The following is a 137,084-nucleotide window of genomic DNA, read 5'->3' on the forward strand; positions in this document are numbered from 1 at the left end:
ATGGTCCTTCTCTAATACTCTCTAGTGACAGTTGTATATATATATATATATATTATCTGTGTGTGTGCTTGTGTGTGTATATATACATATATATATGTATTTATTTTTGTCTCTTCAACTCAACTGTAAGCTATTGGAGAGATGGTCAGAGCCTATCATGAAGCATAGAAGGTCTGTGTGCCAGGAAGGAGAGAAACTTGAGCTTACAAACCTGAGGTGCTTTTTGTTTCTACAGACAAACCGATTAATCCAGAAAGTCTGCATTGGAGAGAACAACGTGATAGAAGAAGAAATCCGCGTGAACAGAAGTGTGCATGAGTGGGCAGGAGGGGGCGGAGGAGGAGGTGGAGCCACCTACGTATTTAAGGTAAGTGTGCCAGCTGTGCCAGCACGCCATGGGCAGTGGCTTCCGTGAGTCATGGATCCATCATGTGGGACCCTCATGACAGCCGTGAGAATGGAATGCCTCAGGTGTCCTTAGCCCCATCTAAAGATGAGCAAAGTGAGGCCCAGGGGAATGTAGGGGTCCCTGTCTGTCAGAGAAAAGGCAGGTTCTTCTCTTGCTGACATACCAGCCCGTTGTCCCCCACACAGGCCTTGCCGTTGCTACCTAAGAGTTCCAGAGGGTCCCACGGTGCCTCCCCTGTGCTGAGCTGGGCTTTTCTGACATGAGCAAAAGCAGGCAAAGGCTTCCTTCTGGGTCCTCCCACTGTGACAGGGATGCTGGGAGCTTAACCTTGAAGCTGTAGAGGTCAGAGCCAGAGACCCCGGAGAGTGGGGAGGTAAGAGGGAGCAGAGGGACGCGCTCCTAAGCACCAGCACCCAGTCCTCTGAGGCTAGTGTCAGAAGCTTCAGGTAAGATCCGTCCCACCTCCTGGTGGATGTTTCGATCTCCTGGTGCTTTTGCTCCTCTGACTGAGCCCCGATGGACACGGGAGCTGGGGTAGGAGAGGGCGGATGGCCGCAGCCTCCGGACCACCGGGAGGTCCCCCACAGCCCAGCAAATACTCAGACACTTTAAGCACCGAAGTGGCTCAGGGTCCCCAGAGTGGGAGTCCGGCTCACCTTCTCAGTCTCCCATCTCCCCATCTCCCCGGGCAGATGAAGGACGGCGTGCCAGTGCCCCTGATCATTGCAGCCGGCGGGGGCGGCAGGGCCTACGGCGCCAAGACAGACACGTTCCACCCAGAGCGACTGGAGAATAACTCCTCGGTTCTGGGGCTGAACGGCAACTCCGGAGCGGCAGGTAAGGCGCGGAGGCCGCGCTCCCCAGGACAGGCCCGGGGATGGCCTGAGCTCCCTCGGCCCGCGCCCTCACACGCCTGCGTCTCGGGTGCTGGTACCTGAGAAGCCGGGAGCTCTGGATACCGGTACCCACATCAAGGGAGGAAGGCCAGGCCGCAGCCTGGGGGCCTGGAGGCATCTTTGCTGACATGGGGTTTGAACTGCAGAGGTCACTGAGCAAGGGGGCCAGGCGGTCGTATTGGGACCGGCAGCCCAGCTGCCCTGGGTTTCCTCCAGAGCAGCTGGACTCCAGCAGGTGGAAGGAGTGTGGGCAGAGTCAAGGTCCTGTGGTCGGTGCCTCCAGGCGCTGGCCTACCAGCTGGCACATCTCCCTGGGGAAGCTCTTCCAGGAATCTCCCCAGCTTGGCAATCCGTGCTCATGAGGGCGAGCCAGCCGCACAGAAGTCAGACCAACCCTGAAGGGGTATGAATTCTGACTCCTCCGAAGCAGCCACGTCTGAAGAGAAAATGCAGTTCGTTTTTGGATTTTCTTTTCTCCACAATCTGACCAAGGATCTTTGGAGGTGTTTAAGATTCAAGGTCAATCAAACAAATGCTCAAATTTCCCTTTCAAGTGAGAGACGGCTAGAAGAGGAGGAAGGGTAGACACAGGGGTGTGGCCCTGGAGAGGGTGACCCAGTGCTCTTCCTGGCACCCCTCCTGCCAGGGCAGCAGGGAATAACCCCCGGAGCCCCTCCACATCTGCTTTTCAGAATTGCCCTGTGGGGCTTTCCAAGTGATTATTCCCATTCTACAGAAGAGTCAGCGAGCTCAGAGAGTTGGTGGATGGTTTTCTCAAAGCAGCCGCACTGTTTCATACTCATTTTTAAAAAAACATCATTGTGGTTGCTTTGTTTTCCTCTTTATATGGATTGTTTTCTTTCCCATACATTTGCTTAGAAGCTGTTAAGACGGAGTAGGGGGTCAGAAACCCCTCAGCCCGGACCCGTGCAGGGCACAGGGGAGAGAGGGCTGGGTCATCCTGATTTATTTACCATGCTCATGGCCCACTGTAGGTGCCTAATGTTGCTGAGGGGCCTTCCCTTTGCCACGAGACACCAACAGCCCTGAAAGGCCCACATGCTGCCCTCCAGCTGGCAGAAGGAAGGCCAGCTGCTTGAAACCCCAGCCAGGTGCCACAGCCCTGCAGCTTCCAAAGCTGATCTGCCTGGGAGTTTCCATTCTGTTCTGATCGTCCCTCTTCTAGACTGAGCTTGTTCCTGACTTTGGCCTCCTTTCCTACAACCCAGCTCCTCCTCTCTAGCACAATAATAATCTCCATGCTCAGCTTCCCCCACCTAGACATCCCTCTGCTGCCCACTCAGGGTCCAGAAGAATCTCTGCCACCCATTCTTCCAGATGCCCCTTCCAGGCTAGCTAACCCTCGGGGTTCCGCAGACCCACGCGCTGCTGTTTCTCCAGGTCCTCACCACCTACCAAGTGCAGGCACAGAAAGTACTGTGCAGCTTTTGGAGTAGACTGCCTGTTGCAATGTCATACGAAGCAACATAGGGGGAGACAAAAGGAGTCCTGGAATCTCAAGGGGCCAGCAGGAGAGGTTGATTGTGGTTAGCCTGTGGCCTTAAGATAAAGCTGCATTGAACCTCAGCTCTGTAAATAGCATTTCCTCTGCAAGAGCTCAAAGCAGCCCCAGGCACTGGGAAGCACAGCTCCAGTGGCTGTCATCAAAAGGGTCTTGCCCACCCCTTCTCCAGCCCCTTCTCCACCCCCATCTTCCCTGCCCCTGACCTTGGAGCAGCAACTTAGAAGCAGCCAAGCAAGAAGAAGCTTCAGAGTGTGAAGCCCTCTGCACACGTGTTCTACCTCCTATGCCCAAACATCCCTACGTGTCGTGTGGTTTGGGAAGCATTTTGCATGCCCATTGTCTCCTTTGATCCCAACATCGACCCAATAAGGCAAGTCTTACTATCCCCAAGTTACAGATAAGGAGACTGAGGCTCGGAATGGGGAAGTCCTTGCCCAGGGTCTCAGAGCCAGTAAAAATGAAGCCCATTAGGTTGTCCAAACTAGTCCAGGATTCCTGCAAAGGAACTCCATGGCAGTGAGCCCAGCAGGATTTTGATAGTTGGCTGTCCAAGGACTGGCAGGTCCCCGTTCTTGTTGGGATGCAAAGCATTAATGAAACAAAGTCCCAGCACTTCAGGAGTTGGGGGCATGGAAAGAAGGCAGAGGAATGAGTCTAGTTGTCAAGCTGCTTGCGCCCCCCCCCCAACTCCTCCGTCCCTAACCAAGCATTCTCCCCAGCTTGTGATCCAAAGACCTAGTGGGTCTGAAGCATGGTCCCAACTGGATGCACACGGCTGTGGCCAAAGCAGATCTCACCAGGGCATAGGGCACGCTCCTGTTTCTCCAGCTGTGGATTCCAAAGCCCCCAGGCCCTACTTGGCCCTGGTGACCGAATCTAGCCAGAATCCTCTCACTCGGGGTTTTCTCCGTCTCTTCCTACAGGTGGTGGAGGTGGCTGGAATGATAACACTTCCTTGCTCTGGTCTGGAAAATCTTTGCTGGAGGGTGCCACCGGAGGACATTCCTGCCCCCAGGCCATGAAGAAGTGGGGGTGGGAGACAAGAGGGGGTTTCGGAGGGGGTGGCGGGGGGTGCTCCTCAGGTGGAGGAGGCGGAGGATATATAGGTAAAGATGATTCGTGTTCAAGGTGTCACTCCCTCCCTTCTTAGTCCTAGGCATTCCCCGTCCTGTCCCTGGCCCTCGCCTGCCCTCCCCTGGCCCACCCCAAGTGTGGACTGTGATGTCACCGTGCACGCCTTCCTCTCAGCCCCTATAGGACCAGCCAGAGGCAGGGTGTTGGCTCTCGAGCCAGCATCCTGCCTCAAGGCTTCCATAGCAACAGCCTCAAGATCTTGTGTGTTCTCGATGCCCACCTCTCCAAAGCCAATGATAAAGGGCTTTGATTACCCAGACTATTCTCTGAGCCAGCCCTGAAGTCGCACTGGCACGAGAACCTTGGAGGCCACGCTCCCCGGGCCTGTGCCTCCCTCTGGATGGCCTGGCTTAAGTCTTTGCCAAGCCAACTCCCTCCCTGAGGGCCTGGTTGGTGGCCTCCAGCCTCACAGGCTCCCTCTCCCTTCCCTACCCCAGCCCACCAGCTTCCAGAACTTTGCCCTCTCCATGCTCATGGGCAGCCCCAGCCCACCCCGCCAGCCAGCAGCCAGCCACTGGCCCAGCCTCCTCCGAGCTTCAGAGCAGAGCACAAGAGCCTTCTGAAGCCGAGAGGCTGGGAGGCTGGGAGGCTGGGAGGCTGGGAGGCTCGGAGGCTGGGAAGCTGGGGGGCTGGGCGGCTCCATCATCCCCACAGATTAGGACATGACGCATGCACGCACCGTGATGTTCTGTCTGTGTTTTGCTTTACGCTGTGTGTCAGATGCTTGTGTTAACCAGACGCTCTTCTCTTCCAAACTCTGGGTGGGCGGGAGGAGCCTGAGGGGGGAGCCCAAAGATACCCAGTCCAGCAGAAAGGAGGGACAGGAGCCTGAAGGCACAGGGGCCCATCCCCCATGTCCCACCCTGACCCCATGGGACTGGAGAGCAACTCCTCAATGCTAGTGGCCTGGCCAGTTCTGAAAGAGGTACCAAGGGGCTAGTCCAGCCTGAGGACACCAGACCCCTTCGGATTCTTGTTCACATGACCTGCTTCCCAGCAGCCTCAGTGCAGTGCTGGGGACTCCCCAATGGGAGCTAGCCTGGACCTGGAGGGAACCCGATGCCAAACCCCAAGTGCCACCCCTGTGCCCCAGGGCTCCCTTCCCTCCCCAACCACCACCCCCACACCAAGCCCTTCACCACCCCGAGGCCCCTGCATGCCCCGCTGGTGTGCAAATGTGTCAAGACTTGGGCCCCCTGCCTCTCTGGGTTAAACCCTTCTCTGGTTTGGTACAGGTGGCAACGCGGCCTCAAACAATGACCCCGAGATGGACGGGGAGGACGGGGTTTCCTTCATCAGTCCTCTGGGCATCCTGTACACCCCAGCTTTAAAAGGTATCCCCTCTGCTAGGCGGCAGGAGTGACCTCCTCAGGCCAGTTCTCCCACCCAGATAGAACGTCAGGGCCACGGACGAGAGTCCAAGACCCAAAGGCATGATTACGGGTCCCTCACAGGCAAGTCTTCCCAGGGCTCATCTCGGCAAGTTTTCTGGGAGTCAGGATGTGTGGTCTGAGATGGATGTGAAGACGGAAGACTGACTTTGAGGCAGGCTGGTTCTAGAAAACGCTGCCGCAGAAGTCCCCTTATCCGCGCCAGCTGGCCCGAGGGTCACGCACTTGGACCCTCCCATCTGCCCACAAAAATGAGCCACATGTCCTCTGTCTGAGCTCCTTCAGATGCATCAGGGATGTCCCTCCACACATTGGTACTTCAGTGGCAGTGGGACGTAGGGACAGGAGCCAGAGAACCCACACTGACCAGCTGGCGATAGAGCACAGAGGCCGGGAATGGGGTACGGGGTGGTCTTCTCCACCTCAACCCAGAGCTGATCCTCCCTTCTTGTCACCAGTGATGGAGGGCCACGGGGAAGTGAATATTAAGCATTATCTAAACTGCAGCCACTGTGAGGGAGACGAGTGCCACATGGACCCAGAAAGCCACAAGGTCATCTGCTTCTGTGATCACGGGACAGTGCTGGCTGAGGATGGCGTCTCCTGCATCGGTAGGAGGGACGTGAGGGCGGTGACAGGGAAGGGGCCCAGAGTGTGAACCCTCAGGGGCTGCGGCTAGTTTCACCATCTGGGACACCCCAGATGCAGTTTTGTCAGCGCTCTGACCCGTCTGACTGCCCCAACACGGGTGCTCTGAGGACTGGGCAGACGGTCCTGTGTGTGAAAGGCAGGTAGTGGCTCATGAAGGACCCCTCACTTGTCTCATCCCACCCCTAACCCAGGGCATCAACCCTCACATCCCCACCAAGGGGCCATCCTGCCTGCACTGAACACCCCCAGTGCCAGGGACCTCGCACTCCCAAGGCACGCTGATCCGTCAAGAGTGCCAGAGTCGCATCCTGTTCCTTTCCATTTCCACCCTGAGGTTTGCTACTTGCAGAACCTCTCAGGCGCTGCAGGGGTTGGAAGACAGAGCTGTGTCCTCCTCCTGCAAGTCTCCAGATGAAAAAAACCCATTTGCTTCCATCAGTTCACACAGGACAGTTTTATGTCTCTTCCCTGTGTCCCACGTCTACGAGTATTCTGGTGACCAGTGTCCATGCGAGATGTCGTGTCCAGGACCAGGCAGGGGATCCCAGTGCACCCATACCGCCCCCCCCCTCAGCCTGGGCCCAGTGCTTTGGGGGCCCCAGGCAGTAACTCAGCCTCCAAGTGTTTCTGATGGGTCCCCTCGTGCCAGCGTCATATGGAGTCTGTACTGGTCACCTCAGGCCTCTGAATCTCTTCCATAACCACCACTGGCCCCCCTGTCATCCTGCCATTGTACAGTTAATGTTTGGGATCAAAGTCCAGAATTTGACATTTATCCCTGTCACATGTTTCCTCCACCCAGAAGCTATTAAAATTTGTTAACCAGAATCAGCCCATTTCCTGCCCCTGGCCCTCTGCAAAAGAAGGCCTCCAGGGTCTGGAAGGAGCAAGTGGTGTTTGTCCTGGAGAGGGAGGGTATTTCTGCCTTGGAGCTAGCACCGAGGATGACCAGCATGGTCACCGGTGCCCCATGGGGCCTTTCTTGCAGTATCCCCCACCCCAGAGCCCCACCTGCCACTCTCACTGGTCCTGTCCGTCGTGACCTCAGCCCTCGTGGCCGCCCTAGTCCTGGCTTTCTCCGGCATCATGATTGGTGAGTGTGCCAGAGCCCTGGGGCTTCCAGGGGTGGGGCGGGAGGGGTGTGGAAGGGGCCAAGGAAGGCAGATCTGGTGGGACAGACAACATTCCGGCTTTGCCATGGAGGCAGAGGTGTCACTGTGGGTGGGGGGTGATTAGGGCAGCCCAGGCCAGCCTGAAACAGAAGCCCTCTGCCCCAGGCCCCAGCACCACTTCTGTTTCCTAGCTGAACTGCCGCTTCCACTCCTTGACCTCCCCGTAGAGCCTTCTAGAGGCACTCTGCTGAGGAGGACACAGTGGCCAAAGCTTACCCCCAACCGCAGAGTTCACTTCCAGCTGCCGCCAGACATAGTGCAAATGGCTTCAGAGGATATAGGGTTTGGCTCACTCCCCAGGGAACACCTCCAGCCTCACCCGTCCCCACATCAAGCAGGCAATGCAAAGTTGGCTTCTCAGTATTTCTGTTAGGCCTGTGAGCCAAGGTGAGCGGAGAGGTCTCGGCGCTGTCCAGCCAGGCTCTTACTGCGGGAGGTGCCCAGGGCAGGTGGGCAGGGACACGAAGGAAGGCAGAGGGGAAGGCTCAGTACCGGCAGCGCTTTCAGACCAGCCCCTTTAGGCCAGTTGGGGGCTGGTAAGGGGTGCGTGGGTCCCATATGATGCCATCTTTCAAAGGGACAGGATGATGAAAGCTAACGCTTGTTGCACACCACATGCCAGGTGATTTACACATTTTAGTTCACTGAATCCTCACTTGACCCTCTGAGCATGCTTGGTCCATTTGAGAGAGGAGGGGCCTGAGTACACAGCCGTCGACTCACTTGCCCTGGCCCATAACTGGGGGCACTGGGCTTTCAAAACAGAATCCACGCTGTGCATCACAGTTTCATCCTGTGTCCCAACGGACTTGGCCCCACGGAATATTCTCACAGATATATAGTAAGAGCAGCAATGATGGTCACTTGCACCAGTAGAGTTTTTCAAAGCCATTTTACGTTGGTGAATTCATTTCATTATTTGTTAGAATCACTAAGTGTGGTGGAAATGTTCAGATCCCAGAGGAGGAGATGGAGATCCAGGAAGGCTTCCTGGAGGAGGTAGCCCGTGCTGGGCTTCAAGGGCCAGGCTGCCTGGCCCAGGCCACATCGTAGCTAACCTTCATCTGCCTGTAGTGTACCGCCGGAAACACCAGGAGCTGCAAGCCATGCAGATGGAGCTCCAGAGCCCCGAGTATAAGCTGAGCAAGCTCCGTACCTCGACCATCATGACTGACTACAACCCCAACTACTGCTTTGCTGGCAAGACCTCGTCCATCAGTGACCTGAAGGAGGTGCCTCGGAAAAACATCACCCTCATCCGGTGAGTGCCCCCCGCCACTGTACTCCGGGGTGGTGCGGGTGTGGGAGGAGTTCAGGCTGGATGGTCATCCCCACACCATGGATTTTTCCAGCCACAAGAGGCCAGCACAACCACCCCTCAGGGCAGTTCCAGCCCTCCCAGGTTCAATGCTTAGGGCCATTTGGAGAGGTATTTAACTGTTTAACACCCCATATATTCACGGGGTTTGCACAATGAATGGAGAGCAAGACAGGGAACCAGGACATTCCTCGAAGTCCCCTGAAGCGCTCCCTCCCAAGTCTTCTCGGCCCCTCATTCTCCAGGTGGAGCAAAGTGTCCTCCTCTGAGCTTCCAGGGCACCCCATGCCTTCCTCCATCATTTACTGAGCACACTCGGCAGGAATGTCTGCCAGGGATCTGTCCCTCCCCAAGAAGTGGGAGCCTCTCCCCAGGCAGGGCCCTGTCCTCTTCACCCCTATGACCCTGACGGATATCAAAGACCTAGTTCGTCTTCATTGAATAATAAGGCAGGGGAGGCCTGGCATTGTATGGCAAAGCCAGGTGGAGGGTGTTACTCCTCAGTTTGCAGGAAACCCCCTGCCCCTCGTGTGCCTCTTTCTCCTGGCCCCCACCCCGCCCCCTCTGCCTGACCTTGCCTTTTCCTTTGCACAGGGGACTGGGCCACGGTGCGTTTGGGGAGGTGTATGAGGGTCAGGTGTCTGGAGTGCCCAGCGACCCGAGCCCCCTGCAAGTGGCCGTAAAGGTAAGAGGCGGCTCCATCACGGCCCTGATTGGCCGGCAGTCTCCAGGGCCTCAGCTCTTGGACCACACCCTCTTACCCCTGCGGCTCACAGCCTCCTCCTCCTTTCCACCCTCCCCTTCTGTACCCAGACGCTGCCTGAGGTGTGTTCTGAACAGGACGAACTGGATTTCCTCATGGAAGCCCTGATTATCAGGTAAATAAAGCCACAGAGAGACGCCCCCTGTTAGATGTTTCTGTCTCCGAAGGAAATGGTGTTGTCCTCCAGCGTCCCCTTCCTCCCCACCAGGAGGCTCCCTAAGATTCTTAACGCGTCTTACCAGAGTGAAACAGCCCCAGGTGGTCGTCTGAGAAGAAAAATCTCTGTGGCCTAATAACCAGAGGGATATCCCTCTGCCTTCCACCAGCACCCCTGTGTCACCCAGTGGGATGTTCCCCACCGCCCCCCCTTTTCTGAATAGAGCATGCTAATTGTTGCCAGTGGAAGACACACTTACACCCCAGGTAACTTTTCGACAAAGCCCCTCCCCAGTTCCAGCTCTTAGATCTTGTGTAAAGACCCGCGGCCCTAACTGATGAATTCTTGAACACTACCTCTGAAACTAATGATGTACTTGTATGTTGGCTGATTGGATTTAAGTAAAAAAAAAAATTAATTTAAAAAAACGAAAAAAGAAGTGTGCCCCTAGATGTGATGGAGGCCATCGCATCCTGTTCCCCACCAGCTGGCTTGCACCCTTCAACGTGTGGCTCTGGCGTCCCCTAACTAGGAATCTCAGTGCCCAGGGCTTGGGAGGGCATGTGCTCCGGCCGCAGACCACCTTAAGGAGGACACAGGTGCTTGACCTTGCGATCTCGCCACACTCATAGCCTCCTGTTATGCTGGAGAGCCTCAAACATCCAGACACATGCGAGTGGCCTGGGGTCCCCCCGCTGCGTGGAAGTGGACAGTATGTGAGATGTCTGTGGTGTCCACAGAAGGATGCACAGCAGGGTCAGGGCCTTGCTTTAAGGGTAACCTATTGTCTGATTACACATGTAATACATGATTATTGAACAACACTTGGGAAGTGTAAGATGATATGGAAGGAGACCCAAATCACTCAATCTCACTCTTGCTGATAACCCGCCACTACTCTAGTTCAGCATAGAGCCATGTAGACCTTCGGCTCTGCGTGTGTGTGCCCAGACGGAGTTCACCCGCCCCCCTGCCCCACACATCCTAACAGGATCACATTAACAAGAAAACCCAAATCATAGGGCCTCTCGGCCAGACTTACTCCGTCCCCATGAGCACCCATGGGGGAGGCTCGCACAGGCCTATTCCTCACTCTCTTTCACACACGGTCTCCTGCCTGGCAGGGTTCACTCGGTCCCCAGAGGAAGGAGTTCCTTCAGCTTCTCTGCCTGACGCGTCCTCGAAGAACTCACACATGAATCCTAGCAAGCAGTCCACGCACCACTGTCCCCACTGTCCCAGACCCTGGCCGCTCTCTCGTCCCGCCCTCCCTCTGACCCCACCTCCTTACTAAGTACCTGTGCAGCAGCCTCCTGCCTCCAACCAAACACTCTCATGCAGACTGGACTCCTGCCCGGCCTGCCCTCCAGTTCTCGCACCTGCTCAGGAGTGAGATCCCCCCCGGCCTAGGCTGGGCATGGGACCCAGCTACCCACATGACAGAAGGCATTTACATAATGCAGCTGCTGAAAACATAACTTTGCATCCTGCTCTTCCTCCTTAAGATTTTCCCAGACTCAGCTCAGTTAAACTTGGTTACTCCCCTCTGCTCTGCAGCAAATTCAACCACCAGAACATCGTGCGCTGTATCGGGGTGAGTCTGCAAGCCCTGCCTCGATTTATCCTCCTGGAGCTCATGGCAGGAGGAGACCTCAAGTCCTTCCTCCGGGAGACCCGCCCTCGCCCGGTGAGTGAGAACCAGTCTTGCCCTAGTGGTTGGAGCCAGGGAATGGAGCAGAGGGCGGGAGGGGCAAGAGTGGGCAGCCTGAGAAACAACCTACTCAGTGGGACCGAGGGAGTCAACCCTGGGGCTTGTATCTGGGAGAATGGCCGGGAGAGATGGCACGGAAGGTGGACGAGGGCTGAGCCCACCCTGGGGAGCTTGAGCAGCGCTTGTGCAATGGGGCCTCCAGCCTGAATCCCTTTTTGTGACCTGCTGATTCCGAGAATTAGGGACAAGCACAGAGGAGGACTTTCATGCCAGCCATGCCATTAATTCAACTGACTTGGGGCAGGACATTCTACATCTACTCATTCTGGACCCCACTAACCTCATTTCTTAAGTGGGGACATCCTGACCTTGTACCTTTACTGTCAAAATAAAATACTGTAATATTTATGAAGGTTCTGCATGTGTGTCATGATTAAGGGGCTGGAGCTTGGGGGAGTGAAGAAACCTGGGCAGACCCAGGAATGCCACCCCCCCCCCCATCCACCAACCCTGGTTAGACAACCATGTGGCTTAGGACTGTGAAGCCTGTAACCACAGGATCGGCACTATGAAATCCAAGGGCTGGACTAGAATCTTTCTAAGGTGGTTCTAAGTTATAAGACATAGCACATGGGGCATGCCCAGAGTCCAGCTGCCCACTCCTGTCGCTGCCGGGGTCTTCAGGAGGCTCTGGGCTCCAGGAATTGGAGCAGAGAAGAACCCTGAGCTAGGACCCAGAAGTTTCCTCAAGTAGCTGTGGACCATGAAGAGCATGAGGAAGACTTGCACCCTCCCCACCCCCAGGAAAGCAGAAGAAGACGACAGCAGCCTTGCTACAGAAAGCCCAGAACTGAACACTGTGCTCTCTGGGACTCAGACGGGAGGTGGATACCGTGAAAGATCACGCCTGCTCTAATCCCCATGGTCGGTCAGACTGAAGTTAGAATACCTTAGCCCTGGGAGCCTCCCTACGATGCCTACAAGCTCCTGGGTGACCTGTCTCAGCACCTAAGAAGAATCCAGTCTAACTTCCTGAAAAGATGAGTGTGTGCACACCTGAGCGCCCCTGGCAGGAGGATGGGGGGAAGGGGGAGAAGGACCAACCCCATCCTATAATAACCCTCATCCGCATTATCTTCGTCTTCCTCCTAGTTGCCACATTTCTGAAAGTCACCCTGTGAAGTAGACGGCGTAGATCTCACCTTAATTGTACAGATAAGAACACTGTGGCTCAGAGAGGTTATATGACTTCCTGAGGCCATACAGGAAGCGGCAGAGCTGAGACTGGAACTCAGAACTTGGGATTCCTGATTTTGGGGCTCTCTCCAACCTACCATGCTGTTTATCCCAATGGTGCTCTTTGGGGAGCCATGCAGTGCCAAGACAAGGTTGGGTCACTGAAAACCAATACCACCAGCCGTGCAGACATCTCTGCAGGGTCCGGACACAGACATGGGTTTTCCTACCACCATTCAGCAAAGCAGAGCCTTCAGCTCTTGTGCTCTGAGATTCTCGGCAGTGCTTGTAGCAGAGGTCAAATGGGGACACATAGCATCACACTTTGGGAAGAGCCCTAGCTCCGGGTTTCCCACTGGACATTCCTGAGGCTTGAGAAGGAAGTACTGTGCATGCCAAGGACAGATTTCCTCATAAAGGGGAAATCCCCATACCTGGCCAGCCCAAGGGCATTGTGGGTGGAGATCTTCCCTCTCTTTTGGAGGCAAAAACATCTTTCTCTTTTGATGATAAAGAGGATCTGTATATTGTCCCAAAGAACAGAGTACCAGCAAGGAAAAGCAGGTCATTCATACCTCAACCACCTCCTACCCCCTGTGTTACCCTAAAGAGACTCAAAACGAGGATCCTGATCCCAAGTTGTGACCTCGAACTGCAGGCACTACCCAGGGGATGCCCACAGCCAGAAGATGGTCAACTCTCCTTGGAAGAGCCGCTTCTGAGGGTCAGGATCCCACTCACCAAATCCACTCTTCTAACCCTTGACCCCACTCTTCTTCTGTGTGGCTCTCCTTGCCCGCCACACTCCCCAAATCCTGGTAGCACCCCAATCATCCTGCTCCTCACCTTCATGCACACCCACCCATCCCAGGCGAGCTGGTCCTTCTGGGGATGCCTACCCACAAGAGGTGATTTTAAATGCTGGATGATTCTTCCAGAGTGAGCCCATGCCCATGTGTTTGTGGCAGCAGCTACCCTGGGCGTTTGGGAAACTTGCTAGGCACGATGCATTCTCAGAACCACAAAATCCAGGTTAGCTGTGTGAGGATCAGGTTGACTGTGAGAAAGGAACATGCATTGTGGTGGACAGAGGGGGCTACACCAGTAACCCTGCACGGAATGAAGGAGGGAGGGACTGGCTGGTGGGCATCGCAGATGGAGAAATACACACACCAAAAGATGGTGGGTAGAGTTGTGACACTCTCTGGATTCAAAGGCCTGAGTTCCAGCTGGCTCACTTGTTTGAAGCCCCCAAGACTCTCGGGGCTTACCTGATGACCTGCTGTGTGCAGGTGCTTAGCTAGGCATTCGGAATCAGACAAGGTCTATGGTCTTCTCTTCCTGCCATCCCTGAGGTCCAGCAGTTCCATAGATGATCAGGATCGAAGGACCTCAGAGATGGTCCACCTAAGAGGCTCTGGCTTCAGATGACATATGCACGGACATGAAGTGACAAAACAGATGTACAGATGCAGAGGGACAGAATGATCCTGGCCAACCACGTCTGTCATGGAAGCCAAATTCATGCGTACAGATGAAAACCTCATTTGGTCCCAGGACCCCACCTTCTCAAGGAGGAAAGACCCTTTTTAATGTCAAAATAATTTTACAGACCCAATCTTTATTCAACAAATATTTATCGAGGGTTTGAGATATGCCAGATATAGACCAAGGGCTGTCTTTTGGTATCCATTGATTCAATCAATAATGACAGAAGCCATCGAGGGGTCAGTAGTCTCTCAATTACAGGTGGCCGTCATTAACCACAACAGTGTCTGTACCTATTTGGAACATGGCAATGCCTGTGGGCAGCAGCTCTGGGGAAGATGCTCAGTACACAGGAGGCACTCGGATCCGGAGGTCACAGTGTACAGGTCAGAGCCTCTGCTTTTGGGTTCATGCCCGAGGGCAAATCTGGCTCCAAGGTTGCCAGACCAGTGTTGGCTCTGACATGCATGAAGGGGCATTTGGTGCCCATGAAAAGTCGACCATGTCAGGATCCAGGAAAGACGAGGCTCCAGCAGCAGTGACTTCTCATCACTTATGACAATGACCTTGTGTTCCCTGTCTGCATCTGCTTCTTCCATTCTCCTTTCTCTCTTGCCCTTATCTGCATCGACTTAAAATATATTCCTATTCTGGGGGTGCCTGGATGACTCAGTTGATTAAAAATCTGACTGGATTTCAGCTCAGGTCATGATCTCAGGATCATAAGATCCAGCCCCACATCGGGCTCCATGCTCAAGGGGGAGTCTGCTTAAGGTTCTTTCCCTCTACCTGTCCCCCTTCTCTCTCTCTCTCTCTCTCTCTCTCTCTCTCTCTCTCTCAAATAAATAAGTAAAATCTTTAACATATATCCCTATTCTGTTTTTTACTGGTGAAACAGTTCACTCCATCTCCTTGTGATTCTTTACCTAAGGAAAGAAAAGATATCAATATTACTCTGCATTTTATTAGGACATATGTTACTTCCTGGGAAGAGCCTCTCAGAAACTGAGACCAAAGAAATGATTCTCCTTCACTGGGCCTGTTTTCTTCAATTGTAAAAGTAGGATTTTGGTCCAAACAGTGTCCCTGAAGGGAATAACAGTGCCCTGAGGTGCTACACACTCAACATTCATGCTTAAAAGAATCGTGTGATCAAACACTTTTCAGAGGCATGCAGACGGCTCTCTTACTGATTTGCAATGGACATCAGAGCATAGCAAAGACTGATAATTCCTGTGTTCAAGAAACCGATTTGGCCCAGAAATTCTCATTCCTGTTTGATCAAATTCCATCCCACAAGCCTGCTTTGGGACAGGATATTTATGTCCATGACCATGGCTGCCCAAAGAATGTTTGGTTACCAAAAGAAATGCCATACTCAGGGGCAAATCAGTGGGAAACAACAACAACAACAACAAAAACCAGATTCCAACTCCTTCTTTGCCCAGGATTGATATAAATGCCATTGCACACACTAGCTATGCTCTGCATTGTTAGTTTATCTATCAGTTTTGACACAACATCTAAACCTTCCCCAATTCTCCCCCAGACACACACACACACACACACACACACACACACACACACACACAGCTTGCCAACACTCCAATTCGGTGCAGACTGATTAGTGGAGCAGTTAATTTGCTCTAAGCAGCCAAAGACAGGGAGCTCAGATAAACGCAGCCCATGGGTTAGTGCCTGGGAAGATTTAGTCCCTACAGCATGCCAGACATTTAAGACATCAATGGTCCTTGCACCCTGAGTGATGGGCGCTAAGACACAAAGAGACTCAGGGACAGCTATGACCGGTCCTCTTTTATAAAACATTTTCCTGGACAGAAAGAAGATATTCCTAATACTATAGCAAAATGGATTAATATTTCCCTTGGAAATATATTATCTTTTTTCCTCCCAGGAAATGGGTAGTATTTCTCTCACAGTGCCCGGTGATTCTGACCCTAATAAGGCCCCTAGAGAAGCCAAACACAGGACCCTTTTCCCAAGACTACCATGGCCTCCAGGCGGTAGCCCCACCATAACTGTAGGTCCCTTCATGAAGGATTCACTCTGTGCCTTATAACAATCTAGGGAGGGCGAGAGTGTCATGCTTCTTTCTCAGACAAGGACACTGGCTTGGGGAGAGGCAAAGCAATTAGTCCCAGGTCACAGTCAGTAGAGGATGAGCAGAGATGAAGCCCATGTCAGCTCAACTGGCCACTGAATTATATTGCTCATGGCATTTGTGTGTTGTATTCTGATTCAGTTGGGTACTCTGCACTGTATCCATATATACTCCATCCCTTCTAGGACACATTGTCCTGAGCAGCACAGTTTTAACTCCTAGAATCTTGCCTCTGCCCAATCCAGATCCTTAAAGCCCAGCTCTGGGCAGTTTTGGCTCTGGAGTGAGTCACTTAGCTTCTCTGAGCCCTCAGCCTTCTCCTCTTTAATATACGGATACCCTTTCTTCCCTACCTCCACACAGGATGTTGCACCAAAGGAGGTCATGCACGTAGACTTGCTCTATTGCATATAAGGCACTGCCTGATGTTCCATGGGCAGAGGGTATTCCCTTCCCTAAATGGTCCTCCTCAGAATTGATGCATGCCCCAGAGAAGCACGACTCCTGTCTGCCTCCCCTAGACCCATACTATTGCTCCAAGGAGTCCTGAGGAGGCCTTGACCTGTGGCAGAGAAAGCTCCCAGGCAGCCTCTGGTAAATCATAGTTCAACTATAATCAACTATGCTTGGCTCTCAGTTCTCACTGAACCACTGCAGTGTGCCGAGCATCGTGCTCTATACCGTGGAAGTGGACGCTGAAATCCCTGCTTGGAGACCTCACAGTTTCCATAGGAATATGGTCAAAGAAACCCAACAGCAGTGGATGTGACACTGCATGATAACATGCTGCTGCAGACTTCAGGGATTTAGGAATTAAGAGAGACACCAAGATGGGATGTCGCCTTCAGAAAACACTTCCAGGCACTTAGCAAGCCTGCCGAGGAAGCTGAGGCAAGTCCACCCCATGGGCGGGGTGATGCCTCCTTTTTACACAACAGACTTCACATGGGGACACTCAGGTGGCTCAGATGGTTAAGCGTCTGCCTTCAGCTCAGGGTCATGATCCCAGGGTCCTGGGATCAAGTCCCACATCAGGCTCCTTGTTCAGTGGGGAGCCTGCTACTCCCCCTGCTTGTGCTCTCTCTCTCTCTCTCTCTCTCTCTCTTTGACAAATAAATTTTAAAAATCTGAAAAGAGAGACTTCAGATAGAAAAGTTTGAGATAGCTCTTCACCTGCCCAGCATTTCCTGAAATTTTTTCTTTTTCATCCCACTTTAGGTCTGGGTCTTCTTGAAGACTATTTCTTTAAATAATTTTAAACATTTTAAAAGCATTTTCTCCCTTGATTTCTTCACAGGTTTGTTTATAATTTGGGGAGGTTTGAACATCAAGATTAAGGTGGAAAAATGGGCAAAATAATGAAAAGGGGACAGGATCCAACCTGTCCTGGCCCACCCTTGGCTGCTCTAGCTTGGGGCTCTCAGCCCTGGCTGTATGTTGCACTGACCCAGGGGGGTGCTGTGACCCCTGCAAACACTAGGCCCACCCAGAGAGGCAGGTCCCTTGGTCTGGATCAAGGCCGGGGCATCTGTGTTTAAAGCCGCTGAGTGATTTCTGATGTGCGGCCAGAGCTGAGACCTCAGCTTGAAGCCTGTGTTTCAGATCTTCTCTCCCCATGAGCATCTTGTCAGTGGATCGCTTCTGTCTCCCCACAGAACCAGCCTTCCTCCCTGGCCATGCTGGACCTTCTGCACGTGGCTCAGGACATCGCCTGTGGCTGTCAGTATTTGGAGGAAAATCACTTCATCCACCGGTGAGTCTACGTGACCCTGCTCTTCCCTCTACCTTCTGCACACTCCCCTGCATGTCTCAAGAGCCCAGATCCCCACCACCCCCTTCAGAGTAGAATGGTAGGTCTCTCTCCAGACTTGTTGGGAATGACTCGGCTTCACTTGTCCTTAACATAATTACTTACCCTGTAGGGGCTTCATTTACCCCATATGTAAAATGGGTATCATAAAATATCCATCCCAGTGCTGGAGATCTAGACGAGCTGCCCTTGACCACTTCGCCTCGGGGATTCTTGCCTCCATCACGTTAACATTTTTTCCATCTAGAGAACCAAACTCTTTAAGGGAAGTTAGAGGAGTTCATATTTTCACATATTTGACTTTGGGTAACTCAAAGGCAAGGACCCTGTTTTATTCATCTTCATATCCCTGGTATATTGTGGGGCACAATTAATGTCTGTTGGATACATTAAACTTTTTTCTAAAATGTTCTGAAATGAAGCATAATGATTATTTTCTTTGCTTCCATACTTCATTTCTTCTACTCTATAGGATCCTTATGTTTAAATAGGTGTTTGATTGGGACATCAAACCCACATGTAATGCTACAGACATGATAGATTATACATATTTCTTTCCATGTGCATGTTGATGACTTTCTCAGCTGACACCTTGATTCTGAAATCTGAAAAGTCAAATAGACTGTTAGGCTCTTTGCAAAGCTCCTCCTAATGATATGCTTCACAGTTAGTAAATACCAGCCTGGTGAATGAACAATCACTTCTTAACCCATGTCTTCAAAGAGTGTAAGACATGTTCATAATAATTAGAATATGTAACTACAAAGCAGGAAATGAGAGAAGCTATATGAGTTCAGAAATGGAAAGCATGTAAGCAGAGAGCAAGCTATGCTTTCTGCTCTAATAAAAATGGAGAAATTAAAGACCAAGAAATGCACTCACCTAGGCTCCTAAAGTCCTTCCTCAAACAAGGCAAAAAACACTCCTACCAGCATGTCCTTTCACTGTGACTCCATCACTTTGGTTTTCTGATCTTCCTCTTGATCCTGACTCTGCCCAACTTGTAGGTCTTGTGCTTAATAGAAATAAAAGGAGCTGAGACCAATCCTTCAGGTTCCCCTCCAAAGCTATGCCCTTGCTTCAAAGCCCCAGGTAGCCTTGTCTTTGTTCGTGACCTTTTCGTTGTACCCAAAACTTTCCATAAATCTCAGCTCTGGCCTTTATTGGTGCTCAGACAGGACAAGGTTGTGCTCTTCTTGGAATTCATCCTTGGCTAGAGCCATCTTTCCACCTATTGTCTGTGTCCTCTACTGGAGAGCAAGCTGTGCGGTCACCTTGGTGACTCCGGACACCTGCCTTCCCTTCTCACCGAGATTGTTTCTGCTTTCTCATCTCTGCCCCATGTTCATCACCAAGCATCCAGAGTCTCCGGCTAAGGGACCCCATTCTTCTTTCCTCTGACATTTTGAAATCTGCTTTCCTAGAGCTATGATATATTTTAACTATCTCCAGTGCTCTGTTATTACAGATAATGAGATAACAGGATCACATTCTCTCAAGATTCCTATCACTTCCACATCTGTAAATAGTTACCAAAGGTCAGAATTAGATCCCAGAGTAATAGTTTGTTGCTACTTTTATCTTTTTTAGAGAAATGAAATTGTCAAAGATCAAATCAGGAATGCATCAGATGGTCTGCTTTATAAGCAAAAGGCAACTTCCAGCAGCAATTGTCTGTCCCAATCAAAGCTTCTCTGCTGGGGTAACTGGCATTAGGAAATCATCTTTTACACCTCCTCGCTGGCTGCGAGCTCTGTGGCACACTCCCACAGCAGTGTGACCTCTAATCCTCTCTCCTCCCCTGGCATCCACCTCAAGATTCACAGGCTCCCCTGCATGCACACCTCCTGAATTCAAAGTGGAACTCCTTCCCCAGATTCACAGGCTCCCATTTTTCTATTAGACCTGTTTCCTTTGGACATGGTTTATTGCCATTTCAAGAATTATGGGTCATTCTACCAATTCTTGGTGTGTTCTATGATATCACATTCACTTTCTTGCCATTAAATTCAAGATCACTTTTTTAAGCAACCATTTCATGCACATCAGCGTAAAGACCTTCCTGGAGATATAAATATTGTTTCTGGTCTACTTCAGTATATTTCTCTTGAGAAGCAATGGCTATATATCCTACTATTTTTCTTCTTTTTGATGTCATATATGTTATGCTTTTGTAGTTTTATTAGGGCATTTTATGCACCATTGCTCCTCAAAATTCAACTGAAACCTTCTGCATCAGGTCAGTGACATTAACAACATCCATCTCCCACTATGACTCATTGTTCTGGTGTCTTAACTGTCCTAATGACCCACAGTCCAGATCTTGTTTATTTTCCGTGTCCTTATTTCTCCACCAAAGATCAAGACCTTTGGGAAACCAGATGAAAATATGAAAACACCACCTGTACTCCCTAAGAAGTACTCCTATTTTTTTCTGTCCAGGACTGTAATATTATTAGAGACCCACTCCAGACTTCTTCTGGATGCATCCTTTATTCCCACATGCATGTCAAGGATGGGTAAGCAGTTGATGAGTTGATGAGTCCTAGAGAGCTTTGACCATGCCTTCCAGGCATGCTATAGGAAAACAGGCCATCTAGAGTACAACAGCAAAGAGGACATGATAACCCTATGACTCGAAAGAAAGCATTCTTCAGCCACAGAGCTGTGATGCATACAGCCTAGCAAACAAAGGCTTTAGTGAAATCATGGATGTAAGAATAATAGTAGCTTATTTAAAAAGACAACTAGAATTATTGGAGAATACCTTGACTGCTCGAACTTAGTATCGTGGAAGTCATGCTGTCTCAGAGCACTCCTCAGGCAACTGGCAGAAACCAACAGCAATCTGTACAAAACCGTAGCCTAGGCCAAATGGCATTTCTTATGCCCCTATATGATCTTCTTTTAGCTAAAGTTTTTTAATAAAATGAGAATAGCACCCTGTATCTTGTAGGGTTGTTGTGATAATTACCCATGAAACACTTAGAACAATGCTTAGCACAGAATAAAAGGCCAATACATTCTAGTTCCTATTATCATTACTTTCATTATTATTATCCCATTAAACATTTTCAATCATCTTCCCTAATCTGTTTCCACTCGCCTATTAGTTCTGAGGGCTGGAATTGGTCGAGCTATTCCTCTCATACTGAAGTCTGATGTAGTAAAGAAAATAGAGGGCAGAGAAGGGAACTATTTGAACATCAGATTAGAGGTGAAAATCCTTGTGATGAATATTACATGTTTATCCTCCTGGAAATAAAATTAGGAAGTGTATTTTCTCTTTTCTTTTTTTCTTACCAGGGACATTGCTGCCAGAAACTGCCTCTTAACCTGTCCAGGCCCTGGCAGAGTGGCCAAGATTGGAGACTTTGGAATGGCCCGGGACATCTACAGGTGAGCAAAGGTGGCCATCACCTAGCGAAGCCCCATCCCCTCAAGAGAATGGGATGTGGATGCTTATGCCCTAAGTCATCTCTGGTATGCTGTCAACTGGTCACCTAACATTTCCTTAAGTCCCATTCCGGGACATACAACATCTTAATTAGTGCCCATGTCTGGTGGTCTAATTCTAGGATCACACTGCAGTCACTGACACCAGGTTCTCAAGTACATTGTCTTTCTGGTTCCAACTTCCTGATCCCAGAATGTTCTCAGACACAGAGTAACCCGGATACTTGATACGGAGAAAGTTCTCAGTAAACTTTTACTTAATGCCTCTCCTCAATATTCAGGAATTCTAAATGGACTTGGGCAGGAGCACTCCTGAACAAGCAGCATAATGGGCCAGCTCCCCGGTCTTCTCTACACCAGGAACCACAGAAGGGTGGTTCAAAGTCCATAGGTACTTAGCTCAACTTCATCTCATTTTCCGTGTCCTATTCTCAAGGACATTAAAAATAAGATAATTTTTCTAATTAAAAAGAAAACCCTTCTATTGTATGTACCTTACTCTTCTCACCCCAACCCCTAGTTTCATTTTCAGCTATTATTTACAACTGTGACTTGCTGCATGAGCTAAGCAAATCACTCTTTTGCATGGTCACTACTTACACCACACCCCACCGCCCCTAATCCAGGCGTGGAGTGTGGAGAGATGGTCACATGGAGCTTTCACTCCTTGGAGAGTAAGGGGGAGCCCCAGAGGCCCCCAGAGAACTGATTGCGATCGACACAGGTAGGAATGCTGATGGCACCCCATTACTCCAGGGTAGATTGGGTGCTCCACTCTCCTCTTAACCTCTCAGAGTCTCAGCACCCCTCTAGCTCCTCTCTCAGAATACGCAAGATTGCCCTTGGTTGGTTTTTTTTTTTTAATTTTTTTTTTTTATTTTGCCCTTGGTTTAAGATACAAATGTTGCAGCAAGACTTAGCGAGCAAGCCCTCCATGATTGGGCCCTTCCTCTCCATCCTCAGCTCTGACACTCTCTGGCCCTAAGCTTCACCACCCCAACTTGCCCTGTGCGATCTCACGTGTCAGGAATGGTCTTCCAGGAGAGCTCCTCACCACTCAGCCCCACCAGCCACCACCTGAGAAACTCTTCCTGGACCTCAGCCCCACCTCCGTGTCACTGAGCTTTGTACTCACCTGCATCACTGTATGCACTGTTCTACACTCAGGTGTCTGTGTGTCTTTCTTCCACTAAACCGTAGGCTGGGGTGAGAGAGACTATAATTTATGTCCTCAGCACTTAGCACAGTAAACACTCGGTACAGGAGACCCCCTTCATCCACGTTTTCTCTTTCCCCAGTCTCAATTGTTTGCAGTCTGGAGGCAGATGATCCTCCTTCTGACATACCAGCGGAAGTTTTATAGCAGTCCAACTTTACATCCCAATGCCTGTGTCATTAGGCTCACTTCATCTCCTCACATAGGCATTTTATCATCTCACATCATCACAAGAAGTAGGGTGAGTACAGGATAGTAAGATATTTTGAGAGAGAGGCCACATTCACATTTGTCACATGATATTGTTATAATTGTTCTATTAGTTTTGTCATTAATCTCTCACTGTGCCTAATTTATAAATTAAACTTTATCATAGGTACATGTGTGTAAGTAAAAGCTAGTATATATAAGATTTGGTACTATCCGTGGCTTCAGGCATCCACTGGGGGTCTTGGGAGTATACCCCCATGGATAAGGGGGGACCACTGTACATGTTTATTGAAGTAATTAATTAATCTAGGCAGCTAGTGGGGAGCTGCCTCCCTAAGCACACCCCAGTAGGAAAACACAGGGCTAGGGGTAGAGCTGGGGCAGCCCTTGTGGCTCAGCGGTTTAGCACCCCCTTCAGCCCAGGGCCTGATCCTGGAGACCCGGGATTGAGTCCCACGTCAGGCTCCCTGCATGGAGCCTGCTTCTCCCTCTGCCTGTGTCTTTGCCTCTCTCTCTCTCTCTCTCTCTCTCTCTCTCTCTCTCTCTCTGTGTGTGTCTCATGAATAAATAAATAAAATCTTAAAAAAAAGGTATGAGCTAATTCATTAGTTTTTGTCAGTGATGTCTTTAATGCAGCTCATGATAAAAACTAATAATCATAAAAACTCATATCTTTGGAGCCAGCTCTGCCACCAGCCCTGTGTTCTGCTGGGTGTGCTAGAGTAGAGGCAGCGCCCCTCTAGCTCTCAGGATTATTTGTTGAGTGCCTATATTGAGCAAAATGCTGCGTGAGGGTCACAGAGGATCTAAACAAGACATAGGCCCTGCTCCAAGTTCCCCCAAGTCGGATCTTCCATTACTGTGGATTATCAGGCACAGGCTGGAGTATCGTTATCATTGTGAGTTATAATACATGAAACCCATTGGGAAAATCCACCCACCTGCTACTGGATATTGTAGTCATTGCATAGATCTTTCTTTTCATGCCTCCAGCAGGCTGCCTCCTATTAAATGACACAAAGCTCTTAACTTAAGAACAATGACTTGTGTTCTTCTGCTCTCCTCCTGAACCACATGAACCCCTCATTTGTTTCAGTCCTGTAATGGCTACAGCTTGTTGTTTATTGGCAGAGCTCCCACTCGGAGCCATCTCCAGGACCAAGTTTGCGTCTCCTCTTCTCCCCCACAGAGCGAGCTACTACCGAAAAGGAGGCTGTGCAATGCTGCCAGTCAAATGGATGCCTCCCGAGGCCTTCATGGAAGGGATCTTTACCTCTAAAACAGACACCTGGTGAGTCTTTCTGCTGCCCTCCTGTGGGTCTCACTGTGGGCCCAGTGCTCCCACGCTCTCCTGGGAAAGGTTTAGAGATGAGTCAATGCACCTCTACAACAGGGACTGTCAGAGGCTGGCATGTATCAGAATCAGCAGAAAGGCCTGGGAGAGCACAGATTGCTCTACCCACCCTGGGAGTTTAGGAGTCGCTGAGAATTTGCATCGCTAACAAGTTTCTAGGTGACGCTGATGCTACTGGCTGGGGGACTACACATTGAGACACACATCTGATTTTTTTTCCACCTAACTACAAAGTTGGGGTTATCCCAGGAATGAAACATTGAATTGAGATTAGAAAAATCGATCAATGAAATTCTCTCCATCAACAGAAGAAATGAGAAAATAAATATTGGCACAAAAGCGCTCCAGATTTAGTGGTGTTGAGACCCATTCCATGGTTAAAAATAAGGTGGAAAACACTGTACATTAGATCTCCAGAACTTATTCATCCTGAATAACTGAACTTTGTGCTCCTTGACCAACATCTCCCATGTCCACCTTCCTCCTGCCCCGGCAACCACCATTCTACTTTCTGCTTCTATGATTCCACCTCTTAATTGAGATCATGCAGTATGTGTCTTTCTGTGTCTGGCTTATTTTACTTAACATCAGGTCTGACAGTTCATCTCTGTTGCCATAAAGAGCAGGATTTTCTTCTCTTTTAAGTCTAATATTCCATTGTATATATACATGCCACATTTTCTTTCTCTATTTATCTGTCCATGGATATTTAGGTTGTTTCCACATCTTGGTTATTATGAATAATGCTGCAGTGAACTCGGGAATGCAGCTATCTCTTCGAGATACTGATTTTATTTCCATTGCCTGTATACCCAGAAGTGGGATAGCTGGATCTTAAGGTAGTTCTGTTTTTAATTTTTTGAGGAAATCTCCATACTTTATTACATAATATCTATAAAAGCAACATATAATTTTAAGTGGCAGATTAAACTTGTGCTGTCTGCCAAAATACACTCACGTACATGGACACAGATGTGCATATGCACACACATGCACACACACATGCACACATGCATACCCACACACAACACTAAAGGGAATCTTTTTAGTTGTGTAGAAACCCACAAAGACAAAGATGACAACAATGACAAAATTTTGGAAACTGGGAAGTTTATGGACAAGTGATACCTTACTTAGGAGACTGGAAAGTTGACATATAGGTCCAGAAACATCCTGGTTCACTCTGCCTGACACCCCCAGAAAGGCCCAGAAATTGAAGGTGCCAGATACCGCTGGAAGTAGAGGTGCTGCAGACAGGAAAATCAGTTACAGATATGTTTTAAAAGTAACCAGATCCTTGGCTCATTCCTTCACCCCCATCTCTCCCCTACCATCACACAAAACCAGGGGTTCCCTCTGTGAAGAGATTGAATGAAAGCCTTTCTGGTCTTGGGGACATTAGACATCATGGAGGATGAATTTTCTACTATAAATAGGGATATATATATTTTAAGTCTGCCTACTTAAAAATGTATGCCATCTTCTTCCGTTCAGCGCCAAGAACATGCCACAGGTAGGAGCTGATCAGAGAACTCCTCATTGGAGAAACTAACCAATGAAAAGAAAAATCTAGATACTGCCAGTGGTAGTAGGCTAAGTAATGGCCACCCAAACATATCAGGTTCTAATCCCAGGAACCTATAATTGTTACCTTATAAGGAAAAAAGAGTCCTTGTAGATGTGTTAAGTTGAAGATCTTGAGGTGGGATGGTCACCCTAGATTATCTGGGTGGGCCCTAAATGTCATTACAAGGGTCCTCATAAGAAGCAGGTAGAGGGAGATTCCATATACAGAGAGGAGGAGGCAGTGTAAACACAGAGGTGGAAGACATGTGACCACAAGTCAAAGAATTCTGGAAGACTCAAGAAGCCAGAAGAGGCAAGGAATAGATTTTCCTCTAGAGCCTCTGGAGGAAGTGTGGCTCTGCAAACACCTTGATTTTATCCACCTTAATTTTATCCCAGGATACTGTACTGATTTCAGATGTCTGGCCTTCAGAGCAGTGAAAAAATAAACTTCTGTTGTTTTAAGCCACCAAGTTTGTGGCAGTTTGTTACAGAAGCTACAGGAAACGGATATACCCAGTGAAACATGCAAGCCAGTTGCCCCCCAACGGACAAGATCTGTAAAAGCTTCCCAATGGATTTGCAATGTCACAGTCATAAAATATGAACAGCCAGCCAAGAACCAACAAATGCTTGAAAAACGATTCTAATCTGAAGGAAAAATCATATAAAGAGGAACTTTGAGGAAGAAAAATACAGAAAGCTTAGGAAAACTTCTAAAAACTGTAATAACCTCTGAAAGATAAATTATTGCCACCATAATGTAAGGACAAAGTAGTATTTCAAACACAGTTTTTAGAGAAAAAAAAAGTTCTTAGAAATAAGAATAGGAGAGAGCCCTTAAAGAGATGGAGCATTAGTCTCTTGAAGCTTGTGTGAGCTGCACACAGGAACATCAGGTCAGGTGATCAAGGTCAAGCAGTGATAGATCATGTTCATAGCATGTGCCCTTGATCTGATGTGATGAAAGTGACATATAACCCCTGTGGTCTTTCTCCCCACACCCAACAACTCCAGTCTAATCATAAGGAAAGCAGAAAAATCCCAACTGGACATGCTACTAAAGCCCTGACCAATACTCCTCAAAACTGTCAAAATCATCAAAAACAAGGTTTTTGCCAGAGAAGCTGCCAAAGTCAAGAGTAGCCTAAGGAAACATGACAACTACATATGTTGTGATATTCTAATGGAGTCCTGGAACAAGAAAAGTAAATTCAGCAAAAGCTAAGGAAATCTGAATAAACCTATAAGTTTTAGTTAATAATGATGCCTTAATAGTGGCTCATTAATTGTAACAAATGTACCATATGAATATAAGATGCTAAAAATAGGGAAACTGAATGTGGAGTATATGGGAACTCTGTGCATTATCTGCATCATTTATTTACAATCTAAAATGGTGATCAAGAAATGTATATTTTAACATGATGATAGATATGTAAAAGTAACAGAAAGTTTGGAAGAAAGAGTTGAATAAATTTTCTAGAAAATAAACTAAAAGTAGAGGGGATACATAGGAAAGAAAGGGGAAAAAATTAGGAGGATTAGACCATTAGGTCCAATTAGCTGACAAATAGGAATCCCAGAAAGAATGTACAGAAGAAATGAAGGGAATAAAAACATCAAAGAAATAATTCAAGAAGATTTTCCAGAACAGAAAGACATACACTTCCAGAATGAACGCATCCAGCAAGTGCCAAGTGCAGTGGATCAAAAGAACCACACAAAAGCATGTCATCATGAAATTTCAGACCAATGGTGATCAAGATTCTGTAAGCTTCTCAGGAGAAAAATAAAATAACCATGGTAAAAAATGGTCAGAGATAAAAACAGAGAATCCAAATGGCATTGAATTTCTCAGCAGCAACACAGGAAATCAAGAAGACAATGGACAGAAGTCCTCCAAATTGTGAAAGCCTGTGTCAAGATAACATCACAAGATGGAGGAGCCATAATGATCGGAGCCCCCTTTCTGACCCATGTTGGACTATGTGAGCAGAATCCTTTGTTGTTTTAAGTCACTGAGATCTGACTTTCCCAAACCCAGTGGATCTCAGTGTGATCCTCAGATCAGCAGCACCAGCAGCACCCGGGACATGATGGAATGCTGGAAACACAAGTTCTTAGCCCCACCTCAGGCCTAATGGAACAGGAACTCGAGGGGTGAGGCCCAGTAATGGGTTTTAAGGAGCCCTCCAGGTGATTCCCCCCACACCAGGTTGTGGATAGTAAGTTAGGTAATTAGGTAATTGTCCTGAACACATGTCTATCATATGACCCAGCAATTCTACTTCCAAGTGTCTACATTAGACAGAGGTTGACAACAATGGACTTGGGCAAGGATGTTCATTTGCAACACTGCTTATAATAGAGAAAAAAGCACAAAGCAACCTAAGTATCCCTCAAATGGGGGATGGAATGAACTGTGGTTTACTGATGTCCTGGAAAACTACTTAGCAATATAAATGAACACGCTAAATCTACATGTAATCAACTTGGATAAATCTCTACCCAGCCTTTAGTGAAAGAAAGACAAGTTCCAGAAAGGGATGGGATGTCATAATATATAATTTTACAATACAAAAATCAAGTCTGTATTACAGGTTCTTTACTGGTTATGCTTTTTACACATTGTAACTTCTAACTTCTTTCTAACTCCAATGGGGAAAGGGGAGGGGGAAGGAGGTGGGGGTGGAGGAGTGAGACTGAGTGTATCTACTACATTTCTTCCAAAAGAAAAGGAGACAGGCACAAATAAGAGTTTAACATCTAGGTACATAAGTATCAATTAAATTACATTTCTTTCTTAGAGGAATTATTAAATTATTTCCAATTAGGAAATAACCTTAAAGACATAGGTAAATTGCATAACCTCAGATACTGATGAGTGCCATGGAAACAAAAAGCAGAGGATCAAGAGTGTAGGGGTGGAAGGCCCAAGGGAGGAAACTGTTTAATACAGTTTTGTGTAGAGAAGGCTCCGTGGGGGAGGTGACGGTCCAACGCCTGGATGGCAAAAAGATGGAAAGACCTGAAAGACTTTCCAGACTGAGGGGAAAGTCAAGTATAAAAGGTCAATGGCAGCAACAAGATGAACTTGTTTGAAGAAAGAAAACGAGTCTTCAAAGCCAGAGTTAGTGAGCATGGGGGTCAGTGGTAGTTGAGATAGAAGGGCCGGCAGAGGCAAGACATGGAGGGCCAGGGGAACCAGGTTAGGGCATGTGGGCTTTATTTAGTGCACAATGGGATGCCCCTGAAAGGTTGGAACCAGAGTTTGATGGGATCTTTAAATATATATATATACACACACACACACACACACACACACACACACACATATATTACTGGCTGCCAATGAAAAGAGACGAGAGTGGGATGGGATAGGTGAAGATGGGGAAATCCTGCCCACTTCTAGATAAGAGAACGGAGGGGCCAGGCTTAGTGGTGGCAGGGAAAGCCATTTACAGTGGTGGGACTCAAGCTCTGTCTTGAGGGTGGTTGATAGGACTAACAAAAATGGGCTGTGGAGCGGGAGGTGTGGAAAAGTGAGATCAAGGACAACTCCTAGCTGGCTGCCACTAGAGAGAACGGAGGAGATGGGCTGGGTGTGGACGGAGCTCTTAAACAAGTCCAGTGTGAGATGCCTGTAAGACAGGCCAGTGGAGATGCTGAGTGGGCTTCTGATCTGTGAGTCTGAAGCTCCCAGGAGAACTACAAGAGACAGTGGAATCAGCTGGCTGGGTATTTGAATACAACATTGTAATCTTTTTTTTTGTTTCTTGAAGTATAGTTGACACCTAAAGTACAGTGCAGTGGTTGGACAAGTCTGCATGCTGTGCTGCGCTAACCATAAGCATCGCTACCATGTGTTGCTGTACAGCGTTAGTACAACCGTACTGTTGACTACTCCCTCTGCTTTCATCCCCCTGACTCACTCATTCCATAACCGGAAACCATACAGCCCTGGTTCCCCTTTTTCCAAAATCAGTGTTCTACCCTCTACTACATCTCAAGACAGTTTTCCAGGGTATGAACAAGGGAAAATAAAATGTAACTTTAAAAGACTGCTAAGCACAGCACAATTCATGATTTTAAAACGTTTTCATCAGATTATCTTCATTGATTCACATTTTTTAAAATAATTTAATCAGCAAGCACTTAACCTGTTTCTATAATTTCAGGCAGAGCAAGTTTAATGCCAAGAGGAGGAGAGTGGGATTTTCTTTAATACTTGTTTTTATTTGACTTTGAATGCTTTAGTGCAAAGCGGTGGGTCCTATTGCTCCTTCTAAGACAGGCTTATAGGTGATTAAAGAACCATCTGGCACACAAAATATAGATTTACTTGATCTGTAGGGTTGCTAGATAAAATAAAAGTTTACCAGTTAAAATTGAATTTCAGATGAACAGTGCATAATTTTTTAGTACAAGTACATCCCATGCAATATTTGCGATGTACTTATATTCTAAAAGTTTTTCTTAAAAAAATAAAAATAAAAGTTTTCTTGTTTGTCTGGAACAAATTTAACTGGATGTCCTGTATGGTTATTCACTAAATCTGACAACTCTCCTTACCTGAAATTATCAAAGCTCTATGACCAACACTACTTCTTGCTCCTTTGAACTCCAAACCAAGAAAATAAACATCTATTTACCATCTCCATGCTGGTTCTCTCAAAGGATACTACAATCTATTTCTCTAGCTATGTAGACAGGCAGAAAACAGCTGGAACTCTTGAGGCCTTGCTGCCAGGCTTTTGCATGATTTTGCTTATTTTGTTTTGCCTCGGAGGAAGACAAACCACCAAACAGAGAAAAATAATTATATATGTACCAGGCAATTTGTAGGTAGCAGAGCTGAGAGATCTAATAATGTATTCCAGTCTGTCTCAGATTAATTGTATAATAACCTCTGCTTCAGCCTTCTCACCTGAAAAATATGGAAAATATCTTTGCTCGATGCTCCTCACAAGAGACTTTAAAATTTTGCTGAGCTGATGTACTTTTTGTTCCTTCGGAGATGGAGGAGGTGTAGTTCTCTACAGTTTTTGATAGAATATTTATTAACATTCAAAAACTACAACCAAAGACAAAAACAAAAATAGGCATTTTTTTTTGCTAAAAAAGCTAATAACGAAATTAAAGGTTTAAAATAAAAATTTGTCAGAATATGAAAGGCGATTCTGAAACTTGATAGCATCATTTTAAAGCTCATTTAAAACAAATAATAAATGAGAATTCAACTATATTTCTTTAAAAAGAGAAAAATCAAAAAAGTGCCTACCAGATATTAAAACATAAACACACAAAATATAACACAGAATGGTGTCAATGCAAGAAGCAGATGGAAGTGAATAGAGAGCCCGGAAACCTGTTTTTATTCACAAGTCAATAGTAAGGGGAAAAGTATTCTATGAATAGTATTAGAAGAGTGACTGTTTGCAAAACAATTCAGTTTAGAACCCTTACTTCACACCATACACCAAACTAAGTTCTCAGATCCAGCTGGAGAGGAGGAACAAATACAACTTAGAAGAAAACAGCAAACACTCATCTAATCTTTGGTGAAGGGAGGATTGCATAATCTATATGGGAGGAAATCACAAAATTTTTAAAAAATAGATTTGACTACTTGGTAGAATTAGAAAGCAATTGATAGAAGTATTTCAATTTTGGATAAAGGTTAACATCTCTGATAAAGTATGTCTGAAAATCAAAAAGAAACTTGATAAATACCCAAACAATATGTAGATACAAATGGGCAAAAGATACACAATTGATAGAGAAAACAAGGAAGTGAATTAATAAGTACTTGAGAAAACACTCAACCGTGTTAATTATCAAGTCAATAAAGATGATTTAAAAGATTCTACCATTTTTTACAATAAAATCCATAAAAGTTCTCATTTTTTAGAATAGTCAATGTTGATGAGAGTGTCTGATGCACAATGCTGGCTGCTTGACATGTTTGGAGTGTGGAAGTGGACATTATGTGCCAAGAATTTTTCGGTGTTTACATTCTTTTGATCTAGTAATTCAATTAGAATTATCCTAGATTATCTAGATTATCCTAATCCTAAATTTGAAGAATTTGTCCTAAGGAAATTGTCCTTTTAAAAAACACATCACAGATTTGAAAGATATTCATTACAGTTTTTAAATAATTTTAAAATTGAAGACAATATGGAAATGATAAGGCAAATTGTGGCACAACTACTCAATGAAATGTTTTATGGCCATTTCAGATGTTTCTATGAGCACAGAAAATGCTTATGCTATAATTGAAATTGCAAAAACAGTCAAGGTTCAAAATTGCTTTTGAAATATAACTGCAATTATGTAAAAGAAATCGAAGTACAGAAACTTGACTGGAACAAAAAAATAACATGCTAACAAGGGTTATCTTTTTATGGAGCATCACATGTGGCTACTTTCTCATTCTTTTTTGTTTTTTTTTTTTCTCCATATTAAGAATTCTCAATTGTGGAAAGATATGTAATAGAATTTAAATTTTACATCTGTGTGTATGTGTGTCCCTGTATGAGTATATATCCGTGTGTGTGCATACTTGTGTATACGTGTGCCCATATGATATCTTCTGTCCTGTGCGCAGGTCCTTTGGAGTGCTGCTGTGGGAAATATTTTCTCTTGGATACATGCCATACCCTAGCAAAAGCAACCAGGAAGTTCTGGAGTTCGTCACCAGCGGAGGACGGATGGACCCACCTAAGAACTGTCCTGGGCCTGTGTATGACACTTTTAGGAACATTTCTACAAGTTGATAGGGACAATTTTCCTTTTCAAAAAATACTGCAGCCACATATGCTTTTTTTGTTTTAAGGTGCAGGGGTTGACCTCTTTTAAAACACCCCAGGATAGGGTTGTGTCTGTGACTTCTGTGAGGCGAGTTAGTCTTCCAAGTCCTCAAAAGCAGTAATGTCACATCTGTAAAGTTATCTACTGTCTGGCTGGAGACTGTGGACTCACCAGGCTCACACTCCTCAACACCTCCTAGGAATCTGTGTCCCAGACTCCACCCCTGCTGCCCAACACCATCTGTCTTAAGTCTCCTTTAAATATTCCCATTCCCTGCATTTTCTGCTGTCCTGCCTGGCATCACTCACCTCCTTCGCACAAGCAAGGCAGATGGGAAATATAATTAGAATATTCTTCCCCAGAGGTGACTTTAATTCAGAAAAGGAAGGAGAGGAGCCAGATTTCACGTAAACAGCAGAATGTCTGTTGATGAGCTTTGGTGTTCTAGTACCTTTACACCTGGGCACGATTCCTTGGCCCATCAGCAGAGGGCAGCAGATGCCAACCACATGGGACCTAGATAAGTTGTCACTCGAAGACTGCCTCCTCTGGTCCCCCTTAGAAAAATGCTGGGAAAAGTGTATGCATCCCTGTTCTCCTAGTTTTAATTAGCGTATTTACTCTTCTTTTAGATACCGGATAATGACCCAGTGCTGGCAACATCAGCCTGAAGATAGGCCCAACTTTGCCATAATTTTGGAGAGGATTGAATACTGTACCCAGGTATAAACATTTTCCCCTTTGAACCAGCATTTATATGGAAAAGATGGCAAATATCAAACTGTGAAATGAAAGTTAAGCCAGCCAGAAAATGTGAGTTATAATCACATTTATATGTGAGGATGATTGCTTATCTATAGTAAGACAACTGGTCCCTCGGTTTGCCCATTTTGTAAATAAACGCTAATTACTACCTCGTCCTTTGCCAACAACATGACACAGCTGCAGAACATCCAATACCATTAAGGAATCAGTTCAAATCACAAGGTTTAAACTAAATGCCTCCTGGGTAGGTAATGGTTTTTTAGACAAAACTGGAGCTTCAGAGAAATATGGGAAACGTGCTCTCAAATAGCTTATGGTGTGGCTAGAGAGAAAATAATGTGAAATAATTAATTGTATATAATTGTTAAATGGGAGGTTCAATGATAAATATTAGAGGGATTCAAGGAAGGAACAAAGTAAACTGGAGAAATTTTAACATTATCAATAGCATTAGTACAGCATCTAAATACACAGATCACTTTTCATCTACTTCATTGTGTCCTCGGGGAGATACATAAACTATCCCCCTTTTCCAGATGAGTTGAGGCTTAGAGAGGTTTTCCAAGCCTCACGGTTTCCTAGCAGTACCACTGGTCCCTATGCAGATCCTTCTCCCATTTCCTTCAGAAATAACTCGAAATTCTCCCTTTCTACACCATTTTAGCAGACCCTGCCTCCTACCTCAAGAGAGGAGAGGCTGAGAATTCATTACCCTCTTGTCTATGCATGGACGCCCGTTCTCACCATCTTCCCCACCAGTCAGTGGAGGGGGCCGTCCCCTCCCTCAGAGGAGCCCCTGCACCTGCACCACCAGCTTCCCCGGGGACCCTCCCTCCACAGGCAGGATCTCCTCTCCACACATCAGCCTCTCTCCCTCCCTTGGCTCTCATTCTGCCAGGATATCTAACTCCAGAGAGTATTTCAGAAGTCGGGCCAGGCACCACTACCTCCCCAAATCGCCTCATCCTGGTTGTGACTGAAGCCAAATACGTGTTCAAGCCACATCATTCATTCCTAGCACTCCCGCCCTGCTCTTCCAGCAACTTCAGCTCAGAAGTGCGGAGATGGGCCTTTATCTAGACGGACTTCATTTATCAAGTTATGTAGGGTTCTTTCAGAAAACTTGCTCTTCAGTGAATGGCATCTTAGCTTGTTATGTTGTAATTCTAATAGAATATACCCACTTAAATACATATACTTTGGAGTCATTTTTCTCCCAAAGTAGATAACGTCCCTCTTAAAAGCAGGTAATTCTGTACAAGCATATTTCGAATGAGTCTCCATAGAGATTAATAATTAACAGGGAAGGAACTAAAGAATAAGAGAAGCAGAAGGTATTTTTATTCTTATACTCTTTACTGATGAATACTGGACCAAAGTGCTCTTCTGCTACACCGACGCAATGGTTTTCCCAATTTGCATAAAATATTAAAGAATTAAATTCCCCCAAGCTTGAGTTTCCTTCCACAGATTTTCTTCATATCTCTGGCAACTGCTTCTGCTTTTCTATATATCCATTGCTGTAAGAATGATCTAGCACAAAGTTGGTTTTGTAAGTGGTTTTCCTCATAGCACTGCAGTACTTCCTGGACTTCACAAAGGGCCTGGTCAGGTCCAGACCAGATAAAGAACCACTGTGTTCTGTGTTTTCCGCACACAGAACGATACGATGATGTAACACAGCAAACATGATAATCAAGTGTAGCCCATCCAAATATGAAAATGGAAGGTAGCTAGGAAGAGAAGAGAGAAACCTTGTGAGCCAACAGTGTATGTCTCTCCTCCCCTCCCCTCGTCCCTCATGTGTACACACACGCCGACCTGAAGTCAAACACCCAGATTTTTCTTTTCAGTGGCAGGGAGTTTATTGGGAACAGACTGGGATAAGTTTTTTCAAAGTGATTTATAATCTTTTTAAATCCATGAATCTGTCAGATTTTCCCAAAGGTGGTTCCCTGCAAAGTCTTCCCTGATCCCACTCCCCCAAGCCAGGCAGTTGGTTGGCTGCATCCCAGCACCTGGCACCTCTAGACGAGTGCTTCCCCTCCACGTCCTTTAAGGATGAGGATGATTTCCTATTCATCTCCTATTCCCTGGTGCCTCTGAATTAAAATATCCCCAATCAACACTGAATGGTCTCCTCATGTGTAAAATCAGTTTGGATGAGACCATCAGTAAGGTAGCTTCCAGATCCAGCAGCTTTGGTCTGTGATTCAACATCTTAATCCGTTCGTTTCTCCTGCCTGTAGGACCCAGATGTGATCAACACTGCTTTGCCCGTAGAGTATGGCCCACTCATGGAAGAGGAGGAGAAGGTGCCCATGAGGCCCCAAGACCCTGAGGGAATTCCTCCTCTACTAGTCTCTCCTCCACAAGCTAAACGGGAGGAAGGGCCAGATCCAGCTGCCCCGCCTCCCCTGCCTTCCACTTCCTCCGGCAAAGCTGCCAAGAAGCCCACGGCCGCGGAGCTCTCCGTTCGAGCCACTAGAGGACCAGCTGTGGAAGGAGGACACGTGAACATGGCATTCTCGCAGTCCAACCCACCGTCAGAGCTGCACAAAGTCCAGGGATCCAGAAACAAACCGACCAGCCTATGGAACCCAACTTACGGCTCATGGTTTACAGAGAAACCCACCAAAAAGAACAATCCTCCAGCAAAGGAGCAGCACCACGACAGGGGCAACCTGGGGCGTGAGGGAAGCTGTACTGTCCCACCTAACGTTGCAACTGGCCGACTCCCAGGTGCCTCTCTGCTCCTAGAACCATCCTCGCTGACTGCCAACATGAAGGAAGTGCCTCTGTTCAGGCTGCGTCACTTCCCGTGTGGCAACGTCAACTATGGCTACCAGCAACAGGGCTTACCCTTAGAGGGCACCGCTGCGCCCGGAAGCAGCCATTACGAGGACGCCATTGTGAAAAACCCACCTGGGCCCTGAGCCCCCTGGCACTCTGTTTCTCTTCCTTGGGAGCCCCGAGCCCACGGAGGAGGGACAGGTAATTGCTCCTCCACAACCAGAGACCAAATGTCACTTTTCATTTTGTGCCAACTTGTTTTGAAGTGCCACATAAACAGCTCTATTTTCAAAATGCTTTAGAAAACAAGGTTTTGAGCATGGGTTCATCTTACTGTTTCAAAAGAAGAAAATATCATCCAGACAAGTGATGACTACAAGGCCCCAGTTCGGTTGCATAAGGTTTTTCTGCATGGTTGATGTCCACTTCCTCCCGCTTCTCTCAGATCGTGTCTGCTCGGCTTCAGTGCGGCAGCATCAGCTGCTCATGTGTCTCCCGGTCGGGAGCCATAGGTGTTTCCTGACCTTGCTGGCGTGGACCCGGACCACTTGAAGGGGGCAGGGAACAGATATAAAGGAGCTACTTGGAACGAGCTGGCATGGGGAAAAGACTCTCTTTACTGGGAAAGGAAAAAAAAATCATAGACGACTAGCTGAAATGTCCCTTTAGATGATGTTGGGACGCCTTCGATTGTGTCGATTCACTGATGATTGTAAAATTGTGATGAATAGTTATGGTACCATAGAGAAAATGTGAATACACTAATCTGAATGAAAAGCAGATCCTCGGCGTACTTTGAGTATGATAAAGACACAGTACGTACAGATCCAGAGATTCGAACATCCTGTCAATATACCTCATGCCTTAAGAAAACCCTCCTAAGGGGGACTGAGTGCGAGGTTTCCTACTGGATTGAAAATGCAAGATTTGAATTCTTACTACATTTAACACCTTCCACTAATTAAAATCAACTCTGATCATTTAAAAGCAAAAATGTTAAGCAGCAGTGATAGATCGAAGTGTAGAAACTTGTCCCTTCATGGGCCTAAGTGTCAATACATCCCAGGCCAAAATCTTCCAACGGTTTCCATCATGAAGGTGAACCACACAGACATTTCCACCGGCAGCGGCAGGCGGGTCACTGGAACGACAGGCCCTCAGGGGTCCTGAGAGGGACAGTGTCCGCCCTTCTAGTGTTCCCCCGCCTTCAGCCCTCCTGCAGCATGTGATCCCAGTGTACATGGGGTCGTGATTTGTTCAGATACACACAGCATTGTTTAGATAGCTACCAAATGGAGATGGAAACAGAATTTTCCCTCTGGGTGGCAGAGGAAGAGCCGGGCACTGGAGTGTGGAGATGGATGCTGGCATGTGATAGTGGGGGCTCCGAACCTGGTTTTCACAAATAACATTTATTTCCATCAAAGCGAACTGGAAATGTGTTGTTTTACACCCCCGTACTTACACAATAATGCTTTATCAGTGAATTTTCATTTCATTCTTTCTTTCTGCTTCTCTTCCATTCCTTTGCTCAGCTTCTTTCCTGCTGGTGGCTATGCCAAAACATCACTTTGGGAGGAGAGCATTTTTCTTTACTTGCTAGGCTCTAAGCATTCTCAAGCAACAGGACTGTATATATATATAAATATTTCTCCACCTTTCCCCCACCTCCTCACTTTCACCTACATCACAAGGCTCCCTGTGGATGTGGGAAAGCCATTCCGTTCCAGACCAATACTAGCCAAGTGTCCATTCTTTCTGTGGCGGATGCCTTGCCCTAGCCGGTGGTCCTGCACATCTTGTAGAAGCACTCCTACCCTGGACACCACTCTTCCTTTATCTTAGCTGCCCAAATAGTTTCACCAGATTACAGATGATGCTGAAACATCAACAAACTCATCTCTAAATAACCATATCAGTAAAGTTTTGGCTCATACCAGGCACAGAAGTAAATAGTCCAATGATACAAACATTAATTCATAAACCACCTAAAGGGGCCCAAGAACAATACTTTGAGAAACACTCTCCTAAAAGATAATGATGGAGGAGCTGACAAGAACTGAGAACAATTTCTCCATTTAATATCTGTAACACCAATAACCAGTTAAACAGGGAGCATGCTACATGGTTAAATAGCCAACTCTTTATGGTCCTTAATGGGGAAGAAAAAAAAAATCGTATCCCTTTCTCTTCTTAAAAACTACAAATCCATTACATTTTTCAGGTTGTGCCTTACTACCACTGATTTGATTTGCTGATTCTAATTGTCTTCACTGGTATCAATCTTCATGTAAATGATAGTCAAGTCTTAAAAGCCTGTATACATGGATAAGTAAATAAACAACTCCACACTGAGATATGATGACCTCAAGATGTGTCATTTAACTTGCTGAAAGCCCCAGGTATCACCATGAAATTAACCTGGACTACTGTCCACTCAGTATTGCTCTGACCCATATGGCTATAGCGATTTGTACAGATGCTGTGGATGCCCTTACTTATTAACTATGATGGAAGAGTCCTACCTAGAGCACGGGCACAATTAGAGTTTATAGAAGCCATGTTAATTAAACTGTGAGCTAGAGTATTTATATTCCATGTCCATAAATAAGCTCATCAAAAGCTCACACCCATACCACTGGGAAACTAACAGTTTGTAAGGGAATGATCAGTTTAATTAATTATTAATATGTGTACCTCAAAATTATAGCAAATCAAAATAGCAGGAATAAACCTATTTTTTTAAAAAGAGTATGATCTATTCAGTGGTCAAAAAACTGGATTCTCTCCCACCAGTTAGGTCGTGAATCCTGGCTCTCCTTGGGGTATTGGAACTGCCTGTACGCATGTGTCCATCTCCAATGAGAATGGATTCTCTTCCTCAGTGCCCCACAAGGAGATTACAAAACATGTGTAAGCACCAGCACTCCCTCGTAGACCTCTTCAATTCCCAAGTGATTTGGGCCGGGCGTGAGGAGAATTTCAAGTCAGAATGTGCCTATACATCCCTGCCTCTCAACCACCAAAGCTCTGTGGGAGTGCTAGCACCCACCCCTCTGGGCCTCTGGTTTCTCTCGTTTGTGCCATGTTTGATTTCATCTGTCACTCACTTCATAACAGGAGTAAAAACCCTGCTAGTACCCAGTCCTTTCCAGCCCAAAAGAATGTAAAGACTCTCCCACACTCAGAACTCTTTTTTTTTAAATGTCAACAAATAAGCATCACAGAAAAGAAGGTATTTAATCAGCTTGAGTAATTAAAAATTCCCAGCATCTTCATTAATACTTGGCAAACTCTCTAACTATAAGTTATTATATAACTGCAGATTAACTTTGACTCCACATGAAATTCTAAGTGATCAGGCTACTTTAATAGATGTTCTCCAATAATAGCAGGATTAACATTCATATGAGCCTTGTAGACCTAAAAACAGGGTGCATGTGAATTCAGACGACTCTCAATAACAGACTCCCCATGACAAGATTGATAAAACCGCATGAAGTGTGTTGTCAATCTGTCTTTAGCTAATGACTTCTTAAATAGGTCCCCAAAGAACATACAATTTGACTTTCCTAAGTTCATTGCAGCAGATGGTTCCCTGTGTTGTGCGAACATGCAAAACAAAACCCAGCATTCCCGTAATCCTCCATAGGATGCCCTAAAATAAAAGAGAATTATTGAGAACAAACAGTAAGGCTTCTATTAAGATTCTGTTTTCCTTTGGTATTCTGAGTAGGTGTATTTAATTTTTAAGGAACTATTCAAGTACAAAATTATTTTTAGCTCTAGCTTAACTTTAAAACATTGGAAAAGCTCAGTGTGAGAACAGAATATTACATACAATGGGGCGGGGGGGTGTGGCAAGACAAAGAACATGAACTATAGCCACAAAGCTAAAGCAGTGATGTCCCCTCTTTGGTACTCAGGAAATGTAAATGAGTGTGGTACCCCTTCCAAGTAAAGATGGCACTACCAGGCTAACCTCAGAAAGGCTGCAAGCACCGAGGCCCACATGCATTGCCAGCCCAATGCCCACTTCTCAGATGCCTCTGTTCCACACTCTCCAGCTATCTCCCTACTGCATCCATCTACCAAGACTACTGCCTCCTTGAAAGCAATGACAATTATTTATCCTGCCATCACTCAAATGCTCATTCATAGGCACAAGCTGTTGCTATTAGGTTGAAAGGCAGTCTTATCTCCCTCTAAGCCTCAGCAACTAGTGTATGTTAATAGTCTCTAGAATATTTATACTCTAAGAGATGTTATTTGCCAATGTAGATGAATATCAGATGGAACTTCACCTGATTACAATACTTAGGATGGTTTAGCACTCTGTGCCTTCTTGAGAGACCGCATGCAGATGGGGCAGGAGCTGAGCACCCCAGGTACTAGACTCCAGCAAGTTCCGTGAACTCTCACTTTCTCATTTAACAATACTAGCCATTTGGTCTCAAAACCCATTCCAACTCTGAGGTCAATGATTTTTTTTTTAAGATTTTATTTATTTATTCATGAGAGACACACAGAGAGAGAGAGAGAGAGAGAGGCAGAGACACAGGCAGAGGGAGAAGCAGGCTCCATGCAGGAGCCCTACGCAGGACTGAATCCCGGGTCTCCAGGATCAGGCCCTGGGCTGAAGGCAGCGCTAAACCGCTGAGCCACCCGGGCTGCCCTGAGGTCAATGATTCTGTAAGACTTCACCTCTGCATAAGGCAAATCCTAACCCCTGGTCCACAATCTGTAAACCAGGACTGGTGTGTGGGTGCATGTGTGTTCCTTTCCATAATCTTGACACCTTGACTCTTGAGTCTTAATGCATTCAGAGCCAAAGCAAATTAATTCAGTGTGCCTTCCCAGTGAGCCAAATCATATTTAGTCTTTATACAGAAGTAGACCAGAAAGAAGTGCAGTATCAGTTCTCTGTTTATTCTATTCAAAGATCTCTTTAACAAATCAGAAAATTATCAACATAGCAAAAAAGTTAATTGGATGGTTTCCTGAAAGAAGCAAAGCTGTAGGACTCTGAGAATCATGTTTGTTGAATGACTTTATATGCCTTCAGTGTCATACCTCTCATTTAACTTCTGTTATGTCTGCTACAATTGCATATTTACCAGCAAAGTAAAATCATAAAATTTATCTTCGGAAGCTTTGGCACACCTGATATTTCACGATAGGTCTGATGCATTTGCTGTCTTTTGTCAATTTGCACCTCCATCCCCAGAGCCAGATACAAAGCCCAGAATAAGCCACAAGTCTGGCACCAGGAGGCATCTGTAGAGTAAGGTATCCCTAAAACAAGTGTCACAGTCCCATTATGAGAAGGCATTCATTCATCACAGGAGTCCTCTCTCCCAATTACATAGGATTGGAGAGAATCCCTCTTTTCAGGCTTAGAGACACACCTACTGCAACTGGATGGCAATTTTTTGAAACATGTTGTAAATAATATAGCTTTATAGTGAATCTAGAAATAGGAAATCCTCAAAGAGAGTCAATTCAAATATCTCACCAAAAGATAAGATTGTGAAGACTGCAGGCAAATTTTCTACATTTTAGTACTTCTAATACTTGGGGGGTGGGGGGGCAATTTAAGCCCTTTTGCATTATTCCAAATAATATTTATAAAGTATTTCACAGTTCTCAGAAGAAACAGAGTGATAGTAAAGGCAGGTTCGTTGCACACATACGCACCAGTAAGCAGCTAGTGAAGTTTCCTACGAGACAGAAGTTAGTGCAGAGCATCACGCTGGACTCTCCTTGGTCACACACCAGGCAGCGTAAAGTGAGGCCTCCTGAAACTTTATGCGATTTCATTATTCCCTAAACTCTATTCAAAGAACACTTCAGAAAATTATATTCTTTTTAACTAATATATATAACCTATTGGAATTCTTACTAGAAATTCGCTTTTATTAGCAGGTTTGGTGAAGGCGACTGAGGTTTAACACCTGACTCTTCTTTTGTTGTCTATAATGCAAAAATCCATTTTCCCTGCCATCGATACAGGACTTTTTGTGCCTATTAAAATTTGTTAAAATCCATCTTGGGATATTCTTTCCAAAGATGCTGGAGAGTAACACCTCTCCTTCAGGACCAGAACTGTCAGGGACAACCACCATCTGGAACATTGCAGACCGAGGCTGAAGCTGAATCTCAGGAGTCATATTAGAGAAAGAGTAAAACGAGGGTTGGAAGCTCGGTGTATCACTTTATCAGGATTCACTTCTTCATCAGTTTGATTTGTCATGTGAGGAATAATTAGTTCAGTCCTCAAGAAGGTAAGTCCATTCAGCCTGAACTCTGGTGGGCTGGAGCGGAAAGAACTTGGGCTCTAGGAGATTGGCTTCCGCCAAGGAAGACACAGCATCTGGGTATTTACACTTCCTATGCATTAGAAGTGCTTTAAATTCAAATTCAGTGCAGTACAAGTAGATTTCTGAGACTCCCTATTTATTGTCACCTATCCAGTTCAAACAACTCTGACAATCCTGAGACCACATTCCTCCAGATGAAGAAGCCCACAGGTGTGTACATGGGAGGAAATACCTAGTATCTACAGTAGTGGCAAATGTGTCTGTCTGGGTTCATTTAGGATTTTAGAGCTGAATTTAAGCCAAATTTGTGAGCATTTTTTAAACGACACTAGTGATCTTTAGGAAGACATTCTATTTTAAGCTAATAGCCTCAATTTAAACACCTAAAATACCTTTGCTAACATCACTCAGAACTTTACTGCCCCCTTGGCACCATCATGACCACCACACTTCCCCGTGCAGTAAATGATGAAAATGTTGAAACTTCCTGCTGCTTTATCATGAAAATTCTATTCATTGTAAGGTATTCTAAAGGAACAAGAGAAGAAAGGTTCCCATACCTTTTCATGCCCTTCTCCACAAGGGAGAGGCCATAAGCAGAAACTCTGCCTCATTCCTATCAAGCATAATGAAAATACAGTATCGTCAGTAACATGTGCCCACCAACCTAATTCCTTCACATAAACCTTTTCCCCCCTCTTGTGAAAAGGAGCGTTAGCAAAACTTTTGGCAGAGGAAATCCTTTTTGCCTATGCAAAGGCATCATGTTCTGCTTCTAATAAAATCTTAATGTGTCCCATTTAACTTGTTCAGCCTACACACAAGCGTCATTAGGAATGTCCATTGTATATTCAAGCAGCTTATATGTGACATCGTTTGTAAATAAGGGCCTATGTATCAAGGGATACTATTAAATAATTACTAAAGATATATGTGATACTGTGAGTTTTGTATTAACTACTGTATTTGTATTATAAGTATAGTGAAGCACAGGGCATGAAGAAAAATAAAAAATAAATTCTCTTCCTGGCTTGCAATGTGGTGATACATAGTATGTCTCAGTCAATCATTTAGATAAAAACTACCCAGTGAGTAGTTACAATTACTAGATTTATTTCTTAATTAAGAATGATTCTTAAAAAAAAAAAAAAAAGAATGATTCTTAACACACTGGGTCTCTAGTCAATGGTCTATGTGGCTTAAATAGTATTATCACATGTTCTAAGTGGATAGGTCCAAAATGAAACTCCAAAATAAAAACGTCTGGCCCCAGAGACCAACACTGTGCATGTTCAGTATTTGACCATGCATATGACTATGTTCTCTGAATTATCATCCTGTCAAAACAGAAATTCAAAGCCATTCCCAGGGAAAACACACACACACACACACACACACACACACACACCGGTGATCCTGTTGTTCCTTCCTTCCTTCCTCCTACCCAGCACCCAGCACCTTCCTACCTCCTGCATGTCACTGTTCTGGGGGAAAGTCGGACTCACATGATTCTAACCTTCCTTGTCCTCCTCCTTCCCTTACCGAGCACCAATTACCTGTTGCATGGCCTGGTCTCTTGAGGCCACCTGATAATACCCCTACTTTGAACCATCAATGGCCTTCACTGCCTCTGTTCATTCCACATTCACTGAGCATCTACTAGGTACCAAGTATTACTCCAGGTGTCAGGGATAAAGCATGAACCAGTCATATCCATCCCTCCGTCTAGTAAGGGAAGAGAGAAATAAGCAAAAGCCTAGCATGACCAAGTATGGTAAATACTAAGGAGAAAAATAAAACATGAGGGGGTATATATGGTTCTGGAGAGGAGGGTGCAAGAGTCTCAGACCAAGACTGCAATGTCTCAGGGTTCAGAGTCGGCAAACATCTGCATCTGAACACTCTTAAGCACTTAAAAATATTACCACCATGTTACCCTAAAACAAAAAAATAAAGCTTTGTGATAGAATGAGGGTAATTATTTATATGTTCTTTAATCCAAATTCGAAGTATTGGGACACCTGGGTGGCTCAGCAGTTGAGCATCTCCCTTTGGCCCAGGACGTGATCCCAGGATCCAGGATTGAGTCCCACATCGGGCTCCTTGTGGGGAGCCTGCTTCTCCCTCAGCCTATGTCTCTGCCTCTTTCTCTCGCTCTCATGAATAAATAAATAAAAATCTAAAAGCTAAAAATAAAAAAATAAATTCAAAGTATTCTATCTGAAATAAACAAATGAAATCCCACTGGTATAAAAGAAAGCGAAGCAATTTTAGAAAACTCTAGAAACCCATTCTTCTCTTAAATGGCTATCAAAATGATATAGTAGAAGGGTAGCTAAAAATATAACTTTACTTGTTGAGTAGGAAGCATGATACTTTTTAAAACTCTAGAAGGATAGGACAAATCCAAGTCACTGTGTGTGGTAAGACGAAAAAGTTCAGCATGAAGCCCATGCACTCTGAGTTACTGAGAGAAGGGGGAGATGCAGGAAGGGTAATGACAAGATAACATTTCGAAACCAAAACAGCTTCCCTTTTTATTAATGCTCAAGAATTGAACTGTGAATGACATTTAATAAGCAAAACACAAATGAAAACACCTAATTTGTAAGTATAGTATATGTAAACATACACATTATATGGATTTAATGATCCTAATCTAAATATGAGAACAATTGTTTCCCTGACCTTAGAGTTGGCATTACTGTTTCTGAGAGGGTTTCATATTTAACAAGAATTATGGACACCCAAGTTCAGAGCAGTCATGAATTTCATATTAAGGTATAAATAGAGTTTTAAAGAAATAAGCTGTATAATAAAATAAGTTTACTCTTGAATTGCAATACAGGCATTTTCTTCAATCAATAAAAATATTCCTTGATTATAAAGCAGCCATATTTTGCAAATGTATATCAGGAAAATAGCTCTGGCAATATTTGAAATACCACACTTCTTTTTAAAAAGGCAGCAAAGCAACAGAATTTAGACTTTAAATAGTATATTGCAAAATAGTTCAACATATTATACTTCTAAGCACAAAGCGAGCTCCGTTCTAAAGGATACTTTTAATCTTATAAAGTAAACTGTTCCAATATTTCTTTGTAGTTTAAAGTCTAAATATCTACAATAAAAGATAAATCTTTACACATAGGACAGAAACATCAATACATATCCACAACACAAATGTTTTACATTGTATCACTCTATTTTGAAGCCTAGTTTGTTAACATGTGCTCCAAAAGAAATACAAAAACATGATACAGTTCTGTAGCTTTGTAACAGGCTGAATTCTGCAACAACTGAAAATATAAAAACAGCAAAGATAGCAAACACAACACCAGTTTTATGAATAGAAGCAAAAACATTGAGAAACCATATACATGTAAATGAATAACTATTATATTCTTCCTAACATCTTAATTTACTCTCTTCTCTTAAATATAATTTTTCTAAATGTTTTTCATATCTCAGGAAGAAATAATGGTAAATTTTCCACAAAGATGAAAGTGCAATATGTTTTAAAAGTGCTTCGTGTATATTATAGATATGTCCAATAAGGAATTAGACAAATATGTGCAAAAAATTCCAATTACGACTTGAATTCATAAGCCTAATGATGGGGTTGTTGTTTATTCAGATGGGGCAGTTGCCAACACAGAAGAAAAATCTGTGATTACACACTTTGTATAGAGGAAAGAGCATGAGCCACAGGTCAGGAGACCCACACTCTATTCTTAGCTCTGTTAATCAGCTAATTAAAGCCCCTGGGTAAGAGAAGAGCTGCTCTAGAACTTCCATTTCTCTATCTGTTATTGGCTGAGAGGCTCAGCATAAGAAGGCCCACCGACTCCAGGATTTTAACATATCTCTAGATGAGGCATTCCTGAAAGGTCAAATCATTTCACACACACAAAGAAAACTATATGAAAAATACACTAATCATTGAGATGCTATTCTCTTACTGTACTTATTAGTACAGAAAGAAAAGCTCCAAAAATACTTGACAGAACAAAGGTCATGTGAATGTCATAGGTTAAAACCAGAGCTTGTGAAAACCCTCATTATGACAGCCTATGAAAAATCCAATATTATGTGCAAAATGAAACAGAGTAAGCAACGTCAGTTGGCTACCTAATGGCACACTTTTTCCCCCTAAGTCTCAGAATTCTCTTGGCTTTAAAGCTTTTTTAAAAGCTCTTAAAAATGCTTATTTTGAACTTGTTTTAAGAGAACCATGATTCCCACAGTTCAGATTTCTAGCTCTCTAAAGGAGTCTCTCTGAATTGTTATAATGGTTTTTAGGAAGATAGCTCTATTTTCAAATCTAAACGAATGGCTAAATAAACCATTTGCGATGGGCTCTATATTTCATGTATGTATATGAGCTCATTTAGTGTGTCAGAAGTGTAACTCAACAATTCTCATCCACAAGCTTTGACCCATTTATTCCCCGATAGGTTACTCTGCTTGGCCTAACTAAGACTCCGTGGTTGGGCTTACAGGTGAAATAGCGTGTGTCACCCACTGCTCCATCATTCTTCCCCTTGGCACTTCGAAGCTCAAGTCCAAGCCAGATCCCTGAAGCAAAGTCAGTGGGGCCCACGTACCTAACGGTCCCCATCTCATTGGAGCTCGTGAGGAGGACCTGGGACCCCTCGTGCAGCTTCACGCTCCCTTCAACACTTCCAGCGGTGGTGGTGCTGCTCCAGCTGCGGCGCAGGGCAGTTTTAGATCTGCTGGGCAGAAGAGCAAGGGGAACTCTTCACCATGAAAGCAACACAGGCAATTTGTCACATCCATTTCTACCGCCAGATCCACAACTCATTCACAAAGAAAAAAATACTGTATGTTCACAACCTGATGGCTTTTATTCTAAATAGCAATATTAGGATATACTTCATTCAACATTTGAAACATTTTTCTCTCTTGGCTATCTTAATAGTACCCTAATCTGGATTGAAGATTTCACTAGTAATTTCTAAATACACACACACACACACACACACACACACACACATATACACACACACTTTTTATTTTCTGTAAAACATCCACTAGAAAAAATATACTTATAACCTGTTTAACTGCTATCAATTATCAAAGCAAAACAACAACAAAAACAAAAACATAGCATTAGGGCTGTGGCAAATTAAAATGACCTTTTGTTCACTTTTTAAACACTTATTTACCTGAAAACAATGTAAAAAACTCCTAATCTATAACTTTATAAAATAAATTTACACACACACACACACACACACACACACACACACACCATGAGTGAACTCCAGCGACACTTAAGGGTTTCCCTACCCTCCCTGCCACTGACAGTAAGGAGGATCTTAGTTTCCAGGAGGACTCCTCTTCTTTCCTCTACAAAATGTGATTTACAGTGCACTTCCTCCTGGCACCTGCCACCAACCTGACCTGATAACAACACTGCAGAGCATCCACCCAGGGAACTCATCCAAGACCTCATGCCAGTACTGCCCCAGAGCTTCCTCCTCTGTCACTGAGAAGTTGCTGACCCTGAAAGTCACTCACAACAAAAACATCACCAAGTTCTTGTTGCCATATATCACCTGAGACTTCCCCAAAAAGTTTCCCTGAAACCACCACCAATGGAGCCTCTCACGCTCTATCCACACACCACTTGTCCTCTGAAAACAAACCCTTCTCCACGTCCTCCCTGGTGAGACAATGCAGAACCAACCTGTAACCAAAGCTGCATGGTACCTGAAAGAAGCAGGGTCCTACTTCTCTATTTTATTTCACGTCTCTATTTCCTAATACATTATCACTCACACATCTCATTTCCTTCCATTAACGACCCCATAAGAAAGGAAAACCACTCTAATTTTATGGGCAAGGAAACTAGGACCAAAGACTTGTCCCAAGCCACATTTGCCAATACATGATAGAATTTTAGTAAGAAAATATAGTGGGAAAAAAGTACTATTTATCACAAATGCACCCATACAATAAAAGGCTAACAAAGAATATCTAACACTATTAGGAAAAGTACAGATCTTTACTGAAGAACATACAAGAGAAACACATACAACCTTTGTTTCTGGATAGAAACATACATGTGTCAGTTCTGTGTAAATTCACCCCCTAGAGGGATACTGTTTACAACCTCACAAAATCACTCTGAATTTCACATAAAAATGACACCATCTATCATTTCCTGAGCACCTACTCTGTGCCAAGCACTTTCCATCTATTATCCTATCCAACCTCACCCAAACCATTGATGTAGATATTCTCTCCCTCCAAACAGAAGAAGAATTTGAGGATCAAAAGAATTAAGCTATTTGCCTATGGTCAGAGAGATGGTGAAGAGGTGGGATGGGGCTCCCATGCAAGGCAGTCCAAGGACAAAGGCCAGGAGCTTACAACCACAAATGGGTATTAGTAATTAAGACAAAACTGAAAAATAACAATAATGTAAAATAAAATAACAATAAATGTAAAGCAAAGATTTACATTGCCATTGTGTCAAATTCTAAAGTTACTATAATTAAAACCATGTGGCTCTGGCATAAGAATGTACTTTTACATGACAGAGAAAAGATAACTTAGAAAAATATGCATATTTTTTATGTGATTAAAAAGGAAAACTTCAAATCAGTGGGACAGGAGTGAACATTCAACAAGGGGTGCTGTAAAAAATAATTTGGGGGGAAAGAATGTGATTCTTACCACTCACTGTATGTTAAAATAAACTCCATATAAGTTAAATACCTAAATACATTCTAGGAAAACAGGAAAGAACCAGAAGGAAATAGAGCTGGGTATCTGCCTGAACACACACACACACACACACACACACACACACACACACTTGCGCAGAGAGGGAAACAGATACATGTATGAAAAGTCTGGCATCAACTATCCGTTAAATTACAATTTTTTTCATGTATTATTACGCCATAGAAATGTTTCCATACACACAGTCTTTTTAAACACTGCAAAATCCACACTAAGGAAAACTATTAAAGAACATGGGATTTACTAAGGGGAAAAGCTTTCAAAATGTATGTAAAGTATGAATTGTCCAATTTGGTTGAAAATTCAAATATATGCCTTTGGGACAAAAATTGGAAATGCACTGATGAAGGAGTAATATCCCATCTAGGTGAATGAAAGGAGTAATAATCCCATCTAGGTGATAAAAATTACAGAAGATCTTTATTTGCACTTAGTTTTTTATAATTTTTCAAATTTTGTACAATCAACTTTCATGAACAAAAAAGTTTTAAAAGAAAGAAACAAGTAATAAATAAATTCAGGATTTAAACCAAAAAAATTACGGTTTGGGAGGCACCTGGGTGGCTCAGCAGATGAGTGTCTGCCTTCAGCTCAGGGTGTGACCCTGTGGTCCTAGGATTGAGTCCCACACCAAATTCCCTACAGGGACCCTGTTTCTCCCTCTGCCTGTGTCTCTGCCTCTCTCTCTCTCTCTCTCTCTGTGTGTGTGTGTGTGTGTGTGTGTGTATACGTGTGTCTCATGAATAAATAAATAAAATATTTTTAAAAAATTCATGGTATGGGTGAAGAGTTAACATTCGAATTCATGTTTTGGGTGAAGAGTTAACAAAGAGAATGATTTGATTCAAGTTACATCAAAGCTCTAAAAGCTCAGGGAAGTAAGAAACTTGGAATTACGGTATATTTCAGAGCTATGTTTACTCATTCCAAAACGTTAACTGACCACCTATGAAATGGCAGGCCTGGGGCTAGGTTCTAGAGTTGTGCTGATTTAAAATCAGTAAAATGTCCTAAACACTGCCATGCAGACTGCGTACAGTGCTGAAGGAGCATGAGGAGGGGAAGCACTCTGTCCTCCCTTCAGGCCAGAAAAGAATCTTGAGTGAGGAAGTGACAGGTCAGCCTCACTTGTGAGGCCCTCACAGGACAGCAAAGTCACGGACTCAGACGGGAGCCGCGCACGCAGGCAGGCCTCGATGCTCTGTGCCAGGGGATCTGGGCTTCACTCTGGGCTTGAGAACTGAGAGCTTCGAGGGACAAGCAGCAAACGCAAACAGGTGATGTGACATAACGGAACACGCAGCAAACCGGATTATGTGAGTTCTGCCTAGAGACATTCAGATTTGAGCTGACCACATAGACCGTGTCAACAGGCTGGACTCCACAGGCGGGATGCGCCGCCATAACAGAGAGCGGGGCTGAGAGGAGCTGGCAAGGGCCAGGCTGAGTGTGGTGACAGGATACAGATGCAGGCTGGATGCCAGGTGGGAAAGGACAGACCCCTGGTGACTACCAGGTTGCTGTGGTGCCCGGTTCAAATCCCAAGCCTGCTTCCTCTCTACCCCCATTCTTGACATTAGATACACAGAGAATTCTGAAGACAGGAGAATTGCTTCAAGCCCCCTGCCATCATTTCATCCTCGGAAGGAAATGCATTCATCACTGTCATCTCACAAACAAGAGAGAAAACCAGATCCTGTTCCCTTTCCTCACGTCCTCCTTTATGTGGGGCAGGCAAGTCCTTTCCCCCAAATCCTTCAGGTGTCCTCCCCAGGAATTTTCATAACCTCCATGTTTTCCATGTTTCTTCTGGAAGTATCATTTATTTCCATGTGGATGCACAAGAAAATGGTAGTGTGTGGGGAATCTCAATGAATTCATTTTTCAACACGTGATCTTCAGAACACATCATGCTTCCAACCTAGGGCCAGCACAGGATCCGATCCACTCTGTGCCCTCAGCAGAAGGCCAGCTGTCACTCTAATGTCTCCTCTAGCCCAAGATCACAGACAGCTCTCCTGGCACCTGCCAACACCCAAAGCCTGCCTTTTGTTCCTTAGAACAGCAGCCACTGAATATTTCAGTCCTGTACTCTATAAGCAAAAATCAATTATTTTTAAAAATTGATTTTATACCCTCAATAAAAGTATTTTTCTTTTTTAAAAAACAGGTACTAGTCTCAATCTGTACAAATATCAGTAAAGCTTCATTTCATTTTTACAGAAAATTAAGAGAAGGTCCCCATATTTTCCCTCATGTCAGCAGATGATCTTGTGCACACCTATACCTGCTGCATAATTCATTCTTATGGTTCACATTTCTTATCCTTCCCTTGGTTCCCTGGATGTGGCACTCTCCCACCCCCAGCATTGCATACGGCCTTTGACACTGCCCACCCACCCTGGTTCCTTTGTACTTCAGTAGTCTCTTCCTGGTGTTTCTTCCATTCTGCCTTAGAACTCTTGGATATATTCAAGAAACCAGAGCAGAGAGTCTTAATGCTCTCAGCTACTCAAGTGAGGAGACCAATCTCAGCATTCTGAAATTGGTGAAGGTATGGAGGAAAGAAAGAAAACACAAACAGACCCCCTAGCCCACCCTGCTGTTAAACAGTACCTGGCAATGTCTTAGGACAATCATGGTTGGCAACTGAAATTTTAGATTCCTGTGATGCCCTGACTAACTTCTCACCAGACTATGTAAACCACCTACCTGTTGCTCAGCTGACTGCCCAGTTCCAGTTCCTGGGTTCCACTTTCTAGCAGCTTCCAGAACACCACAAATAAGCAAGGATGTATGCTTCCCTACTCAGCTAGTCCTTTCTTCCTTCCACACCCAACCCTCCACAGCCCCAGGCATTAGTCTTCAGATTAACTGGAAAGTTTTAAAATAAAAAAAGAACCCCTTAACCCAATCAATCTAGAAGAGCCTCATATCCTTCTAAAATTAAAAAAAAAAAAAAAAAAAAAAGTTTCCAAAAGTGTCAGGAAAATATCCGGGGAAGTAAAGTGGGTCTGAGGGAAATAAATAAAAATGAAAAAGAAAAAAAAGATTCTATAAAGAAACAACCACCAAAAAAAAGCATTTTGAGCAGTATATTCTACAGGAGGAGCTGGGAGTATTTTTTTTAAATAATACTAAGATCACTTCATGCAAACAGACCTGACATTTTTTTTAACATGTTGCCGAAAATATGAAGTCAAATTTGATTAATTAAGTAAACAGTTGAAAATCAATCCATCCTATTCAATGGTAAGACAAAATGTAAATTCCTCCAACTTTCACTAATGGTACTAAATCTCCCCAAAAATCCATGTGGCACACCACTTAGTCACTGGTGACATTTTGCACTGAGCTTGAGGGGGAGACAGGGAGGTGGGGAGGCAGGGAGGGCTCTTCTTAATACACTCATCACACCTTTTCTCGTAGGCAGAGAAATTCCACCAAGCAATGTAAAAAGGGACAGAAGCTATTTTCTTTCTTCACAGATCCCTGCCATGTTCATCTGGAAAAATGTTTTTCTAAATCTTCTGAATACTTACTTGGCAAAAGCATTTCTTCTGTTAATTTCTTTGTGGGAAGAAGCAGAAGTCGTACTGAAACTTCTCCTAAAACCTAAATGTCAAAGTTAAGGTCAAAAGAGGAAAAATAAATCACACATCTGCAGTTCTCATTCAAAGTTATATTTTATCATTTCTTCTACAGGTGTTCTAGCCTGTCAAAAGTTTCTTTGGAAACAGAAAGCAAAAAAAGTACACACAGAACATAATAGTGGTTTAGATTTTTAGACAGAATTTTATCTTACGTTTCTCATCAAACTGTGCATATGTACAAATAAGATCATGACATTCCATTTGGAGGTTTTTAATATAAAATTTCTTGAAAACCAAATAAAACTAAATTAGACTAATAAGCCTGAATCTTCTTATTCTCAAATATTATAATCTTAATAAATCATATGAGAAGATAAAAATGGCTTAGAAAACACTATCACCAAATATCTCATTTATAAAATATTGAAAAATAAATTTCAGAGTTTATGATTCTTTGCATCTCTAAATGATAGTTATTTTTAAAATATATTTCACAAAAGGCACATTTTTTAAAAAAAGATGTTTCTAAAAAAGAGTAAGATTTCCAGTTCTGGAAAGTTACGGCAGACCAGATGTGCTAAATGAATCTCTTGATTGAAGCCAGTATATATATATATGTGTGTATATATATATTTTAAAAAGTTACATATATATATTTTTTAAAGTTACATACATATATATGTTACATATAGTATACATATGTATACTAGTATATATGGCATATAGTATATATAGTATATGTAGTATACTATATACGTATACTATATTAAACTGAAGTTTAATGACTAAAGACACTGGTATGTATAGTTACATATAAGTATATACTATATATATGACCATTCAGGTCATCTTCAGTGAGGGGGCAGGTAACAGATGCTTGCTTTACCATTAATTGACTATATAAACACATTTATACACTCTTTTGTATACACGTATACTTCACAATAAAAAAAAATTTTTGATAAATAAAAGCAAAGGAATAATTACTGGAACATAACACTGTATAAAACCTACCAGGATAAGAATGATTCTGTTTATTCGAAGAAATTTCTGAAAGAGTATCCAGGGAATCTGTTACCCTGTGAATAAAACAAACCTAATTAGCAAACCTCATAAGAAGAAATAGCAGGTCTTCAGATTTGAGACTGGCTGTTAACTGAGGTTTTCACACCAATGGTTATTTATTTCACCTATTCAACAAACATTTATTGAGCATCTATTAGGAGCCAGGAATGAACAACTTCTAGTTGGCATCAGAAATAGGCAATTACAACACAGAAGAGCACCTTGTTATCTAAGGATGATTAATGCAGAAAAAGTCAACTCAAAATGAATTCAACTTAAAATAGGGACCTGACTTTACTTCTTTGGAATTTTATCTTCAAAAATGAAACTAAGAAATCTGAAAATCAATTTATGTTAAATTTAACAAATATTCGATCAGAATTTTAAAAACATCACATTCTTAAATTGAAAAAAAGATCTGACTCAGTCTGTGTATGCATGTGATTTTCTGATGAAATTGCATGACTAAATACAATTCAACATCTTTGACTTTATATTTGACTCTCAGCACAATCATAAAGGTAACTTTCCTAACAGGTCTGTCTTTATTTTTTAATATTCAAATCATTCTTCATTGTTAAAAGCCAATTTTCTTTCAGTTGTTTACTGACCTAACCCACAAAGCCTTCATTCTGTCAATCGCTTCCTCCAGGACATTTGGTCACCACCAAGTAATTCTGCAACTCTCACAGTATTTGCTATTCCGTCTTACAACTCACGGGCATAGTTTTTACATGATATACACACTATGGCAATCAGTGAGAGACTGATGAACGAGAAGAATAGGACTTGATGAAAAGGACAGATAATTAGGTGGTAATGGGCAGCTGAGAAGAACTTAATTCTAAAAGTGATCAGATCATTAATAATAAGTACCTAATCATGAGAACTAAAGAATAAGAAAATTACTACTGTACCGATGAAGCTTAGGCAAAAAATAGGTAGGTAGGTAGGTAGGTAGCTAGGTAGGTAGGTAGGTAGAGAGATAAGATTAAATCCAGTCGGTAAGTTTTCTTAGAATTTTTGCAAAGAAATATTGGATGATTTATTTAGTAATAGAAGAAAAGGTATGAACTCAATGAAAGCTGGGCTATAGTAAAATGCTCTCCAAGCAGAGGGAATAACATGTGCACAGAGTCTCAGACAGGAGACACATTTTTTTCCTTAATGGAAAAGAGAGGGGGTAAGCCAACTACAACCTGGGAGAAGTGATATTGTGATTGGTCACTACTTTATTAAGACTGTCCTCAAGCAGTACCTAATTTAAAATTCTTTTCTTCTTGAGGATCACTGGTGTCTTTTAAGAGCTCTAAAGCGGGTTTAAATTAGAAATTCCTCAAAATCAGGGACCATGTCTGTTTTATTTGCTTATAGAATGCCTAGCACAGCACAAAGTGCTAAAAGACACTTAATAGTATTTGATGATGATGAATGAGACAATCAGAAGATGACAGGAAGACAGCTGGATGGAGACAGCAGTTCATTTACAGAGAGAGCCCTGTATCTTCTAAGAGGGGGATGCTTTTAAATGAATCACCTTAAAGACGACCAAATAGAAGGCAAAGAAAACAAAGGTAAAAACCATGTGTTCAATAAATAGCAAGAAAAAGAACACAAAACCATGAGAAAGAAAGTGACTTCATAATATCAAAAGGGGAAAAGCTATTACAGCATAAAGACACACTGCACTGGATTTGGTAAGTGGGCCTCTGGATAATCAAACCTAAAAGGAAGAACCCCAGTCCTCACGACCAGGAGACAAATAAAACTTGTAGCAGTAATGTTAGTAAAAATCTGTCCATGGCAATAGGAGAACCCAGAAGACTGGGGATTCAACATGGATTTTACCCCAAATCAATCATTAATAAGACATTCATCCTAAACAAAGTCCTCTTTTAGTCATTACACTGTACTGGTTAAGAACACACATGCAACTACCTGGGTTCAAATCTCCACTTGGGAGCTGTGTACACCTACACAACTCACTTCATTTCCTTGTGCCTTACTTTCCCCACCTGTGAAATAGGGATAATTATAGGACCTAACTCAGAGGGAGCTTCAAAGGCATGAATAATACACAGAGAGCTATACACTGTGCCAGCACCTGTAAATGCTGCTCATTGACTAGCATCTCTTTTGCTTTACTTATAAAATGCCTACCACAAAACAGCAGAGTGTCTAAAACCAAGGGATTAGAAAAAACAACAAAATAACAAACCTGGGCTGAGTCCAACCCCATCATTAACTAGTGTAGGAAAGAGCAAAATATGCCACTCTAAAACAAGCCACTCTGGCATAAGGATTATTTTCAGCTAAAGACATTTGAGAATCAACAAATGCAGGAAGAGGCTTTCTCTGAACTCTCCTTATCTGCCTAGACCAGGGGCTCCAAAAGAAGAACTCTTGTCACATATCCCCCTCCGGAGCAGTCTCTTCAAGCAGGAAGACTGACTCTTCTCACAGGCAAGGAGATGGGAAGTTGACACCACATCCCGACAGACACAGTCACAAACTATTATCTCCCATCCACTTATCTTTCCTAAAAACCATCTGCCCTCTCATAAGTGGCCTTTTCCTCCCTCTCTTTCTCCTAGTAAGATGATCTATAAAAATTCCAATCTCACCACTTACTTAGGAATTCACTTCTTTCTGTGATGCCAGGTACATGCAAATTTAAATGTAATAAACTTGCATGCCTTTTCTCCTGTTAATTTATCTGCTGTCAATTCACACACACACACACACACACACACAACACCTCCTAATCAGTTTACTGACTCTAAAAGGGTAGAGGAAACTTTTTGCTCCCCTACGCTAACTCTATGACTTCGGCTAAGTCACTTCATCTCTTGAAACTTTTCTTCACTGGCAAAATGAAACAATCAGAATACCTGACAACACACTGGGTTTGAGGGGGATTGATGAAATATGTATCTAAAGTACACTGTACAGAGCCCACCATTTACTAAATGCTCAATAAATGTTTGTCATAGTTATTCTTATTTTCTAGCTTACCTGACCAGATATTTATTAGGATCAAATGAAACAACATTCAATTGAAGATACTTCAAAAACTGCAAAGCATTGTATATATTCAATACTATACTGTCATAAATAATGAGAAAAAAATTATATCAAATACATCAAAGAAAAAGGAAATTAATATAAAAACTATGTGTAATTATTAAGAAAAGCAAAGTGAGGAAGAAGACAGATATAAAAACTCTAAAATCTGCCAGGAGGCAGTCACACAGTCTAGCTAAAAGGCAACTAGATGGGACTCTAGGATGTGATGGCAGATCCTTTCTCATGAGTGTAATTATACCATATATGTTCTTTCCTATTTAAAGATGAGTATCCCATTTCCCATCCAATGAAAAGCATGCCAAGCCAACTTCTTTCAGCAGACAAGTCATTTCACATAATGGTACCTGGAATTTCACAAGGACTTATTTCTGCTCAACCTTTTTTTTTTTTTTTTTTTAAAGCCAGAGTGGCTGGTACAGAAGTGTACCATCTTAAGGAGAAACGCCAAGGAGTTACATTATATATAAATCCTTAAAGCTTCACTTCCCCCAAAGATCTACTGCCTATCTATTTTTGAAAACTAAAGAAATCAGAGGAAAAAGCCATTTTGGTTCCATTAGGTTTGGAGGAGAATGAATGGGGTGCCTGCTGGCAGGAAATTTAATGTAGTTAGGATGTGACTGAAGCAATCAGAGAGCATTTTTACTTTTGTTTGCATGACAGATTAAGCTTGCTGCTCTCACTGTTCTTAGCAGCAAACGCCACTTCTAATAGCCTACACATACTCATAGGGTTTGCAAATGAGGAATAAAGGAGGGTTTTAAAATTGCAAATCCTCAGCAAAGCAAATTTAGCTTTCCATGAGCCTTCTCTCTGAAGAAGGTGGTTGGTTAACCCCTTGAAAGAAGACACGAGCTATAGTCAGTGCATGTCTTTAATATAAAATGAGGAACTCTATAAACCATTGCAAGTTACAGAAAAGCTTTGTAAATAAACATAAATTTCATTTTTCTCACCTTTGTACCCTGGATGGGGGAGCAAATATTCCATATCTTGGAGAACAACTAAAATACTGCACACCTCCGACTGAACCATCATTCTTGCCATGGGGTTTCTCAAGCTCTATACCATACCAATATCCTAGAAAAAGAATATTGGATTTTAAAAGCATCTGCATTTTCTCCAAAATGGTTATGCTACTATACAAATCCAAAGCCCAGATGGCTTAACATTTTCACAAAATGACCAAAATGATGAAAGAGCATCATGATCATTGAGCTTTCAAATGATAAAATTTGAAAATTTGAAAAAAATGAGTAGGAAAAAACATCTTACAAGCACAATTACAGAGTTATACATTAAAGGAGAGAGATAAAATACATAAATTTGGCATGAATTAGCTATTATGCAAGCAGTGTTACGACCACAATATATCTAAAAGCCATAATGAAAAAGAAATTGTCCTTGACTCAGTGATATGGTGTGTTTAAGTGAGAGAAGTACAATACAATACTGAGTTGTATTAATCATAAAGTGCATATGCAATCTTTCCCTTTTACTCTCCCAACATTCCAACATCACAAACAGTTCTTAAATAATTAAGGAAGGACAAAAGTAATATGGAAAATACAATTAGACTTCATGGTGACTCTTCTTTTTCCTTGTTTCCCTACACAGGATAAATAGAAAAATCATACTTAACCTTGGTGAAAAGATTGAGATTAGCCAGTTGGAAGAATTTTCTAAAAAGCTTTTAAGCATGTAAAAGGGCCCACACTGAGGAAAATAAGAGGACTTCCTTTTCTAGAAAGCCAAAATTGAAGCAGTGAGGTCGTGAGAATTAGGTAAATGGACATCTACTCCTAGCATAGGTATATACATACTCCTGGAATAAGGATTCTCAAATTGGGGTTACCTCAAGACCAGTTAGAAGTGGCCTAATCATCCATTCATTTTTATTTAAAGGGAGAATAAAGTAGTAATTGCATCTGGTCTCTTAAATTAGTATCAAATAAAAATCAGAATATAGATATTGAAAATTTTAACTGCAAATTACAGATTCCAAAATACAAAAATATTGTTTCTTTCAGACTACTAATTCAGACTCTCTATAACTTCAAAAATGGCAACCTAAAGTTCTTCAGTCTTTTCTTATGTTCAAAAAGATGATATTTGAGCCCATTTCTAGATACTTTTGCACTGAATGCAGGACTACAGTCTTCTGTACTTAAACAGCATAGGAGTACAGAGTAAGGTACACAAACTTACTGCTTGGCCATACTAATGCTCTGAAATTAGGTCATCACATTTCTGAATGTCATTAACCAGGGTTGTCTGGTTGCTATTTTTATTTCTCGGAGTGCCACAGTTATAATGGTTCAATGTCACAGTGTACCATATAACAGCTACATGTTTACCATATGACTATAAAAAATGTAACATACCACAGAAAAAGACATTATGACAAGTGTTAACAATTTTGACTATGCATCCTCTGGAAGTGTTGAGGTATTTATCACCTCCTATTTAAATGGAAATTTTTTCTGATAAAAAGGCAAAAGAGGCTTAAAAATTACCTCCTTCAGGTCTAGATCTTATCATCTAAAAAGCCTCAATATTACCATTGTTCTCTAGAACTGACTAAATATTGATGCCACAAGAAATACATGCTACTACTTTCTAAAAGGACAGAATGACTTTAACAGAAAAATTTTCAACTTTATGTTTGCTTATGACTTCCCAAATTTCTAGATAATCTTAGGAATCTAAAAATTAAAAGTCAACCTAAAACAATGAATTGTATCCAGTGAATCAAATCATTCTAACCTTGTTTAATATAGAGAAAGGAAACTCAGAAGACATGGAGATTGTGAAAAATACCCTACCTTTGGGATTCTTAAGTTTTTATTTGAGAACTATATTAAGACCAGTCTAACTAATCTCAATTACTACCTGGAGACCTGTGAGAGACATGAATTATACAACACACAGCCCATCTCAAATCAATTAGTTGAATTGCAATTATAAGTGATATAATGAAACAAGACTGTGCTGGGAGACAATTCTCCATGGCTCGCTCATGTTTCTGCATGTCTTATGAACAGAGGCACTGCCTGTCTTTTCATGGATGTCTGCACAGAGGACAGCCTTGGAGGGCAGAGACAGTGTAGGTGGCAGGCCAAGCACAAAATACAGGCATGCTTGCTGTCTACGAAAAAAGTTCAGATTCCTTAAGCTCAGGGCTTTTCTTGTGCAACATAAAACATGGATGTGCAGGCATCACCCCCTGGGGACTGGGGCTCAGGAAGGAAGTGCAAGAAAATGCTGACCCTCTGCTTCTGCCACTGCTGTGGATACAAAAGTCCTGTCTCTGAATCAGGAGTCTAACGTCTTCCAGCAGCATCTATGAAACTGTGGCAATCCAACTTGTCAGCTTACACTAGTAGGGTAAAATCTCAGATCCTTCACAGTTCTTGACAGATGCTACAAATTTAAAATCAATGTTCTCAGTAACCTTTTCCTAAAAGGCTACAATGCCACCATGTGTCAAAATAGCATATTGCCATTTGAAAAATACAGTTTCATTCAACTGGCTTCTATATTTGAAATTAAAATCACTGAAAAGGCAAAAGAAAGCTAATCTGTACTTTTGGAAACACAATATTAAGTCTAGATTGGAATGAATATATAAATACACAAACGTATATCTTTAAAGTCCCAGGGTGCACAGAAGTTTTTCATTTTCTCTTGAATCCTTTTATTGGCTTTTTTCTCCAAGCCACTCAGATAAAAGCTATATGCTGTGAACCATTTTAAGAATATCCTTAGAGGGACACCTGGGTGGCTCAGTGGTTGAGCATCTGCCTTCGGCTCAGGGCATAATCCCGTCATACAGGAATCGAGTCCCACATCTGGCTCCCTGCATGGAGCCTGCTTCTCCCTCTGCCTATGTCTCTGCCTCTCTCTCTCTCTGTGTCTCTCATGAACAAATAAATAAAATCTTAAAAAAAGAAAAAAAGAATATCCTTAGCAATTTACCCAAAGAATATAAAAGTACTGATTCAAAAGTACTGATTCAAAGGGGCACGTGCACCCCAATGTTTACAGCAGCATTATCAACAATAGCCAAATTATGGAAAAAGCCCAAATATCTATTAGCTGATGAAGGGATAAGGAAGATGAGGCATATACATCCACTGGATTATCACTCAGCCATCAAAAAGAATGAAATCTTGCCATTTGCAATGATGTGGATGGAGCCAGACTCTATTATCCTAAGTGAAATAAGTCAGTCAGAGAAAGACAAATACCATATGATCTCACTCAAATATGGAATTTAAGAAACAAAACAGATGAATATAGGGGAAGGAAAGAAAAAAAGAGAGGGAAGCAAACTGTAAGAGACTCTAAACTGCAGAGAACAAATTGAGGGTTGCTGGAGGGACTTGGGTGGGGGATGGGCAAAACAGGGGATAGGGATTAAGGGAGGGCACTTGTGATGAGCACTGGGTGTTACATGTAAGCGATGAATCACTAAAGTCTACACCTAACACCAACTTTACCATATAAGTCAAAGAGAATTTAAATAAAACTTGAAATTAAAAAAAAAAGAATATCCTTAGCAAAAATCTAAATTTGATATTTTCTGTTATTTAGCATGCTTGGCGGTCAGTGAGAGTGAAGTTGGGAATGACAACTAATTTTAACATTAGACAATTTTAAACACAACTGGCAAGAAAACTTAACAGATGACAGTCCACCTGAGTACAGTGTGTCCATCACCATTTCGCTTCTCCAGCGCCATAGCTAACATCCACAAGAACTATCAATCAAGAATTTTCTATAATTAAATTTTACCTCCATGTAAAATTTTAAACTTTTGCATTCTAAAGCACCCAATGGAACAAAGAATATACAGATGAGTTACCTGGAGCAAAGTTTGTTGTCCCGAAGAACTTAATGGTGCCAATTCTTTGGCCTACCACCAGTACTCTATCTCCGAGATGGAGCTCTCCTGCACAGCGGGTGTTATTTGCTACAGATGCTGCTGAAGAATTCAAACCTGTTTAATTGGTTGGTGGGGGAAGGGAAGAGGGCAGGAAAAGAGAAGGAAAAAAAGCAAAAGGAAAAAAAAAAAAAAAACAACCTCAAAAAGTATATTAGCCAAAAATTCACCATGTATTCTAACCAGTCTAGCTAGTTGGAGATTTCAGTGTATGACACCTTTCATTATATACATCACTTACAGCTGTGGTTCTCACATGTGAGGTCAAGATATTCAAAGAAATTTTGCAGGGTTTCCTGAAAAAATTATTGCCACAAGAACTTGAGACACATGATTCCTGGTAAAGTATCAATTCTATCCAGATTGCCTGGGGCACGCTCTACTAGAACAGAGGCCAGCACACTTCTTCTGTAAAGGGCCAGAGAGTATTCCAGGCTATGCAGGTCATATCATCTCTATCATAACTACTCAGCTTTGCTACCATAGCACAAAAGCATGCACAAACAAAACAGGCAGCATGGTATGTTCCAGTAAAACTTTACAAGAATAGGTGGCAGGTTGGATTTGGCTCATGGCTGTAATGTACCAATCCTTATCTACTAAAATGCTAGAATTAGAGTAGTTCACTGGGATTCAGTGTGAATTATACATACAGGAATGTGATCTGAATGTGAAAACTGCTCTAAGTGAGCTCAAACTGATTTCCTTATTAGGAACCAAACCACTCCCCCTCACCTTGATTCAAGCCTAATCCCTGAAATAATTTAAACATCAGAAGTCCTAGAGAAATACTGTCTAGAAAACGGTTCAATTCTAACAGAGAAAGAGTGGGCCTCTTCATGCTTCTTCCATCAACCCATAAACAGACTTGAACAGCTATCATCTAGAAAGGCCTAAAGAAGCTTCTGTGGGGGCAGGGGACAGAGGATAAGACACACCACCAAAGGGAGAGAATCTAAAGCCATGGCAACAAATGAGGAACATAAACCCAGAGAGAAGAATGTCTGGATAAAGTGCTATACTAAAACTCCCAGGTCCTCATAATAGCTAATATTTCCATAGCACTTCACAGTTTACAAAGTGCTTTCCATAGAATTCTAACTATAGAGAAGATACACACTCAGAAATTAATTAAGGCATGGTGCTCACAGGCAGTTGACAGCACACCAGGATTAAAGCCTGGGCCCTCAGGCCACAAGTCCTGAGGCATGTTCCCAGGCTATGCAATGGACCGAGGGCAGCACATTCAACATCACAGGATACAGCAATGCTGAGAAAACAGACCTCCTCCTCTACCTCTGCCACACCCCTAACCTATTCCTTCTGCTCTTCATCCTAACCTCCCAATATGTCCACATCCCTCAAATGCAAACCTATGAGAAAATGAAGTATCTACTCACTCTAGAAAAGTGTCCCAGGGAAACATCTTTGAGGCCCCAGACATGGACTTTCTCTCAGGGATCTCCCATTCTCTCTCCTTCCCCTCCTAAGAGATCTGCTTTCTCACTCTGACAGGTCTCTTCACCTACTACTATCTAAGCCTACATTAGGCCTAAATTTGTGAAAAAGGAAAAAAGTTAAATATGTAGGTACACTAAAAACTACTTCTTATAAAAAAGTAAAAAAAAAAAAATATGCTTCCACACCCACATACACATTTTAAAATCAAATAAATGTCAAAAGCCCAAGTTCCAAGTGAAGGAGGCCTTGCAACATGAATAAAATGAGGATAAGCAGGAGTGCTACATCACAGTCCTCACACCTCTGTTCCTCAGGCCTGAAAATGCTTGTTAAGGAAAGAGCATCTACTCAGAATACAAGTTCTAAGTAAACAGTTTGAGGCAAAGCTTCTAGGTTCTCTACTTTTAGAGTCTCCCAACCTGTGGGTTTGGCATGTCAATGCTATTACTGAGAGTTCCTCCCCATCACTGTACAGTATGTATTTTAAAGAGAAAATAATCCCATTGGAACATTTTCTATAATAAAATATTACTTCAGTACAACTGTTAAAAGTATTTGAAAGAGAACCTGGTAATTATTATGAGGTTCATTGAAAACAATTTATGTCAAAATGGTTCCATTTCTTTTCTGGACACATCTGCTACATAGGTAAATAAGTGAATGCAATGTACTCCATGTATGTTGATTGTGGCAAGATGCCTGCTATGAAGCATTTCCTATATCCTTACACATAACTGGAGAAAGGGGGACTGAATAAGGTTATGCAGGACTCAGAGTGAATTAAAAAGTCACATCCAAACAGGTTACTGTCATCAACCTGTCAGGAGAGCCACTGACCCTCTCCTATTTAGTTTTAAACAAGGACTTGAACTTTAAATATGAAGATGATACAAAAATATGTGGAAAAGCTAATATGCAAGATGTAAGAAACAAAATGCAGAGGAATAGAACCTCGAGTGTTAAACTAAGTGAGGATGTGTGTAAAGTCCTATGTGAAGCAGCAACATGAAGAGCGCTGGCATGAGGCTCCATGTGGGCCGGGTCCACAGTGTGGTCACCACCCTGCAGGAGCAGCCTTACACCGTAATTGTGCCACGGGCATCAGTTTGGCTCTCTACAGGCTGGCCCTGAGGGGTCTGGAGACCCGGGAGCAAGAAGAAGAGCAGAAAGTGCTTGGGATGGAGGCAAAACCATACCAGCAGCAGAGAAAGCAGCAGACAGACCTCAGGGTGAAGCCCAGCTGTGCCACTTTGAAACTGGCGTCAGGCACCAATGACTTACCTCCCTAAGCCTCGGTTTCCTCATTCATAAAATGAGGATGATAGTAATAGTACCTACCCATAGGTTTGTTTTGAGAGTTAAGTGAAATAAGGTCTATAAAGTGCTTAGAATAGAACCTGAAATAATAAGTATACAATACATGTTAGTTATTATTAGGTCTAGATTAGAAAAGAGATAAGAAAGGTAATAACCACATGGTTTCCACACATCTAAGGATCTACCATAAAATTCTAAAATGCACCTTAAAGGGTCAGAGGCATTACAAGCATGTGGAAGGGAAGAGGGGAGTCCAGACAAGGAATATGGCAGGAGCACTGGGAGGAAGGCAGGGAGACCAAGGACGCTCATGGGGGGCAGTGGGGAATAGGGGGGACAGGGAAGGAGGGGCAAGGGAAAGACAGAAGAGGGCAAGTAGTTCAATCTGACTGAAGTAAAAGGTTCCTTCTACACACTTAAAAAGATCAAATCTACTTACAAACAAACCAAGATAAAAAACACCAAGAAAGCCTGGTTGAAAAAGCCATAGATACCAGCACTGGCTCTAGATGAGACAGACGGGCTTTTGCTCATTGTCTTCTTGTGATTGCTACGTGCATTCAGTTTCTTGGTGTAGCCTGGTTTGTGTTCCAAAGATGACGTGGAGGAGGAGCTGCTGATGGATCCAAGCAGAGTAACTAAAACAAGGTAAAGGAAAAGAACATATCAAAGGTTGGAAAACAAGAAGTGAACCAACAAGATGGCTTTCCAGGTAAAACCCTCTGAAGCTCATCCAGTTAGCTTTCTCCATTGTGGATTATCTAGTGTTGACTTAAGTGCCTGGTTTCATCCAACTGTGCCGTAATTCATAGAGACAAGATTTTATATCCCAAGCAATTGTACTGTAAGGATTCGCGTTGGAGGAGGACACTCTCACGCAGGAGAGTAGCACCCATTGCCAACAGAAACCGACGACCTCCCTGTTCTACCCACTTTCTCTCTCACCTCCCACCTTAGCAGAATCTAACCTGATTTACACTTTAAAAGTCTATTAATTTGTTTTAAGATAACAAAAAGGTAGTGTTAAAATGTTTTGAGCCAACCTGAAGGCAAACAGGAATACTCTTCAATGTTCTATTCGTGTTCTATTCACCGAATGATTTGAGAGCTGACAACCACTTTAAACATTTTTACCAAGCCGTCTACACTGTGATGTTTTCTTTTCATCTCTCTTTTAATTTAACCTGGTAGCTCTCTAATCTAAGTGTACACAGATGCACCACACAGCATTTTATAACCAAAGTCATGTTTACACTTTATGATGCGCTGCTTAAGGTATTTCCAAGGGTAATTTTTTGCTGCAATGATTTTTCTCTTAAAAACTTTAAAACTTAGCCCCCATAGAAGCTTTATCACTATATTACTTTAAAGTTCCATCGGCAAATTAAATTTTTAGAATGAGAGTTATAAAATTATTTTACCATCTTTCTCTGTTACAGGTTTCGATTCGTCACCAGGAGGCAATGAAAGTGTTGATTCAGAAGCACTGTCTTTTTTTGAAGTCATTAATCCTAGCAGAGAGAAACAAGACATTTTCAGCAAGAAAGAACTTCGACATTAAACGTACAAATGTGCTTACTTTTTAAAGCACAGACATCCCTCATCATCTAAATCTTACCCGTTTCTGGAAACACATTGGATAGTAAACTCACAGATAGCAGGGGCCAATCTAATATTTCAATACGTAAAGAGCGGGGGAAAGGGGGCACCTTGGTGGCTCAGGTCATGATCCCTCAGGGTCCCAGGATCAAGTCCCTCATCAGGCTCCTCACAGGGAGCCTCCTTCTTCCTCTGCCTAGCTCTCTGCCTCTCTGTCTCTCACATGAATTAAAAAATAAAAACAAAAATAAATGCATTCCTAGCCCCTCTGAAAACCTCAATTTCCTCCATCACCACTCAAGTCTCTTTTAGACCTATTTAGCAATCCACAAAGGAATTCTAAATACTATAAAACAGTTAAAGCCTAGTTACCTAGTTGTTTGACACCTTATACACTCATTAGTGTATCTGCACAATGCCAGCAAGTACAGCAAACCTCACACAACTGAAGGACAACCATCGTACACTCACCAGGACTTGCAGACAACATATAGAATTCACTCATATGTGTGCAAATCATTTGTAGCAGATGTTCTATTCAGATAACAAATTCTGGGTAAAAAGTTTTGCAAACCATTGTAGCCACTAGTCATGAAAGTGAACGTGAGACAGTAAGAAGCCCTGCACTCTCTGCCACTGACACTCTGAAAATGATGGCCCCAGTATCACCACACACAAGTCTCACAAACAGACTCACTTGAAAAAAAGAAAAAGTCCATGAGTAACACTTTGCCTTATGAAGGCTTCTGTTTCCATTCGGCAGACCCAAATTATTTAAATCAGAAACCTAATGGACTTTACCCAGTTTTAAATTCCATCAAGTACCCATTTCAATTCTTCTCAATTAGGAAGCGTTTGAGTGAAGGATGATACCCGGCACCCCGAGCATCACCTGTGTGAACAAGACATGGTCCCAGCCCAAAAGAAGCACCTTTTCAGTCCAGAATGGTAGAATGATGTGAGCATGAATAACTAAAATACAAGAACATTTACTGATAGGCACTAACACAGAGGAAAGAGACAATAGTTGTGGCTACAAAGATAAATTAATGCCTCATCAAGGAGATCAAATTCTGAGATGGGTTCTGAAGGACAGATAAGACTTCTTCAGGGGCGCCTGGGTGGCTCAGTCAGTTAAGCATCCGTCTTCGACTCAGGTCATGATCCTGGGGTGCTGGGTTCAAGCCTCGAGTTGGGCTCCCAGCTCAGTGGGGAGCCTGCTTCTCCCTTTCCCTCTCACTCCTGTTCTCTCCCCCAAATAAATAAATCCAAAAAAAAAAAAAAACCAGACTTCTTCCAGAGCATACTTGGAGTTATGGCCAGAAAGAACTGAAGGTAGGCACTGTAGATGGATGAAAATAAAAGAAAATTCTTAAAGACAGAGTTAGAGACAGATGAGTAGCATGGCTGGAATAAAGAGTAATTTTGGGACATGGTAGAAGTAAAGCTGGATAGACAGGTCAGAATGAAATCTCAGAGGGTGACAGGGCCACGTAAGGACCTGGGCTTCTGATAGAAGGAATGGGCCTCTGATGGAAGGAATGGGCCTCTGATAAATTGAAGGCCTCTGATGGACTTGGTGAAGGAGGGTTGGCATGAACAGAGCGGGGAGTAACATCACCCTGACAGCATAGCTTAGAAGAAAGTGAGAGCAGCAGAGGCAAGAAGCATGGACCAGGGAGAAGTTCTTACAATAGGTGGAATGAGGACCAGAACAACAATGGCATGAACTGAACAGAGGAATGGGTAAGAGAGACAGTGAAGGCACCCCACAGAATGCACCTCTTATTTTTCAGTTATATTTTTCAGTTTTAACATATCCATTTGGACCTTTCTTATTTGAATTTTTTAATTGAGTCACTGGAGATTCACATGCAGTTGTATAAAGTAATACAAGGATATCTCTTGCACACTTTGCCCAATTTCCCCAAAGGTAACTTTTTACATGACTATAATAGAACATTGCAACCAGGATACCAACACTGATATAATCCACGAGTCTTAGGATGCCCCAGTTTTAACCATACTCATTTGTGTGTCCGTGCACATATGCATGTGCACTTATATATCACTTGGTTCTTTTCTATATCCTCATTTCTGTGAACTTTCTTTCCACTTGTTTCAAGAGTATTAACCTTAATTCTTAAAGCACGGTTATAATATATTCTTTAAAGTCTTTATCTGTGTCATGTCTGTGTCCTGTCTGGGTTGGCAACCTTTGGTTGTCCTTTTCCTTCAGAGATATTGAGATTTTCCTGGTTTTTCATATTTTGAATAATTTTGGATTGCATCCTACACATTTTGAGTTTTATGTTGTGGTCTTATTTAAGTCTTATAGAGAATGTTTGTTTTGTATTATCAAGCGGTCAACTCAGTCCAGTTCAGGCTGGACATCTCTACCCACCTTCTGTGCATTGTATTCCAATGTCAGTTGAGTTTCCAAAGGCTTTTTGGGATCTTTCTCACTTGTGCCATCCAGTAGTACCTGGGATCTGGGCAGTGGAGACCAGAGACCAAAGCCTATATGGTCAGATCCACATGCACAATTTGAGAGCAAGACAGGAGTTCACACCCAACATTTTGAGATTGCTTTGTGAGCTCCCTCCTCTCCATAGTCTCCCTGCCACTTCCCTGTGTCCAGAGGCACCCCTTCTTGATATCTGGGCAAGATACCTAGGCTTTAGTATCCCTGCTTTGTCATAGTCTCCTGGGACTGACTCTGCCTCTAGGAACAAGCAGTGAGAAAAGAGAAGACAAGCTATTGGGAATCCATCCACATTTCTGGGACCACAGTTTCTCTGGTCAGAGAGAAGTGTTCCCCTCCCTTGGGATTTCAGGTGCCTTGCTATCTACTGCTGCTATAACACCATGCAGGACTGCCTAAGGACTGGCGTGGGAATGACCAAAAGGGTAAAAAAAAAAAAAAAGGGGGGGGGGGATTTCCTCCATTTTCTATCTAGTAGAAGACTCTTCCCTGAACTTTAGATCAGAAATAGAGGGCTTCTCTTTGGGCCTTCTTTCCATAACGGCTGTAAACTTCTGGGTTTCAGGTTAAAAGGATACCATTTACAATTGCATCAAAAAGTATGAAGTGTCTGGAAACAGACCTGAGAAAACTGGTATAAAATAGCTGTAGAGAAAATCAGAAATCCTATTGACATATTTTTAAAGTACCTAATTAAATAAAGCAATATTCCAAGCTTAAAACTAAAAGACTGAATATTGTAATGATGTCAGTTCTTCCTAAATTGACTTATGATTTATTTTTTTAACATTTTTTTAATTTAAATTCAATTTGCCAACATATAGTATAACAGCCAGTGCTCATCCTGACTTAATGGTTTAAATGCAATAAAACTTCAACAGATATTTTTAAAAATAAACTTAAAAGCTAATTCCAAAATTTATACGGAAATGTGGATTTACAAGGATCCAAACAGCTAAAACACTATTCAAGGATAAGGTAGGAAGCTTTCCTCTACAAGACATCAAGATTTATTTTTTAAAAACTATGGGAGTTATGAAGTACAGACTGACACAGAGCTATTTAAATAACTCAATGGAAGAGAGTGGAAAGGCCAACCAATTCTTGGACAAAATCCTTGAATCATGGCAGGAAGCCCGTCTGCTTCAGCCACTGATAAGTTAGCAAGTACTTCCCGAGCACCTATTTTATGCTATGTACTACTCCAGTGAATACAAAAGCACAAAATACTCTCACAGTCCATTTAAATTTTAAAATTCTGCTGAGAGAATAAAAGATCTGAACAAATAAAGCAATTGGAGGACAAGACCCAAGCTAACAAATAATTCTGTGGTAGGGATACAAGTGTACACAAAGTTAGAATGGAGGCATAGAAGTGATCTGGGTCACCAGGAAAGTTTTCTTAGAGAAATAGCATATGAATAAGGAGGTAAAGCATAGCTAGGGCTTCAAAAGGCAGAAGTCAAATTACTGTACTCAGAGAAATAGCACAAGACAAAGTATGGAGGGAAGAGTGAGGACAAGAAGGACTCAACTTCAACTATGAAGGTATCCAGAGACTCCCTTATATACAGGAAGGACTCAGACTGCCAGTTTAAAGAGTTGGGACTTCTTCTGATTAAAAAAGAAGTCACTAAACTTCTTGAATAGGTGAGAAACCTAAAGCTAAAGCTAGTTGCGTTTACAAGGCTTTATTGGAGGTATAAAATCTAGCTTGGAAGTTAGACTAAGGGGTGATGAAGGGATGCATGTGATAGGAAAGAAAAGAAAGGAAAAATGCAAAACTCTCTTGTCGGGAATGAAAATCATAAACCATGAGACTGACATTTAAAAACACATAAGGTGCAGATTTTATTAAATGCAGGTTCCACAGTTATCTAAGAAAAAAAAATTGTGAAGCACATTAAATATAAGTCATTCTGCAAATGAAATAAAAACACTGAAGAAGAGATTTAACTCTCTGGTTTGACCTACCAGTGTTCACTTTTGACGTGACATGAGCTACATCGATTTTCTGGGACCTGATGAGAGGCACAGTTTTTCCAGAAGTGTGTGCTACATTCTTCCTTCGATCTTTTGCTTTACTTATCTTTGAAAGAGGTGCAAAAATACCTGAGAGAGGGATGCAGAGCTTGAGTTAGTGTTAAGCAATTAAAAGTACATCAAATAAAAGGGTAAGTACAACCATTTGGTAATATAGATCTTTAAATTATTTTTTAGTGCCTACCAGGTGTCCTGTAGGTAAAGACAGGAAAAAAGTAAGACGCAGTACTTGTCCTCAGAGAGCTTACAATCTAGTTGTCAAGATAAACAACATACACGGTAATTTAAGAATCATATAAAAGATGCACCATCAGGTATTACATGAAATTCAGGGAAAAGAGAAATGAGTGAAGGTAACAGTTTTCCATCATAATGATTTCTGACTAAGCTACCGGCAAATAACAGAGCGCTTTACAGTATAAGCACTTTTATCTGTGTCACTTTGTGTCCCCTTTAACAATATTCTCCCCACATGACAGTTTTTTATGTCATGTCCTATCTCTCTTCCAGACTGTACACCACTGGAAGACAAAATTCAAATGTTACTCATGTCTGCATTTCCCACACTGTACCTAATTTCAGTGCCTTACACACAGTCGAGACATAAACAAATATTCTTGAGTATAAAATGTAATCCTCCCAAAAGGGCTAGCCCTCAGCTCCTGACAGTACAGTTTGTGTGCTGGGGAAGGGAGGCATACAGACCAGGGGAGGGGGGCTGCCCATCTACAGCAGGCTGGAGTATAAAATTCCTTTTAAGAAAGGAGTTTATCCAGGCAGTAGAATGTCCAGTATAAATAAGTATGCACAGACATCAGAGATAGTGAATATAGACTATAAATACATAGATTATCTGGCTAAGATATTTAAAAAGAAAAAAAAGTCATAATGTGTATATCACACTCTTCCATTGGGTGTTTACAATTTAACAAGGACACATTATGACTAGAATGTAATATATACATTAAAAACAACTTGTTTTGGAATGCCTGGGTGGCTCAGTGATTGAGCATCTACCTTTGGCTCAGGTCATGATCCCATGGTTCTGGGATCGAGTCCCACATCGGGCTCCTGCAGGGAGCCCACTTCTCCCTCTGCCTATGTCTCTGACTCTTTCTGTGTCTCTCATGAATAAATAAATAAAATCTTTAAAAAAAACTTGTTTTAAAATAGTTTGTAGAAATGCTCAATAATCAACAAACAAAAGTGCTTTGTTAATAACTAAAAAAGGGCTAACTATATGACTTTCTCTACTGATCATGAAATGCTTTCCTCCCTCGGATTCTACATTACTTTCTCCTGATTTTCCTACATCTTCTGACTTATCCACAATGTTCTCTCTTCTCCCACTTATCACATTTTCCTTGAGTTTCTATTCTTTTCTCTAATTCTTTTCCTTGTCAAATACACACACACACACACACACAAAAAACAGTGTGATGATAGTTACAACAAATTGCCAAAGGTTGGAAGACAGAAATTATTTTATACTCTAGAAATATAAATTCATACAATCTTATTGGAAGACAAAAATTCTGACTGAATCCGCTTTGTGGCATCAGTTATAAGGAAATGCTTAGAGATGTGCACAAAAGTTACACAGTTATGTTTTTATGTTATAAGGAAAAGATAAATTTCCAGAGCCAAAACAATTTCTAGTTTACTACTATGACTCAATTATACCTTTGGACATTAATCAGGAAAAAATAACCCAAACAGGAGGAAAAGACTGTATACATGAATATGTCATCATTGCAATATTATTCATAAGTAGGAGAAAACAAATATCTGGCAACAGGATCACCAATAGGTAAAACAATAAAAGTTGTAGAGAAATATAGAAAAGTATGAAAATTAAATCAAGAAAATAAAAATGAAGTTATATATCTAATTACATTATGATTTATCTGGAAAAGATTTTGTGTGAGTATAAGAAAGACTGCAAAAACTGTAAACCAAAACATATTTATGAGAACGGACTACTCTCGATTTATCTTTCAAATTTGTCATTAATATCATAATACTGTTGTTTAATGAATGTTTTTTTCTTAATCCGAACAGTTAAAAAAGACAGTTGTGTTGTTTTTTTTTCTTTCAAGGTCTTAAGAAAATTTCTACATAATCTTATTCCACATAATAGCTTAGAAAGTAAATATTTAATTCTACGGCTTTAAAGGATTTATATTAGTATGTGAAACCTCACCTATGTAAGTTCTCATTCTTCTATTTTTTTTAATAAAATGAATCATTTGGGAGAACCAAAAATAAATTTGGAGCAATGACTGGCTACAACCAAAGCCCAAAATGCAAGCAGAATATGGATTAAAGTTCCCTGTAACTAACTCATGCTAATCAAAGTACCAATGGGCCTTTTCTCAGATCTTGACATATAATTGTACAGCTTAACTAAAACAAATACATAAGAAGGATTATTTTTAAAGAGAAGAGTAATGAATTTCTAGATAAACATGGCCCATTTTATTATACCACAACTCTTCCCAAAACACCACAAAATATTAATTAGTTAGGAATAAAAACAATATAAACTCTAAAAAGAAAATGATAAACAGGAGAAAAAATACTAAAAGCTTCCAAAGAGAAGTAAAAGGTCAAAAACAGAAGAAAGATTTTAAAACTTCTACATAGCAACACTGGAAGCCCAAGAGAGTAGTGGGCGAACTAAGCCCAGCAACCACATCCTGCCTGCAACCTCTTTTTGCCAAGTTCTCCTGGAATCCATATGTTTACACACTGTCTACAACTGCTTCTTCACTACAATAGGCGAGCTGGATAATTGAACAAGAGACTGTGTGGCCCTTAAAGCCTAAAATGTTTACTCTTGCCTTTTACAGGAAAAATTTGCCAAACTCCATCAGACAATAGAATATAACCTTCAAAATATTGAGAATATGAATTCCAACCTAATGTTCCTTTTCCCATCAAACTATCATATGAAGTAAAAGGGTAGAAATAAGCATATTTTTAGAATGGAAGATTTCAACACATTGATCTCCCATAATTCCTTTGTCAAAAGCTACTAGAGGATGTGTTCCACCAAAACAAAGAAGTAAACCAAGAAAAAAACTGACTTAGAATAATGAAAGCACCCAATCTTTCTCCTCATAGTATGAAGTCAGTAGGTGTTTAAAATCAGAAAAATCAGGGGTGCCTGGCTGGCTCAGTCAGTAGGCACCTGACTCTTGATCTTGGGGTTGCAAGTTCAAGCCCCAAGTCTGGTGAGGAGATTACTTAAAAATAAAATCTTCTAGGGGACCCTGGGTGACTCAGTTGGTTAAGCATCTCCCTTCAGCTCAGGTCACAATCCCAAGGTCCTGGGATCAGGCTCCAAGTAGTGCTCCCTGCTCAGTGGGAAGTGTGCTCCCCCCTCTTCCTCTGTCCCTCCCCCTGCCTGCTAGGGTCTGAGCAGGGAAAGGATGAACAGGCAGAGCACAGGGGATTTTCGGGGCAGTGAATAGATTCTGTATGACACTGTAATGAGAGAGACATGTGATTAAGCACTTATCCAAAACCACAGAATGTACATTAACAAGAGTGAACCCCAATGTAAACTATGGACTCTGAGTGATGATGATGAGTCAGTGTAGGTTCCTCTATTTGCAGAAAGGTCCCCACTGGTGAAGGAACACTGACAATGGGAGTCGCTCTGCTTGCATGGGAACAGGGGATACACAGGAAATTACTCCACCTTTCTCTCAATTGTGTTTTGAACATAAACTGCTCTAAAAAAAAAAAAAACTTAAACATTATTTTAAAATTTCTACAATTGAAAAAAAATCTAATATGTGTTGAACAAAATAGTCCTGAAACAGACTATAGCATTTATAAGAATTGAATTTATACTAAAGGAAGCACAGCAAGCCGAGGAAAAATGACAGAGTTAGAGAGAGAAAAAGGGAAAATACAAAACTGTTGCTGAGAAGAGACAAATTCTTTGGCTTCTGCTTAGTCAAGGCAACTCCCATTTTTACATAATCCAACACATGAACCTTGCCCCCCAAAACTCGCCTTTAAGCATGTAAAAGGGACAGAAGCAGGGTCCTTGGGGTATCCGGCTTTGTCCTCATCAAGTATGCTTCTCCTTGGGATGATGAGATTTTGGGGACAACATGCATTCTGTTACAATCTAAGCATTTCCCATGAATCTGATTTACATCTGCCCTGTGTGTTGCTAGTAGTTTTGATCTTGCCCTCAGTCTCCTTGACAGTTGCCAAAATTAGCTAATAGAGGAAAATTAAAATTAAATTCTTAGTTCCACATAACTAATCAATATGTTCCAAATGGGTTAAATAATTTAGTGTAAAAAGTAAAACACTCAGAAGAATAAAATATATAGTTTTAAATTAATCCTTGGATTAGAAAGAACTATCTAAGTATACAACCAATGTAAGAAGTCATAAAGAGGAAAAAAAAAAAAAGAAGTTATAAAGAAAAAGTCTTTTAACTACATAAAACTCTATGCCAAAACACTTCAAATGAAGTTCAAAGGCAAATGACAAACTGGGCAAAATATATGTAATAACTATAAGAGTTTAATACCTTAAATATGTATTTGTTTTCTAAAGTTTTTTAAAACCCACTATCTCAATTATATAATGAATATGTAATATGAACAACTATTTCTTGGCAATTGCCAGGAAAACACACACACACACACACACACGTGTGTGTGTATTATATATATATTATATATAATTATATATGTGTATTATATATGTTATTATATGTTATATGTGTTATATTATATATAATATATTTTATATAATACACACATGTGTTATCCTGTGTAATACACATATATCTTATATATACACATATACAAATATATATAAAATAACAAAACATTTTAAGTGTTTTATTTTACCACAAAGAAATATGAATTCAAACAGAAATTTTTACCCGTTAAATTGGAAAAATTAAAGGAAATGGAGCCATTAAAAATCACATTTTCAAACAATATTTAATGATTTGGGGGAATTCTAATAACATGTCAAATAAAAATGCAAAATATATAACTATATATAATCCAAAGTTTGTGAAAAGAATTAAACAGAAGAAATATACAGTGATTTTATTTCCTCCTTTTAACCTTCTTTATGTTTTCAAATTTTACACAATAAATATCTTTATAAACAAAAAATTAATAGACCGAACAATCATGCTCCATTTTCAGTTTATCACAAAAGGAAAGTGGTAATTTTGATAAATTTATGACATAAATTTGCTGAGTGCTTACAGGGAATCAAGCACTATTTGAGGTGCTTTATACATTTATCAACATATTTGATTCTCATATGAACTCTTGAGGTATTATTAGCCCCATTTTATAGAAGACAAACTGAAGCACAAGGAGAGAATTAAGGTCACATAGCTGGTAGGTAGAAAAGCTGACTCATACCCAAGCAGTCAGACTCCAAGCAAGGACTTCAGCACCAGATCAGAGTGCCTCCCTGTGGAGCTGTAACTGAAATATTGTGCAACCAGGGAAGTTAATGTTCCAGAAGAATATTTCATGGCAAAGAAAAATCTTTACAACATAGCAAGTGACAAATTTAATTCAATGTCAAGAGGTGTGTGTGTGTGTATACAAGAAAGAAAGAATATGAATTTAAACAAACATCTGTCAGAAAAAGAATCATCCCACCTCAAGAATACATTATAAAGTTGGCCTCACTTGCTTTTTCAAGGTTCCAAGTTTGTCAACCCCCAGAGCTCTGTACTTCCTTGATAACAAAGTCCCTCCCTCAGCCATAAAAGCACCTGAGTGGATTTATAGGAGGATTTGTACTCCTAATGAGACACCATCTCCCAATCACTGCACTGCTCATAGCAAGAAAAGGGCAGCCCCTTCATTAACTACACAGGTAATGAGGAGGAAAGTTTTACTCAAAAACAATAAAAGAGTAGGGGTGCCTGAGTGGCCCCGTTGATTTAGTGGACTCTTGATCTCAGCTCAGATCATGATCTCAGGGTCATGAGTTCAAGCTCCACACTGGGCTCCAAGCTCTGTGAGGAATCTGCTTGGGATTCTCTCTCCTCTCCCACTGCCCCTCCCCGCTGCTTATGCTCTCTTTCTCTAAATAAATAGATGAAATCTTTTTTAAAAAATAATAAAAGTAAATAAATAAATAAAAATAAAGTAATTTGACTATCTTAAATCATTAAGTTAGATAGTATCTATCTTACCATATTTGGGGGCACACTTAAAGTACTGGACTTTCCCAACACTTCCATTGTTTTTTCCTTCTGGTTCATCCAATTCAATGCCAGCCCACTGCCCACTTGCAAATTCAGTTGTTCCACAAAATCTTAATGTTCCAACCTAAAGAAAACATAAATCACAATAATTTTGAGGATTACTAGTAATTCTAAATGTGCTACTCTTGCAACTTTACCACGGAAATTTTTAAAAACAATTCTCTCAAAGTAGACTTCAGAATAGGAATATTACCAGGGACAGAATGAAGTGTTATATAACAATAAGAGTCAGTTCACCAAAAAGACATAAAAATCCTAAATCTGTATGCACCTATGAACTGATTTTGGAAAATCTCTATTTTGAAATTAAACAATACACTCTCAAATAACCCATGATTAAACAGAAAATCACAGGGAAATTTAAAAACTTTTTGAATTGAGTGAAAATGGTAACACAATATATCAAAATTTGTAGGATGCAGCAAAAGCAGTACTTAGAGGGAAATTTATAGCATTAAACACTTGTATTAGAAAAGGTCTCAAATCAATTATCTAAACTTCCATTTTTAGACATTAGAAGGTGAAGATCCAAAGCAAGCAGAAGATAAAAAACAATAAATATAAAAAATTAAGAACAGAAAAACAATAGAGAAAAATCAATGAAACCAAAGACTGGTTCTTTATAAAAGTATATAAGGTTAATAAACTTCTATCTGGGGACCAAGGAAACAAAAGAAAGAAGACACAAACTACACACATCATGAATGAAAGCAGACATTATTACATTCCCTCAGTCATTTAAAGAATAGTAAGAGGGGATCCCTGGGTGGCTCAGCGGTTTCGCGCCTGCCTTTGGCCCAGGGCACGAGCCTGGAGTCCCGGGATCGAGTCCCGCATCAGGCTCCCGGCATGGAGCCTGCTTCTCCCTCTGCCTGTGTCTCTGCCTCTCTCTCTCTCTCTCTCTCTCTCTCTCTCTCTGTCTATCATAAATAAATAAAAATAATTAAAAAAATAAAGAATAGTAAGAAAATACTTTGAACAATCCTTTGCCTGTAAATTTAACAAATTAAATAAAATGTCCCAATTTCTTGAAAGATGCAAACTGTCAAAGCTCACATTTGAATTGAATTTGTAGTTTAAAATTTGCCAAAAAGGGGCACCTAGGTGGCTCAGTCAGTGAAGCATCTGTCTGCGGCTCAGGTCATGATCCCAGGGTCCTGGGATCAAGCCCCTCCTCGGGGCTCATCAGGGAGCCTGTTTCTCCCTTTCCCTCTGCTGCTCCCCTGCTTGTACACTCTCTTTCTCTCTCTCTCATAAATAAAATCTTAAAAAAAAAAAAAAACTTTCCAAAAAAACAAAAAACAACAACGAAAAACACTCTGATGGTGAATTCTACCAAAGAATTTTTTAAAGATTTTATTTATTTATTCATGAGACAGAGAGAGAGAGAGAGAGAGAGAGAGGCAGAGACACAGGAAGAGGGAGAAGCAGACTCCATGCAGGAAGCCCGACGTTGGACTCCATCCTGGGTCTCCAGGATCAGGCCCTGGGCTGAAGGTGGCGATAAACTGCTGAGCCACCCAGGCTGCACTCTACTAAAGAATTTAAAGAAAAAATAATCAATTCCTCACAAACCTAGTATATAAAAGCAGAAGGATTAATTCTCAACTCATTCCCAGCATTACCTTGATACCAAAACCAGAAACAAGGATCCTCAACAAAATAAGAGCAAATCATATACAGCAATATACAGAATCCAGTAACATACAGCAAATCAAATCCAGCATCATGACCAAGTAAGATTTATCATGAGAAAGCAAGTCTAGTTCAACATTTGAGAAGTCATCAATATAATTTATCATATTCACAGACTGAAGGGAGTAGAAAGAAACTTACTCTCTCAACATATACATAAAAAGGCTTTAGAAAATTTCAACATCTTTCATGATAATAATAATTTTTTTTAGGGATGCCTGAGTGGCTCGGTGGTTGAGTGTCTACCTTCGGCTCAGGACATGATCTCAGAGTTCTGGGATCAAGTTCTGCATTGTGCTCCTTGCATGGAGCCTGTTCTCCTCTGTGTGCCTAGGTCTCTGCCTCTCTCTGTCTCTCATGAATAAATAAATAAAATCTTTAAAATAATAATATTAATAATTTTTTAAGACTCTCAGTAAGCCAGGATTAGACAAGAACTTCCACAACTTAATAAAAGATACCCACAGGGATCCCTGGGTGGCGCAGTGGTTTGGCGCTTGCCTTTGGCCCAGGGCGCGATCCTGGAGACCCGGAATCGAATCCCACATCAGGCTCCCGGTGCATGGAGCCTGCTTCTCCCTTTGCCTATGTCTCTGCCTCTCTCTCTCTCTGTGACTATCATAAATAAATAAAAATTTTAAAAAAAAAAAAAAGATACCCACAAAATCTACAGCTAACAATTATCATACTTAATGACGAAAGGCTGGGTTTTCTCCTTACTATTGGGAGCAGGGCAAGTTTATCAGTTCTTACTGCTTCTGCTCATCATTATACTAGAGGTCCTAGGCAATGAAATTAGGCAAGAAAAAGAAATGAAAGGTATACAGATTGGAAAGAAATAAAACTGTCTCTATTCAGACAACATGATCATTTACATAGGATATCCCAAAGAATCCACAAGCACTCAAAAAAAAAAAAAAAAGGCCAAAAGAATTAATATATTTAGCAAAGTTACAGAATGTGTGGTCCATATACAAAAATCAACTGCATTTCTATATGAAACTTCCAAAACACCACCATTTATAATAGCACCAAAGATCATGAAAAACTTAGGTATAAACCTAAAAAAATATAGCAATATCTAAATGCTTAAAACTATGTTTGGCAAAGAAGAAGTCAAACTCCCACTATTTGTAGACATGATACTCTATGCAGAAAACCCAAAAGAATCCACCAAAAAATAGCTAGAACTCATACATGAATTCAGTAAAGTTGCAGAATATAAAAACATATGTGCAGAAATCTGATGCCTTTCTATGCACCAATAGGAAAGCAGTAGGAAAAGAAATTAAGGAATTGATCCCATTTGCAATTGCACCAAAAACAAGATACCTAGGAATAAATCTAATTAAAGAAATAAAAGATCTGTACTATGAAAACTATAGAACACTTATAAAAGAAATTGAAAAGGACACAAAGAAATGCAAAAGCATTCCATGCTCATGGATTAGAAGAATAAATATTGTTAAAATGTCTATACCACCCAAACCTATTCTACACATTTAATGCAATCCCTATCAAAACACCACCATTTTTCACAGAGCTAGAAGAAACAATTCTAAAATTCATACAGAACCACAAAAGACCCCAAATAGCCAAAGAAATTCTGAAAAAGAAAAACAAAGCTGAAGGAATCATGATTCCAGATTTCAGGCTACATTACAAAGCTATAGTCAAGACGTACAGTACTGGCACAAAAACAGACACATAGATCAATGGAACAGAATATAGAACCCATAAATGTACCTATAACTATATGGTCAACTCATCTTCAACAAAGCAGGAAAGAATATCAAATGGATAAAAGACAGTCTCCTCAATAAATGGTGCTGGAAAAACTGGATAGCAACATGCAGAAGAATGAAACTAGGCCACATTCTTACACCATACACAAAACACAAAAGTAAATTCAAAATGGATGAAAGTCCTTAATATGAGACAGGAAACCATCAATACCCTAGAGGAAAACACAGGTAGAAGCCTCTTTGACCTCAGCTGTAGCAACTCCTTACTAGACATGTCACCATAAGCAAGGGAAACAAAAGCAAAATGAACTATTGAGGTCTCATCAAGATAAAAGCAAAAGAAAAAAATCAACAAAACCAAAAGGCAGCCCACTGAATGAGAGCAGATATTTGTAAACAACATATCTGGGCAGCCCCGGTGGTGCAGCGGTTTAGTGCTGCCTGCAGGCCAGGGCATGATCCTGGAGACCCTGGATCAAGTCCCACGTCAGGCTCTCTGCATGGAGCCTGCTTCTCCCTCTGCCTCTCTCTCTCTCTCTCTCTCTCTCTCTCTCCATCTCTATGAATAAATAAATAAAATCTTTAAAAAAAAAAACATATCTGATAAAGGGTTAGTATCCAAAATCTATGAAGAACTTATCAAACTGAACACCCAAAAACAAATAACCCAGGTAAGAAATGGGCAGAAGACATGAATAGACATTTTTCCAAAGGAGACATTCAGATGGCTTACAGACACATAAAAAGATACTCAATATCATTCATCATCAGAGGAATACAAATCAAAATCATAATGAGATACCACCTCATACCTATTAGAATAATTAAAATGAACAACACAGGGATCCCTGGGTGGCGCAGCGGTTAGGCGCCTGCCTTTGGCCCAGGGCGCGATCCTGGAGACCCGGGATCGAATCCCACATCGGGCTCCCGGTGCATGGAGCCTGCTTCTCCCTCTGCCTGTGTCTCTCTGCCTCTCTCTCTCTCTCTCTCTCTCTCTCTCTCTCTGTGACTATCGTAAATAAATAAAAATTTAAAAAAATTTTAAAAAAAATAAATAAAATAAAATGAACAACACAAGAAACAACAGATGTTGGCAAGGATGCAGAGAAAGGGGAGCCCTCTTGCACTGTTGGTGGGAATGCAAACTGGTGCAGCCACTCTGGAGAGCAGTATGAAGTTCCTCAAAAAGTTAATGACAGAACTAACCTACAATCCAGCAATTGCACTACTAGGTATTTACCTAAAGGATAACAAAAATACAGATATGAAGGGGTATGTGCACCCCAAAGTTTATAGCAGCATTATCAACAACAGCCAAACTATGGAGAAGGCCCCAATGTCCATCGACTGATTAATGAAAAAAGAGGTGGAATATATATATATATATATATGTATATGTATATGTATATGTGTGTGTATATATATATATATATCCACACATATATATGTGGAATATTACTCAGCCATCAAAAATGAAAATCTTGCCATTTGCAATGATGTGTGTATTATGTGTGTATATGCTAAGTGAATAGCGTGTATTATGCTAAGTGAAATAAGTCAGTCAGAGAAAGACAAATACCATATGATTTCACTCATATGTGGAATTTTAGAAAAAGAATAGATGAACATATGGGAAGGGGGGAAAGAAAAAAGAGAGAGAGGGAAACAAGCCAAAGAGACTCTTAACAATAGAGAACAAATTGAGGTGGATGGAGGGAGGTGGGTGGGGGATGGGCTAGATGGGTGATGGGGATTATGGAGGGTACTTGATTGTGATGAGCACTGGGTGTTGTATGTAAGTAACAAATCACTGAATTTTACTTTAGAAACCAATATTGCACTGTATATTAAATACCTAAAGGGTTTTTTTTTTTTTTTACATTTTACTTATTTATTTCAGATAAAGCAAGTAAGAAAGCACAAGGGTGGGATAGAGGGAGAGAGAGAAACTGACTTCTCACTGAGCAGGAAGCCTAATTCAACCAGATCCCAGTACCTAGAGATCATGGATCATGGCCTGAGTCGAAGGCAGATGCTTAACCAACTCAGCCACCCAGGCAACCCTTAGCTACCTAAAATTTAAATAAATAAATGCTTAAAACTATAAAAATAACAAAACAAATAGAAAACCTATAAAATAGAGATATGTTACACTTGTGGCGTTTTTTATTTATTTATTTTAGAGAGAGAGAGAGAAAGAATGAGCTGGAGGAGGGGCAGAGGGAGAGAGAATTTCAAGCAGATGCCACACTGAGCACAGAACCTGATGCAGGGGCTTGATCCCATGACCCTGAGATCATGACCTGAGCAAAAATCAAGACACAGCCACTTCACCAACTGAGCCATGCAGGCATTTCTATTGTGCCTGTGTTTTAAAGACTCCATATCTTTAAAATAGCCATTTTCCTCAACTGATCTATGTCAACACAACTTCATTCAAAATCCCAGCAGGATTTCTTTGTATGACTTGAAATCCATAAGCTGATTCTACAGTGACATGGAAAGACAAAGAAACTAAGAAAAATAAAAACCTGAAGCATAACAACATCTGATTGTAAGACTTACTATAAAGCTACAGCAATCATGACAGGGTAGTACTAAAGAAAGGGTCATCACTGGACCTTGGAGTAGAATAAAATCCAGAAATATACCCCTACATCTAAGGTCAGGTGACAAAAGGGTAAGGGCAATTCAAGAGAGAAAGAATAGTCTTTTCAAAATATGGTGCTGGAACAATCAGATACAAAAAAGAGAGAGAAACTTTATACCTAGTACTCTACAAAAGTTAACTCAAAATTAAATATAAAACTAAATGTAAAATCTAAAACTATAAACCTCTGGGAGAATATCTATGTACTATATCTTCTACTGTCCTATGACACTGTAGAAAATTTCTCAGCTATGCTAAACACACACAATCCGTCTAAGGAAAAGTTGGTAAAACGGACTTCATCAAATTTAAAACTGCTACTCTTTGAAAGACATTCCTAAGAGGATGAAAAGGCAAACAACAGAATGAGAGAAAGTATAACAGAAGCAAGATTGGCCGTGCCACAATCAAGTTAAACCCAGCGAAATGGGACATACACGCTCAGCTTCTACTTTTGTATAGCTTTAAATTATCCAAAATAAAAAGTAAAATAAAACAACAGAATAACTCTTCTAAATACCATTCTTAGACATAGCACAGGAATACTAGAGAGGCTGAATATTAATCCCAAGTTTAAAAAAAAAAAAGCTAACAAATGTCCTATGAATATATTCTTTTGGAAGTTGGTAAATGTCATTCTCAACACAATCGTTTGTTTGGAGTTTACCTTCCTCTTTGAAGCACTTTTCTCAGTAAATCAAACTTCCAGTTTTCGGCATTTTCTGAGAAACCTTTTGTCACCTTCCCACAAGCCCACCCAAATATTTACATCTAACTGTGTCAGGAAATAGGACTCCCCATTCCATTCTCTATGACGAACCCAGTTTCCTAGTAACCCCAAAATTAAAGAAAATGGAAAGGCCCTTCCATATGAGGTATTTAAAAAGAGAGAATGGCAACAAGCATGCCATAAGAACACGGGGGGGGGGGGGGCCACAGAATAGATGCATCTGGAGCATCTTCGATAGGCCAGGGCAAGGGGGTGGGTCCCCTTTTCCATGTGCATTTTCTACTATAGGTTGAAATAATATCTAAGATTCTTCTATTTATAGGATCTCAAGGCCAAACATCTATGAATGGTAAGAGTCTCCTTTGCTCCAATGCTCCCAGGCAGTCCTGGGGGGGGGAGGGACCCCCTGAGGGTGGCAGTGGGGCTCAGCAATGGCTCAGCGCCCGCCTCCAAATGCACTCAGCAGCACTACATACTCCCCTCTCCCCACCCCACAGAGAGGCCTTCATTATTCCACCCAAGGAGCTTATGTTCTTAGGTCACGCTTCACAGTGAGCAGGCATCTCAGTTTCCCCATTTTCATTAAGTATGTTTCTGTTTACACATCGCCCTTTTTTGAAAACCTCAAAATTCTGGCCACACCGGTATGTCTGCAGCCGGGGCACACGGGCCACCACCCTGCGACCTCGGACTTGGCTTCGGAGACCACAGGTCCTTCCCCTACCTTCTGTCCCGCGATAACCACGCGATCCCCCAACCTCAGACCAAGGGACGTAAGCATCGCCCTGCTGGTGATGCGGTCGCAGCTTGGAAGCAGCGGCTTCGAGATCTCGCACGACAGGGGCGCCGCGTCCAGCAACAGCTGCTTGATTTCTTTAGCAGTGGCGGCGGCATCGGCCATCTCTAGGGGCATCTCCACAGGGTCCGGGACAACATCCGCAGGGATCTGTCCTTTGTCGTTCTACAGATGCAGAGAAATCCGTATCACCTACAGCTCGATGCAGTCAGACACATTTTTAAAAATAAAAGTCAAAAAAATTTTTGAAATTTAAAAAAAAAATTTTTTTGAAATCAAATACATTCGTCGTGTATATTTAGTCAAACGATTTACTGAACATCTACTCCATGCCAGGCACCGCTCTAAATGCTAATGACACCACGGTGAAGAGAAAAGCCCTGTCCTCAGAGAGCACACCTTCTGGGAGGACGGACAGACTGCGAACAATCAAACAAGTAAAATATATGGTAGATTATATTGATGGTGAAAAGTGGCAGGGGGGAAGGGACGGGTGGGGGAGGGACACCAGGCGAGTGGCGTGTGTGCACGCAGAGCAGCTGCAGGAGGGTGCAATGCTAAGATGCAGGTACGCAGAGGAGGCTGAGGGGTCCGGGGAGGCAGCCCAGGTTCAGGGAAGGACAAGTGCGGAGGTCATGAGTGGACAGCATGCCTGGCTGCACAGGTTCAGAGAAGGCGGGTTCAAAGACAGAGGTCATGGCACTCACTGGCCTCCCAGACCCAGATCCAAGACTCTGTCCACTGTGCCACAGCTGCCTCCACGGCTGTGGGACCTGACCTATCCTGCCCCCTCATGGAGTGACTCAGATTTCAGGAACAGAAATTACAGTTTCAATACTTCTAAAATTCAGGCTATAATCAAAAAAAGAGCTCTGGTCTCACTATAAAGGAGAGACTGCATCCTTGGATTTATCCTGCAACAAGATAAAATGGTTGTTACCAGCCCACTAATATTTCTACTAATATTTGTGTGGTGTTTATATAACCAAATCCTATCATATAAGTTGTCTCATCTGATTCGCACATCAAGAAAAAGCTTATGAATAAAACAGATAAAAACCCATGCCCACTGAGAGTTTATATTGTAGTAGGAGAGACAATAACCAACTAACCGAATAAAATACTACTAATATTTCCAGTTTGCCAATTAGGGAAATTTAGCAAGGAAAGGTTAATGACTCATTCAAAGTCATTTACATGATTCCTGGCAGAGGTGACATCTGAATCCGTGTCTATGACCCACTAGACATAGCCTTTCTCCTACTTCGGGCTATCCTTCCCTCAAACATGGTATACCTCCTCTATTATCCCTAACCAAAAAACTTAGATTTTATGAGAGAATTTATAGACTATAATCTTCCTTTAATATGATGAATCAAGATTCTTTTGCTGAGAAACTTCTTTTCCTTGTTTTCTCTGCTGATAATTATCTTCAAATGCTCCATATGGATGAAAGACTGAAGCTTTTAGAACACACTTAGTTTGCATGTGCCTCACAGTTTCTGTTTTAAAATTCAAGTCAGTTTGGTCTCAAGTAGAAATATGGCAGAAGGCATGTTACCAACTTTTTGGGATGGCGACAGGACTATTTTAAAGAATTTCAGATTTCAAAGAAAATATACAAAATATACTGAAGGTATGTATAGCACAAATATGTACTCTTGATAAAAAGATGGGAGGAATTTTTTTTAAACCTTGTACTGATAAGCCGCAAGCTATATTTACAATGACTATTTCACTTTAGTTTTTTTAAAAAGATTGTATTTACTTATTCATCAGAGACACAGAGAGAGAAGCAGAGACACAGGGAGAGAGAGAAGCAGGCTCCATGCAAGAAGCCTGATATGGGACTTGATTCCAGAACTCTGGGATCATGCCCTGAGCCAAAGGCAGATGCTCAACTGCTGAGCCACCCAGGCGTCCCTTTTTTAAAAGATTTTATTTATTAGTGAGAGACACAGAGAGAGGGGCACAGACATAGGCAGAGGGAGAAGCAGGATGCCTGTGGGAAGCCTGATGCGGAACTCGATCCTGGGACTCTGGGATCATGCCCTGAGCCAAAGGCAGAGGCCCAACTGTTGAGCCACCCAGGCATCCCTTACTTTAGATTTTTAAGTCTTCACCTTTCTAGAATGAAATATTTATATATTTTTATAAATATATCAAAAACTAAATGAAAGACTTAAACTCAAAGATGATGACACTTATGTTAATTCCTATTAAATTTGGCAACTAAAACTTCTGTTTAAAAAAATAATAAAATAAAAACAATGATGATGTCATGCTAACACAAGAAGGCTTGCTCATGGGCAGCCCAGGTGGCTCAGCAGTTTAAGCACCACCTTCAGCCCAGGGCCTGATCTTGGAGACCAGGGATCGAGTCCCACATTGGGCTCCCTGCATGGAGCCTGCTTCTCCCTCTGTCTGTGTCTCTGTTCCCCCCCCTCAGTCTGTGTCTCTCATGAATAAATAAATAAAATCTTTTTTTTTAAAGGAAGGCTTGATCATGATTAATTATGGAATTCTATTCTCTTCTAAAATTGTGGTTACCAGAATATGAACCAAGGGCAACTGCTGCCCCACATGCTGGCTGTTTTTTTTCTTTTTTTGTAAATATTAAACTTCAAAATACAATAATTATTGTTTCTGGCTTCAGGTGGAAATTTACCTCAATAGCATGCCTCACTGCATCTTACTAAATTCAAAATAGTCTCTCCACTAAGGAGGTTTTGTCAACAGTCTACTAGGAAAAGCAAAAGCATATCACCTTCACATACCAACCAAACCGCAGGATCATCCCCTAGCCTTTCATAAATGCTACTCTTTTCTTTGCCTAAAAGGTTTTTGCACCTCCCTCCTCTAACTGGCCAGTTCTCAACTATGTGTAAGTGCTCAACGTCACCTTTGCCGGAAAGCTCTCCCAAGGCTTAGAGCCCATGGCATTCTGCCCACTCCCACATCGTAACCCACTGAGTGAATACAACACACCACAGTTAAAGTACTCATCCATCCTCCCCTCTAGACTACACTCTCTTTGGAGACAAAGATTTTTATTTATTGTTGTGTTCTCCCGGTGCCCAATACACAATAGAGAAGGAGGGAGAGGGGCAGGGGGAAGGAAAGGGGAGAGGGTTAATTAACCAATGATGCGGTAAAGCAGAGGGAACAGTGGCAGAAAGAAGTAGGCAGGAGAGGGGAACTAGAAAGTAGACAGAGGGAGAGGAAAAGAGGGAGGAGGGAGACCTTTTCAAACACTGCCCAGCCCCAGCCCCGTCCCTTGAAGGGATGGCACAGACCCAATTATGACAATATCAAATCAATTAAGAACCCCTGCCAGAGCAAGTCATTGCTATTACTCTTCAGGAAATGAACATTGAGAGCCACTCTGTGAAGACAATAAAATACCAAAAGACTTGAAGATTATGAAATTCAATCCTGTGTGTTAACTGTAAACTTACTAAATTACATGACTACCTTGAAAAAATTCATTTTTTCTTTAATTTTTAAGGGTTTACTCCACCCTAAATGTGCATTTTTAAAATTTTTCTGAGATAAAATTTACTTCTAACAGAATTTAAAATATGATTTAATACAGAAATATCACTTTAACATACACATTTTAATTCGATAGCTAACTTTTTATAAGTATATCAAAAAAACTACATGAAAGACTTAAAATCAAGGATGGTGACACATTAAAGAACATTTTACTTCACTGAATGAAAAGAAATTTTATAGAGCTTATCAATATGAGGGGACTGAAATTCACTGCTAGGCCTTATATTTATTTGAGATAAACTTGATCACCATTACTCTTTATATGCAGCACAAAAACATAAATTCTTTGCTCATATTAGTCCTATAATAACATCCAGATTCAACTCTTTACTGGAAAATGATGTTAGACATTTTAATTCTTTTAAATTAATCTCTTACCCTAAATGCAGGATTCGCTCCGTGCTCTAATAAGCATCTCACAGTACTTGCACACAAGTTATACGCAGCAATATGCAGAGCTGTTCCAAAATTAAAGTCACTGCAAGTGGCATCTACATCTACAATTAAATACCACAAGTATATTAACTAAAAGTTTAAATTTAACTATTATATATAAAAGGAGACAGGCAGGATTTGGTTGTGGGGGTTTTTTTGTTTTTGTTTTTGTTTTTGGTTGGGGGGAGAGAACTTTATTAAGCCATTTATGAGACCTAAACCCACCCACTAGAAGCACCATTTCATGATGGAACTAAATTTTCATATTACAATCTGGCTTACCAATTATTTTCTTAGTACAATAAAATTTCATTATAACATGCACTGATATTATCATAGACTTTCCAACTATCACATTTGTAAAAGTAAAGATCTTAATACAATTTTTCATTACCCTCTTGCATGTATGCCATTACAGCTACAATGAAGTAGTAGGGTTTAGGTCAAGAACCAGCAAACTATGGCCCATGGGCCAAACACAACTCACCATCCATTTTTACAAATAAAGTTTTAATGGAACATGGCCATAAATATTTATTCACACGTTCTCTACAGCTAGCCTCCTACTATAACTACAAAATCCAATAGTTGCAGCGGTCCCAAAGCCTATGGTATGTCCTATCTGGCCCTTTACATAAAAAGTAGTAGGTAAAACAATACAGAATTTTCAAATCAGGAATAATTAAAGACTAAATACAGAAATGCTTACAAATCGTATTCATTCATAATACTTTATTCAGCAAAGGTATTTGGACCTCATGGTAGGAAAAAAGAATCTTGCAATTCTAAGGACATTTTAATAACTTTCAATGAATCACCATGATGCTATACTCAGACACAAGAAATCTCCTAGATCTGGGAATCTTGTTTTTCATGTTTTCTGTAACAAGGATTTCATATATCTGGTTGCATTAATCCTACCTTAATCTAAACCATACTGCCCTACGTGTCCTGCCTACAATTCCAAACAACTAAGACATACTCAGGACAAAGCTTCCTGAGTTATTAAAGACACTGTATTTTCAAGAGGCTTTCTTCATAACATCAACCTAAAATTAAAAGGTAAAAGTTAAAAATAAAATGGACAATATTACAAATGAGAGTAAGAAACAAACATTCTGGGAAATTCAGCTACTGAATCTCTAAAACAAATCTACAAATGGGGAAAACCCTGTACACTACTCACCTTTAACTGAGTAATATTACTGTCTCATTTTTTCCTCAATAGAAAACTGACCTATTTGAGTGAAAGTATCAGTGAGGGTGACAAAACATGAGAGACACCCAACTCTGGGAAATGAACAAGGGGTAGTGGAAGGGGAGGTGGGCAGGGAGTTGGGGTGATTGGGTGATGGGCACCGAGGGGGGACACTTGGCGGGATGAGCACTGGGTGTTATGCAATATGTTGGCAAATTGAACTCTAATAAAAAAAAATTAAAAAAAGAAAAAAAGAAAAAGAAAGAAAACTGACCCACTGAGAGGACCAGAAAGAAAGTCGAAATACCAGGGACCATAATTTTGACAGTCTGAATTCAATTTTAGGATATCACCACCAAAACGGGAAGGGGGAAAAAATACCCTGAATTTGTATCCTTTAATGGAATTGGAATTTTAGAACCAAATGCAATCTAAAATACTCTTTATGATTCCAATGCTTAGCTCTGACAGCTTTCCTACTCTATTTCTGGCTATTCAAGACAAAAGAATTATATGCCAAAATTATACAGATTCAATTACGCTTGATAAAAATCCATGTGATACTGGGGAATTTGCAGAGATGTAAAAAACCCAGAGAACATGACTTTGTTTTGTATCTCTCTGTAATGTCTTCTGTTTAATGACAGCAATTAGTCTTCAATAAAGATACACTAAACTATTCCTGGAAAAAAAATGGGATAAGAGGTCATATGGAACAAGATGGATCAGAAGCAAAAATCTCTTTGAATTTTAATTTTTATGCCACTAATAAAATAGTCAATCAGTAATGTCTAAAGGTGATCTTGTAGTACTTGCCTTTTGGTTTAGACGTCTTCAAAATCACTTTTATAAGCTCAGGAACATCAAAATAAGCTGCGTAATGCAGAGCATTCATATTGGTCCAGCGACTCCGCAAGCTGACGTCGGCTCCCAGATCGATGAGCTGAGTTGCAAATTTTACAGCTGTATCAATATCACCTAAAGAAAGTTTTCTAGATTATTTTTTTTTCAGTACAAACTGAAGCTCCAATGGATGACAATCTATTTTATTTAAAGAGCCAAAGCAAATACCATATGGAATATACCCACACACCTCAAAAATTTCACTTACAAGGAATGTGTTCTAAGAAAATAATCATTCTTACAGATATGGATAAATAAACACTTAGCTGTGAGGATGCTCATCACAGCATTTTTTACTATGAATAAAATTTAAAAACTGGACTACTCTATAAATAAATACAAATAAATTATTTTATCCTAAAAGTGCAATAATGTGAAATTGATTAAATTGTAAGTGATCCACATAGTGGAATACTATAAAACCATTAAAAGCAATGCATTAAATCAGTGCTACTCAGTGGACCACTACCAGTCCCAAACTGTAATTTCTCTGTCCTTTTGATAACCCTTTTCTTTTTCCCCATGAAATCATTTCTTCAGAATATATTAATTGAAATGTAATTTCATGCATTTTGAAAAACAATTGGGCTTGTATTTCATGTCTTTATTTCATTTTTCTATTTCAATTCCTTTTTTTTTTTACAAAAAGAATCAGTCTGTTATGGATTGTAGGGGGGAAAAGTCCCTCACCATCAACAGCTTAAGAAGCACTATATCAGACTACTGAAACAGGGAGAGATATTCATAATATGTAGTTAAGCAACAGAGGCAGGTTTATACAATGGTAAAGCACCGAACACCAATCTGGAAAAATATATGCATATATGTTAGATATAAAGGACTACTCCTTAGGCCTAAAGACTGAGGTCTGTGGGAACTGGGATGCTTGGGGAAAAGCTTGGATTGTCTAATCTTGCTGTAAACTCTCAGGAATGTTCTAGGGTGTTACCACTTACTCTCACCTAGCAAGAATGCAGCCAAGAAGCCTGCTCTAGAAAACGTGGGAAATATCAGGAGACTACAACGACACTCCCACACCCACACTGAGAGAAAGGTAGGTAGGGAACAAGATTTTTAGGAGGAATCAATTGAATGCCTGCCTGTTCAGGGGGTATTACATCATCGGCTAGGTGCCCCCCAGGGACTCTGGTTGGCCTAAACATAGCTTATACAAACACAAATACAGATCCTGAAGCCACTAGCAGATTCGCCACACACTTACCAATACCATGAGCTCCAGATTTGCAAGTGTAATGTAAAAGAGTCATGTCTGTCAATCCATCTCTGTCATTCACATTGCAGCCTCTCTTGAGAATCTGAGGAAACCCAGGAAAATATGATAATATAACTATTAAAAACTGATTTCAAACTCATGCTGAGAATCAAGTTAGTCAATCCTATCGGAATTAGTTCTCAATAAAATGAGTAGCTAGAACTGGCTTCTCTTAAATAAATTTTAAATTCTGCATCCAACAGCCATAATGAAAATAATTTGTCACTAGACTAAAGGGAATTCTTAAAGACTATTCCAAGCTAATCTGGCACTACAAATATGTCCCTAACTTCTCAAAGGATAAGCAAAATTGTCTTTCTACATAAGCTCTATCTTCTTACATGAGAGACAATGTCTCTCTTCTTAAAACATGATGATATGCAGGTCAAAAAAAAAAAACAGTTATTCTTTCTCCCCTCCTTCAAAAAATCAAAGATTTTTTAAAACTTTATTTAAGCCTAGATATTTACCAGACCACCCAAAAGTATAGATAAAACATATACTGGTAATCAAATCTCCTCATGAAATATATATTTTTTAAGTCTACAAAATTGGGGCACCTGGGTGACTCAGTTGGTTAAGCATTTGCCTTCAGCTCAGATCATGATCCCAAGATCCTGGGATGAGGGCTTTCTGCTTAGCGGGAAGTCGGCTTCTCCCTCTCCCTATGACCCTCCCCCTTGCTTGTATGCTCTTTCTTTCTCTCAAATGGATAAATTTTAAAAATCTTTTTAAAATTAATTAATTAATTAATTAAGTCTACAAAATTAACTTGTACAAAGAAGGAAGTATGGAAAAACGCCTGCTGCCACCAAGAATCTCTACCATGGGAACTCCAGGCATAACCAAGTGAAGAGCATGAGAGAACAGTGGAAAGAACGTACAATACCAACTCAACTGCCCCATGCAAAGCCCAGAGATACAAAGACCAACCATCAGAATCTCTAAAAGGTTTCTCATTTATCACCACCTTTCCATTCAGGGATGGGGTTTGAGGGTAGAGAGGGGAGCATCTATACAATTAACAATTCTAACAATACAAAATGGAAGAATTCCTTACCTCATTTCCAATAATGTCAATGTTTTGCTGGACTTGAGGAACCCATTGTCTTAAAATGGCAAATAATTCCGATACAGAAGTTTTAGGATCAAAGAGAATTTCCTGGCATGATGTGTCATTAGGATCAAAGAAAGAAAACTCTGTTTGAAATTGAAAAAAAAGGTGTAAATTAAACTTATTAAAAGTTCCAAATAAATATGTTGAAAATAATAAACAATAAGACCAGGGCTCAAATAATACAGATATTTTTAGATGCTAGAAAAAGTAGGTTTTCCCTTAAGCAATTTTCAAAACCAAAGTCAAGAGATCCAGAAAGTATGCAGCATTCCTGAATTGTTGTGGGAACAAGATTTCTGTGTATAACACCACATTTTATTACAGACAGAAGAAATACGTGAGCTCACCTATCTCAAATGCTAAACTTTCCAAGAACTACTTCTAAGGCACAGAAAATTTATCAAATCTTATCAATATCTTCAGTTCTCAACATAAATATATCATGAACAGTAGATTCACATCTATAATTAAACACACATAAGAGGGGGAAAATGCCAAGATATCAAGTAGTGTACAATTTTAAATACTCTTTTTACTTCTCTGTATTTGCCTAATTTTCCATAAGAAACAGGCATTACTTTTTTACCTGCTGACAAAGCATGAGAACTGCCATGCCACCTGGTAAGGCAACAACATCTAGCAATACAGAAGTGAAACCTTGGGACAGAGTGCCTGGTCATTTGGGAATTTGTATTAGTAAAAACATAGGAATGCTAGCAAAATTGAACATGATCTAAATATCTCTTAAGACTTCTCTAAGATTCACAAAAAAACTTTGGTCATCCAATGGCTAGAGAACAAAAGAGAATAGATTCTACTCTCTCTCAAATAATCCAAAAAAGGCAGGGGCGGTGGGGGGGGGGGGGTCTAAAAAACCAGAAGCACCCGAAGAAGGAAAGCATTACTGAACATTTGCTGAATGCTTACAATTTACCAAACACCTTACGAGTCCTCACAAACACCTTACCTGGGAGGTATTATTCTTCTCGTTTTGCAGGTAAAGAAACCAAAGCTCAGACCAAATAATACTTGCTCCAAATTACACAGCTAGTAAGTGGCACATCTAGGATAGAAAACCAACCAAATCTGCACCCAAAGTCTATCTTCTTTCCTCTATTATGCTGCCTAAGAGAATTCACTTTTGAAGCAGCTTTTAACAGAATACATGAGTAGTGGGATTCATGGTTTTGGGGTTTTTTATGCTGTTTGCATTTTCAGATATTTTCCAAAATTATACTATATAGACAATTCATACTTTTAGAATCAGGATAACTGAAAGGTGAGTGGAAAAGCACAAAACCATCGATGTGTATATAAAGGAGGAACAGCAGTCCATTGGGAGAGAATCAGAAATACCAAAAACTAGAATGAGATAGTACCTAAAACCTTAGACAACAGAATGGCCCTCTAGGTTCAGAAAGGAAGACTAAGAAAAGAACTGGTATCCAACATAGAGAACTACCTTGCATGGTTTTTTGAACATCACTTTGGGTACATTTCTTATAAACAGCAGCTGACTAGACAGGGTAGGGGTGTCTAGCTGATTATCTATTCAATAAATAGTTATGGATTAGTCCCTTTTCTAAGCACTGGGCATTTATAGTAGATAAATTTCTAAATATATACCTAGAAACTCTTCTGCATGTGTCCACAGGAGATACGTTCAAGAATTCTTACTCTAACATTAATTATAATGGCAAAAAAAGCCGGGCTGAAACATCTCTCCATAAAGGAATGGATAGAATTGGCATAGTCCATCTTTTGCTTTTTAACAACGAAAGAAATGAATTAGATCTCTAAATTGTGAGTTGATAACAATAGGTCTCAAAAAACATAGTGATTGATAAAATAAGCTGCAAAATAATATAATTTCTACAATTTACATAAAATTACAAATACACAAAACAATACTACATATTATTTAAGTATGCTCACCTATGTAGCAAATACATAATAATACAACCTGGAATAGTCATACTAAATATGAGATAGTGGTGCCTCTGGAGAGCAAGGGGAATAGGACCAAAAGAAAACAGAAGGAATTTCAACTTTAAGGTTTTCTTGTAACTAAAAAACAAGAGCTACAGGAAAAAAGACAAAATGCTAATACGTACTCTTTCTGATGGTGGATATGTGTGACATATATGTTTGCTACTACTATATTTTGCGCATTTTTATATGATTTCCTATTTTTTAGAAATGACAAACAATGGGAAAAGCATCCCACATACAATCTCAATAAAAGTAACAAACATGCCAATGAATGTGTGAGACTTATTTTTAAAAAATTGGATGAGGAGAGTGATTTAAATGGAGTGAGACATCGTGTCACTGAACTAAAAAATAAAATATTTAAAGCTGCCAATTTTACAAAAAGTATTTATTTAAATAATTTCAATTCTAATCAAAAACCTCACCAGGATTTATCTGTGAGAGGAGATACAAAATTATTCTATGGTTCATCAGTAGCAGAGCTTCTCAAATATTAAAGTGGACAGGAATTTCCTAGGAATCTTGTTACAGTGTAAATTCTGACCCAGTAAATCTCAAGTGGGGCCTGGAATTGCATTTATAACAGGCTCCCAGTGATGTCAATTCTACCAAACTAAGGACCACACTTTGAGCACCAAAAATCTAAAAAGTAAATGTAAGATAAATAAACAAGAATATTTGAATTAAAAAAAAATAATAACGACCTGAATAGGGAGAGGGGACAGTAGCCCAGTAAATAATAAAGCATATAATAATGTTTCAGTAATTATATACTGAGGTGATGGCAAACAGTAGATATTAAATATGACAGTATGTTACACTTGTTAAGTAGCTAACAGAAGCCAGGGACTGTACTATGCACTTTATATATTTTGCCTAGTTTAATCCTCATAATGACCACATGAGGTAAGTACTATTATTGTTCTTATTTCATCAAAAAGGAAATAGAAGGAACAAATAAGGGACAGAGAAAATAAGTAATTTGCCTAAGATCACACAACTGTTAAAAGTGTTTGAGTCAATGCTATACTACATATTAACAAATCTACTAAATCCAAAGTTTAAGCTTCCATAAAGGGGAAAGTTTTTAAAAGCTTTAATCCAAAGAAAGTGGGGAGGGGGACTGTCCCACTTCATGTCAGGATGGAGTAATGAGGACCATATAAACCCTTCTGCCTGAAACAACAAAAAACCAAAGGAAATCGATGAAATTCAGTTTTCAAGGATACTGGACATCAAGGCAATGAAAGACAATGATGATAAGAGACAGGACACAAATATGGTGGGTCTTACAATTACCCCAGGTATCTGCCTGGAGAGTTTCTAGGTCTCAGTGCAGAGAGGTGGAAACCAAGAGAAGTGCAGAAGACTCTCTGAGTTGAGACAACACTGAGAGCCAAGGAAATCAGGGGAGCAACAGTGCAAAGGGACAAGCATCAGAGAGGAGAGAGATACACAGCAAGAGAACCCAAAAACTCTATGGAGGGTTTTCTTGAATATTTAACATATGCTTATGAGGAGCACCTGAGGTAAGAGAAAGAACCATCCTAAAGGATTAAAAAGATCAGAGCCCAGTGCTCATAAAAGGTCTAAAATAGTGTCTGTTTGGATGAATGGATATAGAAGATGTGGTATACACACATACACACACACACACACACACACACACACAGGAATATTACCCATCAAAAAGAAGGAAATCTTGCCATTTGCAATGATATGGATAGAACTAGAGGGTATTATACTAAGCAAAATAAGTCAGAGAAAGACAAATATCATATGATCTCACTCACATGTGGAATTTAAGAAACAAAACAAACATAGAAGAGAAGGAAAAATAAGACAAAAACAGAGAGGGAGACAAACCCTAAGAGACTCTTAACTATAGGAAACACACTGAGGGGAGGTGGGCGGGGGATGCAGTAACTGGGTGATGGGCATTAAGGAGGACACTTGATGGAATGAGCATTGGGCGTTATATGTAACTGATGAATCACTAAATTCTACCTCTGAAACTAATAATACACTATATATTAATTAAATTGAATTTAAATTAAAAGTAAATAAAATTTAAAAAATAAAATAGTGCCAGTTTCTACCAAAAAAGACAAAACAACATTCACAGGGCACTGGGTAGAGTACTGAAGAGTGATGAATAATTAGTCCCAGATTAGCACTGCTCCAGAACCACCTAACAAATCATGAAACAAGACTTAAAAACGGTCAATCTCTCCAAGGAACTTAACTGCATCCCACAATAAAATTCAAGAATAGTTACAGGAGTAGGAAAATATCCAAGACCCAACAGGTAAATTCACAATGTCTGACATCCAATCACAGATTGCCAGGCATGCAAAGAAAGGAGAAAAGATGACCCATTTTCAGGGATAACCAACTGAAACATACCTAGAGTTGACACAAAAGTATAATTAACAGAAAGGAACATTGAAACAGCTATTCTGAATGTTCAAAAGGTTAGAGACATGGATGATATGAAACCCAAATCAAACCTGAGAGATGAAAACAGCATCTAAGATGAAAACTACACTGGATGAGATCATCAGCTGATCAGACATTGCAGAAGAAAAGATTAATGAACTTGAAGACACAGCAACAGAAACTGTCCAAAATGAAATACAAAAAGAATTTTTAAAATATGACAAAAGTATCAGTGAGCTGTGGGACAGCTTCAGGTGGTCTAATGTTCATGGAACCAGAGTGTCTGAAAGGGCCAGGGGTAAGAAAAAATATTTGAAGAGATAATGATCACCCAAACTTGATGAAAACTGAAACTCACAGTTCCGAGAAACTTCATAAACCCTTCTTCTGTTCACACAGAAAAACATAAAGAAAATTACACTAAGGAACATCATAGTAAAATTGCTCAAAACCAATGATAAAAGAGAAAATCTTAAAAGCAGCCAGAGGGGGGAAAAAGCTGCATTACATTCAGAGAAACAAAAATGATAGCAGATTTCCTATCAGCAACAATGCAAGTAAAAAGACAACAGAACAACATCTTTAGGCACTGAAAGAAGAAGAACTATTAACCTAGAATTCTATACTCAGTAAACATATTCCTCAAAAGAGAAAGGATCATAAAGATGTTCGTAGACATCTGCAAACTGCAGGCGATCCCCAAAAGCAGATCCACACTACATGAAATGTTAAAGGAAGCCCTTCAGGCAGAAAGAAAATGGTATCAACTAGAAATCCAGATCTGCACAATAAAGAATACTGGAAAATGAAAAAAAAAAGAATACTGGAAAATGGTAACTACATGGGCAAATAGGATGTGTTACTATTACTTCAATCCCTTTAAGAAGTAACTCATTCTCTAGGAAAAATAGTAACAACATGTCATAGGGATTATAACGTATTTGATATAGGTTCTGTGTAAACAGGCTCTGAGGACATTCAAAGCAAAAGATTCCAAAAATCTTTTTATTGCCTTGCAGGGTAACCACGTGGAGAATCAACACTGAACTGCACGTTTAAGCTCTGGTTTGTGCAGGTTGGTTTGTCCTTGTTTCTTGTTTTAATCTGTCTCACATTCAATGGTCCTCATTAGGCTCAGCATAAAATACAAATTCTTTACCAAGGCCTAAATAATCCTGCATGATCTGCCCCCTGCCTTCCTCTCCAACTTCCTCTCCTGTCATTCTGCCCCTCAACCACTTTGCTTCTCAGCCACAATGGCCTTCCATTAATTCTTAGGATATACCAAAGTTTTTCCCCCCAACTCTGTGCCTTTAATTTAGGATTCTTCTGCCTGGAACACTTCTCTCCAGGCTCCTCTTGTGACCAACTTCTTCTGATTCCAGATGACCACCTCATCTACAATAGACTCTGCTCCAATATCCTCTATCATAGCACCTCGTTTCTTTTCTCCACAAAATTCATTAAAATCTATAATATTCATGTTTTGTTTATTAATTTGCTTATCGTCTTTTCCCACTAAAATGTCTGCCTTGGTCACTGTGCTATCCCCAGCATCCGGGACAGTACCTAGCACTCATAATAGGCCCTCAATAAATACCTAGTAAATACAATTCAAGATGCCACTTTTCAAGGGGACACTGACTATATTGTCCTATAAGAAGGCAACAACTAGGATGAAAGGATCCAGAAATCCTGACACCGAGGCACTGATGAAGCCTAAGGAAGTACAGGCTAAATAAAAATATTCAAATTATCTCCAAATATGAAGGCTATCCTATAAAGAAGTGTGTTCCACATATCAAAAACTAGTACTGGTTGGCCAGAGTTTCACAGAGACATACTTTGAGTCTAGATACAAAAACAATTATATCACAACTAAAACCTTTTAACCATGAAATGGACTATTAGTTTCCCACTAATGAAGTTATCCAAGTGGCTGAGTGGTTATTTGTCAGAGATCCTGAAAATAGAATTTCTAGACTAAGAAGTGACTAGGGAAAGTTGACCTACAGGTACATTCTAAGAATGTATAATTCAAAGCATACAGGTAATGCTTAATTTCAGTTATACAAAGGGGTCAATAGCCATTATCATCTTACATTCAATATATTTATTCAACAAACACTGACTAAGTAGCTAATCAACAGATCACTATATTAGTGAACTAATATAAGTGATTTAATAAGATTAAAACAAAGCATGATTGATTGCTAACCCATCCCAAAGAGCTATAGTCTAGGAAAGGAAATAAGACAATTATGACTCGGGATAGAATGAAATAAGTGCCATAAGCAAGGTACAAAGTGCTTTAGTTAAGGGTTTTCCCACATAATTGATTCTGTTATATGTGAAAACAAACCCAGTCCACGTTTTGTAAAAGATGTGAATAACTCCCATGATCTAGGCACAGGTTTTATGTAATACTTTTGATGACTGCAAGGTAAGCTGCTATAGAATCTGAACTTGGAAATGAGTAATTATTAGAATGGATATGACTAAAGAGAAAAATTCTCTAATAGTTTTGTATCTACTAATATTTAAAAATTGCATTTCCAAACCAAAAAATAACAAAAAATAATAGAAACTGCATAATCTCTGCCTCCAAAGACAATTTGAAATGATGACCCAATACTTGACTTGAAAAATTCTAAATAAGCTAAAAATGTAACAAATCTATAAAATTTATCTACTGGTTTTCTTTTATTCCTTTATCAACTACCTGTAAAATACAGTTGTGGGAAAATAAGCCTAAATAGGTAAAAACTAGAGTAGTTATAAATTTACATTTTATAAAGGAGATTTAAGTGAACTGATTGAAATATGACCCAATCCCTCTCCATATTCCAGGGAAAGGTCTCACACTATCTAAGTAACATGGCTTTTTTTTTTAAGTTTTATTATATTTGTGTATACATTGTAATTACAATGGAAGACAACTGAGACAGGACCCAAATTATGCTTGCTTATGTACTGAAACACATGACTTGTTACACTGTCACCCAAATTTGGATCATTTTAGCAGTGATTATTTGGTAAGTTAGGGCCTAGCATTTCAGAGACAGCAGGGCCCTTAGAGATGGCTAGCTCACAATATTTTGTTTTGTCTTAATAAATATATTTAAGCAAGTCAGAATATTTAACCAAAATAAATTTATCAATAGCAAAAGAATGCTAGATGTCTAAGCACTACTGCCTTCTAAAAATAAGATCCTCTAAATCCATCATGGTGCTTAAAATGAACGTTTTTACATAATAAAAATGCTGACAGCAAAATAAGGCATTTAGCTTAAGACACAGAAAAGGCAATAAGCAATTGTATTTTTGAAAAAGGAAAACTAGCAATTTTATGAAAACTATGGCAAAGGGTTTTAGGAAAAATTATGAACGCAAATGCCATAAGACAAAAGTCAAGTCTCCAGGTCACAGGAAATCACACACAGCTACCTGACGTACCACAGTCCGAAGGCATGGGTGCTGCAGATATGGAAAAAACAACTGGTGTCTCAGAACCTGGAAATAAAAATGGGTATCTTCCAATCAAAGAATTTCCTTCTACTGGAAAATCTGGAAGGTCCTCTATGGTCATCTTCTAGAAAGCCACCTTTAACGAGAGGGAGAAAAAAGTGTATCTATTATACTTGTATGCAACATATAATGATTGCCTTCAATCACAAAAAAAGGCCTATTTTCTTTTAATATATAACCTATTAACTTTTTTTAAGATCTTATTTTTGAAAGGAATCTCTATATCCAACATGGGACTCAAACTTACCCCAAGATTAACTGTTGCATGCTCCCCTGACTGAGCTAGCCAGGTACCCCAATCTATTGACACTGTAAATTTCAACCTTCAAAAATCTCTTTTAGAGAGGAAGGGGAAAACAAAACTTTCTTTCAGCAAACTGTTGTTGAAGAATATATGTTGCTTCACACATCTCTTACAGACACGTAATCCTTTTACTCAAAGCTTGGGAAGTCTCAATACATAAAAAGCTATGTATTTCCCAATAATAGATGAAAACTTTTTTAAAATGCTGAGTTAATCTAAATGGATGAACTTCTCTTTACTCACAGTAACAAAGGGACATAACATTCCTTGTAGATATATCTCTATCATGGGATCTGACACAGGTTATATTATCTATCATCCAATAGCTCATGTCATGTGCTCATCATCACATGAAAACAATCTAGTTTAGGATGTTCTCATTATTTTCTGACATCCCAGAAAACCTTCCTGAAAAATCAATCACATAGCTTATACAGATATGGGTCTAAGAGCTTACTGCCATTGTTCACTTTTTACCAATGTATAAGACCTATTCAGTCTATCCGAGCAGAAGTTAGAAGGCCATGCCTTGTAAACCACATCAATTATATTACCTCTTTTTCCCAGAAAACATGAGAGCTTAGACTAAATGTGCTCTAAAGGGGGCTGCTGCCGCAGCCCAGCTCATATAGAAATGGCACAGAAGGTGGAGAAAATGTTAGTAAAACTACAAAATAAAGGTAAAAAGCATCCAATTTCTTTTGTATCAAATCTTTAAAATCTGAAATATTATGAATTTCTATGTCTGTTTTAAATATAAGCAAAAATCTGTATTAAAAACTAAATACAAATGAATTTAGACCATTTTAGTAGAAAGAATAAATCAGGATAGTTAACTGATAGCTTATGCCACCAGATAATGCCATGCTAGGTATTACTGTGTGTTCTATTAGACTTAGTTAACTAGTCCTGTCTCTAACTTAACCATCTTTACCCCCACCATAACCACCCTCCTCCGAAGAAACAGTCCCCTCTCTGAGCTAACTGGTTTCTGTCCAACTTGATTCTTGTGTTTTCTGAAGACCAGCAAGAACTGGTAAAGTGATTTCTTTTTTTTTCTCATAAAATGCATGCTTATATGATGCATGCATATTCTATATTAAAGAAGCTAATCCAGTGTTAACTATGTTAAAGGTATTCAGGTTCTCCTAGATGGTGAAGTTACTTGTCACCCAATGATTTGAATCATTTTAATAGTAACTCTGCCACATAAACAGGAAAATAACAAGGGACTAGTACCACACAGCAAGGTGATCTTCTTCAAATACTTAAATTCCAAAAAGTAACACACATCCTGAAAACAGCCGTTCTTCAATATTATGGCTTCCCAGTGCTAAAAGTTAACTCAGGATTTCTACTTGTTGGTCTCTGCTTCCTTGGCAGCGAATTGGGGCAAAATATTCTATACACGGTATGAAGCTTCCTTCAAAGTTGAGGGACACAGGCAGTGCTTTCTGCCATGGGTTCTGTCCCAGTGCTTTACTAAAAACTTACCTTTTTACACAGAAAAAAAGATAAAGTCAAGGGACAGAAACAAGGTTTAATAGCTGTTAAAGAACCACTATGTACAAGGCACCACACTATTCTAGATAGATACTTGAGAGAATACAAAAGTAACAGCCCAAGCTTGCTTGGTAGCTTGCCATCTACGAGGGTGAATAAAAATAGCACTAATAACCATAGAGGGTGAGAGAGAATGGGACACATTCCAAAACAGAAGGTCAAGGAACATTTGCCATGGGCGCTCCTGATGATCAGAAATGGTACAGTGAAGAAAGCTTTGCCGGAGATGGGTCTTGAAAGATGAATGGGCAGAAACCAGGGCAGAAATTTAAAAGAAGAGCATGTTAAAGGAACTATAGGCTGGAACTTGGGCACATCAAGGCACAGTGTAGGTGGTAAGGCTGTAACTTTTCTTTTAGAACTACACTTGGGAGTATTTTATATACTTGATCAAAGACCAAACCACTTAGGTCACCTGGGTGGCTCAGTGGTTGAGCATCTGCCTTTGGCTCAGGTCATGAATCCAGGGGCCTGGGATGGAGTCCCACATTAGGCTCCCCATGGGGAGCCTGCTTCTCGATCTGCCTGTATCTCTGCCTCTCTCTGCGTCTCTCATGAATAAATAAAATCTTTAAAAAACAAAGACCAAACCACTTAACTCCATAAGCACTGGAACCCCCTGATTTTTTAAAAGGAGAGTTTCCTGATTCAAACTGTGTTTTAAGAAGATTAATCTGATGACAATCACACTTTGGAATTCAGTCATGTTTTTATATTCCTTTTTTTTTTTTTAGACTTTATTTATTCACAAGAGACAACAAGAGACAGAGGAGAGAGAGAGAGAGAGAGAGAGAGAGAGAGAGAGAGGCAGAGACACAGGCAGAGGGAGAAGCAGGCTCCATGCACGGAGCCCGACATGGGACTCAATCCCAGGTCTCCAGGACCACGCCATGGGCCAAAGGCAGCGCTAAACTGCTGAGCCACCCGGATTGCTCATATTCCTAATTCTCCAACAATCATACTTTGGAACTCAGTCATGTTTTTTATATTCCTAATCCCTATATTAAGTGGCTATCTTTCTGAGCTGGTCAAGAGGATGCCACCTTTAAAAACCTCCCTTTCAAAGAGCAGAGTTTCTCACCCAAAAATGTTTTTTGAAAGTGATCCTGAGACCACCTGTCATTTCTGTGTAGGCTGTTGAGATCCTTAAAGAACTGTATATTGCACAACTGTCACCTGCCACAGGAGCTAGATTAGTGTCTTACACATATTTAATAATTAAATCTTAGATTCAAGGTAGAAAGATGATTCATTCAACAAGATATAATAAATTCATTTTACATGCTAAATACTTCAAGCCCAGAGAAGCTACAATATTACCTGATCACTGTACTGAACATTCTTTGTACTTTGTGTCTCCATTGCATTTTTCCCTAGTCCCATTTCCTTTTCTTCAAGAAAAACTCAACAGGGATGCCTGGGTGCCTCAGTGGGTGGTTGAGTGTATGCCTTCAGCTCAGGGAGTGATCCTGGTCCAGGGATCGAGTCCCGCATAGGGCCCCCTGCAAGGAACCTGCTTTTCCTTCTGCCTATGTCTCTGCCTCTCTGTATCTCTAATGAAAAAAATCAATAAAATCTTTTAAAAAGAAAAACTAGCATTCTACCTTTTGCCCCACTTAGGAAAACTTCACACCTCTAAAAACTTTGATAAAGTTTTAGGATCCTTACTGAAAGCGATCTGGATCTAATGATCTAAGACACCTAGGATCCTGATCAAACTCAGTCAAACTAGAATCAAATAAATCAAAATTTTATACAGGAATCCCACCCGCCTCTATACCTCAAATCAGCTCTGAAAAAAAGCAACTTGTAACATGGCTCTAATATATATGACTTTTTAAGGCTTCCCAGCCCATGCCCTAACACAGAATGGTGGTGAGTGTAGATGCCCACTAACTTCTTCAAAGTGGTTCAGGGCTAGTAGGCCTCACTAAGGAACCTCACTGAAATCAAGAGAAAGTCTCAATTTTATTTGGAATATGGTTCAAGGGGGAGCATCTTTAAGCTACTCAACTAAGAGGATATCTAAGCTGTATCCACACATGTTCAAATCATGGGGCCCTTCCATTCAATTTCATATCATATCTTGCCAGGAGTCTTTATGTTCATTAGGTTCCAGGAAAAAGTGCTATAACCAAAATAAGCATTTAAATCATATCTCTAAGTATCCTTTAAAAATTAAAAATAGAAAAAAATTTAAAATAGAATTACAATATGACCTAGTGATTCCACTACTAGGTATTTACTCAAAGAAAATGAAAACAGGGATCCCTGGGTGGCGCAGCGGTTTGGCGCCTGCCTTTGGCCCAGGGCGCGATCCTGGAGACTCGGGATCGAATCCCACGTCAGGCTCCCGGTGCATGGAGCCTGCTTCTCCCTCTGCCTGTGTCTCTGCCTCTCTCTCTCTCTCTCTCTCTCTATCATAAATAAATAAAAATTAAAAAAAATATATTTATAAAAAAAAAAGAAAATGAAAACATTAATTCAAAAAGCTATATGCACCCTATGTTTATTGCAACATTATGTACAATAGCCAAGATATGGTAGCAACCCGAGCAACTCATCCATAGATGAATGGATGAGGAAGATGTGGGATGTGTTTGGGGGTGGGGGAGGGGAAATATTACTCAGTCATTGTTGCCCTTTGCAACAATATGGACGGGCCTAGAGGGTATAATGCTAAGTGAAATAAGTCAGAGAAAGACAAATGTCATATGATTTCACTCATATGTGGAATTTAAGAAACAAAAAGAAGGAAGGAAGGAAGAAAGGAAGGAGAGAGGGAAGAAAGGATGGACGGACTCTTAAAAACAGGGAACACTAGTGGTTGTTAGAGGGGACGTGAGTGGGGGGTGAGTGAAAGGGATAAAGAATATTAAGAATACACTTATCGTGATGAGCACTGAGTAATACAGCGATTGTTAAGTCATTTTACTGCATACCTGAAACTGATACAACACTGTGTTAATTATACTTCAAAAAAAGATAAGAAAAAAATCTGAAAATGTCACATCTCCAGTTACCCCATTTATGTGTTACGTACACACATCTATTCAATCACTAAACAGGTATTTACAGTATTTGATGCTTAGTTGGCTCTGAGCCCTAGAAAGATTAAAAAAGACACCTGCCCCCAAGAAATTCATTAAGTCACTCAACAAATACTAACTCCTAGGCTAGGTATAGCAATGGTATGCCCTTGTCTCACATGGATTAGGGCCTAGTATAGGACTCCTATAAGAAAACTGTAATTACTGTATAGTTGTAACAAGTGCTAGGTTCAAGAAGCCCAGTGAAAGCTTCCTGAAGGACTAAGAGTTTATATCTGCACTGTCCAAGCAGGTAGCTACCAGCCACATGTGGCTATTTACATTAAGTACATCAAGTACTCAAAAGCCACACATGGCTAGTGGCTACCCTGCTGAAACAGTGCAGAAATACTTCCCTCCTTGCAGAAAGTTCTACTGAAAGAAAACAGTGCTGTTCAAACTCCGGAAGAGAAAAATAAACAAGAAACAAAGGTTAACAGACAAAGCAAGCCAACAGCAGCACAGTTAATTATACATAATTAACATGGGAACCACAAGCCTACAAGTCACCAGATATTTGTAGGTTTAAACAGAGAGTTGATTCTATAACATAAAGATCACTAGTGCATGTTTCAATTATAGAGTCCTTATAAACAATGAAAGACACCATATAAATATCACTTTTTTAAAAGGCCTGCTAGTGAAAACTGTATCCGGTAAATCTGAAATATTCGAAATAAATACTACAAATAATATACCACTTGCTAAATCTTCTATAAAATTGAGATAAAAATATGCCTTCCACATCAAGATCTAATCTTACAGCACACTTAGTCCATTATCAAACGAAAGTATCAACAATGCACATCAACGTTAGTAAAATAAGATAGAACCGGGAGGGTTCCCCATAATAAAAATGAAGAAAGTTAGACTTCTACCATTTACAGCTCTCTGCTTTCTATCCATAGTTGCTCCACGTCCCACACCACCTGACCTTCCGCCATTTAGACGAACTTGCTTTAAATTTTGCAGAAGGCTCATAAGTGACAAGCGCCAGTGTGAAAATGAAGTACAAGTAATTGGGGGATGTTTCTTTATTGAAATATTTCAAGGGCACCGATTGATACTATGATGTTGCTACAAACTGATAAAGCGCAGCTTAGCTGGGAACACAGAGTAAGTTAGTAACCCATGAGAATATCATCCTCTGCTACATATCAAAACATTGTCTCCGAGTTTAAATCCAAACTGCCTCTCTAGTCTCTGGGTGAATGAACGAGCTGACATCTAAAACAAAGCTGACGTTATGAACCCATCAATCTAATCTACAAGGATGAGGGTCTAAAACCACGTGTGTTTAGGGCAGGTCTCGGCGCCAAGTGCCCCCCCCCCCGCCGCCCCCAACTTCCCTTCCCAATTCCCACGATCTGGAATTAAGGAATCTCGGACTACGGCAAATGCCTGGAAGCAAAGTCATCTGGTTCAGCGTCGTGTTCCCCCTGGCACGTTAAGAAACCCAAAAGGTCTCAAACAATTTCGGAAGCAAGGGGGAGGCACGAGGGGTGTGCGGAGGCTCGCCCCGGGACGAGCAAGGGCGGCGCAGCGCGCGCAGCGCAGGGGCGCGTGGGGCACCCCCCCAGGTGCCAGGGCGGCCGCGGGTCGCACCCCCCCCCAGGTGCCAGGGAGGCCGCGGGTCGCACCCCCCCCAGGTGCCAGGGCGGCCGCGGGTCGCACCCCCCCCCCAGGTGCCAGGGCGGCCGCGGGTCGCACCCCCCCCAGGTGCCAGGGAGGCCGCGGGTCGCACCCCCTCCACCAGGTGCCAGGGAGGCCGCGGGTCGCAACCCCCCAGGTGCCAGGGGGCCGCGGGTCGCACCCCCCCCAGGTGCCAGGGGGCCGCGGGTCGCACCCCCCCCAGGTGCCAGGGGGCCGCGGGGTGGCACCCCCCCAGGTGCCGGGCAGAGCGGGGGCCGCAGCCCCGACACCGCGCCGCACCTGCTTCCTCCGAAAGTTAAGCCGCCCGCGAGCGGCGGAGGGGGCAGCCCAGGTCCCCGAGGGTGGGCCGCGCCGCCCCAGGGAGGCCTGCGGGAGCCCGCGGCACCGGCCTCCGCGCGCAGCCAGCCCCCCTCGGGCGCCCGCGCCCCTCCCCCGCGCCCGGCCGGCCCGAGCCCCCGCGCGCTCCCGCCGCACCTGCTCCCCGGTCCTGTCGGGACGGCCGGCGGCGAGCGCAGAGGCGCGGAGGCCAGGGAGAGGCGCGCTGCCCCGCGCCGCGACCGTGTCCAGCGGCCGCCGAGCTCCCGCCGAGCTCCCGCCGAGCTCCCGCCGCGCCGCTCCTCCGCCTCGCCCGGCCCCTCCCGCCGGCCGCCTCCGCGCGCGCCGAGCCGGGCCCCACGCGGGGTCGGCGCGCGCGCAGTGCAGGAGCCCGGCCGCGCGCAAGCCTCGGCCCCAGCCCCGCGCACGCGCCGGGACGGTCGGCACTCGCGCGCCTCCCGCCTGCGCCCCCGGGCGCACGCAAGGTGGGGCCTCCAGATCAGGATGGTCTAGGGGCCAAGCTTGCGTGGAGGTAGTGACGCCCCGGTATTTCCCCGCAGCTGGAGGGAGGCCCTGGGAGCAACCCCGCGGCGCCCGGGGCCGCGAGGAGGTTGGGGGCAGCAGCCCGGGGCGCGCTCTCGGCCTCCTCCAGGAGAGCCCCTGGCCAGGCCCTGCGGCTGCAGAGGCCCCGCGGACTTCCCCAGGGCGGGGCTGGCGTTTTACCTGCTCGGGCTTCCCTGGGTCTCACCCGGTGCTTGTCCCAGAGTAAGCTCATCGGCCAATGAACCTGTTTGGGGGTCTTAAACCATAAAATGCAAAGTCGATAGTATATACCCAGGCTGAATAATTCCACCCAAAGGTGTCAGTGTAGAGGCAGAAGAGGGGATTAAGTTGTCATCCCAGAACTTTATTTCCCCTACTGCTTTGTTCATTTTTCACCTTCTTCTCTCTTGGTCCCTGTCTCCATCCCCCAAGAGCCAGAAGGTGATGATGACGCTGTGACAACAGACATAAACGCTGACATCCTGGTTCTCTGTCATCTAAGTGAAGAGAAGGTGTTACTTGACACTTAATGAGTCCATTGTTTCCTCCCGACTAGGTTTAGAACAATGAATCACTAGTGTTCCACCGTAGCACTCTCTCTGAGGCCTTCTCCTTCTGGCTCTGATATACAGATTACTACACTGTACTTCTGTGGTCACCAAGCACAGTGCCTGGCAATAGCAGATATTGAATGAATTAATGTCTGTGTCTCTGCAGGAGCAAAGGTAAGTGCTGGGGGCACACCAGAGCATCATTTCCTGTTAAAATCACTGATTCCTGGGATCCCTGGGTGGCGCAGCGGTTTGGCGCCTGCCTTTGGCCCAGGGCACGATCCTGGAGACCTGGGATCAAATCCCACGTTGGGCTCCCGGTGCATGGAGCCTGCTTCTCCCTCTGCCTGTGTCTCTGCCTCTCTCTCTCTCTCTCTCTCTCTCTCTCTCTCTCTCTGTGACTATCATAAATAAATAAAAAAATTAAAAAATAAAATAAAATAAAATCACTGATTCCAGGGACTACACAAGGCCCCCTTCCAGTTGCTTGGGTCTCCCTTACAACATCATTTCATCAAATGACTATAGTTGAATGCTCCCTGTAACCAGGAACTCGCTTCCTTTGAAAGCAGTCATTTTGTCGTCGATCATCCTTGTCGACAGGTCTTTCCTACCTTGAGCTAAATCAGCTCTCTTCATCTCCTCCTTACTGAGTTTCTAACCTGGGGATCTCCAGATCACGTCTGGCTCCAAACCAAGGTATCCAGGACAAGCATTCTCTGTGTCTTAGACTGCTCCTTATAAGACATGATCAAGATCCCACTCACCAGCATGTTAAAGGACTCTTTATGGATGCACCCCAGCTTGTCTAGAGTTCACAAATGAACAAGACTGTCTGTTGCATGCAGAGGATAGAAACTTTCACCTCTTTCTAGGTCCTGTGCTTCTTTTTTTTTTTTTTTTTTTGGTCCTGTGCTTCTATTAGCATAGCTCAAAATATCAAAATAGTTGTTTGCAGCAGTCACATTACATTGTTCAATCAGGTGGGGCATACTGTCATCTGAAATCTGTAGGACTTTTGCAATATTTAAACACCATGACCATCCCACAGAGTCCCTGGTCAGCAGCCAGCTCCACTGTCCCTGCAAGTTCAACATCTTCATGCACTCTTGGGGATGATAATGTGACACAGATGCTTCCTCTCTTTGGCAGTTCCACCTCCCTCTCCCTGCTCTCATCTTGCTATTCTTGTCTGGCCCCACCACCTCTTTAACTGGTTAGAAGAAGAAATGCAATCTGCCTTTGGTTGGCTTTCAGCAACTGTAAATGAGTCCTATTGTCAGTGAGCCACAAAAAACCCTAAAGTTCTGTATGTAATAGAAGATACTATTGGTGAAGTTTCCAGAGGTATACAGTTCACTTTTATTGCTGATTTAAATTATCCCTCTGAGATACCACCATTAGCAGGTGACAGGGTGTGGATAGGTGAGTTGTTTTTAACTGCTGTTAGAACCAGCCAAGTTACTAGCTTTTTCTGCTACACCCAAATACAAAATAGTAGAGAGGTAATTTCCCAGGATACCAAGCCACTGGGCAGAGAGTCTCCTACTCACCTGGTTGCCTTTATCCAAAAAACTGAATTTACACCATAAACCATCATCAAGGTGGTTTATGGGGTAATGTTTCTGAGAATACCCCATGGGCTCACACGGGTATGAGCAGGTATTGCTCATTTAACAAGAGTTGGACCAGGCAGTGATATAGGACCAGAACCTGGAACTTGAACCATCTGTTGGGATGAGAAGGCACATGGGGATATGGTCCAGCTGGGCCTCCTAAGACACAATTATATCTGAAGGCATGGCAATGTTCCTGGACGATGAAGCATAAACCACAGTCCCAGGAGGTGATCAGCATTGATGATCAGCACCAATGTGGATAAGGAGCATTACTGATTGACTACTACATGGCCCTTTACCTATGGGATTTTATTTGCATTCACTTTACAAAAGAAGAAGCAGACTCCAGGAGGTTGTGAACTTGCTCAATGTACCCTGGGGTGGGAAAAGATTCAAACCTAATTCTGCCTGATATAAAGTCCTGTATTGATCCCCTATTTTGTATTACCTGCACAGCATATCCTTTTGGGCATTCAGGACTCAGAAACGCTGTGTGAAACAGCATGGATCATTCAGAAATTCAGACCAACAGAAAGCATCAAAAAGGCCTCTCAGCAGCTAACAGGACCCAAGCCATGAAAAGAGTTGGAGACATAGGCAAAAAGAAGACCAAGTCACTGCACTTATGTGGACTGAAATATCAGGCAGGATACTGTATCATTCACAGGAGAAGAAAACAAGGACTCAGTTTCCAGAATCTGGTCATACACGGCATGAGGACCACAAAAGATATTCAGCTATCAGAACTGGGGTGTCAAATTGGAGCCCGACTAGCAGAAGTAGTTAAATGCAAAATATCAGAACACTGGGTAGAGCCCCTAAAATCTTTATATTTGCAGATGATATGATCATCAGCATAGAAAAGCTAACAAACTCAACTATTAGCAGTAATATGTGAGTTCACTAAGGTTGCCAGGTACAAGATCAATTGCTAAAAATAGTTTCCTCTACGTCAGCAGTAAGCAACCAGGAAATACAATAGACAATAAGATTCACAATGGCAATAAAACTCTAAAGCATAATATCCAGGAATTAACCTGACAGCTTGCAAGAACTTTATGGAGAAAATGTTAAAACTCTAAGGATATAAAAGAAGTTTGAATAAGTGAAGATATGCCATGGATAGGACGTCTTGAGGTAAAAATCCATTTAATTTCTAAATTCAGTGTTACATAAACCAAAATTCCAACAGGAACTCAGATTTTATGGAAGTTCAATAAATGTATAAAATATATAAGGAAAAAATAAAGTGTTTAATAGTTAATTAAGTCAGTTTTGAAAAGCAGCAAAAAGAGGAAAGAGGAAACCTGCTCTGCCAAATATTGTTAGTACCACATAGTGATAAAAAATAATGTGGTCCTAGTACAGGAACAAATAGAAGAGTGAAATAGAGAACCCAAAGGCAGACCCATGAGACCTCAACATATAAATGTAGTACCACACATCAATGAGAAAAACATACATTATTTAGAAAATGTTGGGGAAACTGGCTTAGTTATATGTGCACCATATGCAAAGGTAAACTCCGGTGAATTAAGAGCCTACATTTGAAACAAAGAAAAGAAAATGTAGGTGAATATCTTTATGAATATAGGGTAGAGGTTTACTTCATAAAACAAGACTGCATGGGGTACCTCCATGGCTCAGTTGGTTAAGTGTCTGCCTCTGGCTCAGGTCTTGATCTCAGGGTCCTGGGATCAAGTCCTGTGTTGGGCTCCCTGCTCAGCAGGAAGTCTACTTCTCCCTCTCCCTCTGCTTGCTCTCTCTCTCTCTCTCTCTCAAATAAATAAATAAATAAATAAATAAATAAATAAATCTATCTTTAAAAAAAAATACAAGACTGCAAAAGCCCAAACCTTAAAACAAAAGGCTGGGAGATTTGACTACATCACAATTAAGGCTTTTCTCCTGTGAAGAATACCATAGAAAAAGTTAACAGCAGCTGACAATTTGGAAGAAGATATATGATATGTTCAAAAGCAGCTAGGGATTAACTCTGAAATATGTAATGGAACTTTTGCAAGTCAACAAAAAAGTCAGAAAATCCAATCTAAAAATGAGAAAAGGATAGAAATTGGCAGTTCACAGAGGAAGAGCTGGGATAGCAGACAAGCATAGGAGAGATGCCCAAACCCAGAGAGAATAGAAATGCAAACAGTATGGTACTACCTATAGCCGCTGGGATGCTGCTATATTGAAAAAAACCACTCTCAGGGTAGGGGATGGGGCAGTGCTAATTTTTAGTGTTTACCAACTTCCATAGTGCAAAAACTCTCACCCCTCCTGATTCCATGCTACCAGCATGAGGCCATTGAACAAGAAGTTCAGAAGAAATGTGTCCAGTCTGCTCTCATGAGCCAGTTCCAACAACCCCTGCTTCACCCATCAATCTGGCAAAAATTAGTAAAATAATCCCAAATATTGGCAAAAATATGGGGAAATGGGAATCCTCCTGCACCGTTGATGGGAATTTAAACTGGTAAATACAGTCCATAGAGCAATCTGGCAGTATTTACAGAAAAAAAATAGTATCAGCATGCCTTATGACTCAGCAATCTAGAGATATGTATGCCTCAGAGAAACTGCAATCTTCTGGGTTTTTTTTTAAAGATTCATTTATTGGGGCACCGGGGTGACTCAGTGGTTGAACATCTGCCTTCGGCTCAGGTCATGATCCTGGGATCCTGGGATCGAGTCCTACATCAGGCTCCCCACAGGGAACCCATTTCTCCCTCTGCCTATGTGTCTGTCTCTCATGAATAAATAAATAAAATCTTTTTAAAAAAAATTCATTTATTTATTTTAGAGAGAGAGCTCAAGCAGGAGGAGGGGTAGAGAGAGAGGGAGAAGTAGACTTCTTGCTGAACACAGAGCCCAACACAATGCAGGGCTCAATCTCACAACCCTGAGATCCTGACCTGAGTGGAAACCAAGAGTCGGACACTTAGCTGACTGAGCCACCCAGGTGCCCTGTTTGTAACCTTCTTCAGGTGACTTCCAGGAAGCCATTCTCTCATTTACTAGATGATCTCATCCAATCCATGGCTTTAAATGCCGTGTCTATTTTCATGATTCCAAAATTTCTATCTCTAGCCCTGAACGTCAGACATGTATCCAACTGCCTATTCCACATCTAATCTGTAGCGTATCATAAGCATCTCAAATATAGCATGTTTAGAATAGAACCCTTCCCCACAACCTTTCCGTGTCAGTAAATGACAGCTTGATTCTTCCGTTTGCTCACTGGAGTCATCTTCCTTCCCTTCATAGTTCTGGATTTCCCAAACCAAGTCCCATCCCCCATTTATTTATTTATTTATTTTTTAAAGATTTGATTTATTTATTCATGAGAGACAGAGACAGAGAGAGAGAGAGGGAGAGATACAGGCAGAGAGAGAAGCAGGCTCCACGCAGGGAGCCCGATGGGGGACTTGATCCTGGGACTCCAGGATCACGCCCTAGGCCGAAGGCAAGCGCTAAACTGCTGAGCCACCCAGGGATCCCCGAGACCAAACTTTCTATTATGTAACACAAAGGCTCTTGGCTCTTTATGATCTGTCTGCTGGCTTAGCCCTAAGCAGGGCCAGCACATGTCCTGGAAAGACCCCAAGAGCATACACCTTATTTAGGCTTTGTTCAACTGCTGTTGTGGGGGAAGCAACCACAGACAAAATGTAAACAAGGCCTGGCCCCATTTTTTTTTAAAAAAAAAAGCTCATGACATCATTTCTTTTTATTTATTTATATATTTTTAAGGATTTTTGTTTATTATTTATCTGAGAGACAGCACAAGAGAGCACAAGCAGGGGAGCTGCAGAGGGATAGGGAGAAGCCAACTGTCTGCTAAGAGGGAACCCAATGCCAGGCTCGATCCCAGGACCCCAGAATCATGACCTGGACAGAAGGCAGATGCTTAACCCACTGAGATGCCAAGGTGTCCCTACCCCTGACATCATTTACTGATGAAGAAATTTATCAATACCACTAAAGTCCTTATAAATCAATAGTCACCAGAGACTCCAGGAAGTTCCTACTGCTGTGACCCAGGGTCACTTCCCTCTGACCCAGCTCTTTTTCTTTCTCAGAGCTTCAGGTGGGGACAAGCCTTATTATCTGAATCCATGTTCTCATTCCCAGTTGCATGTTTGAATGTCCTGAATATCTTTCACAAAATAAACCTTAGAGACTCCCTCATATATTCTAACTCAACTGGCCTAATGTAGAGTCTCTTCTTAATCTAATTCCCCAAAAGACACTAACAAGTGAGGGTTTCAAACTCGACTCATTCCTGAAGCAGGTCCTCCAGTTGATGCCACTCCCAAACACCACATGACACAACCACATCTTTAAAAAGTCTTCCTTATGGGCCAACGTAAAGGAAGAAGTACAAAGGGAGTGCTTCATGGCATCAGTATTAAAACTGTCAGTCCAAGAACTAAATTTTTCACACTGGCTGCTCAAAGTTTGGGCCACCAAGACACTTCTAGAACCATCTCTGACACATAGTAATGGCATGAAGACAGTGTCCGCTAAGATGCTAGTTCCAATGTCCCCAACCCCCCCCCATTGAAACATACTTTAACCAAGCCTCTAGATATAAATATCATTTTATAGAAAATGTGAAGCATAAAGGAATATCATAAACAACACCATGAGGATATGATAAGCCAAATCCAAAACGTAGGAACTTCTACAGGGCAAATAACCTATTCCTACAATCAAAAAGTAACTAAGGGAAACTGGTATAGATCAAAAGAGATAAAGAGCTCTATCCACAACCTATAATGTGTAGAGCATTTGGATCTGAATGCAACAAAATGTAAAAAAAATTCTTGAGAGGAGCACCTGGGTGGCTCAGTGGTTGAGCATCTGCCTTTGGCTCAGGTCATGATCCAGGGGTCCTGGGATTGAGTCCCGCATCAGGCTCCCTGCTGCCTCTGCCCCCACCCCCACCCCCGGCAGGGAGCCTGCTTCTGCCTATGTCTCTGCCTCTCTCTCTGTGTCTCTCATGAATAAATAAATAAAATCTTAAAAAATTCTTGAGAGAATTGGGAGAAAATTAGCCTGAATTGAACATTAAATTATATCAAGAAATTCTTGTTAATTCCTTTAGGTATAAAAATAATATTGTGATCATGTTTTTATTAAGAAGTCCTTATCTGGGATCCCTGGGTGGCGCAGTGGTTTAGCGCCTGCCTTTGGCTCAGGGCGCGATCCTGGAGACCCGGGATCAAATCCCACGTCGGGCTCTCGGTGCATGGAGCCTGCTTCTCCCTCTGCCTGTGTCTCTGCCTCTGTCTCTCTCTCTCTTTCTCTGTGTGACTATCATAAATAAATAAATAAATAAAAATTTAAAAAAAGAAGTCCTTATCTGTTAGAGATTCATACTGAAGTATTTATGATAAAATGTTTAAGGGGCAGCCTGGGTGGCTCAGCAGTTTACGCTGCCTTCAGCCCAGGGCCTGATCCTGGAGACCCAGGATCGAGTCCCATGTCAGGCTCCCTAAATAAAGCCTGCTTCTCCCTCTGCCTGTGCCTGTGCCTCACTCTCTCTCTCTCTCTCTCTCTCTCTCTGTGTGTGTGTGTGTGTGTGTCTCATGAATAAATAAATAAATCTTAAAAAAAAAAAAACTTTTAAATGTTTAATGTCCAGGATTTGCTTTAAAGCAGCCCACTAAAAATAAGCATGTCATGGAAAAGCAAATTAGTCCAACTAGTATGGAAAATAATATAGAGGTTCCTCAAAAATTTTTAAATAGGTTTACTATACAATCCAGCAATTCCACTTCTGGGTTTATCCAAAGAAAATGAAAACAGGAGTTCAACAAGATATCTGCACATCCATGGTTTTTGTAGCATTATTCTCAATAGCCACAGGATGGTAACAACCCAAATGCCCATCAGTGGATGAATGGATAAAAAAATGTGTGATACATATACACAATGGAATATTATACAGGCATGAAGAAGGATATCCTCCCCTTTGCAACAACAAGGATGTTACACAAAAATTTGATTACACAAACTCAGTCAAACAGAAAAAGATAAATGCTGTATAATATCAGTTTTATGTAGAATCTAAAAAAGTTAAAACTATAAAAATTAGAGACTACCAGGGGCTAGAGTGGGGGAATAAGAGTGATGGTGTTTAAAGACACAAACTTACAATGAATAATAAATAAGTCTTAGAGTTCTAATATGCAATGTAATAAATATAGACAATAATATTGTCTGTAAGTGTGTAATGTGACAAATATCATTATATTGGCAATCATATTATAATATATAAATGTATCAAAATAATACAGTATACAACCTAACACAATGTTACATGTCAAATTTATTCAATTTAAAAAGTATGTGGGATCCCTGGGTGGCGCAGCGGTTTGGCGCCTGTCTTTGGCCGGGGGCGCGATCCTGGAGACCCGGGATCGAATCCCACGTCGGGCTCCCGGTGCATGGAGCCTGCTTCTCCCTCTGCCTATGTCTCTGCTTCTCTCTCTCTCACTGTGTGCCTATCATAAATAAATAAAATTTAAAAAAAAAATTTTAAAAAGTATGTGTATGGTGGGAGGGAAAAATGAAACAAGAATGACAAAATATTGATCATTATTAAAGCTGAATGATGGGTATATTATTCTTTCTTCTTTTGCATAAATTTGAAATTTTTTCCATAATAAAAAGCTTCAAGAGAGAAAGCTTTAGAGGGCAGGAATTTTAGTTTATTTCTGTCAGTGCTGTAACCTCAGTACCTAGAACAATACTTGGCAAATTCAAGAAGTATTTGTTGAATGGATAATAATACAAATTCAAGAAGTATTTGTTGATAGAAGGGCCTGATTCTTTAAGATTTCTGTCTCAGTAAAGATATAACTATTATGTCCAAGGAGTTTAGAAATCACAGAAGTTGCCTGTGTATCACGTGCATGCACACACTCTAAAATAGGAAGCATTCATACATCACCAAAGCTCCATCAAGTTCTTTCCACCAGCTGCTTACAAAACCAATACAGTTTCATCCCTGTTCACTGTAAGCCATCAGCTGCTTAATAGCATCTTGATTAAGGGTTGAAAGAATGTCAGACCCACTGGAGCTTCCCCCTTGGGTAGAGAACAGTTTGCATCATGTCAACAATGGAGCAAATGACTTACCTAACAAAGAAAGCCATTGGCAGACCAATTAGCTGGTACTGAGTCATGAGAAAGTCTCCTTTGTGACAAAACCTGCATTGATAATAAGATGGGTTCTGACATTCCTCATCTAACCATATTTGCAACAGCAGGGAACAGTTAAGGCAAAAATAAATGTGAATTGTATTTTTAGATTCTCATGGGGTTCAAACCAAGAAGAATAAGTTACAGTCTATCTTTTTAGGGCCCATCAAAAAATCATGTGCAATACCATTATTATCATCAAAATAATCAAAACCATAAGCACTGAATGACACTTAGGCAACCAAATTGCATATTGTCCATCAAATCACCAGAAATAAACTGAATGCCTCCCAGCTGAATGGAAGTATAGACTCTACCACAGTATAAGACTCACCCCATGTTTTTTAGGATAAGAGAAAGAGAGTTGAGGCTGCAATCATGTCCAACCTTGAGTGAGCCTTAGTTTGCTCCTTTGTCAAATGAGATCAAAAATACCTGCCTTGAGATGCCTGGGTGTTTCAGTGGTTAAGCATCTGCTTTTGGCTCAAGTCATGATCCTGGGGTCCTGGGATCAAGTCCTACATCAGGCTCACTGCTCCCTCTGCCTATGTCTCTGCTTCTCTGTGTGTCTCTCATGAAGAAATAAATAAAATCTTAAAAAAAATAAAAATAAAAAAAGAACACCTGCCTCCAGGGCCCCTGGGTGGCTCAGGTCATGATCTCAGGTCATCTGCTTGAGATTCTTGCCTCTGCCCCTCCCCCCACTCATATGCTCTCTCTCTCTCTCTAAAATAAATAAAGTCTTAAAAAAAAAAAAAACACCTTTGTCTAAGTGTCATGCATACAAGGCCTGATGCCAAGGGAGCTCAGTAAATACCTAGGTGAAAACTATAGCATGTGGCCATGAAACATGAGCGTGAGAAAAGAACACCAACAACCTGCCAAAGAAACACTGTTAGTATTAGGGATTTCCCAAGTGGAAGAACACATTGCTAGATGGGGTGATCAAGCAAGGCCTCAAGGAAGAGATATACTTTGAGTTAAGTAGGGAGCATTATGAGCTCCAGTTATATAAATGAGGAGCTAGCATTTACTGAGGGTTTAATAGTGCTGTGCATTGTTCTAACCACTTTCATGAATTATTTTACTCCTAAAGAGAAATATCTTGGTTTCTGTTCAGGTCGTGATCGCTGATTCCTGATCTCAGGGTTGTGAGAGGGAGCCCCACATGGGGCTCAGTCTGATTAAGGTTCTCTCCCTCTCTCCCTCTGCTTCTCCCCACCTCCCCCTACTCTCTGTCTCTCTCTCTCTCTCTCTCTCTCAAATAAATAAATAAATCTTTTTAAAAAATATCAGAGTAAAATGCAGAATCAGGATTTGAACCCAGGTGGTCTAGTTCAAGAGATTAAACTCTTCAGCATGAACCTTTGCAAGAGAAAGGATTGGAAGCAGAAAAGCTAACTATACATTTGAAGGATAGTAAAGAGTCTAGCTGGCACAGAGCCTGTGGTATAGACCAGTAGAAGATGAACTGGAAAGGGAGATTGAGGCTAGATCAAGAATGGTCTCGAATGTCACACAGGAGGCTAAGAGACTATTGTGGGAATGAGGGAAAAACTCCATAGAACCTGTCAGCTCTGTTCAAAATAGAAACTCCTATCTAAACTTTATCTCCCATATCTGTTATTCTCTCTTAATAAAAAGGCTAAAACAAAAGCATACTTAAAAATTCAAGCATTTCGAAGTGAAATTTAGCAACTAAAAATAAAGTTGGCCTTTATGAATTCAATTTAACTAGTTCTTTTAAATAGCAAATTATTTTTACAAATGATATCTCCACAGACAGCTTAATTTAACTTAGTGTAATGTATGCACAGTAATGACCTGCATTCAAAACGAAGTTGAGACAAGTTATACAGATGTCTTCGGGGGATGGAAATTTATTGTTTCTGCCTTTCCCATTGCACCCCATTAACCACTTTGCAACATAACAGTAACAGCTACATATCACCATTTTAACCACTCAGTTATTATATAATGATGTAATGACATAATAATCTTTTGGATATGCGTGCATTGAACAAAAAAGCATAGTCCCAGGAAAAAAAACAGCCACTTTGCGACCTTGGGTGCTGTCCATCCAGCAAGGTGCTGATGGACTTGCTACCCACCCTATTGTACTCCACTTTTCTTAGCGCTGTAATTTCTGTTTCTCCAGCCTCATCTAAGCTTTAACTCAGACTTCAAAGCAGGGAGTCTCTCAAGGTTCAGCTTGTAAAGAGAGGCACCACACACCTCCAAGGAGCTGCATTTTCACTAATTCAGAGGCAATGTTGCTGGTAACAATAGCCTAATATCTTTGTAAGCAAAGGCCAGTGACATCATGATCACTTTTGTGCCTCTATTGCAAAGGCCACTAAAGGTCATGCTCAGGTCTCAGCTGCATCTAAAATTAGCCACCCTCAAGCACAGTCCACAGTTCTTGCAATCTGAAGAGGCTCAAGAAAAGAGGCGTGGCCTCTGAGGGGACCTTCTGGTCCTCATTTGTCAAGCACTTACTAAATAATTCTTAGTGTCTATAAATACCATTAGATATCACCCTGTCTTTGGGGACTTTCTAACCTGAGTTAGAAAGTTTCAGTGGTTAAGCATCTGCTTTCAGTGGTTAAGCATCTGAGAGGAAAGAAATTAAAACTCAAAGAAATGGGAAGCTAGGTAAAATTCCAGACTTTGAAGTCAAGCATATAGGGTTGGCCTGGAACTGAAAGGGTTTCTGGGATATGGCACTTTCATTTTTAAAAGCCAAGGCAGTGCCAGAGATGCCAGAACAAGTTGGTCACCCTACAGACAGATCAAAGTTCAAATTTAATTAGCTTTGGGACCTTGAACAAATAAAGTAACCTCTCAAAGACTCAGCTTCCTCATTTATAAAATTGGTATCATGGTAGGACCCACCTAATCACATATTTCTTGCAAGAATTCAATAAGCTATTGTATAAAAAGAACTAAGCACAGTGCCTGATGCTGAATCATTGCTCAATAAGTGTTAATACTGCTTACATAATCAATAATTATAAGATAGCATATAATGAAAGGCTCAATTAGGAATTTTAGGAACTAAAAAAATATCAGATAAGGAAGAATTGGATCATTAAGAAAAGTTTCCATTATGGTAAGGTTAACACATAAAATATATACTGCCCAATTAAATTTGAATTTCAGAAAACAAGTGATTTTTTAGTATAAGTCTGTACCAAAATATTTTTTTAAGATTTTATTTATTTTTTTGAGAGAGAGAGAGAGAGAGAAAGCTTGAGCTGGGGTGAGAGGCAGAGAGAGAGGTAGAAGCAGAGTCCGAACTGAGCAGGGAGCCTAACATGGGGCTTGATCCCAGGACCCTGAGATCATGACCTGAGCCAAAGGCAGATGCTTAATCAATTGAGCCACCCAGTGCCCCTGTACCAAAATTTTTTTTAATTATTGTCTACCTGAAATTCAAAGTAAGCTGGATATGTAGTTATTTTATTTGCTTAAAATGGCAAGAAAGAAGAGAAAAACACTAGGCAGATGGATAAACATGAGTGGCAGTGGACCCAAGACAGGAGCAACACCTGGATAGTCTTGTAAGTTTTTTTTTAAGATTTATTTATTTATTTATTCATGATAGATAGATATATATAGAGAGAGAGAGAGAGAGGCAGAGACACAGGCAGAGACACAGGCAGAGGGAGAAGCAGGCTCCATGCCGGGAGCCCAACGCAGGACTCGATCCCAGGACTCCAGGATCGCACCCTGGGCTAAAGGCAGGCGCCAAACCACTGAACCACCCAGGAATCCCCATCTTGTAAGTTTTTAATTGGAACATCTTAAGATCCAGACCAAAGAGCCTATGTTTGATGCAAAACATCTGGGACAATTAGAGGTAAAGTGCTGGGGTCCTGGGATAAGGTGGGGATGGGAAGGAAGGTATGCTTTAGAGAAAGAATGAATGAGTCTTTGGGAAGGAAAAGAATGGATCTGACGTTTTGTCCCCAAGTCACTATGAGAGGGACTCTATAGTCAAGGAGATCTGCTAGGTGGCTGTCCTGATAGTCAGGTGGGTGGCTATACTCAGAGTGGGGATGGGGATGGGGGTGGAAAAAAATTGGATGCAGAGAGAAGTTATGGAGGAAGGTAATGTCTGTGGAGAAAGTATGACTGGAGTTGTGAATATGAATGTGGCCTTTCACTACGAAAACTTCCTTGAATCCCTGCAGAGCCATTATTGGTGACCTGAATAAGCAATTACATGTAACTCTAGGGAGGCCTCATGAAGTAAATTAAGTCAGACCAAGAAAAAATAAATTAGGGCATTTAATGCCCTCTTTGCTCTTCCCTAAATTGTGAGAAGAGATTAAAGCTTTGGAATTCCATACAATTCCCTCATTGCTTTCCTCCCTCCTGAGAGACCCCACAGGGTTCCCCTGCCCCCCAGTAATGCCTGAGTTCTTCAAAGAGAGTGAGTTCAACACAGCCAGCCAGTAAGGTGCCTGGGGAAACTCAAGGAACTTCCCTTGGCATCTGCATCACTATTTTTGACTTCCCAAATAGGTTGCTTTTTTCCTGATGTGCTTGTATGTGAAATTCTACTCTTGGAGCAAAAGAAAAACCTGCAGCCTCATTTGGTTGTTTCTCCCTAGAAGGGGAAAACTTCTCTTTAGAAAAACTTCCTGGCATTAACCTGTAATTCGTATTCAAAGAAGCAAATTATTCAGAATATCTGTCTTGAGGTATATGTGAAACCAAAAACCCAATGTTCGTAAAAGAACTGGACCCAAAGGATCTGCTTAGAAACTCACCTCTAAGCACTTTATTAAGTTCTGATTACTCACACTGATATTCTTTGAGGTCATTTTACACCTCTGCATCCTTGTAGATGCCATTCCTTCTGCCTCCACCCATCCAAATCCTATTATCCTTCAGGCCCTTCCTACATCTCCCCTCATCTATGGAGAGCTAGCTCTCTAATCTCTTTCTTTCACTAAAGAAGCACACATTGTATACTAGGCACTCATATGGAAGTATTTTGTCCTGCATTTCCAGTGAGACTATAAACTCCATGAGGGCAGGAAACATTTCTTTTGTGAGCCTAAAAGCACTCCATACCTCCTTGCTGTGTTAAATTTAAAATAGAAAATTATACCACAATAATGCAATATGCTAATAACATGGGAAACTGCAAAGGGGCAGAAGGGACTTACAGAACCCTCTGTACTGTGTCCAAGTTTCTGTAAACCAAAAACTACTCTTTAAAAATAAAGTGTGGCACCTGGGTGACTCAGTGGGTTAAGCATCTTCATTCGGCTCAGGTTATGATCCCAGGGTCTTGGGATGGAGTCCTGCATTGGGCTCACTGCTCAGCCAGGAGCCTGCTTCTCCCTCTCCATCTGCCTCCCATCCACCCACCCCCACCTGCTCATTCTCCCAAATAAATAAAATCTTTTTTTAATAAATAAATAAATAATTTGATATATTTCTTCAAATCCTGAGTTCCTTCCTCTCTTTCAAGGCACAGAAGGCAGCAAAGAAGGAAAAGCCAAAGAAAACATTTGAAATGTAGACCAATATACAGAAGCCAATTGTTTTCCTGGATATCAGCAATGAACAATTGGAATTTGAAATTAGAAGCAACACCATAAACAGTATCGAGAGAGAGAGAGTTAGGTATACATCTAATAATATGTAAAGGATCTATGTGAGGAAAACTAGAAAACTTTCATCAAAGAAATCAAGGAACATCTAAATAAATGGAGAGCTATTCCATGTCCATGGATATGAAGACTCGGGATTAAATCAGTTCTACCCAATTTCATCTATGCATTCAAATGCAATTCCAATCAAAATCCCAGTATATTATTTTGTGGATATTGACAACCTGATTCCAAAGTTTATATGGCCCAGAATGACCAACCCAATGTTGAACAAAAACAAAGTCAAGTGACTGACAAGATTTGAATTAAAGACTTAGGATAAAACTACAGTCTTCAAGGGAGTATAGTACTGGCGAAAGAAAAGACAAATAGACTGGTGGAATAGAATACAGAGTAAAATATACCCACACAAAAATATACCATACAAATGCAGTCAACCATTCTTCCACAAAGGAACAAAGAGAATTCAATGGGAAAAGAATAATGTTCTCCATAAATGGTGCTGGAACAAGTGGACATTCATGTACAGAAAAATTAATCTAAACACAGATCTTACATCTCTCACAAAAACCAACTCAAAAAAATAAAAAAAAAAACCAACTCAAAATGAATCATGGATATATATGTAAAATGTGAAGTTTAAAACTTCTAGAAAATAACATAGGAGACAATCTAATGACCTTGCATTTGGTAATGACTTTTTAGACACAACACCAAATATAAGATACACCACCATATCGGAACTTAAGTCCAAAATGGAACTCAAGTTGAACTTCATTGGAACTTAAAATTTCTGCCCTACAGAAGACCCTCTTAAAAGAATGAAAAGCAGCCAGAGACTGGAAGAAAAATCTTTGCAAAACAAATATCTAATGAAGGACTTGTACCCAAAATAGACCAAAGAACTCTTAAAACCCACAGTAAGAAAATAACTCCTTAGGAAAATGATCTGAACAGACCTCACCAAAGAAGATGAGAGGTAAAGCATATGAAAAGATGCTTAAAAAAAAAAAAGATGCTCAACATCATAAACATCATATGCTATCAGGGAACTGCAAATTAAAACAATGGTGAGATACTACTATACATCTGTTAGAATGGCTAAAATCCTAAACACTGACAACACCAAATTCTGGCAAGAATGTGGAGCAAAAGGAACTCTCATTCACTGCTGATAGGAATGAAAAATGGTAGAGCTACTTTGAAAGACAGTTTGGTAGTTTCTTACAAAGCCAAGTACTGTATAGTCTTACTTTATGATGCAGCAGTCTCATTCCTAGATATTTACCCAAGTGATTTGAAAATTTGCGTCCACAAACCTGCACATGAATGTTTATAGCAGAGTTATTCATAATCACCCAAAATTGCAAATGACCAACATGCCCTTCAATAAGGGAATGGATATGCAAGTTGTGCTACATTTATATAATGGAATGTTAAGGTGATAAAAAGAAATGAGTTATCAAGCCATCAAAAGACTTGGAGGACCCTTAAATATATACTGTTAAAAGAAAGAAGCCAATCTGAAAGGGCTACATACTATATGATTCCAACTCTATGACATTTTGGAAAAGGCAAAATAAGACAGACAGTAAAAAGATCAGCGGTTGCCAGGGGCTGGGGAGGGAGGAAGGTAGAGCACTAGGGATTTTTAAGGCAGTGAAACCATTCTGTATGATGCTGTAATGGTGGATATGTGACATTATGCATTTGTCAAAAGCCACAGAATATACGCCACGAAGAATGGACCATCATATAAATTATGGACTTCAGTTATCAGTAATGTATCAGTATTGGCTCATCAACTGTAAAAAATAATTTTAAAAAAGGAGCGGATTGTGAAGCATTTTTAATACTTCATTCAGGTTTTTAGCACTGAACTGACTTTTTTACTTTTTGGTGTCATTATGTAGGAAAGGATACACTTCTGTAAAATGTTTTAGTCTAAATTGCCTCACAGCATATGTCCAACTCCTGAAACCCATGTTAATTTGTTAAAATAACGGACGCTCACCTGTGCCTTTGCACATATGAGGTTTCATCAGAGGCCTGGGTGGGCAGGAGATTCATTTTATTTATTTATTTTTTTAAATTATGATAGTCACACAGAGAGAGAGAGAGAGAGGCAGAGACATAGGCAGATGGAGAAGCAGGCTCCATGCACCGGGAGCCCGACATGGGATTCGATCCCCCGTCTCCAGGATCGCACCCTGGGCCAAAGTCAGGCGCTAAACCGCTGCGCCACCCAGGGATCCCAGGAGATTCATTTTAGAATGAAACTTACCCAATCATGACACTGTCCTCTCAATGGCACCCAGAAAAGAAAAAAAATTCAATCTCTCATGGATCTTCCTCAGCAAGAGCACAAATTGTTTAGAGTGTTGGTCCGGAGTCTATGAAAATAGGTGTTTTCATAATGGGTTCCCTTGGGCCCATATGCAGATTCCAATTACAGAAAGCCAGAGTGGTGGTGGCTGCTTTGACTTGACTCCCTGTGGTGGAGCCTTCCTTTGAGTGCACCAGCCTGCTTTTCCACTGGCTGCAAATACATAATAATGATAGTGCTGTTGGTGCTATGGATACCAGATTTAAAGGGCCAGAGAAAGAGTTAAGACCTTTAGCCTACCTCTGAGGCTGCTGGCAGCAATGGCAGAGGAAGAAGAATGATTAATCCTCCAAGAGCTGGTCAATGCCTCTCTGGGGCTGGAGCAACAGGGATCCACCTCCCTATCCACAAGGGCACAGAAGTGTGGAGAGCGGATCTGGAGGGCGAAAACAGAAGATATCCTGCAGGACCTGCAATTTCATATCTTCCCCCTTTGGGTCATAGGGTTCTAACCTGGACTGGACCTCCTCAGAACTCCAAAAACTGTTCTTTTTCTACCAACTCCAAAAACTGTCCTTTTCCCACTAACAGGTGTTAGTTCTGCTCTCTGATATAAAGAGAACATTTTGAACAGAAATTAGAATGGATTTTATCATGATTTCTGATGAGAAGACATTGTGCTGACCTTTTGAGCTGCAGCAACAGATGAGGTAATAACTTGGAAAAGCAGTCTATGGATTCTGTGGTCTATTCTTGAGATTTTGCTGACACCTGGCTGCCTGTAATTATTGGAGCCAGTACAAATTTCACAGTCACTGACTCGAGTGTGCAAAAATGTAATTTTCTCTATCCTTCTATAATTGAGTGTAATTTCTGCCTTGTGCCTCCTTTCTGCCTCAAAGCAGAGAAAATTTAATCTAGTCACTCTCAGATAAACTCATTCAAATTCAGTCATTTCTTAGCCAATTCAAGTTTATAATTCAGTCACAATTAGGTTTAAAACTCTCTCTTTCTCCCTCTGCTTCTCTTCCCTGGAACCAGTCTCAGCTCTCAAAGGCTTATCCGAGGACTCCCCCCCCTCTTCTTGGTCTTAATCTGTCCTGTCCAGCAGATGAAATGTGTTCCCTTAAGCGGTGACCTGGGTGGTCTGTGGAACATAAGGGGGTTCCCACTAGTTCTCTCCACTGATTGGGCAGCTCTATCCTCACCCAATTCTCATCCTTATCCTGGGCAGGCTGACTCCCAGGCTTTCTCTCTTTCTCTGGCAAATGTGTTTCATATGGAAGGCTTCAGGACATTATAGGGGTCCTCTTATGTCAGTCTGACCTGTGGGAGCCTGGGGTGGGGAAGTCTCCCATCCTTTTATGCCTAGACATGTTACAGCAGCATTCCTATTCTGTTATTTTGAGGTAATATGAGGCATTTCCCTACAAGGCTTACTGGCTTGCTATCTCCTGGCATCAAGCTATGGCCCAGGAAGGGGGCACAAGAACCTCTTCTCTCAGAGCCTCCAGATGAGACCTTGAGATCAGAGACAGGTACAGAAGTCCCACACCCACACATAACCCTGTGGCTTCTCTCCCAACTCTTACCCTTTCCTAGCTCCAGGTATTCATTAATTATTGGAAGAGGGGAAGGGGCACTGTCTGTCTCCTCCAACCCCTTTGCAGATCTTTTCTGTCCTATACCTGAGTGGAGCCCTTGAACTTTGACATCAGTCATTCACTGACCTGCTCTCTGATGCTTCGCTGGAAAGGGGCCTGAGATGTGCTGAAAAGATCTAATGAGTATAAGAGACAAAAGCACACCAAGTAACATTCCACCTCTCAGCCTACTTTATTTCCATGTACTGTTTTACCTTGTGAGGCACAACTAACTGTAATTAGACTAATTTTTTTTTCATGACTAATGTTGGCTTAGAAGAAACTTCTAAACAAGATTATTCTAAAAATTGGGGGGCTTTGTGGAATAGCTATATGTGGAAATAAATGTTTCTGGCCACCCCCATCCCACCACTCCCAAGCCCCCATCTCCCCATTTCTGACTACTAATTTGGATATGTAAATTACTGAAGGATGGTGATCAAAGTCACCTCTTAATAATCATGTTTTTTTTTTAAGATTTCATTCATTTATTCATAAGAGACAGAGAGAGAGGCAGAGACATAGGCAGAGGGAGAAATAAGCTCCCAGTGGGGAGCCCAATGCAGGACTCGATTCCAGGATCCAGGAACAGGACCTGAGCCAAAGGCAGACACTCAACCACTGAGCCATCCAGGTGCACCAGTAGTCACATTTCTTATCATCATGTAGTTTAAAGCTCATCTCTCACCAAAATGCTCACTTAACGCATTTTCAAGTCACCCCATTAGTTTGCCGTTTTGTGGCCCTAAAGAACTTGGTATCACATCAGCCAGTTTACTCCCATTTTAAGAATTTTTTAATACATTAAAACCAGTCCCAGAAATTCTTGAGAGGCTAAGATTAACAGTTATCCATCTTGAAATGTATCCATTTCCAATGTGTCCTTAAAATGTGTTAACTGTTCCAGAGACAAACATTTCACAGGAACCCAACATTTAAAAATAATAACTTCCTAAAATAATACTAATAACTTCCCAAATGTAAATTTGTCCAAGTATTTTACAAGATATAAATTTAACCTTTTAAAACATGACAACAAAGTTAAAAGCTATAAAGAAAAAGACCAAAGAGTGGATCATGTGAAATGAAAACTTTCATACTCCAAAACATATCATAAATAAAATTAGGAGAAAAAAGGAAAACTTAAAAAAAATACTGGCAACATGGCAACATATATGACCAAATGAAATACCAATCTCTTGAAAATTAACAGAACAAAGATAAATGCCCCGATTTCTAAAAATGAACAGAGGATGTATGGGTAATCCCCAAAAGAACCTATGCAAGTGGCCAGCAGAGCATATAGTTTTTAAAATACACAAACTCTCCAATAAATTCATGAATGCAAATAGAATCAAGATGCCATTTTTCCTCTTTAAAATCAGCAGTTTTTTTTTACAGGACAATATCCAATGCTGGCAAGTTTGCAATAAAGTAAATACATATGCACACTGCTGCTAGAAATGTAGACTGGTATAATCACTCTTCCTGGAGAGTAATTCCACAATTTGTACCAAAAGCCTTAAAAATATTTATATTCAGGGGGAGTATAACTCCCCACTCCCTAAGTGTGGCTTTCCATCATACTTCCAAAGAGTACAGTAGAGAAAGGGGATGGGGAAAAAACTTTGCAGCTGAGCAGTCTCACAAGCACCACATCAGCCTAGTGATCAAGGTTGACATTGGCAGTTGTAAATCATGTTGATAATATGTACTCTTGATATGATGTAATAAAAATGGCACATTACCTCTATGATTTTCCTCTAAAAACCCATAACTTCAGTCTAATCATGAGAAAAACATCAAACAAATCCCCATTGAGGGACATCCAACAGTTTGGTACTTCTCAAAACTGTCAAGGTCATCAAAAACAAGGCAAGTCTGAGAAACTGTCATAGTCAAGAGGAGTCTAAGAAGTCATGATGACCGAATGTAATGTGGTCTTTTGGATGGGATCCTAAAACAGAAAAAAAATGACATTAGGTAAAAACTAAGTATGGGCTTTAGCTAATAATTATGATTGGTTTAATCATTGTAAAAGATATACTACATACTACACTATTGTAGGATGTTATTATAGGGGAAACTGTATTGAGGAGGAATATATGGGAACTCTCTGCTCAATTTTTCTATAAGTTTAAAACTATTCCAGAAAAATTAAATCAATTAAATTATTTTAATGGTTACATTCTTTGGCTAAGCAATTCCACATCCAGAAATTATCCTTAAGAAGTAATCACAAATGTGATCAAAGATTTATTTGCAAGGACATTTAAGTATTACTTAAAATAGAAATAACCTAAATATGGAGGGAAAAAAAAGGAGCCTGAGAATCAGCCAGATATGAGGTTTAAGTGCCTACCTCCCCCACTTTCAAGATGTTCATCTTTGCAAGGCATGGACTTCTCAGACACATCCTGTATATTTGGTCACCCTCTCTCTTCTCCAATTCACCTATGCCACAGAGTAGGTATGTGTGGTGATGTCTATATGCATTTCTGTGAAGGTCTTCTCTCTGAGAAACATCTGCATGGGGGAAGAACAATTAGCAAATTTATAAATTTTACTTTGATTTATACCTATGGACTCTGCTATTTATCTTTTTGTTAAAGTAAGAGATTGCTAACCTGATTATATACAAAACAGTTTTTCCCTTAAGTATTTTTGAAACATTGTATCATGGAAAATGTTTATAATGTGTTTTTAGCGAACAAGGATAATGGCATGATGCGAAATATATATACAAGTAGAAGAAAAGAGTGGTGGGTAATAAGCAAAAATAAAATTACAATGCTTGTGAAATGCAAGCATGTTTATGAAATGCCAGCATTTTTGCTGAATCAACATCTCTTACTTTAAAATATCTCTGGGAATAGAAGTCCAATCTTCATCTTCCTCTGCTAGCAACTTTAATCAGTAGTTAATATGAAGCCATTTTACGTGTTCAATTCCCTGGTCCCAACCACCACTCTGGCTAGCTGGCATCCTAGGAGGTGAACCAGACAAGGGTCAGTGACCCAAAACCTGGGCTGAGGTCAAAGGTAGCAGAGCATGGTACTTCCTGTGGGAATCTAGAATTTAGAGCTAGGGGTTATCTGAAAGTCCCTATCCAGGGACAAAATTAAAATCAATGACCATCCAGCCAAGTCATCAATCCAAAGGGATTAGTCAGAGATAGAGAAGATGTAGAAGGGCAACCTGGAGGGTTTCTTTGGTTTGCAGAGCAAATCCAAAGTTACTTCTCATAGACTCCTACCAGCCTTTTCCTGGTGGACTAGAATCTGAGTGTGTGACTGGAAAGTCTAACGTGAGATGAACCATCAGTCCTAAGTGAAGCTTGAAATGCAGGTATCTTATCCAAAAAAATGTCATAGGAATAACACTCGCTTTGGAATCAGAGAGATTAGGGTCCAAATTCCACAACAGCTATGTGCTAGTTATATGACCTGAGCAAGTTATCTGAACCTTTTCAGCCTCTGTGTCCTCATCTGGAAACCTGGGTGTGGCAGAGGAAATTACTTGGTCACCAATGTTGGGGCTCTCCTTCCACAGTATAGAGATGTTGCTGACCTATCCACATCTAAGTGAGGCCATGGGACATGTCCTAGACATTAACCTGTGAGGAGCAATGATAGGTTTCAACTGCCAGCAAAGAGAGTTGAGTACTGGTATGTTTTCCCCACAGTCTTTCCCTTTTGCCTTAGAGGTCATGTATGAAAACTGTTGACATTTCCACATGGAAGGGCCCGGATCTCCATTTGAAGGAAAGCTACTCAACTAAGAACTTCTACATTAGCATTGTGTGGGCAGCAGTAACTTTTCATGCACTGCCACTGAGATTTGGAGGTTGTTTGTTTAAGTAAAAATTAAGTGTTTACGGGACACCTGGGTGACTCAGTCGGTTAAGCAGCTGGCTCATGGCTTTGGCTTGGGTCATGATCTCAGGGTCTTGGAATCAAGCCCCACAATGGCTGAACGTGGAGCCCAACACGGGGCTCAATCTCACCATTCCGAGATCACCATTTGAGCCAAAACCAAGAGTCAGATGCTTAACTGTGCTACCCAGATGCCCCCATATGATTAGCAATTTTATTGGAAATCACCATGTGACCTTCAAGTGTCTGCCCTAAGTAGCTTCTCTTTGTGATCACATCAGAAACCCTATATTCACTGAATCTTCATATGCAAGGCTTACGAATCAGTAGTCACACAGATGTTTTATGCTACTTCTGGAGATGTATTGCTTAACTCCTTGAGGTGTCTCTGAGGATCCAACAAAATAAATTTCGCCTATACTATGTAGCTTATATTTGGAATCAAAGTATCCTAAATGTATCCTCCAAATTTTGGCAAAAATTTATCCTTTTTTTTACATAATAAGAGAAGCTATTTTATTGCATAGATTTGATTCTTTTTTAAAAAAATATTTATTTGAGAGAGAGCACATGAATGCAGGGAGAGGGGCAGAAGAAGAGGGAAAGGGAATCTCAAGCCAAGCAGACCCCTCTTGAGGTTGGGCTCCATGTTCAGCAGCATTCCTAATACCATGCCTGCAACACAAACATTAGCCCCTTTTTCCTGATAGCTCACCACAACAGTTGCATATTGCCTGTTTATCCCACATTTTTTTTTTTTTGAGAAAAGCCAGCATAAAGCACTTTTATTGCAATAATAAAACTTGAAACTCATACGTAGTGCGGGCAGGTGGGGGGGGTAGGCAGCAATAATTTCTCTCACCAAATCACTACACAGGACAGCAAAGGGGTGAGAGGGGGAGGAGGAAAAGCCAGGAAACTCTGAGATCAGCCGGGGGAGCCGAACATCAAAAACCAGGAGATGCTGAAGCTGTGATGACCAGCATCATTTTCTCAAGACAACACTCAAGGGTTTGTCATGATGGCTGGGCTTTCATCGGGTGTTATGTGTCTACAAACAGCACCTTCAATTTAAACTTTCAATTAAAGTTCTTAAAATTTGGAAAGTGGAGCTCAAATAGCTATGAGATTACAAAAGTCCTGAATATCCGTTAGAAAAACCACAGTTAGATCCCACATTTGGATCAGGGAATTGTGTGCAAAGATAATCCCTTCAGATCTGAAGGACCGGATATGCCCAAGGCCTTTGGTAGTAGGAAATGTTTCTTAGGTTCAGGAGAGCTCACTAGTGACACTTACAGAACTTGAGAAATAAGACATCTTATCAGATTGCTTAAATTATCTACAGTATTGGTTCAAAATTGATGCCCTGATAGGTCCATCTTTTGTTGATCAATTAGTTCAAAGCCACAAGATTTTAAAAATGGTGTAGAATTTATTTAACATGCTGAAGGGCAAGGATGGCCTTTACTGTACATAGTTATGTTTTGAATGTCATGGTTTAACCTGTGAATGATATGTCCATTTTTAAGGTTTTGGCAACCTTTTGAGCCTAATTTTCTTTCCTTGAGTGTGAACTGAGAGACTGGCTTCCAAAGAATAAAATGTGGAGAAAGTGGAAGCATATCGCTTCTGAGACTAGGACAGAGTGGCCTCCTTCTTGCTCTCTCTTGGACAATTCACTTTAGGGAAAGCCAGCTGCCATGTTGCGAGGACATTCAAGCAGGCCTATGGAGAGGCCCACCTGATGAATTGACAACTCCTGTAGACATCAAGCAAAGAATGGAGACTTTCTGTCAATAGTCATATGAATGAACTACTACCTCGGAAGCAAGTCAGCCAGCCCCAGTCTAGTCCTCAGATGACTGCAACCCTGGCTAATGTCTTGACTGCAACTTCATGAAAAACCCTTAGAATCACCCTGTGAGCTGCTCCCAAATTCCCAACCCACAGAAACATTGTGTTTCATAATGAGACACTGTTTGCTGTTTTAAGCTCCTAAATTTTGTGGTAATTTGTTATCCAACAATAGGCAACCAATACAGGGGCTTTTCTCCAAGATCAAGAGCATTATAGCTGGGACTCTCTTGGGCACAAAGTAAAGCATACAGCACTGCATTTTAGTTGGTGTGTGTATGTTAGCATACATAAAGCACACAATTCAAGTGTACAGCTCAAGGAGTTTGTACACATATACAATCACTGCCCAGGTCAAGATACAGAATATTTCCATTACGCTCAGAAATTCTCTCATGCCCATATCCAGTTAATAACTCTTCCCAGAGGTAACCACTTTTCTGGGTTCTGTAACTATAGATTGTTTTGCATAGTATTGAACTTTATATAAATGGAATAATTTCACATGTACTCCTTTATGCCTGACTTCTTTCACTCAGCGTAGTAATTTTTAAATTTATGTTGTCACATGTTTCAGCAGGTTCTTCCTTTTATTCCTGGCAAGCATTCCATTGTACAATTATGCCTAATTTGTTTATTTTTCTATTGACAAACATTTGGATTATTTCCAACTTGAAGGTTTTATGAATAAAGCTGTAGGAATATTCTTGTGCTAGTCCCTTTTGAGGACCTATCCATTCAATACACTTGGGTAAATTTTTAGAACTGGAATTGATGGGTCATAAGGTGGGTGTAGGATGTGTGTTATGTTTAACTGTCACACAAGTTTCTAAAATAATTGGGTCATCTTACATTTCCACTCCAAGTAACTTTTTTTTTTCATTTGATGCAAACTCAGTTTGAAAAGAAAGAAAAATAAAAATTAGTCTTGACAAAAAATGAGAGGCAATGAATAATAAATTTAAGAATTTCTTAAATTATTTGGAATAGTTAAGAAAACCATTCTACAAGGCACAGAGCTGACAGCTGATCCTCCAGGCAAATACTTTTATTCTGATCATCAGTTTAGAAATGTTTTTAGCCCCTTAGATCACGGTTTTCATAAAGATGATTTGACCAGGGCCCCAAATCCCAAGAGAAGAAGAATTTACATAAGGAGCCCTCCAGGTGAGCTTTCCACCCTGTTAAATGGAAGAAAGAAGAATCTTCCCACATGGCACACTTGTTTACTAAGCCAGTCCAACGCCTGACAAATGAAACAACTTCTCAATGCCTAACACAGCTTGCCCCCAGGCACTGAGTCAGCTTTGTATTTCCCATGAGTTCAGCCTCAAATAAACAGATCGGATAACTTTATTAATTATGCACTCTGGGGCATAGGGCTATGATAAGCTCAGGCTCTGCACACAGCTCCAGTAGCCCATCTCCAGCTTGCTCACGGCACAGGAGGCATGTTATGTCCTTTCTGGTTCTGAAACCATCCTGACACCCATAGGATTATTTCTATCAGTTGTCCAGGGCTCTGTAAGAGAAAAATGAAAACTGTAAAGCCAGCATATCAAGTCCAATCTCGGAAACTTCAGGAGATGCTCAATGCGATCTTTTTTTTTTTTCTATTAGCAAAATTAAAAATTGGCAACCAGCAAAAATGAGAAATGGTTCAATAAAATCCCTTCTTCCTAGTGCAGATGATGGGAATTGTGTGCTTAAGAGGAGAAGAAGGACACCATGAGGAAATCCTGAGGCAACAATGTGCTGGGCAGAGGGCCATTCTGCAGGCACAGAAGTGCCAAAACCCACATCCAGGGCTGCAAGCCCTTCTATAGGCAGTATTTTCCAGATGATTCAGGATTGAGGCTTGGTCCTGGACTAATTACTGAAGTTTCTTATGACTTTTATTATTCTAAGTGGCTTAGAAGCCAGGGGGAAAAGAATAAGGAATTCCTTTTCCTTCCTTCTTTCTTTCCTTCCTTCCTTCCTTCTTCATTTTCTTTCTTTCTCTCTTTCTTTCTTTCTTTTTAATTTTATTTCCATTTGGAGACTTTCCTTCTATTGACTTTTCTATTTAATTCGATTTGCTAACATATAGTATAATACCTAGTGCTCATCTCATCACATGCCCTCCTCAATGCCCATCACCCAGCTACCCCATCCCCCCACCCATCTCCCCTTCCACAACTCTTTGTTTCCCAGAGTCAGAAGTCTCTCATAATTTGTCTTCCTCTTTAATTTTTCCTCACTCAGTTCCCCCCCTCTCCTATGGTCCCCTTAACTTTTACTTATATTCCACATATGAAACCATATGATAATTATCTTTCTCCGATTGACTGGTTTCACTCAGCATAATAGCCTCCAGTTCCATCCACATTGATGTAAATGGTGGGTATTCATCCTTTCTGATGGCTAATATTCCAGTGTATATATAGACCACAGCTTCTTTATCCATTCATCTGTCGAAGGACATCGTGGCTCCTTCCATGGTTTGGCTATTGTGGATATTGCTGCTATGAACACTGGGGTGCAGGTGTCCCATCATTTCACTACATCTGTATCATTGGGGTAAATACCTAGTAACACAAATTGCTGGGTTGTAGGGTAGTTCTATTTTTAACTTCTTGAGGAAACTCCATACTGTTTACCAGAGTGGTTGTACTCTTTTTTCTTTCTTTCTTTCTTTCTTTCTTTCTTTCTTTCTTTCTTTCTTTCTTTCTTTTCTTTCTTTCTTTCTTTCTATTTCTTTCTTTCTTTCTTTCTTCTTTCTTTCTTTCTTTCTTTCTTTCTTTCTTCTTTCTTTCTTTCTTTCTTTCTTTCTTTTTTTTTCTTCTTTTTCTTCTTTCCCACTAGCTAGGCACTGAACCAAGCACTTACTAAGCATTAATCAACTTAATCCCCACAACAGTTCCATGAAGTAGGTACCATTAACCCCACTCCAAAGATGGGCTCAGCCTCAGGAGTTAAATAAGTTTGGAAGCTCCCCCAACTAAAAAGAGAAGAAGTAGGATTTAAACCCAAGTCTCTCTACTCCTTGCTCTAAACTACTGACAGCTTTAAAAAGTTTAAAAGTAGTTTTAAAATGGGCAGACACTCCCCTTCACTATGAACAAGAGCTCTGTGCTCAAATTATGTCAAAGCTGCACTTGAAAAGGAAAATACAATTTACCCTTACATTCTACTCCTAATGACCAAATGGCACCCCACTACCTAGGGTTGGCTTATTTTCCTATGAGTAAGATTTAATTAAAAGCCTCTTTCTTTAAGAACATTGCCTCCCTAAGTCCCTCTGCTCCACAGGGACCCGCCTTGAGTTTTATATGGCAGTGAGCTTTCTCTGCTTTCCCCTCCACACCAGGGAAGATGACTTCCCTGCTATCAAACGCACTTTTCCAGTGTAAAGGAAAGCCACCTTGCCTTCTTTATTCACTGTCTTATTTTGAGAAGTTCTCTAGCACTAGAGAAAATGGTGTTTGTATAAGCCACACAAACAACAACGCATCGCTTCAATTACTGTCAATTGTGTGTTTTGGGGTTTCCTTGAAAATAGCAGGTTGGAGCACACTTGGCTGGTTTGCCCTTATTAAACTGTGAAGGTCACTTCTCTGCCAGGATCTGTAGCCGGCGAGCCTTCTTTTCTCTTCCACAAAAAAGCTCTTCCAGAGCTTTTTTGCAATTATGGCTCATTTCTCTAGGTTTCATATGGCAGGCGTCTGAACAGAATTAAAAGCATAAGCACGTGCAAAAATAATCCGCTTCCCAAGATAGTAAATGCTGAGAAGTTCTATATTAGAACACACTGTGAGTGCTGACTGGCTAGGCCATGATTAACCTAATAGGCTTAAAGTTCCACTTGCCATCCACATCTGTCAGGACATGAGCAGAGCACAGGCCCATAATCCATGAGACTGAGGTCCTTCAGA

At 41.3% G+C, this 137,084-nt stretch overlaps 2 protein-coding genes across 3 annotated transcripts in view; one reads left to right on the forward strand and one right to left on the reverse strand.

Annotated features, from left to right (window-relative positions):
* Positions 1-36,102, forward strand: part of ALK (ALK receptor tyrosine kinase) — a 677,634-nt gene extending 641,532 nt beyond the window's left edge. Inside the window, exons 14-29 of the mRNA XM_041756066.1 lie at positions 236-367; positions 1,102-1,246; positions 3,754-3,936; positions 5,200-5,298; positions 5,814-5,966; positions 6,995-7,099; positions 8,253-8,439; positions 9,091-9,181; positions 9,310-9,374; positions 10,974-11,103; positions 17,629-17,726; positions 21,090-21,182; positions 23,855-23,956; positions 32,199-32,333; positions 33,034-33,124; positions 35,416-36,102. Coding sequence (XP_041612000.1) covers positions 236-367; positions 1,102-1,246; positions 3,754-3,936; positions 5,200-5,298; positions 5,814-5,966; positions 6,995-7,099; positions 8,253-8,439; positions 9,091-9,181; positions 9,310-9,374; positions 10,974-11,103; positions 17,629-17,726; positions 21,090-21,182; positions 23,855-23,956; positions 32,199-32,333; positions 33,034-33,124; positions 35,416-36,102 — 2,496 coding nt within the window. The remainder of the gene's footprint in view (positions 1-235; positions 368-1,101; positions 1,247-3,753; positions 3,937-5,199; positions 5,299-5,813; positions 5,967-6,994; positions 7,100-8,252; positions 8,440-9,090; positions 9,182-9,309; positions 9,375-10,973; positions 11,104-17,628; positions 17,727-21,089; positions 21,183-23,854; positions 23,957-32,198; positions 32,334-33,033; positions 33,125-35,415) is intronic.
* Positions 36,103-44,790: 8,688 nt separating this feature from the next.
* On the reverse strand, positions 44,791-108,253 carry CLIP4 (CAP-Gly domain containing linker protein family member 4). Of its 2 annotated transcripts, none has more exons than XM_041757366.1 (16): positions 108,071-108,253; positions 100,916-101,063; positions 92,972-93,111; positions 91,861-91,954; positions 90,552-90,713; positions 88,481-88,599; positions 84,473-84,709; positions 76,854-76,989; positions 70,580-70,717; positions 65,943-66,032; positions 65,016-65,159; positions 61,666-61,800; positions 57,755-57,878; positions 53,661-53,725; positions 52,596-52,668; positions 44,791-47,012 (listed from the first exon to the last, which is right to left on the reverse strand). In XM_041757366.1, the coding sequence occupies exons 2-16, from the start codon at positions 101,046-101,048 to the stop codon at positions 46,691-46,693; spliced, it is 2,112 nt and encodes a 703-aa protein (XP_041613300.1). In that variant the 5' UTR covers positions 101,049-101,063; positions 108,071-108,253; the 3' UTR covers positions 44,791-46,690. The 2 variants fall into 2 exon arrangements, with proteins under 2 accessions (XP_041613300.1, XP_041613299.1); XM_041757365.1 differs by having other exon boundaries at positions 44,791-47,015.
* Positions 108,254-137,084: the final 28,831 nt, after the last annotated feature.

Source organism: Vulpes lagopus, chromosome 5, assembly GCF_018345385.1.
Source record: "Vulpes lagopus strain Blue_001 chromosome 5, ASM1834538v1, whole genome shotgun sequence".
Classification (NCBI taxonomy): domain Eukaryota; kingdom Metazoa; phylum Chordata; class Mammalia; order Carnivora; family Canidae; genus Vulpes; species Vulpes lagopus.

Excerpts from the sequence above, each read along its gene's own strand:
- CLIP4 (XM_041757365.1), bottom strand. The coding sequence starts at position 101,048 with ATGACCATAGAGGACCTTCCAGATTTTCCAGTAGAAGGAAATTCTTTG. Across the intron at positions 90,714-91,860 it reads ATCTGGAGCTCATGGTATTG|GTGATATTGATACAGCTGTA; the intron begins GTAAGTGTGTGG and ends AACTTTCTTTAG. Across the intron at positions 47,016-52,595 it reads AGAAGAAATGCTTTTGCCAA|CAGATCTAAAACTGCCCTGC; the intron begins GTAAGTATTCAG and ends TCTTCTGCCCAG.